The sequence below is a fragment of the Macrobrachium nipponense genome, chromosome 15 (genome assembly GCF_015104395.2).
Source record: "Macrobrachium nipponense isolate FS-2020 chromosome 15, ASM1510439v2, whole genome shotgun sequence".
NCBI classification, from domain to species: domain Eukaryota; kingdom Metazoa; phylum Arthropoda; class Malacostraca; order Decapoda; family Palaemonidae; genus Macrobrachium; species Macrobrachium nipponense.
The window spans coordinates 80,029,913-80,174,091 of record NC_087208.1 but is presented as its reverse complement, the minus strand read 5'-3'; the positions used below and the strand labels follow the sequence as shown (position 1 = coordinate 80,174,091).

The 144,179-nt window shown below is 41.1% G+C and overlaps 3 protein-coding genes across 3 annotated transcripts in view; 1 reads left to right on the top strand and 2 right to left on the bottom strand.

Moving 5' to 3' along the window:
* Nucleotides 1-11,166: 11,166 nt before the first annotated feature.
* On the top strand, nt 11,167-12,021 carry LOC135226730 (uncharacterized protein K02A2.6-like). Its single transcript, XM_064266439.1, has one exon. It carries the CDS (start codon nt 11,167-11,169, stop codon nt 12,019-12,021), a length of 855 nt encoding a protein of 284 aa, XP_064122509.1.
* Nucleotides 12,022-26,193: 14,172 nt separating this feature from the next.
* On the bottom strand, nt 26,194-86,369 carry LOC135195084 (FK506-binding protein 15-like). Its single transcript, XM_064221462.1, has 3 exons — nt 86,264-86,369; nt 62,920-63,016; nt 26,194-32,618 (listed from the first exon to the last, which is right to left on the bottom strand). Exons 1-3 carry the CDS (start codon nt 86,357-86,359, stop codon nt 32,578-32,580), a joined length of 234 nt encoding a protein of 77 aa, XP_064077532.1. The 5' UTR covers nt 86,360-86,369; the 3' UTR covers nt 26,194-32,577.
* A 49,300-nt stretch (nt 86,370-135,669) lies between these two features.
* LOC135226729 (uncharacterized) overlaps nt 135,670-144,179 on the bottom strand; it is a 149,911-nt gene continuing 141,401 nt past the window's right edge. Inside the window, exon 6 of the mRNA XM_064266438.1 lies at nt 135,670-135,879. Coding sequence (XP_064122508.1) covers nt 135,670-135,879 — 210 coding nt within the window. The remainder of the gene's footprint in view (nt 135,880-144,179) is intronic.

The window sequence follows — 144,179 nt, the reverse complement described above, 5'->3', positions numbered from 1 at the left end:
GTAGAAAATAGCTGACAACTGATTCACGATTTAAGTCATAAATGAGAAAGGTAATTAGAATGTAAATTTATTATTGATATGATATTTCATTACAAGAATATCAATTTGATATTTTGCCTCCTCAGTTCCTACTGGAATTTTTTTAGGGCAGGAGTACTGTCGACATTTTATCAGTATCTGCTCATACTTCAGTATGATATGGTTAAAATATTTTCAATTTAAAAGTGTTAACAAAGTTAGAATTGCGAATTGATCAACATATTTTCTCTTTACTAGCATTAGCTCAGGGTTTAATGTAAATTGACTGATGTATTTGTACTTTATAAGTATCAGGGCAGTCTTGAGTATAAATTGGCCGCCCATACATTTTTACTTTATAAGTATTAGCTCTGGTTTTAGTATAAATCGACCTATACATTTTCATTTTATAATCATTAGCTTAATTGTCAGTATAAATTGAGCAATATATTTTCACTTCATAAGAATTACTAGCTTAATTGTAAGTATCAATTAACCAATACATTTTCACTTTCTAACTATTAGCTCGGGCTAATAGTTAAAAAGTATTAGCTCAGGTTCTAACACAAATGAACCTGTATATTCCAGCTTTACAGATTTTACCTCAAATATATAGTCCAGTATATTCTCACTGTATAAGTGCTAAATAAATTGAAACTCAGGCGCGTTCAGATTCCAATTCAGCTCAGTGCAGTTCCTAGAACCTGTACGATACTTGTCATCCGAAAGTTGTAACAAATAAGAGGGTATGAAGGGGATATATATATATATATATATATATATATATATATATATATATATATATTATATATATATATATATATATATAAGTAGAGGAAAAAACCCCATATGACTCCACTTTTCTAGCTCCGACCACCCCCGGCCCCCGCACCCCCTAAAGAGGGGCAAACCCCCAAAAGAGGGGCGGGGCAAACCCCCCAAAAGGGGCGTGGCCACCCTGACCCCATATAGACTCCACTATTCTGGGGGGCGTGGCCACCCGACCCCAAATTGACTCCATTTGTATTATAGCTCATGTACGTATATGAGCTCATATTGGGGTGCGTTGCCACCCCTGACCCCAAATAGACTCCGCTTGTCTTATAAGCTGATATACGTAGATGAGGAGTAAAAGGGGGTGTGGCCACCCGTGACCCCAAATCGACTCCACTACATTATTGATGAGCTCATGTACGTCCATGAGGTCCAAAAAGGGGGGGGCGGGGGGCGCCACCTGTAACTCTACGGCAATAAAACCACCATTTCAACACCCCCCACCCCAAATTGACTCCACCTTTCCTACCCCCCGTGACGTCACGTAACCTCTACGGTAATAAAACCACCCCACCCCGACCCCAGATAGACTCAGTTCACTGCTTTTTTGCGACTCATGTCCCCTTTAATTGTTTTCAACGTAACCGGGACGTTTACCTCCTCCTCCTCCAATAAAATCCCTAAATTTATACATGCACATCGTGAATATAGCCTCTATCGATCTCATCTCTCTCTCTCTCTCTCTCTCTCTCTCTCTCTCTCTCTCTCTCAGCCGTTACATTTTGTTTATATTTACACAGTTGCTTAGATATTCGGAGTATCATGATAAAAGGATATTTGGCGGCTGATTTCAACCTCACATGAGACATATATTTATCAATTTGATATCTCCCCCAATAACCGACAGGGATCACGTTATCCGATATGAATCACGCACAAACGCACACACGAGCTGACTCCACACTCACGTGAGACATATATTTATCAGTCTTAATCTCCAGGGGGATGGTATACATGAATTAATATTGTATATAAAGTCAAATAAGAATACTGGTAAACTGTACGTGTACAAAAGAATACACGGTCATGATATACGTTCATTTTACGAAAATAATACATCATCGAGACACATTGCTAGTATATACGACACACACCCTCCCCAGATTGCCGATCGTGTGTGAAAGACAATTCATCTAATACATACGGTATGTGCATGTCACTAACGGTTGTATCCAACTTACAATTACCTTCAAGATTAGTATAATTATTATCAATAATATCACAAACCTCCTTTCTATTCATTAACCACTTTCGAAGCCATGGCGAGAGTGTGCGTCTTAATAATCCAATGATTCAAGAGTTAAGAGTCACCGAATCCGACAGTCGAGCTTTCCCGCCACCCCCGCACCCCCCCAACCCCTCGACATATGAGTCATTAAAGATGCTTCCTTTTATCACAACCACTTATTAAACAAGTTGTATCATGCTACCTCCAAGACTCCCACCTGAAGATATGAATCACGCTAAAGCCCGAAAGACTTTCGAACTGTTATCTCTCTCTCTCTCTCTCTCTCTCTCTCTCTCTCTCTCTCTCTCCAGCTACGCTTCGTGACATTCAATATCTCAAATTTCCTTTTTTTTTTCCTCTGTTTCCCCGGCTCGGCAGTGCATACGTCATCCCTGACTTTGATAAAGTTTATTTTTACTCAGTATAGGGACTCACAGTCAGGTGGTTTGTAGTTACATACCCATGCCTTTGATATCAAAAGATTTATATTTCGGTTTAGAGTAGGATACTACCCGTCACCAGTAGTATATATTTCTCTCCTTTTTTCCCAAAAGTCGCTTCCGAACTTATTGCATTAGAAGAATACTCGCAATCCCCTCCACTTTAAACATTCGTTATAAGTTATGACTCTTCTTACTACCCGACTTCCAATCTGAACATTCCGTCTTTTGAAATATTATAAATATTATCTCGTTACCCACTGATCACTCCTGTGTAAATGGTGTACTGATAAAACCTCTTTCATTCCCGATAGTATATTCCTTATTATTTCACGGAGACTGGCGCAGTGTACGAAAAAAAAAAAAAAAAAAAAAAAAAAACGGAACGCAAAAGTCCGCACTTAAATCGAAATATCCGGTTGTATCTGTCTTTTAACTTCGTAAACGGTGTATTCAGAATGATTACACAGAAATCTGAAAATCCTTGTGATTAAAATTCAGGCTCGATAGCATAACTGTCAAAGAAGATAATCAAATTTCTGGATTACCTTTCCACGTACAAATATACCCAGAGACCTATATTATTAATACCCGAAGATGACTCTAAAGTGTTATATTTAAAGAATAAAGGTTTATTTCTACTTATATAAACCTGTCTACATCATCTAAGGCGAATATTCCTAAAATATCTAATTAATGGCCCTAATGTTTCTTTAAAAGATATTTCTAATTCTCTAGTATCCATCCATTTCACCCTCTAACGTCGCACTGAAATATCCTATCTGAATCAATAATTGATAGAATATCTTCCGTATCCCCAAAAAGCGTACTATGTGAGGCTTTGCCACTGGCCCTGGCAATCTAATTGTTATCCTTGGAAATTTCGACCGGTAGCTAATCCTTCACATCCTCGGTCGTGAAACTAAAACAGAAAATATATCTCCCCCTTTAAAAGCGTTGTAAGTGATCAGGTTTTCACGCCCGGCCCTGATTGCTTTCTGCGTTTCATAAGATAATTCCGTCATTATCCTGGGGAATGTACTCTTCAATATTATATATAGTGTCCCCGTTAATAGGGATAGGCTACGTATATTTACTTAACTCGCAGTGTTCGAAATATAACCCGTTCCTGGCATATTCGCCCGAAAAATTCTTCATATCAACCAAGGCGATTGTTAACTTCTTGGGAATACACTCTCCAAATGCCTGATCGATTAATATAGAGGATTCATTCGTTCCGATGATATACGTTTTATACTGATAAAGCCTCATTCAAAGCGGACATGGCGTTATAGTGCGGGGTAACCCTGTTAATCCATAATTTAGCCTTCTCCACGTTCAACTGGTTCAACTCACCATTTACATCTATAATCTATACCCAAAATCCAGCTGTTATTAGCCATTTCTAACCTAATTCTCAAATCCTCCGAATCTAGTAAACATTCATGTCAATACTCGCTAGATCAAGGAGCAAGGGGGAGTGGGATTATATGCCAACCGATTTAGGAGCCATTATGACACTCGTTTCCCACATGGCAGCGTCCTGGAATGCTCTAATTTACCAAACGTCCCATTAGCATCGTCATTAAACAATCCACTCCGTCCTAACATAGTCATCGCCATGGGTTTTATGTTTTTTAACAGTTTAATAAACGATTGATAGTGAAATATCGGACAAGATTCCACCAACATTTCATTCAAAAATATGGATACGGATTTGAAAAGTGTTACTTATTCCGTTGAATAACGCTTCCCTACCTTCATCCGTATTCAAACGTGATATACTATACCCCGAAAAAGGCTTCTGATTCGGGAACCTTCTTTAACGTCCATTGCATAGTATTCCCATCCTTTTTCTTTAAAGGAATAACCTGTAAATACCTCGAAAACTGATCGAGCACTATTAAAAGATATTTATAACCTTCGTTATAAGGGGCGAGTTTAGACATGTCAGCCAGATCACAGCTAACGGTGACCCGAGGTTTCGGGATATCCCCTTTCTTCGAATGAATTTCTTCAGTGTAAGTTTATATAAAGCATAAGAGGGTTGACTCTTTAGGTCATTTTTGACACCATCTCTAAATAATATATATATTTCGCTAAAACTGTCGGGGTATTCAACATTTTCGTATATCTTCACAGATGCTTCTTAGTCACCACTGTTGATAAATAATTTGATATTCGGTTTCACCCGTCATATTAGTCCTGAGCTGTAAGCTATCAGGAGCGAGGTCAACCAGTAGATAACCGTACTACTGGATACGAGATAATGCCTTCTTATATATCTCGGAGAACTCGCCACCCTTCTGATGTCCGATTAACTGACGGACCAAAGTTTCAATTTGAACTATGTCTCTATTCTTCATTAGAATGTGATGGGAGCAGTTGAGACTGATATTTCTACTGAATTTACCCGAATGGAATACATTCTGAGTTATGAACACGACGGAGATTGACGAATGCCGTCCAGCAGTAAACGCCTCTGTCAACGAGTGTAGAACAGTCCCATGTCAGTGGTCCCTCGATTTATATATTCAAAGGGGTTTAATAATTCTTTACTAATCCTGATCTTGTTCCCTATAGACGAGTACTTCCGTAATGGATGTTCATTCACCCCGCAATATACTACTATATTATAGAATTTCTTTTCATACTCTTCAATTATTTTCCGGCAAATCACACTCTTTCCCGAGTTGCTACTATGATAATTCGGGACGGATATGAGAATAGATCTATTGCTTCTGCGGAGAGGAGAAACGAGGTTGCTTGCATCCAAAGGTTCCGATGATGACACTATTAACAACGAAGGAGGAAAGAATGTGTAAAATAAAGGTAGCAAATATTTTATTCACTGAGAATAGACATTATAAACCAATACATTTTATATACAATGAATAGTCATATCGTAATAAATTTCTTATTTACATAGAACACACAGGTGCGGAGATAAAGGGTGTAGAAAGTAGTTAGCAAATATTGTATTTCAAAGAAGGTTCTCGAATCCTGTAGAGTTACGTAACGTCACAGGAGGTAGACAAGTGGAGTCAATTTGGGGTTGGGGGTTGAAATGGTGGTTTTATTCCCGAAGAGTTATGTGACGTAACGGGGGTTGGAAAGGAAAGGAGTCAATTTGGGGTCTGTGGTGGGGGGGGGGGTTGAAATGGTGGTTTTATTCCCGTAGAGTTACGTAACGTCACAGGAGTAAAACGTGGAGTCAATTTGGGGTCGGGGTGGTGGGGGGGGGGGGGGTGTTTGAAATGTTGGTTTTATTCCCGTAGAGTTACATGTGGCCAAACACCCCCCCCCCCCCCCACCCCTTTTGGACCTCATGGACGTACATGAGCTCATCAATAATGTAGTGGAGTCGATTTGGGGTCAAGGGTGGCCACACCCCCTTTTACACCTCATCTACGTACATGAGCTTTATAATACAAATGGAGTCAATTTGGGGTCAGGGGTGGCACGCCCCCCAGACTAGTGGAGTCTATAATTATGGGGTCAGGGTGGCCACACCCCTTTTGGGTGTTTGTTTGCCCGGCCCCTTTTTAGGCCTCACGCACGTACATGAGCTTATCAGGAGGGGGAGGGGGGTAGCCACGCCCCTTGGGGGTGGGGGGGGCCGGGGGGAGGGGCTAGAAAGTGGAGTCTATATGGGTTTTTCCTCTACTTATATATATATATATACATATAATAATATATATATATATATATATATAATATATAATATATATGAGGGCCTCAGATACACAGAGTAGTAACTCCACCCCCACCAATATTGAGTAAGGAGTACCAGTAGATTTGGCAATGTTTCCTCTGTCAATTTGTTGCATTTCTATGCTATTCAGGAGTTTCAAAAAGGTCAAAATCCCTACTTGAGCAGTAGGAATTATCGATTTTGGCTACATGAATAAATGTGTCGTGCGGAGGTTACAGCCTCATTAGAGCTCAGTTAGAACCACAAGGAAGCACGTGCGCAGCTCAAGAGTGAGCCAATGAGAGTGCGCGTTACTAAGCGGGTAGTTAGTTCTAAGCCAATCAGCATTTTTCCCCATAAGGCGCCCGTAAGTGTCGGCCAATCACCGCACCAAGTTTACAATCTCTGCTATGTTTACATTCCCCCACCTCCCTTATTTTCAAGTTCTTTAGCGGATGTACAGTATTTTGATGGTGAGTACAGATTAAAATATTTGCTTTTCTTAGAGAAGTAGTAGTGAGTGTAGTAGTATTATTTTTCTATAATTTTTTTGTGTTTGATTATTGTTATGATATTGATTATGATTATTTTAATGGCTAAACATTATGATGATGGAATGTTATCATGGTCAACATCATTATTACTAATATTACTGTATTATCATTATTATTTGCTATTATCATTAATAATATTATCATCAATACTCCTATTATTATCATTATTATTATTATTATTATTATTGTTAAAAAGGATGGCAGAATTAAGCGAGTTGATTTTATATATTGTTTTTTCTATTTTCCTTACAATTCGCTTCTCAGGCTCAGCGATGTTTCTGAGTAACTGGCCAATATTCATATTGGGAATTTTCAAAAATTATAAATGCTGAAGGAATCTTTTATTAGAACAAGATATCAGGTCCAGGTCAAGCAGGGGTCGTCGTCAGTGCTGGTATTATTCCGTAGGCGTAGTCCAGTTCGGGCCGGGGTCGTCTTAGGTTTAAGGGCTGGTATTGGTGCTGGTATAGCTGGTATCACGTGACGTTTCGACCTTCTCGTAGGTCATCTTCTGACGAGTCGGTTGAAGTGACTGTAGCAAGAAAGTTTGCGGAACGGTATTTATAGCGGCTCGGACCTAGAGTTGCATTCTCATTGGTCGGGCCGGTCTTGGGCGAAGCCGTGGATCTCGCCTCGAAGGTCTTGGGGATTCTCTCGTGCGAGCGCCACAGTAGCGTGCCTGGGATGAACGTCAGGAATTCCGTCTGTAGCAGGAATCGTATCATCCTGTGGGGGGTTCCTGATTATCTGGCATCGTCGGGGGGTGGGCGCTCGCTGCTCCTCCGGGCGGCGGTGGGAAGGAGAAACGTTTCTTGAGTGATATTCAAGTTTGGTTTCTCCTTGCCTATATGGAGGGCTTCTAGGAGGCGCAGACGTCGGGGATCCGTTGTTTGATCGATTATGGTGATATTAGGGATAATATTATTTCTTCTTATCCGTTTGTTATGAGCAGTCCTGGCGTGGTTGAATATGGCTCCTTCTTGGACGTGGCAGGAGATTCGTTTGGAGAAACGCATGGAGGTCATACCGACGTATTTGCCGAGGAATCCTCGGACGGGGCATGTGTAACGGTAGACCACACTCGTCTTCTTCAAGGGATCCTGCAGTGGCGCCGAAGGATTGTTACTCATCACCAGGCTGCTCGTCTTCTTCGTTTTATAATATATAATCATCTTAATATTTCTGTCTGGGTCGGCGGGGCTGACGTTTTCCTCGATGATCTTTTTGAGGGCTTGTTCGTCCTCCTTGTACCTCCGATGGAAGTGCCCCTTGTAGAAAAGCTTAATGGGCTCTGCAACGTCGGGCGGGGTTCCCGGTGGTACCAGGCTTCCATACCTTTCCTTATTGACTCATCAACAGCACGATTGGTGTGTCCGTTGTCGGCGAGGACCTGGGCAGCGCGCTCCAACTCACTGTGTGTGTGTCATTCCAGGAGGAGCAGTGTGAGAGGGCCCTACCTGACGAAGGCGCTGATGGTGGAGCGCTTATACCTCTCAGGGCACTCACTCTCACCGTTCATGCACATTCCCAGGTTCGTCGGCTTCGTGTACACCCTCGTGCTAAATTCGGAATCTCGCTGTTCGACAAGGACGTCAAGATCGCCGCCTCCCTTCCTTGACGTCCTTGTCGAACAGCGAGATTCCGAATTTAGCACGAGGGTGTACACGAAGCCGACGAACCTGGGAATGTGCATGAACGGTGAGAGTGAGTGCCCTGAGAGGTATAAGCGCTCCACCATCAGCGCCTTCGTCAGGAGGGCCCTCTCACACTGCTCCACCTGGAATGACACACACAGTGAGTTGGAGCGCGCTGCCCAGGTCCTCGTCGACAACGGACACACCAATCGTGCTGTTGATGAGTCAATAAGGAAAGGTATGGAAGCCTGGTAGCACCGGGAACCCCGCCCCGATGTTGCAGAGCCCATTAAGCTTTTCTACAAGGGGCACTTCCATCGGAGGTACAAGGAGGACGAACAAGCCCTCAAAAAGATCATCGAGGAAAACGTCAGCCCCGCCGACCCAGACAGAAATATTACCATTATTATTGATATTATTATTATTATTATTATTATTATTATTATTATTATATTATTATTATTATTATTACATCTATTGCTATTATAACACGAATATAATAACATTATACTTATCCTTTTACACATCTAATTATGGTTTAAGTACTGGTTATGAATAAAATATACACAAATGTGAGGTTAGGCGTACATTTTGAATGCTGAGCGCACAAGCGTACCCCACAATTTTTTTTATTTTCACCAAAAATTTATAAAGGGTAGGGCTTTCATATGAAATTTAGTTTAAATCAATATCTTTCTTAGAAGCAGAGTAATGAATGCTAGACTTTGAGGGCAATTTACTCATTTTTTGAAAAATTGCGTTTACCACAATGTGGTTCAGAGGCCCTCATATATATATATATATATATATATATATATATATATATATATATATATATATGTATATATATATATATATGTATATATATATATATATATATAATAGATATAGATATATATATATATATATATATATATATATATATATATATATATATATATATATATATATATATATATATATATATATATATATATATATATATATATATATATATATATATATATATATATATATATATATATATATTCAACTTGTTTATTTTGGAAAAAACGTGTCCTGAGGTGGTGCATATATATATATATATATATATATATACTATATCAAAATATATATATATATATATATATTAGATATATATATATATATATATATATATACATATATATAGTATACATATTTATATTATATGTATATATGTATGTATATATATATACATATATATATATATATATTATCTATATATATATATATATTATATATGTGTGTGTGTGTGTGTGTGTGTGTGTATGTATATATATATATATATATATATATATATATATATATATATATATATATATATATATATATATATATATATATATATATATATATATATATATATATATATATATATATATATATATATATGGGGCAAATTAGCTCCAGCATGTCGTAACCTCGTGACGTCACACCTCAGGACAAGTGAACGGCATACCGAGTGAGTAGTACGTAAAGACCACAGATGGCAACATGTAAAAGCCTAACATGAATAAAAATAATAAAAACATAACAAAATAAGCTAATGACTGAGAGAAGAATGAAGAGGGCAGTATGGCATAGCGAAATGCAAAATGCGTCGTCCGTCGTCTGCAAGGAAAGAGAGATGTCTCCGCCTACAGAAGTTAGGCCACACATCAGCTGACGAATGTAAACAAAACTTCGGGTTTAGGAAACGAAATTTGCAACATATTACAATAAATTTATGAATAACATTGATTTATATAACAAAATATGCATATTGCTATCGTAAAATATGGATATATATCGCAATTTCATGTTTACACAACATAAAAATAATAAAAACAACAAAATAAGCTAATGACGGAGGAGAACGAAGAGGGCAGTAAGGCGGAACGAAATGCGTCGTCTGCTAGGAGAGTGAGATATCTCCGCCCACAGTGGCTGTAGGGCCGGAGTCTGGGCCGAATGCTCAGTGCACTTCGGGAATATGCCGTCCGGTGTGCCGGTCCGTGGCGGCAAGTTGTTGTAACGGATTCACAATAAACCTTGTATCCGTCCCTGTATTTAATTATGCTCGTCCTAATAGCTTTTCAACAAAGAAAAAAAATGAGGAATGAGACAGTAAATAGTTTGTATGCTGACCTCAAGGCTTTAGCAAAAGATTGCAACTTTGGTAATCATTTTGATTCAAGAGTCAGAGGTCAGTTGTTTATGGCAGTGGACAATGAAGTATATTTTCCCAATTTAGTTGCTTTGAATATTGATCTCCAAGCTATGACCTCTAGTGCAATTTTAGAGAGAATTTTGAACGTGGAAAAAGCTTTTGTGGGTGAGAGGAACGAATCACAGCCACAGGTTAGTTCAGCGAGAAAAGAAAAATCATCTTGTAAGCATTGTGGTTTTCCTCATGAGAGTATAGACTGTTGGTTTAAAGATCTGACTTGTAACATTTGTAAAAGGAAAGGTCATCTAAAAAGGGTGTGTAGAGAGGGAAACAAAGATTTGTCTCTTCATAGGCCTAGTAGTGTTAAAGCTAGGTATAAGGCTTCCAATAGAGGGCTGAAGATAAGAAGGCTGTAAAAACTATTGATGATTATGAAGACAATAGTGATGATAGATTGTTAAAGGAAAGGTTTTTGCTCTTAATTCTGATGAATTTTATTTCAGTATTAATCAGAATTTAGTTCCATTTGAGATTGACGGAGGCGCTGCTGTGTCCACTATAACCAAAGAGTGGGTATATAAGTTCAAACTAAATATGGAACCATGCAATAAAAAGCTAAGAGGTTATGATAATATGAAAATTGATGTCTTAGGCAAAGTGTTAGCTCCTGTACTTTATAATAGCAGAAAGGTTTCGCAGGTATTTTATGTTGTTGATTCTTGTAATACAAATTTGTGTGGTAAAGATTTAATGCAGCAAGTAGGTATTTATCTGGCTGGAATAGATGAAGGTACTAGAGTAATAAAGGTTGCTAATGTGAGTGCAGAAAAGCTGCTAGATAATTACTTGGTAGATTCAAGTAAACCTATTACTGGTGTTTTGGCTAAGATTCATTTAAAAGGTAATGCTACCCCAAAGTTTATGAAAGCACGCACAGTTCCTTTTTATTACAAGAAAGTGATTGAAGATCCCTTAGATAAGCTAGTAGCGGATAAAATGGTGAAACCCATATCACATAGTGAATGGGCAGTTCCTATTGTACCTGTATTGAAAGAAAATAAGGTTGAAATGAGGATTTGTGGAGATTTTAAAGTTTTGAATAAACAAATTCATTGTGACAGGTATCCGTTACCAAAGATAGAGGAATTGTTATCTGTTGTTGGTAAGGGAAAGTTTTTTTCCAAAATTGATTTAAAGAATGCTTACCTTCAAATACCTGTTGATGAGAAAAGTCAAGAGTGCTTAGTAATTAATACTCATAAAGGATTGTTTAAATATAAGCTCTTACCTTTTGGCTTGTCCTCATCTCCTGGTATTTTCCAAAGGTTTATTTCTCAACTGTTGGCAAATGTGGAGGGTGTAGCTGCTTATTTAGATGATATTATTGTAAGTGGTGCTACCAAAAAGGAGCATGATCACCGATTAAGAAAGGTTTTGGAACTTTTGTAAGCACATAATGTACAAATAAATAAGACTAAGACTGTTTTAGAGGCTGAATCTATTGAATATTTAGGATACCACATCTCAGGTGAAGGAGTCAAGCCATCTTCAAAGGGACTGAAAGCTATTTTAGATTGCCTATGTCCTACTTCTGCTGAAGAAGTTCAATCTTTTTTAGGTATGATTACTTACTATTGCAAGGTTGTAAAGAACTTTTCTTCTAAGCTAGCTCCCTTGTATGATTTGTTGAAGAAAAATGTAAAATTTAGATGGACTTCAGTACAGCAGAAGGCGTTTGAAGACATTAAAAGAGATTTTTCAGAGTCCAAAGTCTGACTAGTTTTGATGGGGATACTTCTTTAATCATTGAAGTGGATGCGTCTCCTGTAGGTGTGGGCTGTGTTTTGTTACAAAAGGTTGTTGACCAAGAAAAAACCATTTATTTTGCAAGTAAAATACTATCTAAAGCAAAAAGGAACTACTCTCAGTTAGATAAAGAAGATTTAGCTCTTATTTTTGTTGTGAAACGTTTTAGATATTTTTTGCTTGGCAGGAATTTTGTTGCTAGAACTGATCATAAACCATTACTGGGACTTTGTGGAAGAGGGAAACAGATTCCATGTAATGCTAATTCTAGAATACAAAAATGGGCTTTGTTGTTATCTCAGTATGATTATGAATTAGTTCACAAACCTGAGAAGGAAAATGTAATTGCTGATGCCTTAAGCAGACTGCCACTTGATGATTTTCATTCTGGTACACCAGCTGAGTATGTTAAATTGGTTGAATTACTTGATTTTGATGACATTCTTTTCAGGAAGTTAAATATTTCACCAATAAGGATGCTGTATTATCTCAGTTGAACAATTGTTTGAAGCTGTGATGGTCAAAGGAAAATAATATATGTCACTTCTGGAATATGTCTCTGTAAAAGATGATTTATCTCACCATAATGATGTAATATTGTATAGAAATAGAGTTTTGATTCCTGTTGAGTTAAGATTTAAGGTTTTGAACCATTTGCATTGTGGGCATAATGGTATAAATGCTATGAAAGCTGAGGCAAGGAATTGGGTATGGTGGCCAAAGATAGACCAGGACATAGGAGAAGTCACACAGAATTGTAGTATTTGTTTTAAGAATTTTACAAATCCTCGAGCTCCTACATTGTCTTGGCCTATTGTTGGTAAACCATGGTCTCGACTGCACATAGATTATGCAGGACCAATTGATGGTAAATCTTTTTTGATAATTGTAGATTCTCATAGTAAATTTTTGGATATTCAGTTTTCTAGTTCCACTACTTCAGCTGTTACCATTGGTCATTTGAGGAAGACATTCTGTAATTTTGGTATACCTGATATCATTGTAGCCGATAATGCTACAAATTTTGTTTCTCAAGAGATGGAGTTGTTGTGTAAAAATAGTATTAAGCATGTAACAGCAGCTCCTTATCATCCATCCTCCAATGGTCTGGCTGAAAGGGCTGTGAGAACATTCAAGGAGGGCCTGGGAAAATTCAGACCAGAATTTGTAGATTTTTGTATAATTATAGGAGGACTGTGAATTCTTCCACGGGTAAGGCCCCAGCAGAAATAATGTTCGGCAGGAATTTCAAAGGTACTATTGAATCAGTTAAACTGAAAGACAAATCTTTAAGGAAAATGAGGGATGAAATTTTCCAGGAGGAAGGTAATTTGTATAAATTCAATGATGCTGTGTTTGTTCGTAATTTTGGGAAAGGTTCACCATGGGTGGAAGGAAAGATTGTGGAAGTACTTGGGTTGAGAAATTATTAGGTGGAAGTACAGAGTTTTGGTAATATTTGTGGACAAGACATGCAGATCAGATTATGCATAGATATATGGGTGACTTTAACCAATCCAATAAAGAAGTGTTATCCAATAATTCTAAGTCATCTGTAAATTTGAGTGATTCTAGTGCTTTCATTTCAGACACTAATGTATCATGTGATAATAGTGGGGCTGAAGAACCCATAGAAGTAACTGTAAATAATGATAGTGAATGTTCAGTACAACCACCAATGTTAAGGCGATCCAGTCGAATAAGTAAACCTCCAGATCGACTTGATTTATAGATAAATACAAGTATGCTGTATTTATCATGTTTTATTTTCATATTTGTTCCATATTTTGGAAGAAGTATTGATTCATTTAATTGTATGATGTTTTAAATTGGAATATTATTGCTTTTCTAGGGATAAGGGATGTAGAGTTTTAGATTAAAAAAAAAAAAGTAATCCTTTGTTAATTCTGATTCTATTCCCTGCTGTGAACGTCTTTTGTTTTTGAGTTCGCGGTTCCGTTGTGATGAGATGCGCCCGGTTTGCCGATCTTTGGCGGCAAGTTGTTGTAACGGATTCACAATAAACCTTGTATTCGTCCCTATATTTAATTATGCTCGTCCTAACAATAATGTTGTTAAATTAGTGCTGCATTATGTTTAGATATATCTAACTAAAATGTATAACTCATACAAGCCGTAAACTGTGAAATTGAGAAGAAAGTATTTCTTCGGCATCGTGACTAGCAACAGTAATCATGTAATGGATATAGGACTGAGGAGGGAGCTAAAAGGCGTGGCTTGTGACGTCATGGATCAGCTCCATGCGCTTTGATTGGTCTTAATTTTCCCCATCCCTAAACTCTTCCAGACTTGGGAAATATGCAGCCGGGTGATTTATTATTAGGTAGCCTGTTTATGGCATCACTGTATCAAGCGCCCAAACAAAGCATCCCATCTTCTTTCGTGACCCATTCTGCTTTTGTGTTCATTGTTTTTGTGCTTTTCTATTTGAGTGCAACTGCTAAATAAGCCATCATTGGGCCAAAGAAAGTTCCAAGCACAAAAAAGGCGAGAAGCACAATAGAATTTAAGAAAGAACTTTTAGCAAAGTATTGGAGGAAGTTGCATGCCGCTCTCAGTGAGAAAATCCCTACAACAAGAACTGCTGTTAGTGAATTTAAGGCCAACTGAGGCTGGTTTGTAATTATTATTATAAAGGATTATTTTATCCAGACCTCTGAGCCTAAAACGCCTCTTATCTGGCTGGTTTTCAGGAATTAATCCTGGAAAAACAGAAAAAAAACATAGACTTTATTTATCATCCCCTATAAACGGAGTTTATAGGGGATGATCGAAATGCTCCCGTGCACAAACGTATTCCTTCATGATGCAGTGCATCTAGTGTTTTTAAAGTAGCTTCTGAGGCAGATGAATATATTGGGCAACAATAATCTATTATAAATAGTACTGTTATTATTATTATTATTATTATTATTATTATATTATTATTATTATTATTATTATTATTATTATTATTATTATTATTATTATTATTATTATTATAAAGGATTAGTTTATCCAGACCTCTGAGCCTAACAACGGGTGGTTTTCAGGAATTAATCCTGAAAATAAATTATTTAGACTTTATTTAGGAAACCGGTTTTACTTAGGAACATAATGATCCTATTAAATACAAAATCTTTACCTTCAGCAAGAATGCCTTTCAATGTCGTTTTTCTAAAACATAAGTTTCTTTGATGGTTCCAAGTTGGATAATCAATTAATAAGTGTTGTCCTGGCATGTACTACATTTCACTGGGTCTGGATGTGGATTTGACAAATGACCGTGTGAAAATCTAGTATGGCCTATACGTAGTCGTGTTAGTAACACTTCTGTCGCTCTTTCTTTTTAGATGATGATATCGATGAATTAACTTCGCTTTTAATATTTCTCAGTTTGTTTGTAATTGGCACTGATGTCCATTCTATTAGCCAGTTTTGATATATTAGAGGCTTAATTGAGGTTATCTGGTCTGATACTGGGGCATGTGTCATTGTTGATGGAATAGTGCCAACTAATTTGGAAGCTGTATCTGCTTTTTCGTTTCCTCCAATTCCCACATGTGCTGAAATCCAACATATTTTTATTAATAGTCCCGATTGAACAAGTTGGTGTATTTTTATTTGGATTTCTTGTACAAGGTGATTTGTAGACTTGTACTTGTTTATAGCATCAATAGCACTTCATGAGTCACTGACAATTATGGTGGAAATTGTTCTCTTCTCAGATAGTATGTCTAGTGCTATTCGTATGGCTGAGCGTTCAGCTGTGCCTACTGATGATATTGGGGGAAGACTTATCTTAACTAACTTATCTTTTGAGAATGCTGAAGCTCTTACTCCTGTGTTGTTTTTTTATCCATCTGTATATATCATAAGTTGATCGTTTCTTCTGATGTGCTCCAACGCATGTTGGCGGTACATTTCTGTGTTTGCCATATTTCTTTTTAGTAGATATGATAGAGCAGTACGTACTTTTACCCTTCAAAGTCCAGGGTGGTGGGAATTCCATTGCTGGATGGAAAATTGGTTTAATATTATGTGAATTCATTAAATATTTGGTTCTTTGTGGGAAAGAGCTAGCTATGGTTTTCTAATCTGTTATAATTCAGAAAGCAGGTAGCAGCGGGGGGTCTAGGACAGCTGGCCACGGCCGACTGGCCGTGGTCCAGCTAGCCGTGGTCCAGCTGGCCGTGGCTGACTGGCTGCAGCTCAACTGGCCGCTGGGGACGACTGGCCGCTGTCGACTGGCCACAGCGGTAAGAGAGAGAGAGAGATTTTTATTATCTTTTGAAGGAAACTAGTTTTTATTTTTTTTTTTAAATCCCCTTTTGATTTTTGTTATTGGATATACACTCTTTCGAAGAAAACTGGTATTTATTGTTATTAATGGTTGTAAACTATTTTCTTTTTTTTTTTAAATGAGAGCTTGATACTTTGCCAATTGGACTGTTACCTTTTTTAAATACATTGTTGAACTTTGTAATTATTGTTAATGGTTGTAAACTATTTATTTCATGTAGTATGCATATCATTTTTGAAAAGAGATTTTCTGTAAGAAAAGAATAATACTTAAAAGGTAAATTTTATTAAACAGCTGAATTACATAGAAGTTACATAAAAGCTGAATTATTGGAATAAAAAATCTAGGAAAATAAAAGATAAAGATAAAAAAAAGTTAAATTTCACTAAAAAGCTGAATTATTGAATAAAAAAAATCAAGAAAATAAAAGATAATTAAGGATAAAAAAAGTTAAAATTTCATTAATAAGTTGAATTACTGGAATATAAAAACTGCTTAAAATAGCAGCTACATAACTATATATCTTAAGAGAAGTTATGAGCAATTCCTCTGATACTCTAAAATATTTCTGTTCTCAAACTGTAGCACCATTGATTTTATACGAGCATCAGCTTCTCGGAATTTCTTCAATTTTATGGGCGGTGTTTGACCAGCAATCAACTGTTCGTAATAAAGATCTCGTCCTCGTTGCACCCTTTTCAAACTATCGATAAACTTCCATATTGTTGGATGTTGCATCCCTAGTTCATTTTGCAGCCTACGATGAGCAGCTTCGGCATGATTGTTGGTTCTATCCTCATCATTTATGCATCGTTCGTAAACATTCCAAGTGTGTAACGGAAAAAGGGGAGAACGTCTGCCATTGCCCCTTCTGTTCATTCTTCCAACATAATTGTCTTCCAGCCAATCTAGAAGTTCTAGAAGTTTCTGTGGAAGGTCATCTGCTAATTCCATTATAGCTGCTGTAATACGATCGGGTGGTACAAATGCTAAGGCAATTATCATTTTAGCACGCAGAGCAAAACTGGCGTCAGTATTGTATTGTTGAGATAATCCCAAAGATGTTAATTCTTTGTAGACATTCTGCGCAAAGTGGAAAAAACAGCCCCTAATATTAGTAGATGGGAAATAATATTGAAGACTTTTGAAATGCCCTATTTCATAATCACAGTATATTACTTCTGGCTGTAGACTTGGTTGAATTTCTAAAAGCATAGAAAACAATTTATCATAAGTTGTACGTAGTTTATTTGGAAGTAGCGCGTAGATAAACGGATGCATACCACCGTGCATCTCACCAAGAATCACATACACTTGACAAAAAAGTAGATGTGTATTGCTTTCCTTTCCAAATATAATGATTCTGCAGGATGAATCTTGGTTGTCTGCTAGAAGAAATTTCTCCGATCCATAATTTTGAATATCAACAGGAATAACCAATTCTTCTAAAGACGTAGGATTAGGAGGGTATGCAGGCAAATCTTTACGTTCTCTTCTCACCATTTTTCGCAAAGCTCTATGACTAGGCATAACTCCTTGGCATGCTTCATTAACATTTTCTAAACATTCATTAATCACAACAGATGTTTGTTCCATTGTTTCTGAAGCCCGCAATTTTATTTTCGATATCATTTTTCCTTTTTCTACTTGAGCGGGGTCGGCATTATGCGAATGCTCACTGATATTTTTTACAATTTCACCATTCTTTACATGTATTCTCGCCTTGCATAGTCTTCTGTTTTCACATCTCCAAAACTCTGTGATATTATCAGCTCCATGTCTATCAAAAACGTATGTATAGCCATCTCTCACAAACTTTCCTTTGCCTCGCTGTGAGAGTATACCTGATGTCATTGTAGAAGGTTTACTCCAACTGAATATTTTTCTCTCGTCTCTTCGTCTAATATAGATAGTACTGTTGCTTTGTATAACATAAGCATGGTGTTACGTCCAGTTGCCCATTTGGTATGTGATAGTTTTTTCAATATGACTAGGGCTTTTATGCCTTTTGCTTTAACGTATATATCTGAGGTGTGCTTTCCAGTTCAGGTGCTGATCAAATACTATTTCTAGGTGTTTAACATTTGTGCAGAATTTAATTTCGGTATTATAAAGATCAAGCTTATTTGTTTGTTGTTTTAACCATCTTTTATCTTTATAGAAAATTATATTGCATTTGTTTTATCTATTGAAAATTGGAATCCTACTGAATTTGCCCAGTTGGTGATATTTGTGATGGCTGTATTGAGGATTCTTTGGGCATGTCTTATAGTGCTACTTGTATAATATATGGCAAGGTCATCAACATACTAGCTGTTTTTAACTCCTTTTGGTGTATTTATTATATATAATTGATTGCTAAAGCAAATAGAGTACAGCTTAAAACACTGCCTTTGGGGATTTCTTCTTCTAATTAATAAATATTTGAATAAGAATTTTCTATTCGAATCTGGAAAGTTCTATCTGATAGAAAATTTAAAATAAAAATTGGTAAGTGGCCTCTTATTCCTTCAGAGTGAAGTTTTTCATGATATTGTGTCTCCATGTTGTTCATATGCGTTTTTTATGTCAAAAAATTTTGCCACTATTTTTTCTGATCAAATCCTTTTTTGATATGATCTACTAGACAGGTTAGTGGTTCAAGGGTTGATCGACCAGTTACTGATCCTGATTGCGTTGGTGTTAGAATTGAATTTTTAGTTATGACATATGTTAGTCGTGAATTAACCATTTTCTCTAGTATTTTACATAGACAGCTTGTCAAAGAAATGGGTCTATAATTGGATGGATTACTTGAATCTTTCCCAGGTTTGTTGACTGGGATAATGATAGCATGTTTCCATTTATCTGGAAAAACGCGTTTCATCCAGATGGTGTTATAGAATTTTAGTAACTATGATTTGGCAATGGGGACTGGTCTTTGTATCATTTCGAATATTTTATCACAGCCTGGAGCCGATGGATGACATGAATCTAGAGCATTGTTTAATTCATCCATATTAAATGCATAATTATATTATAGATCTTCAATGGTTTAAAAATTGAGTTATAGTATTTTTTCCCCTGTGTTCTTATATTTTGAAAATTTTCAATTAGATTGGAGTAGGCACTAATGTTTTCAAAGCGTTTCCCTATTATATTCGAGATTTCATATGGGTCATGATATAGGTTCCTATTTAGGTTTATTGCACTGCTTGGGTGTCTTAAATGTTTTCCGTTAATTTTCCTTGTTTTTTTGCCAAATATCTTTCATAGATGTATTTGTTGACAAACTTGATACATTCTTTTTCCATGATAATATTGTCTCAGATATTACAATTTTTCGAAATTTGGGATTATATTTGTTATATAAAGGTTTAATTAATATAAGTGATTGTTATGTTGGTGACCACTATCTTGCTTAGTATATTTGTTTGGTTGAGGGCTTTGAGCCATGTCTTAAGTCTGGTAAGATGTCGACTTAATACGTGTTTGATTTTGCTTAAAGTTGCTAAGGTTGGTGTCCACCTTGGGACAGGGGATTTATTTGGGTGTGGCCTTGTTTTAGGTATATGCTTTTATCAGCAGCATTTATTATGAATCCGTGAAGAATTCACATATTATATTGTGGTTTTGGTTATGCGGAAATGGTGGTACATTTCTGGTATGTAGATTGTAAATGTCCCAATCCGTTTTTTGGATATTATATTTTACAGGTGGTAATATTAAATTATTATTTAAATAATTAAGGACTGTGGGGAAGTGGTCACTGGTATACGAGTCATCCAGGACGTTCCACTCAAGTCTTTCAGCTAAGTCGACTGAGCACAGCGAGATATCTACTGAAGAAAAGGTTAAGTGGGTATTGGAGAAGTAAGTTGGCACATCACTTTCAATTAGGCAGCATAGGTCATGCTCCAATACGTATTTCTCTATGTTTGTTCCTGGTGCATCAGCAGGGTGACTGTTATCCCAAAGGGGACTATGAACGTTAAAATCTCTACTACACGTAGGGATTCACGTAGATTATTAATCAATGCTGGTATATCTGAAATTCGAGCTAGTATTTGGTTGGTTGTATAAGTTAGTTACAAATTGTGATAATGTTTTTGTCCGGCATATATAATTTGATAGCTGTTATCTGATATGATAGTGATGGTATATTTAAAAGTGCATAGGTGATACAATTATGAACATATATTGCTGTGCCTAGTTTTCCACCATCAGTTGGTGAATAACAAGCAGTTTTTGTACTGTCGAATGTTTGTGGGGTTAGATGTTATGTGTTGTAGGCATATACATATTGGGTTGTGGTCTCGTAGGATTCTTTGTAATTCACCGAGACGTAGTCGGGTTAAAAGGCCATTTATATTGCATTGAATAATTTCATATTCCATTATTTTGAGGCATTAGTGTTAAATTCTGCAAATTGATTACCGATTTCATTTTGCCTCGTAGTCAATATGCATTTGAATTTATTTGTGGTTTTTTTAATTGTTGTATTTGTATGTTGGTTATTAGATTCACCAGTTGTTTGATTTTCATAATTGAATATTAATGTCTATTTTTTATTTTATAATTTCCTTTTTGTATTTTAAGGATTCAGAACATAATTCGGTCTCATGTTGGTGTGTTAAAGGTTATTTTCTTAATTTAATAAAATTTTCTATACAATTTCGTATTGTGTCCTCTGTCTTGATGGTTAGTTGGTTATATGTACCTACGAAGCACTCATTACTACGACAAGACGAAGTATTTTTGGTAATGTTAATTATTGGTTCAGAAGTATTTGATCTAGCTTTATAAATTTCTGGTTTTGTAATTCTATTGGTCCTTCTCTGTAGTGATAAGGACTGTTGGTTTGAGGGGTTATTTGTTTTGTTGTTGTTAGTGAAATATTTGGGTCTTGTGGATGGTCGGGGAGTGATAGTTATATTTTGGTTTGGTTTAATGGTATGATTTTCATTAGTATTATGTTTCGAATTGTAAAGAGTGATTAATTGATTTTTTACTGTCCAGATGTTGGCTGTTTGATGGGGAATGAGGATAATTGTGTATCTCCACTTATGATGAGGTTAATACAATATCTTTTTTAAAATGTTCTCCTGGAGTAGTTGGGGTTTCTTCGGATTGATTGTAATTTTCAATATTCACTTTTTTTCCCTTGGGTGGGGTTCGTTCCAGTATTCTTTTCCTTTTGTCAGTTCGATTATTATTATCATTTGACTCCTCTTCCACTGGAAGTTCTTTTCCATGGATATCTGAATCTTCTATGTTAGTAGTGGTACTGGTGGATATATCAACATGATTGTTTTGGGGTTCAGCATTATTGTTTTGAGAATCAGTTTATTCCCTTATATTAGCTTGTTGTTTGTGTACCCTTATATTATCTTGTTGTTTGTTATTGTGATCGATATTTAGATTTTTAGTTACATTTGCCAAAGAGTGGTTTTTAGATGGATTACTGACTCCTCTTACTTTTAGCTCGAGTCTAGCTTCTTTGACTGACAGTCCTGTTATATTTATCAATAACTGGAGCTCTATGTTGTTTTGGTAAATGGAGCATTCCTTAGATTTTGCGTGATGGGATTGTCCACAGTTAATAAATTTTGGGGATTTACATTTCCAATTAGTAGTATGGGTATCTGATACACACACTGCGCATACTGCTTTATTATGGCATTTTTTGTGTGTGCCCATACTTTGAACATTAAGTGCACTGAAGAGGTTTTGGTATAAATGGACGCACTTCTCCATTTTGTCCAGGAATTTTGGCTAGTAAATTTTATTTTTGAAATAATTTATTTTTATCTTTCCTACTTGGAACTTAGTAGACTTCTAAATATGCATATTATTGCATCTTAACATGAGGGAGTCAAGTATCAAGTGTTTTGATGGTAGTCGTCCTCCTTCGATGTTGGGTAAAATAACTGTGCCCTGTATATAATTCAAGGTTTCATGGCTCATTATTGTTATTTTTGTGCCATTTATTTCTTTTATATTTAAAAAGGTGGTGGACTGTTTTTTCGTGGTTACCTGAAGTAACCATTCATTTTCTTTGATATATTGGCATTCCATTTCTTGTGTTGTGCATATGTTCAATAATTTGTTTTCTAGTATTGCTGTTGATATTTTATTTTCAGCTTTAAGTACTTGAAGTCTCGACCAGTTATATGGTCCAAAAAGATGATCAAAATGCACAGTATTGTATTAAGAGGATAGTTTCTATTTCTTTTTGGACCTTGCCTGATGTGGGTTATCTGTGTATTAGATTTGTTTTCTTTCTCAGTAATGTATGGTTCCATTGTTATGTTTGAATCTTATGATTGGTTTTTCCTTTTTTGTAGAATTTCTATGGGCCCTGACAGGTGTTTTGGATCATATAATTTATTTGGAACTGGATGTTCCTTTGCTGCATTATCATCTTGAACTGACTGAGGAAGATTCAGGGATAAACTTCCAATGGTCATCAACTGTGCCGAATTGTGTCCATCAAGGGGCCCATGGGTACTAAAAACTTTAGTCGTATTTATCATAAAAATTAGAAAAAGAAAAAAAAATAATAATACATTTTGAAAGGATATCATTGGCTTTTCGTGAAGTTAAATCTTCCACCAATGGCACAAGTGAGAAATGACTCCCAAATGTCTGCATCCCTACCCTACCCAAAAAAGGGGATGGCACAACATGATTAGTATAGCCCAAGTGTAAGCAATACCCGCTTGGTAGGACTAAGAGTATTACGAAAATACAATTATCCCCATCCTAACCACATCATGGGCAAACTGGACAGAATGCCGAGAGTTTTATTCCTAGACCCAGGCCCCCCTGGAATCCGTGGTCCAGCTCCACAGAATAGTTCCGCCTGGAAAACCAGGTCCGAACAATGTTGGGTAGATGGATCTACCACAGCGCCCACTATTTAGCTTCAGATTTAACTTCAATCCAAGTTATTATATGTCTTCTTATTTGTTAGATTTGGAAAATTTTGACAAAAGTGGAAAAATCCACAGATATTGACCCAAAAATATATAGTTACATGGGACTCTTGGGTTCGAACCTGGGAAGAAATTCCTGAGGTTTGAGAGCCCTTCACCACATCAAGGTGGCCCCAAAATGAGGGGATGAGGCAGGTTTGAAAAATTCAGAAAACGAATGGGAATACATAATGTGCCTACTTCAAGGATTAAGGACATGTTTGCAAAGTGGAATGATACAAGATATCTTGTGGAGGGTTATCATCCCAACAAAGAAGTTGTAATCTGTATCTCCAACATGTGTAATGACATTACCGTGTTTAATTTTAAAGAAAGCCAGAAACAAATGTCTCTGGACAGTTTTGTTGTACGACAGGGGTCCAGTAACTCTCAAGCTGGTCCTTGTGTCAGTAAAAAACAAAGAGGGGAAGTAACCTCAGATAGTGCCAGCAAAAAACCAAGGGAAATAACCCTAGATAGATCATTGATACCTGAAGTCCTTCTGAAGGGAGATTCCCCTTCCAAACAATAACCTGTCCTCCTCCTCCCCTCCTCTCCATCTTCCATACACTAAGAGCTATCTTCCATAAAGGTAAGTGATCGTTTAATCATTTCATTAGTCATTTATATTTATTTCTCATTGTTTTCTGTATGTAAAACTGGGGTTATTCCCTATAAAGTGTATTTTTTGTTAATATTTTTGGGGGTCTGGAATGCATTAATTGTGTTTACATTATTCCTTATGGGAATTATTGTTTCAGTTTTTGTGGGAGTTTCTGGAACGGATTATGTACGAAAACCGAGGTTCCACTGTACATAAATTTCATTTTTACAACTGGAAACACAAAAACAGTCAGCAAAGTCAACCTACAGCAATTTTTCCTAGTCTATACATTTAACATCTCTCTCTGTTAGAGCTGTAAAAGGGTAAATAAAAAATTTACTTTCCTCAGTTAGTTATATTTAAAAATCTATTGTAAATTACAGCAATTTACATAACCTGTTTGGTATAAAACAATAATCTCAATAGTCTGATTTACTTTATAACAAACCATTATTCAACAGCAGTAACTACTCATAAATCAATCTGTTCTAAATCTGACAGCACAGATCTTTAAATTTTGAGACTTTAAATGTAATCATCAAGTAATAGTTAAAATTTAAGTTTGCTACATCTGCCTGTCTGCCAGTTTCAGGTTAAAACTATGTAGACCAAAGGTATCCTGCTTTTCTATAAAGTTTTAAGTCTTAGATTATAAGGGATTGTGGAAAGTTAACTTGTCTATTTAAAACTTATTAAGTAATCAAATTTATTTTCACAGCATTTCAAAAGGCTGGCACTATTATTAAGAAAGTCCATCAGGATACCGGATGATAGCTGGTTAATTTTTTTTTTATAAAACTGGAAAAATTTCTTGCAAAATGAAGGGCGTTCAGAATCCTCAAATGTTGTGTTAGGGCTGGATGGATACCATATGTAACTTGTTCGTGGTAGTATGAATAAAACTAAAGTAAACTCCCTCTCTGATTAGTACAAACCATATAAGCATAAATATAAAAGTTTCTGAAGCAGGCCAACAAGTTAATTCCAACAATTCACTGTGCGCGGAGTTCCAACATTACTACACTGACTGATAGCTATTTTTTAATTTCAAAATCAATACAGTAACTAATATCTATTTTTCCTAAGTTTCAAAATTAATATGATAATTGAAGTATTTCCTTAGTTAAAATTGCAAATAATACCCAAAATTTATTAAAAATCTTTCAAAATCAAATGCTTAAAACAGGCTAGTTGAGCAGTTTTTGGAAGGGCAAGCTAATAGCTGTAATGATGAGAAGATGAATGATTGGAAGTAAACTGTAATGGGAGAGCCATGTCTGTTGTAAAGCGAAGAAAGTGACAGCCAACGTACATAAATCTCTTTTTTTTTTATCTTTATATTGTCTAATGTCATACATGGTAGTGCCAGTTCTTCCCAGCTTACATTGCCAACAATGTATATGGAGGTATATGAGAGTCAGAAGGGCTGGAAAGAGGGGTTCTTACAATAAGAGTAGTTTGAAATGATGGATAGCTATATTTGTAAATATCCAATCACCAAATAAAGCCATATTGAGTTATGACAGCAAACAGGATAGCAAAGCCATAAGCTCTTTGGTTTGAGTTATGACAGCAGACAGGATAAGCAAAGACAGTAGCTCTTTGGTTTGTTTCAATCAACTGAAATATTATAGTACTTTAACGTATCATTACAGTAATCCCTCAATATCCAGATCTTCATTATCCTGAACTTGACATTATCCAATATTCCCAGACCAGGGGCCAAAGGCCTCAGGAAAATGTTGGTAACACTGTTTACACTCATGGAGAAACAAAAGGTTTTGGGGGCAGAGAAAAACCTGGGTTAGTTTCTGAAGGGAGGGGGGAGGACTTGGACGAAATGGTTTTGTGGAAGAAGGGTGGAGCTGGGGAGTAGTTTCCCCGGCTGGGAGGGGTTAGGGATAGTGTTGGGTGGGTGAATAGGGCTAGACAGACATCTGACTTGCTAGAGCTTGTTTTTTGTTTTGTTTTTAAGGTTATGATTTTTCCATAATTTATTAAAAGATGTTTACATTTCTGCACTGCAACTTGCAATGAAATATACATCAACCACATAGCAAAAACAAAAATAGAAGAAAGAGAAGCAAGCCTATACCTCATACTCTCCCAACAATACAAAGTGGCTCACAGGAGAGAGGAAACCTTAAAACTTCTAATCAGCTATTAGCCTCAGGAAATGGTTCAATAAATGGAAGATTCTGTCTCGTAGATTCATTCAAGTGAAGAATTGAGATCCTAAGTTGCTGCTGCAACTGAAGCCAGAAGCCACCCAAATTCTATATTTGCTGCTGCAACTGAAGCCAGAAGCCACCCAAATTCTATATTTGCTGCTGCAACTGAAGCCAGAAGCCACCCAAATTCCATAATTGCTGCTGCAACTGAAGCCAGAAGCCACCCAAATTCCATAATTACTGCTGCAACTGAAGCCAGAAGCCACCCAAATTCCATAATTACTGCTGCAACTAAAGCCAGAAGCCACCCAAATTCCATAATTGCTGCTGCAACTGAAGCCAGAAGCCACCCAAATTCCATAATTGCTGCTGCAACTGAAGCCAGAAGCCACCCAAATTCCATAATTGCTGCTGCTGCTATTACAAGACATCAACTAAGCCAAAGCTCCTCACAACTACTGGTGCTTCCTGTCTGAGACAAAGCTGATCTACTACTGCTGAGCAATGCCTGGGCTCCAACACTCATGCAAAATGACATCCATCCACGAGGTCGAGCTACTTTATTGTTACTGGAATCTGCCTAACCAAGAGCAATGATTCATTCAGTGCTGATCAATAGCAACAGAGCTCACTGGTATTGAACATTATAAAGCCAGAACTACATCACTGTTGCTTAACACTACTTGCAACCTAGTCTTCAAGCTATTTAACACCCATGGCTAAGCTCTTCATAGATGGTCCACACTACCTATGGTGAAGCTCTTCACCATTTCCATACTTCCCCTGTCACCCAAACTCCAGCTCCTTCACCACTGCTGGATGCTGCTCAATTTCATCCTCTAATGCTAGATGCTTCCAAAGTTACTTCTCCAATGTGGCAGGCTCCCCAAGCATTTTCACTGTGAAAGCTTAACCTAGTAGGCATCATCACTGCTATGGAAATTTTTCTTTACTGCTGGATGATACCTGAGGTGGAATGTCTTCACTGTTCCAGGATGCTGCCTGGAACCAAGCTCCTTCACTGCTGCTGGATGTTCCCGAGCCCTAACTGTTTCACTGATGTTGACAACACCTAGCACTAAGCTCTTTCACTGCTGCTGGGTATTCCTAGACCAAAGATCCATTGCTACTGATGGCAAAAAATTGTCCATTGCTACTGATGCCACAAAATTTATGCTGGATGTTGCCCTAGCCCCTTTACTGCTATTGGAAAGCCTAGGATCAAGCTCCCTCACAGCTGATGGGCATTGCAAGACCCGAGCTATAATCTAGCTCCTGCTAAGATCCTTATTTTGCCTGGGCCAAGTTTGTTCATCGATGCTGGATGTCATCTGAGTTACTCCACTGCTGCTAATATCTGCACAAGCTCTTTCACTCTTGTTGGATTCAGCTTACAACCAAGCTCTTTCACACACACACTAATCCTACAACCGTGCTGAACTCGACTGAGGTTGGATGCTTCCCCAATTCGTTCTGATGCATAATGCTGTCCAGATTAATTCTCTGATGCCGGATATTCCCCAAGTTCCTTCTCTGATACTGGACACTGTCCAAGCATCTTGATGCTGCTGAAAGCCAACCCTGTGTCAGCTTCTTCAATACTGCTGAACTTTCATTGTTGCTGGATGAGAACTGTAACAGAAAATCTTCATTGCTGCTAGATGGTGCAACGGACAGATCTCCTTCACTGTTCCAAAATAGCAAGAGAACCAAACACCTTCACTGCTATTTAATGCTGCCATAGACCATGCACTTTAGTACCTTCAATGCTGATGGATGTTTCCCAAGATAAAGCTCTAACACTGCTGCTGGATGTTGCCCAAGCCTAAGTACCTTCATTGTCTCCTGAATATCCTTCACTGCTCTTGGACAACTCCAAAGCTAAAGCTCAATCACTGCTATTGGACATTACTTGAGATAAGGTTTTTCCCAGCCAAAGCACTTCCAATGCTGCTGGATATCACAAAAGCTAGAACTTCCTCCCTGCGGCTGGTAATCAATTAAGCCTGAACAGTTTCAATGCTGTTGGACATCTAAGCTAAAGCACCTTCACTACTGCTAGATATTACATAATGACTGGGCACCTTGATTGCTGCTGGATGTCACATGAGCCAATGCTTGAACTCCAGTACTGCTGGACACTACCTGAGCAAAGCACCCACAGACAAGTCCCTTTACTGATTGATGATGGATCCCATTAGAGCCAAGCCAGAGCACCTTCACTGCCGCTGCTTACCACTCAAACCTTCACTGTTGGATACCACAGAAGGATGAATGCTTTCACAGCTGCTGAATACTACTGTATATGTGAAATTTTTCACAGCTACTGGAAACTGCCCAAGTATTTCATTTAAGAATTCAACACTCTTCTTTTATGCGTTATCAGTGTTTAGCAAAGAAAAGGTTTATTTGTCGAGTAGACTTTTACAAAAACTGTTCCTGTTAAATCACATATTCTTCAAAACAGTGTTTTCTAAATCTGAGACAGATTTACACATACATTGCATGTTGGACAATTGAGATGCTTTTTATCCTTCTATGAACGAGATGAATATTTTTAATCTACTATATCACACTACTGACTGTCAAAAATTTCTAACAATACAAAATTATTTTGGACTTCATGATATAGGCATTCAATAGTACGTACATATCTGTATTTGAAATCTGTACACAGAATACTCACATCAAGATACTGAAATTAATAGTGTTGGTATGTGGACCTGCTCTTTATTTACAAGTTAAAGCATATAGTTTTTTTTACCAATGTCTTTATTTCTACACATGGACATATTTTTCAGTTTTGGTCTGAGCTCATTGGAAGACTTGTACCTGTACAACATTTTTTCTTATGGATGATGACTAACTTCATAAACTATAATACATCTATGCAGAATCAAAAACTTTGGCAACAGTTACCTCTATTTCTGTACATCAAATTAAACCACAATCTTCTAGGATAATTCATGTATATGCATTTGATATGTGGATAATCCATTCAAATGGTCATGCAAATGATCAACAGGGTACTCATTTTATTATAATACTTTGGGTAATATGTATGAACCAACATTTCATAGTCTCCCAGTACGTAATGTCCAAAATAGGTTGTACTACATACATAATTTTTCTGTATAGAACACCAATAACATTCTTTGATATATGACAAATAAAGTTCTTGCAGACAATCATAAAATTTTTGAAGATAAAAAGTTTTTTAACTGAAAATAAGAATTACCATAATTTTTATCTTGTAAATAATACAATACAATGATATATGTTACTTAGCCAGAATCCTGTCATTTAGATATAAGAATGTCTAATTCATATTACAATTTCTCTTCAGTACAATGAAATTTCAGCAGTTTCTGCAATATTTAGAATCAATTTAGTAATCTCAGTTCCAACTCTCATTAACTATTAAGATGAAAGTAAGATTATATATTTATAACATAACACAGGCAGAGTGTAATCTCTAAATCCAGTCTAAATCCAGTAACTCCAGTAACAAAGTTAAAATAAACTACAAAAGCACAAATGCAATGCAGTCATAAGAAATCATTTTGATTACACCTCATGATACAAGAGGGCTGGTACTACTTTGAGCTGGAAATATTCTAACGTGTATTATACAACAACAGATCATCCTACGTACCACTTAACAGGCCTTATTGGCATTACATAAAAACAACAAGGGCAACAATTAAGTCAATTCTGTCCACACAATGTTATAGTATAACAAACTCTTCCCCTATTATTTTAGGCACCTTGAAAATCACTTATTACAATAAATTGCTTACAAAAAGCCTTACAAAGTTTATAACTTTCAGAATGCAAGTCCAAGAACCAAATATTTTTGTCTCCTTATGCATATATATCCACCCACAGTACCCTTACCTATGAGAAATCTGCAAATGTCATTGTAGTGTAAGTACATGCATCAAGAGCATTAAAGCTTTACAAGTGAGTAGAACAGATAAGGAAATAAAAATACATTACCAAGTCGGAATTTCATGTTCACCAAAAGCTACTTTCCACCAGCCTCCCCATATTACTAATTGCAGTCAACTGTAACAATCAAAGCATTTCAAAAAATACAAACTGGACACAAGACAAGGAAAAGTTGTACATTTTTAGGGGTGGAATTGTTACCATTCAATAAACATACTTTACAAGAATTCAGAACACAGTAATACTTAATCTTTTCTGCCTTACCATCCTCAAATTAATCTCCAACTTGGCTTCAGCTGGGAAAATTTGAACTCAAAGAAAAAACCATAAAATCATTTTAGGAAATTTAGAAAGGACTAACACAATTCTGTGATGACTCAATACAGGGGTAATAATATATTGGAATCTTTTACGATTCAGGTTTTCTTCACTGATTATTCTTTTGTCAATATTTAATTAAAACATTAGTTCCAGGTTTTTAATGTGTTTCTTATAAATTGTCCCAACAATGTTGTAAGCAAATTCCCTGTAGCACGACAAAAAGATTTTTAACTGATAATTCAGTAGTCCACATGAACATCCTTATTTTTTTTGTGAACCAAGACATCAATCAACATAGGGTTAGACAAAGATATTTTGTTTATTTCTTGCTCTCATTCGTTGGTAGGGGGAATTAAAAAAATATAACCTTGTTATAAAGTCATCAATACTACTTTCCCATGCATCCAAATTACAAACCATATACAGGCAGTCCCTGGTTTTTTACCAGGTTTCCATTCCGACGGCTTGATGATAAGTGAAAATTGCTGGTATCCGAAAATTGGCACTTATCTGCGCCCATAACCAGTTCATGGGGCCTCTGTTAGGTATGTATTAGTACCAATACTCTATTATCGGTGCTGATGACTGAAAATGAGCGCATTTCGTCACCGAAAATCAGTGATTGTTGGCACTAGACAAGTGCCATAAAACCAGATCACCGATTAGCAGGGACTGCCATTATAGTATAATCAAATAAAACTTTAAAGGTTACCATAATCTATCAAGTCTAAAGACAAAACAAAATTTAAAAAACATTACTAGGCAGAATTTAAGGGCAACACAATTTACATATATACATGTTAAGTAACTCTAGCTCCAAGTATCTAGCTTTTCCATCAGTTAGTTGTATTTAACATTACACTGACAAAATAATTTACACTACCTGATCTTTATTTTCAGAGAAAATGTAATATGAGGCACAACATTCTTGGATCTGGACAGAAATCTGCAGATGGGTGGTTTTGACTAGGACAAAGGTTTGGGACGGGCATTGGCCTCTTGTCTGACCAGCAGCATGAGGCATGGTGTTCTTGTATAAAGACGAGAGTGGCTGTACAACCATTTCCTGATGACTTATGAAACATGAGCAAAAAATAAGCTAAAATGCATTTCGGCACACAATTAAACCACAAATTGCACAAATTTCTATAAGGACATGCCATCACGGCAGTAATGACTTCATACAAAATTTCCAATATGACACATGGCAATAAGTTACAATGGATATTCTACTCATTTCACAATATACCTGGCACAACTGATATTTTAATTTGATCACCTCTATAAATTAACTAACTCAAATACTGTCAGTTCCTGACGTTTGTATGTTCTTAATGATGACTAACTGTTTAGTTCAACCACAAACTTGGAGATTAGCTTCTCATAATGTAAAGTCTACAAAGCAATTTGTGACATTACTCTTCACTAGGAAATTAAACTTTCGTCATTCTGACGAAAGTTAAAGTTGAAGATAAAAATAAAATGTGTAACATGGTATTCATTACTTCATATTTACAATTTGTGGAATACGTACTGCAATTGATAAATCCCATTCTTAATAATCAAATAAAGATAAAATATATAAAATGTAATTCCCACAGCAGTTTAAAAAGGAAGATTAAATTATATTAATTCCAAGTACTAGATGGGCAGTTTTGCAATGAACATTCTCATTGTTGTATTTACTGCTAATTCAGTCTCAAATATATATTTCTTACATTTCTCAACATGCCTGGTCATTTAATAATGAGTATGTAATATTCCTTTAAACAATGAGCACAATGGCTCAAAACTGAGCTAAGAATTAACAAAAAATTATTCCATTTCACTCTCGTACCACTATATATTACAGTATCCTAAAATCAAGACAGCCAATCATCATCATCATCTTCATCACTGAAAAGGGGTGGTGGTGGAGGCTGGGGTCTCCAAGCCTGGAAAATATGTACAAAAGACAATAAATACAAGCAAAACAATTAAATACAATGATAATGTAACAAAAACTAGAAAATACAAATATTTTTAGTGTATTACATTAATATATTTAACTTCTAATCAAACTCAAAAATCTTTTAAATATTGCACACTTATACTAAATGACAAACATATACCTCCAGAAGAAATGAAAGCTTACATTTACGATGCATACTATAGAACATCTAAAAATTTTAAGCAAACAACTGTTTACAGGTAGTAAAAGAATTCAATTAAAAATTAGTGTTTCTTTTACAAACAAGAAGTGAACAAAACCAGTTTTTGAGTCCATTCATAAAGTGATTTTATTAATTGATATTTTAGTGCATTGTGTGTAAAGACCCTTCCACACAGTCAAGCTTTGCCCGACAAACTTTGCTCGATGTGACGTCAGAAGCGGGAAAAGTCAGAACCTTATTTGCTGTTTCTCCGATTCTAACGTCACATCGAGCAGAGTTCGTCAAGCAAAGCTCGACAGTGTGGACAGGCCTTATCAATTGTTAATGTAGTGCAATATGTTTTACCTTTCCTAACACACTACATAGTATATTTCAGATTTGTTGAGTAAGATAACTTATTTGTACTAGGTTTGTTTTAGAATTGAAGGTCAAATTTTAAACTGGAAGCCCACTAGTCTGAAGTCTGTCCTTATTAGCTAAGTTGGTAACTGACAGGTCTTTTAAATACTTTATATTTAATATATCATACGTGAACTTTTTAATATGTTTTGTTCTTGGTATCAATGAAGTGTTTTATAAGCAAGGTTTCTATTAGTCATTAACTTCACAAATTATTATTAGGAAAGATGTTTCTGAATTAATAAATTGTTGTATTAATGGTCAGACTTAGCACAGTAGGTTAGGTTAGGTTACCATGTAATCTTGTTGAAATAGGGTATTTCTGATGTATTTTAATTCGCCATTTTACAATTTTTTTATTTTTGCTGGAAATATATAGGTGCATTTACACTGAATTTTATGGGCAATGAGAAAGGACAGTAGCAAAACAGTGAAACAAGTGGTTTGCAACTGAAATAAAGACCAGAATCATTCATATCAACAAAACTACTGCAATGGGAGAAGTATACTTCTGGCAAAAGGTCTACTGTACGTATTAAGGAAATTTTATCTGTTGCAATAACTGCAGTTGGTTTTTATCCCTGACATCAATGACAAGGAAAATAACAATATATGGTCCTTTGAAATAATATGCCATAAGCAGCCTTATGACGCTCCATAAGCGCCCTTATAGTGCCGATAACCGGAACTGGGCCCGTTATGGCTCCATAAGTTGCCAATTTTATGGCGCTAGCAAGAGCCATAAAACCAGATTGCCGATAACCAAGTCTGCCGATAACGATAACCAGGGACTGCCCTATATGAAATTGATGTTGTGGTGTTTGGTTTCTTTAAGTGTTTATACTTTGAACATGTTTATTTTCTTTATAAAATGCTGTATTGCTTTATAAAATTTTCTTTATAAAATTAAGTATTGCTTGTATCTGGATTAGGTTGAGTGCCAAAATGCTCCATGTTATACATACGTAGATTTAAGGATTACGTAGTCTCAATTTTGTCTGAAATTTGTTAGTGTCAATTTCTATTATGAGTGACCTTGTGTGTGCTAGACTACTTGTATTGCACTTTTGTCATAAAAAAAATTTCGAGATAGAGAGTTTCACTTGATCCACACTATCAATCATTGTTAGTGCTGAAAACTTATTTCCATTGAATAAATGAGACATCCAACATGAGGGATGACCATCTGACTATGAAACAATAGCTGTATTATTATTTATAATAATAAGAAATAAAAAAAAAGACAACCAGGACATCTAGCATTGGAAAAAACCTACAAAGGAGCTAGTACTGAAAACCAGTCATTTTCACCAATATAAGAGAAAAAACTTCTTGTATAAGCACAAATGCCAGTCAATAATGTCCGCTAAGAGGTATTACCTGTAGTTACGATAAAATCAGTGTCATATTATTATTATAAATAGGTAGTAGTCTGTCCTTTAAATTTGTGGTGTTGAAGGTGATAGCTGCATCAGTGGCATTCAGTCTGTATAGAGTATTCTCTATTTTTCTGATAATTGATTTTCTAGGTTACTGCATTCTGCCAGTAACACAACAATGTTCGTCATACTCTGAAAGGGGAACAGTTTGCAAAATTGGATAGTTTTATTTCCGATGAATACACTATGTATATCCATTACACAGTACAATGGTAACTGAAATCAGGAGTTCATCTTCCGTGGAGTTGTCCTTCAGGAGAAAGTCTTCCTTGGTGTTGATCGAGGCCATGTTTCCATATGGCTCCACTGATCATGATCATGCCAAAAGAGGGAGTAGACTGTCATTTGTGGTGATTCTTGCTCTTTATATACTAGCAGGGGGTCAAATTTAGGCTGACCAATGATTGGTTGAGGAGGAAGATTCGCACTGCTGATTAGCCAATGAGATTTCCTCATAAGCCAAAAATTTATTGTTGATGATCTCACTGCTACAGCCTTGCTAAGCGGCAGGGTTGGTGTGTGCTGTCATTCAGAATATTTTCCAGGTAATACCAGAAAATTACATCACACACCAGGCCCACTGCTCAGCAAGGCTACAGCAGCAAGACCATCAACGATGAATTTTTGGTTTAGTACAAGGAAATCTCAAAAGCCAATCAGCAGCCAAACTTTCCTCCTCAACCAGTCAGTGGGTAGCCCAAATTTGACTACCTGCTGACCCTCTAATACATAATGAGGAAGCTCACCACCAATGACAGTCTGCTGTCTTTCAATGTGATCAAGCTCAACAGAGCCTGAGTGAAACGTGGCCTCGATCAACACTGAAGAAGACTCTTCTGAAGGACAAGTCCACGGAAGAACTCCTGATTTCATTTTCCCTTGTTTTGCAACCTGCTTTCCTTTCCAAGTATGACGAAGATAGGCGTGTTACTGGCAGAATGCAGTAACCTAGAAATTCAATTATCAGAACAATAGAGAAAACTATATACAAACTGAATGCTGGTGATGCAGCTATCACTTTCAATGCCACATAATATTGCTATTAGTAATATTATTAAAGCAATTTAACCCTGCTAATGAGTCAACAGCCCCTAACTGAGCTACATAGCAATATTTACAAAAAAAAGGAAGGAACCTGCATCCATTCATTATGCTGCACCCACAAAATCTGCAAAAATGAAATATCCAGATGCCCCATTTGAAGTATTATTAGATAAAACAACAGTAGTATTATATTGTCATGAACGTAAGTACACCACTAGCAGGATAAACAGACATGATGATCTTAACACAGCAACAGTATAAAAGTAATTTAAAATCACAACTAGCAGTAATGGACATAAAGGGTGAAGCAAAAAACTATGACCAAAGTGCCCAAGTAACAGTGTCAATCCTTAAATTACGTAAACACTGGGAAGTGTAGTCCGAAGCATGCAAAAAATGAAAACTAAGAGTATGCATTGTACCCCTATATCAATAAACATCTTTTACACAACTATAAAAAAAATCAAGAAATATTTAAACTAAATACAATTACCAACATACATAAAAATGGTATTTTTATAATACATTGAAATTTCATGTATACGTACTTACCAAGTAATTACATAGCTAAGAATTTCTAAGAACATTCTTTTTTTGTTTTGGTGTGGGCAGGTAGCCCTGGCCACTATTTGGGTAGAAGGGGAAACAACACAGCAAAGAGCTCAATTTATTTATGCCCTATCATTTGTGGGAGGGGAGGAGGGTGGGCTCCCATTCTGTAATTAGTCGGTAAGTATACGTAAAATCTCATTTTATTATAAAAATACCATTTTTGTGTAAGTAACTTACCAAGTAATTACATAGCTGATTCTCATTATTAGGAGGTGGGATTCATGGATGAGAACTGTTCCAAAGCCTTAATGATAATGAGATGAAAATAGAGAGTTGCTAGCATTAACATAATACTTGTTACGTATTTCCTTACCTGTTAAGAGAGCTAATGCAGAACGTTACTGCCTCTGGCACAGTTCATCTTAACTCATAGAGGTTTGGTTGTATGACCAAAGATCACCTGCCAAACAGTGGGAGCCTTACAGCAAGGACTTCTCCAAGCACTAGTAAAGCACAGACATTGCCCTGTCCTGGGCACAGTACCAATGGAAAACAAAATCCAGAATCTCAACAACCTACACAAAGTAATGTAAAAAATACCACCACCCTACCAACGACTCTGGAGGGTATCCAGTACCAAGTAACCCCAGACTCCCCTAGGACCCAACACCAGTTCCAAGGTGAAGAAAAGGTAGGAAGGAATGCTTCCTATGCTTCCTCCCCCAGAGCCATGCCAGCCACTGTGAATGGATCCAAGGTACTGCAATCATTAAATTGCTTCTACTCTGCGCAAATAATGTGTCGCAAAAACTGACTTACATTTCCAGTATGTGGACTGGAGAATAGAAATCAACAAAAGGTCAGAGATGTAGCTACTGCCCTAATCTGATGAACCTTTACTATTAGGGCAGGTAGGACCTCTACCTCTACCTAGGAGTGTGCCTCACCAATGAGGTCTCTAAGAAGGAATGAAAGAATGAACACCACAAGTTATTGAAAGCCCCTCTAATGTCTTCAGTCTTGCAAAGGAAGAACTTCAAAGTTCTCACTGGGCATAGGGACCTTTCTTCATCTTCCACTTCTACTATGTAGTCAAGTTCTTAACAGTGAAAGAACGAGGCTAAGGCTTAGTAGGTTTTCTCGCTGTTCAAGGGAAATCCTAAAGTATAGGAAAATAAGGCGGCCCCATTCAAGGACCCAACCCCTTTAATGAGGACTTCAATCTCAATCACCCTTCTGGCCAAAGCTAAGGCTCCTAGGAAAAGGGTCTTCCTGGTTAAATTCCTGAGGGAAACAGAAGACAAGGGTTCAAAGGGAGGGCTAGATAGCCATTTTAGGACCACGTCCAAATTCTAAGAGACCTGCTGAGTGTCCTTACCTTTGCAGATATCAAAAGACTAAGTCAAGTCTTATAAGTCTTAATTTGACAACAAGTCTAAGCATGATGTCTGAATACATAGCTTAGCATTGTTCTAATATCCTTGATCGTGGAAGAAGACAAACCTCTCGATGTCTTATGATACAGAAGAAAATCAGTGATCTCAGATGTTCGAGAAGAAAACTTGATTTCTTCTGTACAGACAGCAGAAAATGGACCACTTGTTTTAATAGATGTTAGAGGATGACCAACGCCTACATTTTGAGATCGCCTCTGTAGTTGCTCTTGAAAAGCCTTTGGTTGAGTAGTCAGAAGACAGCTTGAAAGATAGTCTGCTAACAGACTTACCATTAAAACATTCTGGTGAGTCTTGAACTTCTTGATGAGTTTCCTTTATCCTTCCTGGGACCAGAAAGGCATAAAGTTCCTTACCTGACCAGTCTAGGAGCATGCATCCACTGCCCATGCCGCTGGATCCAGAACCAGAGAACATACAGTGTAAGCCGATGATTCTTGGCAGTCGCCAAAAGTCTATCATTGGCCTTCCCCACAACTTCCAAAGCTCCAGGAAGACTGTTTGGGTCCAGAGTCCATTCTGTAGGAATAGATTTGGGCTGGCCCGAAGAAGAAGGTCTCTCGTTGCCTCGCGCAGGGAGGAATGGGTTCCCCCCTTGTTTGGAAATGTACAAGAGAAGGCTCTTGTGTTGTCCGAGTGTATTGCAACTACAGTAGTATTTTAAGATACGAAATTAATTCGTTCCGAAGCGGCCTTCGTAACCTGATTTAGTTCTTATCTTGAACCACATTTTACATGTAAATTGCCTAGTTCGTTCCAAGCCCTACAAAAACACCCAGTAAATTTATAATAAAGCTAAATTGACCAATAAACAATGAAATACAACAATTTGGACCATTCAATACCTAACCTATCTGTGATTACCTGTAAATAAAGCTTATTAGTGTACAGAGTACAAGAAATACTGTACGTACATGTACGTACATATGTAGTAAAATGTGGAACCTTACCTCTCGAGTGAGGCGATCTCCGAAAGTGGAAACAGAGGAGGATAAATGGCAGAAAACATGAACTCTTAACTTTACGGAACACATTAAAAAATGGCAGAAAACATTAACACTATACTTTATGAAACATTAAAAAATGGCAGAAAACATTAACACTAAACTTTACGAGCACATTAACAAATGGCAGAAAACATTAACACTTCTTGATTATCTCCATCTTCGTTCTCCATAGAAAACATCCTCTTCTTTCGTGAACTTCGGCAACATTCTTGGGACCGATGGCTAATAACGTGAGTAATTAAGTTGACACACAACACGATAAAGTAACTTACAGCACAACGAAAGTGAATCACCGACACGAATTTACGTTAACAAACTAAATATATGTGAACGAACAAATTCCAGTGTTTACGATAACCCTGCTGCAAAACATGGTCAAGGAACGCCTTTACATAGAGGCATGATGCTGACCAATAGGAGAGCAGGATCTTACGGCGGTGACTAGCATCAGGAACCAATGGGAGTGGAGGATGGTGGCGAGTCTACTCAGTTTGCGGGCGCGCGAGTTTTAAAATTGTTCTTGGTGGTCCAGGCGAATCTCGGGACTTTACAGTAACACCCTTTTGTAACCTGAATTATTTTTCGTATGCAGAGGCAAAAAAATCTTCGTATATGCTTTCATAACTTGAATTTTTCATAAGTTGGGACTTTCGTATGTCAAGGTTCCACTGTACTCTGTCTTGGACTTCTGATGCAAAGCTTGTATTCCAAGGCTTATAGCCGTTAACTTTCAGGTTGTGATGGGCCATGACTCTTGCTCTATGTTCCATTTCCCAGATACCTCCCCATTCTCTAGCAGCACTACCCCGAAATTTAGCTTTGGGTTCAGAGGGGATAGGGACTTCCCTTCCAGTAGCCCCTTTCTTCGGCTCTCCACCAGAGCAGATATTCTTTGATTTCCTGTGAATCAGGAGCACTAAATCATCCGAGTACTTTTTCCAGTTCCACCTGGCTCGAAGATAGAACTGTAGGATCCTCATGTGAAGTCTCCACAGGAAAACTAATACTAGTTTGATGGAAGACAAGGTTCTGAGAAGGCTTATCCAATTCTTGGAAGACTACTTTGGAAGAGAGAGGAAAATGTCCACTGTGTGAAGGCGCGACTTGACTCTCTTGGAGGAGGAAAAGTCTGAAACGAACAAAGTCCATTCCCAAATATACTATCCGTTGTGACGGGGCTAGTTGGGCTTTTTGAAAATTGATCAGAAAACCTAGCTCTCGAGCCAGTGTCACTGTCTTCTGAAGGTCTCCTGTGTGCCTCACTCTGACGGAGATCAAAGGAGCCAATCATCCAGACAAAGTGCGATGCTGACCCCCATAAGATGGAGCCAACTTGCTATAGGAGCAAGCATGCAAGTGAATACTTGTGGCGGCATTGTCAGTCTGAAGCAGAAGGCCTGAAATTGCAAGACTTGATCTTTGAAGACAAACCTCAGGTACTTTTCGCGTATGGATGTATGGGGGACATAGGGGAGTACACATCCCCTTTGTGGATGGAGGCAAGAACCAACCAATTTCTCTCTATTCTGAACTTTGTCTTCAATACAAAGACATTCAGTGCGCTGACATCTAGCAAAGGCCTCCTTCCGCATGACTACTTCGGGACCACAAACAGGCAATTGTAAAAACCTTCAGACTCTAAATCCTCTACTCTCTCGATTGCTTCTTAGAGAAGGAGAGCAGACACCTCTTGGCCTGACAGCAATACTTTTCTGAGCCAAAAGTGTGTGTAATGAAGGTGATGAGTTGCTTGACCAAGGGTGGATATGTGACAAAGGGAACGAGTATCCTACCTGAGGACCCCTACCACCCATTGTTCTGCACTCTTCTGCTCCATTCTTGCCAGAAAAAATGGAGTCTGGCACCTACCACAGCATGGGGTTGATTGACCTCCACTTCTTAGGTGTGATGATAGCTAGGAGAATATCAGTTAGGAATAGTGTAAATATAAAAGAGAGAAAAAGAAAAGAAATGAGAACCATTAATAGACAAATGATTGACAGAGAAAGTATAATAGAATGAATAATAGAATGAATAATAGAAAAACAAGAGAGAGAGAGAGAAACAATCAGGAAGTGTCGTAGGTATTGGTCAAAACATGGGTGCTAATATAATCTTAGCGCAACTATTAAAAAACTGTAGTCCCACCCATGAAGGAGGGATTAAATCAATTAATCACACCCAAGGGACATCGTTAGATAATCTTCAACCAACAATGGCGGCTATCAGGCTGGACAGAAGCAAATTATACGCCTACTGTGGGTTGGACACTTCCTTTGAAGAACCCTTCGAAAGAGCAAACTTGGAGGGAGAGAAGAGAGAATAGCAGATAGCCTTAACGGAGTGAGGTCGTGAGCTTCACCCATTGTGGGTTAAGAAGAATTAAGAAGGGCTCATACTTCGATTTGTAGTCATTCAAAGAGAACTTGTATTTTTTATGTATTCTTTTACTAGTTTATTAATGAAGTAAGAAAACAGCACTGAGTCTTCCTAAGCCTCTTGAGACTCTACCATATAACAACACACAAAGTGGGAAACGATAGGTAACGACAAGAAAGTCATAAACTAATTCAAGTAAGAAGCAACGAAAATAAAATAAAACAAATAAAAAAGTACATTACATCGGGGAGGGGTTAGATGATTTCTTGAGTACTTTAGGTGTAAAGTACATGTTTCCTCTTGTCTTGGGCTGTGTACTCTGCTAGCCACCACAAAAGGGTAACCATTGCAAAGGAGAAGAGGATTTAGTACTAAATGCTGGTGTCTCCCTGGAGTGCTTCGATAATGAGAGCAGGTCCTGAGTTGACTTTTTCTGTAAGTCAGAGGCAGTTCCAATCACCGCATCCTCTGGAAAGAGGAAGTCATGAACAAGCAGTGAAAAATGGAGAGCCGATTTCTGGGCTGAAGTTATTCCTTATGCAGTAAAGGAGTGCCATAGTTTGCATTTCTTAAGGAGGAACATAGCAAAGTAGAAGCGAGTTCACAGGAACTGTCTAACTAAGGTCTCTGTCTAAGCGTGAGAGGACTGCCAAGAGATCAAAGGAAAAAGCTGGTGATCCTGAAGGAGCATCCTGATTCTTCTTACCATAAAACGAATGCCTTCTATTGGTTAGGCACAAGAGAGGAAAAGAGAATATGGCCTTCCTTTGGACTCTCTTTTCTGCTAGCCATCATTCAAACTTCACCCATGGCTTTCCAGGCTGAAGTAGAAAGCACCATATGAGGGAGCTTAGACAACTCTGAAGAAACACTGCTCATCTGAAGGGTAGAAAGCAGACAAAGGCTTGAAAAACTTGGGGTAACTTTTTGAGGAAAAACCACCAAAAGTGCCCCCATTAGCTGTTTGGGGGTTTTGGAATCCTCTACAGCATGATCCTCCTCTTCAGCAAAGACATGGGAGAGAGATGAGGATCGACCACACCAACAGAAGTAGGAGTCGAACTACACAGAGCAGCAGGTGGAACTGGAGCTGCATGGTGCTAAGCACAGAGAGAACACTGGTGGGCAAAATGGAAATGGGCGCTCAGGCGCAAGAGGGAGGGAGTTCCAGCAATAATGGACGCTCAGGCACCAATGGGCACTCAAGTACCAACGAGGGATCTGGAGCCACTAACAAGTACTGCACACACAGGAGACAAAATGCACCCTGGTGGGACACTGGGCACTTGGAGCAAATACACTAACTGGAACTAGGCGCTTCGATACACCACACTCTCTTGCACACTAGATCACCAGTTGTGTGAGAACTAACACAAAGATGTCCTGGTACAGCTTGAAGAGCTGAAGACGACACTGGCATCAAAAGGCACACTGAACGAGGATGCTTACATCATTACAGGTTGGGAAAAGTCTCCTTCTGGGTGTTTACCAGGAGAATCCTCTGAAGAAAACATCTCTGGGCTATCCCAGAAAACTGCAAGAAGGCTTAGGCTCTTTTACCTTCTTAGGCAGCACCTAAGGGGTGCAAGAAATGTCCACTGTAGACCTTTTCAGTGGTCTGAAATTATCACTAAGCGCCATTGGTGCAGTTTCTCAGGACTCATTGCATCTGAACTTGAAGAAAGTTGATAACCATGAACCAAGACGCCTTTCAATGGCTGTCTTTTGCCACCTGGGAATCACCAACAAGTGCGACTGAGGGTCCAACTTCCCATGGGCAGACCCTACCAACCTCCATTGGGCCTACGGTCTGACTTTTCCCAAGTGCAGGGGAGTATGTCAGGGACCTTCTCCTAGGAAAATCGGGGAGATGGACAGCCAGCTCCTCACTAACACTTCACTTTTTTTCTATCGAGAAGAATCCGCTCAAACTTCGCTTCAAGACTGGGTTCAAAAGCATGGGAGCTGGAAATAGGATTAGGTCATACAGAAGATAGACTGGGTTTAGGAGACAAAAAACAGAAATAGAAGGAACTCCAGAAGAAGATTTCGTAGATTCCTGGCTAGCTAATGATCTTTCATACCAAGCAGCACCTTACGCCCCTATCCTTCTCTAATTTGGAAAGGAAAGACACAAAACCCCCCATTGTCTATATCCAAAGCATACACATTCATAACAAGTCAACTCAGGAGAGCAAACTTGACCTATGCATTTAGTGCAAATTGTCTGTAAGTTGTACCAAGCAGAAGTCAACCAGAGTCAGACATCATCAGATGAAAAAAACAAAAAGCAGCCTATTAACCTAAAATATTCCAAAGTCTATTAATTAAAGCCGACTAACTTAAAAAAAAAAAAAAAGCCGAATGGCCTAAGAAAAGAATTACAATACTTCACTGATGGTACTCTAAACAACCGGTAAATAGTGAAATCCAAAAGTCAGTAGCTGCTGCTTACAACCTTTGTCGGAAGGCAGCAGAAATAAATTGCACTCTTTGATGTGTTTGTTTCCCTTCTACCCCAATAGTGTGTGGGGCTACCTACTTACACCAAAACAAAAAATGTCTTGTTAAACTTTCTTTTCTTTTTCTTTGTTGTATCTGTTCTCTTTAATTTGTTTTATTTTATAGATCCTTTATCATTTCTTGCTTTATTTGATTGTTAGTTGTTGTCTATCAGGGGATTTAAGTGAGATGCAGTGCAGGTTTGTTTCTTCATTAACACAATAGTAATGATACAGTAACAAATATAAATTTAACAAATTAGACTAAAAATCGAAAAATGAACTTTCTCTTGACTGCCACTACTCTGGAGATCTGACCTCCTTTTGGACGGCAGTTCGTGCTGTTCTCTCTTTTCTAACTCCCTTTTCTGACAGCTGCACTGCTTTGCTGCTGGCCTCCTGGAAGATTCTCCAAAGGAGATTATCCCACCTAGAATAGGCAGAGGGTAAGTTTCTGTCCCGCCTGGTGGTGAGACTAATTGGTTGAAGATTATCTAACGCCATCCTTTGGGTGTGATGGATTGACTTAATTCCTCCCCTTGTGGGTGGAACTAATGATGTCACGGGAACTGTTCAGTTTCCAGCGAAAGATCAAAAGCCAGGTCACAGCGTGTTATGGCTATTTGTTCAAGACTCATCCTGTGACTAATTTTTTTTTTTTCTCTCTCTCTCTCTCTCTCTCTCTCTCTCTACACCACTTCTAAATGACATTCTAGCTATCATTAAATCACTCGTCACTTACCAACATTGTCCTAATTGTTTTTATATGCATAACAAAATGGATACAATGTATATATGAAAATTGTATCATTAAAAAAAACCACCATATTAATTGTTAAATATATCAAATTACAACCATATACATCATAAGTACAATAAATGAACACTCAGAAGAATATTATGTAATAACATAAACTAATCATGGTTATTTTTCAGTTCTGTCAATATCCCTTGTATTTTCTTGATAATTAAATGTCTCGCTATTATGATAAACAAAACAATAGTGACTATTATTACCCCTAGAATTACTAATAATAAAACTCGAGATATCTGTTGTTTATAGAAAAAATGGTCATCAACATAGTTCAAGTTTTCTAGTTTCTTTAGTTCCAATTGTGACAACTTAAACTCCTCTGTTTCATAGTATGTGTAATTCTTATATGGCACATTTTTGTTGAATTTATATTCAGTGAAAAGGTGCGGCTCAAGTATAATTGATTTGCTATAACTAACTACATGATGTTGCAAAAGACTTAACATTTTTTAACCTTATTTCTGTAATAACATTAGGACAAGTGAGTGTGGCTACAACAGTATCTAATGAGAATACAAAAATGTCCTGATCTATTATCATTGCTTCAAAAGTCTTATTAAATGGTTGTAAACAAATCTCTTTTTCTTGATTCTGTTCTAAAACAATTTCTTATATACAAGGATAAAATGGGTATTCAAATACAGTTGCCTAAGTTACAGATGAATTATACTTCTTTTAACATGATACATGCATTAAATTGTTTATCATTAAAGAATAAAATTAATAATGCATGTTCTTCTAATGCAAAATGTATATTAAGCCCCTTTCTAATAATCATTTAATTCTCAATTTACATAGGAAACGAATACAGTGACATTAGGAAATTTGTGGTCTTAGTGTTGAAAGGTATAACTAAAATAATCATATTATAGAGTACTAGCACTTATTAAGTTATAATACATAAACATATCTTCTACTAATGGTGTACAATGCTTTTCAATTCCATAGAACTTAATAATGTCTTCTAATTCTTTTGGAGTGATTAATGTTGGGATCAAAATACCTTTGTAAGCAAGTAAGACAGCATTGAGCATGTCTTTATGTTCCTATAACATCACTTCACTTTCCAGTGCAAAGATATTGAAAAACTATACTTTCTAATTTATTAGTTCCTTTGTTACATTCTGATTAACTTAATTTATAAAAACCTTCAATTTTTCAATTTGTTCTGCATTTTGATTGTGAGAGGCAATCACTTTATTTATCACTGAGCCTCTCGTAGCAGCCCACTTTTCTAGTCTGTCTATTCTTTCCTTTTCATGTTCTACATTTGCTTCTGTTGCTACAGAATAGACTTTATCAGATTTTCTGTATATATAGATATATATAAGTTGCATTACATACATCACAGTTAAGATATTTTCAGTCCAACACTATTTACATATATGTATAAACACATATTTACCTCTTTCTGTTTATTAGATTATATCTTGTTGTAATTGGATTTTCTACAATATTTTCCTTTCTTAGGTGATCTATATCTTTAGTAGACCATGGATCTATTCTTACTACCTTTACATGATTCCAGTGGACTACCTTTCCTTTAGATCACTTTCATTAACTACTATATATTTGTTCAATTTTAAACACTTCTATTATTCTATTTGGTCCAGTGAGTTTGGGAGAAACCTTTACATTTGGACCTTCCGGTACGTGATTCTGAACATAAATTTGAGTACCCACTGTAATGTCTGGTTTAATGGTATTTTTATTATAGTACTGTGAATGAACATTAAAAACGTCATTCAGTCAAGCCTTTGTTCATTTGGTTTTCCATGCAACATAGTCATCATAGTTACAAGTATGTCTGGGTGGTGGTGCATCGCCTAACAATGTGTTTGACATTCTTTTCTGATAGCCATACAGTAATACCTTGAGATACGAGTATAATTTGTTCCTGAACCGAGCTCGTAAGTCAATTTGCTCGTATCTCAATTCAATTTGGATTCTTCCTCTACAGGTACTTACCAATATCCACTAAGCAAATCTAAGGATGAAAATATTTTGGCCACTCCTAATTAAGCTAACATATCTTGAATTACTGGCATCGGCACTCTATCTGGAACTGCGTTGGAGTTTAATTTCCTGTAATCTATTACAAGTCTCCAACTACCATCTTTCTTTGAAATAAATAACAATGGAGAATTATATGGAGATTTGGAAGGACTTACTACTCCATCTCTTTTTCATTTCCTCTATCAAATTATCAGCTATGGGTCTCTGGCTTATTGGTAATCTGTAATTAGGAATAAAAAATTACTTGGCTCCATCATCTAACAAAATCTTATGTTGTAGAACATTTGTTCTTCCTAGTTTATCTCCTTCTACAGCTATTACATTTCTGTATTTCTCTAATACCTGAATGAAATTGTTTCTATTTTCTGGAAAATCAGGTATATTTAGTTCTTGATTTATTTGTGAGTTTCAGCCATTTACAGAGACAAGTGCTTTCTCTTCTATTGTTAGGAAAGAATTGTTAATAGCTATTCCTATACAAAAGGCAATGCCTGCGTATAATGTTAGTTTGTTATCTGAATAGTTTTGTACATAAACTTCTCAATTATCACCATTCATGTGGACTAGTGAATTATACAAGCGCTGCAGTTAGTGAATTTAAGGCCAGCAGAGGCAGGTTTGAAGAATTCAGAAAACGAATGGGCATACATAATGTGCCTATCTCTAGGATTAAGGACCTGTTTGTAAAGTGTAATGATGTTAGAAACTTTGTGGAGAATTATCATCCCAACAAAGAAGTTGTAATCCATGTCTCCAACATGTTTAATGACAATGTCATGTTTATTTTAAGCCAATTTTAAAGAAACGTCAGAAACAAATGTCTCTGGACAGTTTTGTTGTGCAGCAGGGGTCCAGAAACTCACAAGCTGGTCCTAGTGCCAGTAAAAAACGAAGAGGGGAAGTAACCTTGTAGGGGGGATCAACAAGCTAAAAAAAAACAAGTGGCCAATCCCCCCCCCAACGTAAACCTAACTCATCCAGCTGCCAAACTCAACCCAGTCACAACGTTTCCTCTTAACACTAACAACCATACACGCAGGACAACTGACCTACACCTATACAAAAACAAAAAACAAAAAAACACTAAACACATGTACTTACCAACTCCAGATACTCCAGGGTTATGCTGTGCTGTCTGCTGGTCGAGGTCGCTGAGACCATTAACAATAACAAACAAAAACCAAGAAACCCACAAACCCAACAACAACATACCCTCAAGGTACTGCAACCCAGAACAACTCTCACAAAACAACCAAGGAACACAACCCACAACCTTCAATAACACAGCAAACAACCAAGGACATAACCAAAACCTCACACATAACAACACAGCAAACAAGGACTCAACCACAACTCAAGACCACTGCACAAACAATATTACTACCAAAAAAAAAAAGGCACATACATCCACTAGCAACACCAACCTTAACAATAACTAAAAACAAATCAACAAAACACAACTCAACAAATCTCAATGCCTTCACCAGACTGCTGCCCACACTACTGTCTCTCACAGCTTCTGTCTAAAGACTCAAGACTGACTAAAAACTCGCTCAAAACCAAGACCAACTCTGATCTCTAACAGCACCAGCAGGCCCAAACCGAACTCACCAACAGCCAATACAGTCGCTAACCATCCAACCACCATTACACCCTCTCCTCTCTCTCTCTCGCCCTCTCTCTCTCTCTCTCTCTCTTCTCTCTCTCTCTCTCTCTCTCTCTCTCACACACACAAACACACACACGCACACACACAGACGTTGTCAAATGGAACTCCATAACTCCTCCATATTTCCTCCCCCATTACATTTGACATCTCCTTACACTCACAACACCCACACTAAATAGCCTTCTGCAGCACCCACAGATGCTCGGACGCAAGCCCCCTGGATCTTGTTTGAGGGCATAAAGACTCAGTTACACCACCATCCACTTCTCCCAGACCTTCCAGTCAGACTCCCTTAACATCTCCCTCACTACCATCCTCCCAAATCCCATTCACTATCTCATCTACCCCTTCCAAATCGTTTCGAATATCTCTCGTAACTCTGCCACCAAATCACTTACATCATTTTTCCTCATTTACCACTCCTGCCAAACAAACTCCTGAAGAGACTCATTCATACTGCCAACTACATCCTTACCAACTGATTCCCTTCCTGGTGAAACTTCACTAAACCCTGGCAATTCAAACCCACACATGCTATATGTATTATTCCTCCCCTCAAAATCATCCGTATTACATGCCTTATCCACCATTTTACCCTAACACTAACCCCTCTATCATACAGCTCATGTGTCTCCCTTTCATTCTCTTTCCTTACCTTCTACCGCTTTCTTCCATATTCAACCAACACTAACTGCCGATCTCCCAGACCCATTTGCTCACATTTATTCACCCTCAACCACTCACTCATCACATTCTCCCAAACGTACTGTCGCATACTAGAGGACCCACCCAACTGAACCCCCTTTTCACCTAGTTTCCCGAATTCCAGCCTGACTCATCCTCTTTCGCCTACACACACTCGCCACGTGACCTTCCATTCCACATTCAACACACTTTGCAAGCTGTTCTTTACACATCCTAGCATAATGCCCATTCTTCCCCCAGTTGCCGCAAACCACATTCATACGGGTACCCCGACATCCACTAGCTATGTGCCCTACCTGTCCACACCTGTAACACTTAATATCCCTATCTTTCTTACACTCGCTCACTAAATGCCCCGTTTGCCCACACACAAAGCACGCTCCTAACGCCCACCGACATTCATTCTTCCTGTGTCCTGGCTTACCACATCTATAACACTGCTGCTGCTCTCACTCACAACTAATGGACCCTACTCTTCCAGCACTTGCACTCCTATCTCTTTTAGGGCTAACTACACTCACATTACTTTGCCCTAACGCTCCTATCTACCACTTACTCTGCATTCGCCTTGGCCCTTCCAAACTGCCTCCCTATAGCTTTTAAAACTCTGGTACAACCTCAGCTACTTCAGTCCTAACACTAACACTCCTACTCTCTTTCATACACCTATCTAACTCGTAATCTTCTACTATTTCTAGAATGTCGTTCCGTGTCAACCTTTCATTCGTCCATCGCATTTTCTCCTTACATTTTAGGTTTATAAACTTGCATACGCCTCTCTGGTACAGTCGCCAACAACTTTCGCACTAACTCCTTACACTCATTTATCCCTTCGTCCCCAAACTTTTTCCTAACTAATGTTTCTAACCTACAGACATACATTGACAACGACTCAACAACATTCATTCTTGCCTCTTCAAAATCATGCTTTCTCTTATATCTAACGCTACTCTTTATCCTCTTTGCCTGTTCTACAATCCTGGCTTTCACACTCTCATACGGCACATTCCCTACACTCATCACTACCCCATTCATACTCAACAAAAATCCCTGCAAAAGCTACCTAACTCTCTTGTCCAGACTCTCTTGTTATCCCCATACTTAGCCTCAAAATACCTCTCATATTCCTTAAAAAAATTCCCCTATGTCCTTACTACCATATCCCTCGTATTGTGCACATCGGGTACCTCTCTCATATACACAGCCTTTCGTACTTCATGCTCACTCTCACTTTCACTACTTTCCATTCTGACCCTTCTTTCCCTCTTCCGAATACAGTTAATCCGCTTCCATGCTCACGCCCATACTCTTGATTACACTCTTCCTACCTTTCTTTCTACCAACCTGTTTCCACTCACCACTATCTAAATCACTCTCAGCCCTTTTCCCAATGTATTCAGTCCTAATCTCATCCTGTCCATCACCCTTACTAACCTTCTTTCCCTTAGTCTTCTTTTTCTTTTTCCCTCAGCCCCCTTCTTATTCTTGTCCTCAGGTTTATCCTTATCCTGTGTCTCCCTTCTTTCCCTGACCTATCACAACCAAATCACCTTCGTCACTCGTACTCTCATCCACTCGCTCTTTCACTTTCTTTACCACTCCTGGCCCATTACAACACCCAGTAGGCATATCCTCTCATCTGCTGCCAATTCTGCTCGCAGCAATAGTGCCAATCTTACAATCCAATACGCCCTTGCTAGGCTCCCATAGCAACGATTGGCAAAGTGTCCTGTTTTTCTGCAGCAAAAACATTCTGCAGCACTAGCAGGGCAATTGGCACAGCCCCTCGGGTGTGCAATCCCATAAAACTCACATTTCACTCTTGCCTTGGAGCTCGATTTTGCCATCTTCCTTCTTTTTCTGATAATTTGTTTTCAATGTCGCTATTTCTTCCAGTGGCAACGCCGATTCCTCCTCCTTCTCAATACCTGCCTCGTTGAACTCTCTTCGCTCCCCTCGTGTGGGGTCCCCGCATTCCCGTACTGGCTCCTCGAATGCCTCGCACTTTGCCATGATTGTACTCACAGATTTGTACTTTTCAAAGTTTTCTAAAATATCCTGTTTTAACTTTCAATTCCGTATGCTGCTAACAATTTTACCTGTCAGCACATATTCACTTTCTGCGATTAGGGAATGCAAACGCACACTCGAGGGCCTCCCACTGACACCTGTAGATGTGTTCCTTTGCGGTTTCTTCTTCTCTCTGTCTTCCTGTGAAGAACTTATTCCACAAAACTGCTCTGTTCGCTGTCTTTGTGGTGATTTTTCTCAGGGCATCAAAGGCATCCTCTACCTCTAAGGCATTCCAAGTGACTGAAGAGAATTGGGCATCTATTGCACTTTGAAGTTTGTCTTCGCATAGTAGCCTGATACTCATTACTGCCTCATCACGGGAAAACCTGCTGATTCTTACGCAATCTTCCGTAGATCGCTTCCAGCGCCTAAAATCCTCCGCTAACATCACATACATGCAATTTTTGGGGGAAATATGCTTGCTGTTCCCCCTGCCAAGTGCTGAATTATTCCCACCTGTTCATATGGCCATACCTAATGCCTGAACTAATACGTTTAGGTCCACTGTTGCGCCATTGCCAATGCTGCTTCTGACATCTCTAGGCCTTATTAATCTAGGGGTGCTTTTCTGCGATCTCCTACAAAATCCTGACATTCTGCTTAGGTAATATTCTATGGCAGACACTATTCCCGTGTTGATGGTTAATTACAGAGGCGTCTTAATCCTAAGGTGGGTACAGGGCAACTGGAGTTTTGTGCCAAACCAAAGTCTTGGTGCGACGGAGTTAGGTAATGCGTTGCTAACCATAGACAGGACAACACTCGGTTCATTACATAGCGTTACTAATACCAGTAACATGATACATACTTATCCTACACCAATATAAGTCTGATCAAAATAAGAAATAAATTCTGTAGGAATATCTTTATCGTCGCACAGTAGTTCAAAATCAACAACAACATCGTGGATGGGCAAAAATGCCATAGCACTAAAGCAGCCTTCACTTTCAATGCAAACGAAGAGTCAGTATTATACTGAACCTTCTTACCTAGTTCACAATCTTATGATAGCAGGACTGACCTAAAGGAAATAAACATCCATGATATATCAGGCAATTACAAATACTGATGTGAAGGCGTTGTTCAAAGATAATTCAAAATCCATGATACATTGCATTGGTTGGCTGTTTAGCCGTAATTCAAAGATAGCTCAAAAAAGGGATTTTGACGGAGGAAAAATCTATTTCTGGGTGATTGGCTCGTGTCGCCCTATGAAAGTAATCCTTAATATCATCTTTCTAGGTAAAATATCCTAAAATTAACCAGAGAAAAAACAAAATTAAGAAAATGTCAGTAAGACTGACTCGCTCACTCTTAAAAAGAAAAGAGTGTCGGTATGAAATAGGGGCGAGTGGAACACTACCACGAGACAAACACCAATTAGAACTTCCTATCAGAATCCCCCTAAGAGAGAGCCGATACCAACGGGTCGATGCAGCCTCTACTACTACTACTAGAGGACGCCACGGACAGCAGCGCCCCTAGCGGTCATCCTTAATTAAAACAAAATTACATCTTGTCCTGCAAGGGGGGGAAAGCAGCCATAAAAGGGATGGGTTTCATAGGGCGACACGAGCCAATCACCCAGAAATAGATTTTTCCTCCGTCAAAATCCCTTTTCTGGGCTCAGCTCGTGTCGGCCTATGAAAGAGTACCAGAGAAACAGACAAGATGGAAAAGGAAAAAATGAAAAACATGTTAAAATGATGGATATAATATAAGTAAATCAATACAGCATACAAAATAAGTACTTAAACTAACTATGGTAAACAATAACAGAATGTTAGTAAACTTAAAGTACTTAAAAGGTAGTAACAATAACATAATATGCATGTAAAATAAAGAAATTGTTTGAATTTACTTATTTAGAACATAAAAGTGCAATTATATACATATATGTGTCCTACCCTAGCATAAAAATAAGGGTAGGTACACTCAAATCCATCATTAATACAAATAATACAATAATTCAAATATATACAAAACACATTGTGACTGAAGTTATCACAAGGCTAAATGTAAAATTTATACAAACATATTGTGGCCTAACCTAGCATAAAAAATAAGGTAGGACCACTGGAGTACATATCAGTACAAATGTGGCTGCCCACCCTAGCGCAAAAAAAATAAGGGACAGACCACTATAACACAACGGCTAAGGCTATGATGATGAGTAGCCTGGTGATAGGTTGAGGCATGTTGGTTGAAGTAGGTAGAAAGGAGACCTGGATCAATACTACAACTACTAAGCAGTATCAGGGGAAACTATGTTTCCCGCTGCTACTGCTGAAAACTTTAAAGATTCCAAGGACTTTAAATAATGCCGTTTAAAGACTGTCGGTGATTTCCATCCAGTATACTTCCTAAGATCCTCAAAGTTCATATGTTGGAAATAGTTAATAGAGGTGGCTACTCCCCTGATATCATGTGCTTTTGGGAATGACTCAGGGTTGGCTTGTTTAATGAAGTAAAGGATTTGTTGTCTAATACCTTTAACTGACAAAGTACCACCTTTTTCTCTCATGAAGAGAGCACCCGAGGATCTAGAAGAAGTACGAGATAGAAAGGCTCTAAGGGTTGATACTGGGCAGAGAGAAGGATCCTGTGGAAGTGGGATACCTTCCAAGGAGCCCACCTTGCAAGAGGATCTTCATTTTTTAGCCAAAAAGCTACGATCCGGAGCAAGTAGAACTTCTCCTGATGGGAGGAATTCCACATGACCCGCATCTCTGGATAGAGCCGACAGTTCTGAAATTCTTGCTCCTGAGGCTAGACTTAATAAGAATAGGGTCTTCCTCAGGAGCATTATGAATGTACAAGATGAGTTGTCAGTATCTGAAGCTAGTTTTGAGAACATCATCAAGAACCATGAAACTGTAGTAGGCCTCTGAGAAGGTCTAAGTCTAGCACAGGCTTTAGGGATAGATGTGAAATAAGATTCAGTTAAATCTACCTGAAAACCTACTTGAAAGATTTTCTTCAAAGCCGACTTGTGAGTGGTAATCGTGCTAGCTGCTAAACCTTTTTCAAATAAAGATCTGAAAAAGGATATAGCCAAATTAACTGTCATGGTTGTAGTGTTTCGATTCTCTCAAGAAAGATGCTAATTTCTTAACAGCTGAGTCATATTGTCTGATGGTTGACTCTCTCTTATCTGATTCCAGGAAGAGAATATTCTGTGGATCAATGTTAGCATCTTTATTAGCCGCAAACTTCATGAAGTCCATAAAGTTAGGGGCTTGGAGAGTTCCTGAGGAAGCGAACACAGTCCTCATTTGTACTGATTGTGATAGTTTGGGATTGGGGATCCGTTGAGGTCGGAGACCCAATTCCAAGAGAAGTGGATACCAGTTGCTCTTGGGCCAGTCCGGTGCAATCAGAGCTACTATCCCTTTGAAAGACCTTAGTTTGTCTAGGACTTTCAAGAGAAGATTCACTGGAGGAAAAACATAAATTCTCCTCCATTGATTCCAATCCAACGACAGGGCGTCCGTGGCATAAGCCAGAGGGTCCAGGTTGGGGGCCACATAGAGCAAGGGAGCTTGTGGTTCGCTTGTGAGGCGAAGAGGTCCACTTTGCTTGAGACCTGGGACTCTCCGGCCTACCCACTGGAATGACCCGACGTCCAGGGACCACTCTGATTCCAGAGGGACTGACCGGGACAGGGCGTCCGCTACTTCACATTTGCTTACTCCTGCCAGATGAGTGGCAGACAGATGCCATTTGTGTTTGCTTGCTAATGCAAAGATGGCTATCATGACATGGTTCACATGCTTGGATTTGACCCTCCTCTGTTGATGCAATGGACTACTACTGCACTGTCCAAAACTAGCCTTAGATGAGACTTTTTTTTTTTTTTTTTTTTTTTTTTTTTTCGGGGGAAGCAGTCTCTTCAGAGTAAGAAATACTGCCATTGCTTCCAACACGTTTATGTGGAGCTGGCGAAATTGAACTGACCAAGTCCCCTGAACTGTTTGAACTGAGAGTATCCCCCCAACCGGACAGGGAATGCGTCCGTGTGAAGGTTAACATTGGAGGATATTGAAGGGGTACTTTCTTGGGCTAGGTTCTGTATTCTTGACCAAGGCCGTAGTTGGTTGCGGAGGATCTGTGGGATCACTGACAACTTGTCTCGATATTTGGAGTTTGCTTTTGACCGCCAAATTCGATTTATATCTTTCAACCTTGCTTTCAGAAGGATATCTGTTACTGAAGCAAACTGAAGAGACCCTAGGATTCTCTCCTGGTTTCTTCTTGCGACGTTTGTTTGCACTTGAGAAATTGCCTTACAGATTTTGCTATTTCTTTCCGTTTGGCTACTGGAATTGATAGATTGTGGGAGGACAAATCCCATTGGATTCCCAGCCACTGAAAACGAGATTCCGGAACAAGTCTGGATTTCGTTTTGTTTATCTGGAACCCCAGATGTTCCAGAAAGTGAACTACCTTTTTGGTAGCTTTGAGACATTCCTCGATTGTTGGTGCCCAGATTAACCAATCGTCGAGTATGCCGCTACCATGATTCCCTGAGCTCTCAATTGTTGTACAACCACTTCTGCTATCTTTGTGAATACCCTGGGGGCTACATTCAGACCGAAGGGCATCACTTTGAATGAGAATGTCTGACTTCCTAGCCTGAATCCTAGGAATGGGCGGAAGTGCCTGGCTATAGGGATATGATAGTATGCGTCTGTAAGATCGATGGAGCATGTGACGGCTCCACGCGGCAGTAAGGTCCTTACTTGCGAGAGGGTAAGCATCTTGAACTTGTCGCAGCGAATGAAAGAGTTAGCTTTGACAAGTCTAAGATTACCCTTCTTTTTGTTGAGCCTTTCTTTGGCACGCTGAATAAGCGACCTTGAAACTTTAGATGCTTTGAACTCCCTCGCAATAGCTCCTTTCTGAAGGAGTTCTTCCGCGTAATCTATCAATTCCTTTGACGGTACCTGATGGAATGATTTGATTGGAGGAGGATCTTGGATCCAGCTCCAGCCTAATCCTTTGGACACTATGCTCTGTGCCCAACTGCTGAACCCCCACCTGTGGCGGAAGAGGAACAGCCTCCCTCCTACCTGGAGAGCCTCATTGCTGATGGGCGGGTTGGCCACCACGCCCTCCTCTGAACTGCTTACTCCTTGCGCCCCTTCCTGCGCCACGGTGACGAAAGTAACCTCTCGCCCTACCCCTCGATTGAGAGTAGCCTTGAGCCTCATAAGCAGGGTTAAAGGCAGGCGAGATGGCATAGGAGGTCGAAGGCTGGGATTGCTGGGGCCCACCAGGAGGAAAGGCTGAGTCTGTTTAGATGTAGCAGGTTGTCCTTGTTGGGTGGCCTGGGACCGGGACGCCTGCACAAACTGGCTGCTGAGGCTGGAGTTTTTTATATGGCTGGAACCTCCTACCAGCCTTCTTAGGTTTCTTGCCAGCAGTGGGAACGGATTCCTGTTTCCTCTTAGAGGAAATGCCCCACCTAGCTCTAAGGCTCTGGTTGAGTCTAGCAGCTTCGTGATGAACTTCGTTCACTGCTGACTCTGGGAAGAGATCAGCTCCCCACATGCTGGCAGTCAAGAGTCTATTAGGCTCGTGCCTGATAGTACACTCTTGAAGAACATGCTTCCGACAGTTCTTCCTGGCTTGGAAGAAGTCAAAAGCGTCTAGAAGAACCGTGTGAAAATGTGCTTTCGCTAAGATCTTGAATAGCGGTTCGTTCGCATAAGACAGCGCCGCCATTTCCGTGATTACGATAGAGTTAAGGGACCTGCCAAACCTAGTTCGCGCATCGAACTCTGCCTGGATTGAGGGAGTCCGGTAGCCTAGGCAACTTCTCACCGAACTGGTCCATAGCGCAGTCCGGCTTGAGTTTACCCTGCGTGAAAGTGGCTGGCAGGTTTTCCCATAACTCTCCGAAGGCGGGAAAGAGTGGAGAAGTGGACTCCGACTCTCTCAACTGTGGAACGGGCTCATCCTTGAGGACTGCCTGAAGAGCCTTCTCCACCAATTTCGTAGTGAACGGAAGAGAAACCTCCTCTTCCGTGGCGAAAATAGTGAAGGGGCTCTTATAGGCCTGGAGTTTAGTGTTAGTACACTCCCAGTCCTCAAGGCATGAAACCCATTTCCCGTTGGGCGTGGTCTCTACTGTAGAGGACAGACTCCTTCGCGATCTTGTCCTCCCTAGTCAGAGCGTTGGCGTCAGCCTAGCATACCCGATGAAAAGGCTGTGACAGACCCGGAGGATAGAACTCGAAGTCCTCAATCCTTCGGTGAGTGCCAAACTCCGGGATGGAAATCATCCCGTCCTTAAAGGGGCGTAGGCCGCTACTCTCCATGGATTGTCCATAGAGAAAGATGGCAGAGAGTCGTAAGACGGGAGTTTGTAGGATCCCCGCTTGGCTAGAAGCCAGGGGATACTGGGGGAGGAGCCTGGGATAGCCCAGTCATCCGATCCTCAGTCTCTCTACTACTCTATTCGAGAGCTCTTGGACGGTCTGTCCAGTTTGAGACAGAGTGCTCGACAATTGTGCGAACATCTGCTCAAAGCGGGTTCCCCAAGCTGAGATTTGGGACCCAACCATTGCCCCTACCTGCTCCATCATTCCTGGTGAGACAGGAGAAGGAACGCAGGAGCTGGTGCTTGCTACCCCTGCCGGAATAGCCGGAGAGGGACAGCGGAGGCGGGAGAAGGCAACGACTCGGAGGCTAGCGCGAGCTTTCTCCTTCGAGCCTTGCCTCTGGAGCTCTTCGACTGGGAATTACTTAAGACTTGGCTTAGCCTTTACCGCGTCGGCGTAAGAAGTCGATGACTTCCTCGCCGAAGAAGACGAAGACGACTTCCTGGAAGTCGACTTAGACAGAGTCTTCGGTTCTCTCTTTGTTCCCTTCTCCTTAGGAGGTACAGAGAGAGCGGGAGTGCGGCTAGGGATCTCAGATCCCGAAAAGCCTTGGAAAGAGGCGGAAGAAGAAGGGACAGGAGAAGATCCAGGAGCGCCCAAGGAAAGACCTTGGGGCGCCCGACAAACCTACCTCAGCCCAACAAATCCTCACTTACTACCGCCATCGGCTCGAGATTCAGGTCCAGGACCGGCGACGTCCGGAACTGGCTCCTGGGCTGCTACGAGCCCCAACGACTGCTGGAGATCTTGCTGGATGGCGGCTATTACGGGGGCGGCGGACAAGGGGTCGACGTAGCCCGTCGACTTGCCCGCAGGGAAGATCTGGATGGCCAGCTTTTTATCCAACATGTAGGGCTGGCCCTTGGCGGCGTTCTTTCCAAAGCCGCCCACCCACGCTTTCAGGGTGGCGAGGGCGACTTCCCTCACACCGCTAGCCTGAAAGAAAGGCTGAATTAGCTACCAGTTGCGGACAGGGTTAACAAACTTACGAACTAAAAGTGTTAGTAAATTGATAAACAACCTTATAATGGTCTTACCCCATCAACCAGCTGGACCCGACCAGGTCGTAGCAAAATGGTGAAGGCCTCAGGATGCCAAACGATGGAAGGACTCGTTGAACACGGGTGGCACAAGGGGCGTGAGACCTGCACTCATCATGTCCGCAGGGGTCATGCAGCGTCGCGTTGCAAGCGAGGACCTGACAGTTGGTAGCCTGTAAGTGGAAACGTACATGAGTACAGAGTAAACACTTACAGCCTAACATATGCTCCGCTGGTGCCGGAGCGATAAAGTTAGATAAAACCAGAGCCCTGCTAAAATACGTGTGGTAACCATGTTGGAAGAAAGGCTATGGCTCCGCCAGTGGCGGAGGCACGCGAATCAACCAACTAGGAGTGGTGGTAAAGGCAACCACAACGGATAATGGCGGGGATGGTTGATAACATAACATAATATAAAACACAATTCATTGTAAAATATCTTAAATTAGGGTATATATCCTTAGCATAAAACAGTGACAACATCAAATCAACTTCTCTCCACCCGTCTACTAGAAGAGTGCGTAGGTAAGGGTAAGCTCCCTTCCGGTAGCGGGGGAGAGATATAAGGATATAGTAGGCAAGCAAACGACCATCCATAGTACCCACCCTACCCGCTAGCGGAGCCAATAAACCTACCTAACCAAAGGGAAGGGGCCCCGGCTGCGACGGAAGGCTCCTTTCGTATCGTAAGGGTAGGTGGCTGAGTAATGGGTATGGGGGAAGGAGGTCCCGGTGAAACACACGGGCGGGAGCGAGGAAGGGGGAAGGGATGCCTACTCTCCCCTCACTCCCCACTACCCGTATTGGAGACCCCGGGTACCTCATGATGGTCGCCCTAAAACCCCCTGCTGGTGGAACCCCCCGGTACCTCCGGATGTGAGAGAAGGTTATGAGGTTGTTATGACAACCAAGGGTCCCCCAGCTCCTCCCTACATCAGAGAGGGAGGGAAGGGGCAGGGGTGGGTGAGGTGCTATGGAACACGTGACCACTAGTGGCCTAGGCCGCGATCACCACAACCGTGGTAGGGCCACGTGAACCAAGCTGTACCAATACATGGAACAAGCACCTAGGCTAGCCTAACACCCTAATAATAATAATAATAAAATACATCGAAAGGTGGAAGGGACACTTTTATAGGAAAAGAGAAAGAAGCCCAGGAGGAGGCAACTATTCCAAGAAACAGTAGCCTACTCGGAGCCAGCGATAGCCGATGTAGAGCAAGAGCCGGGATGCTGGGCCGCCAAATAAAATAATGATAGCCCTAAATACCAAGCTAAGAGAATGGTAAGAGGGCTGAACTAGCTAAAACTCGATGTAAAACAATGAACGTGATAAAGTAAGCCCATAAGTATAAGAAGTCCCAGTATGGAGGACCGGGAATCTTAAGGGAGGAAAAAGGCAGCATGGCCGCCACGAGACAACCGGGAACCGTATATGACCTATAAAAAGGAAAATACGTGTACCCGGAAGCTAAAACTATGATAAAAAATATTACTTATGAGTTACTTAACTTAGCCGTGGCAATTAATTGCAGAACGTTCCATCGTTGAAAAACGAGATAAATCCAAAATCACAATAGCACGAGAGAAAACTGCGTCAAGACGCTGGCGCTAAAAATTAAGGATGACCGCTAGGGGCGCTGCTGTCCGTGGCGTCCTCTAGTAGTAGTAGTAGAGGCTGCATCGCCCGTTGGTATCGGCTCTCTCTTAGGGGGATTCTGATAGGAAGTTCTAATTGGTGTTTGTCTCGTGGTAGTGTTCCACACTCGCCCCTATTTCATACCGACACTTCTTTTTAAGAGTGAGCGAGTCAGTCTTACTGACATTTTTCTTAATTTTGTTTTTTCTCTGGTAATTTTAGGATATTTTACCTAGAAAGATGATATTAAGGATTACTTTCATAGGCCGACACGAGCTGAGCCCAGAAAAAGTCTTCTGTAGATGGCCTCTAGTTTATTAGGCAACAGTGCAAAAACTCGAAGGAAACACCTTCCTTTAACAACAAAATGGATTGTGAATAGCTGCTGGTCCAGAGATTTGGAGAAGCTTTAAAAACGTTCAATCACAGGACCATATGTTGTTTGGCTGATAGATCATCCAACACTGCCTCCGTTGCAAAAACTAAAATATGGCCAGAGTCCTCTATACCACATCATACGCTAAGAAAAGTGATCCATCAGGAAGATATTTATAAGAAATCTGGATTTTCATATCCTGTGCGAGATGCCAAAGAGCAGGAATCCCTAAGTAGTTGTCTCCAGTTCTGAATATTACGGGAAAGGCAGTACACTTTTGTAGCCGTGATTTTCCATTCTTGTCTAGTGGCTCAGTGGCACCTGCAATTATATCTGTGGTTGATGATCCCCATCCTCCATAAACTGTATCACGCATTGCACTCACAGCAACTCGTGCTTCAGTAACTGCTTGTGAAGGGGCATGAGTATGCTTACCCGAACTATACAGCAATGTAGGGCTCATTATAATTACAAGGCGTGCAAATACGAACTTGCAGCCTTGATAAAATAGTTTGCATCGCCAACATGTTTTCGTTTTTGCGGGATTATCTTGGTGCTTCTTGTATACATAGTTTTCCTCGTCACACAATTTCTTCTTTCTTTTTTCACTTGTAATAAACTTTAAGGCCATTGTAAATATTCATAACATAAAATGCCTTCAATTATAAATATACTAAACAAGAAATGGCTCTAGCTATTTTATGAAGGTCTCATCAAGGAAAACCTTAAAGAAACATCTATTTAAATCAAATAAACAAAATTTTAAGTACACGTCTGTAAAGATAGTGGTGTTTAATGAAGATGGTTCTTTGAAGTAATTAAAATTATGTAATGATGGTGGTTGTTTAATTATGATGGTTTGTTTAACGATGATGGTTGTTTAATTTAATTAAACGAGAGAAAGGGCAAGAGAGACTGAAGATGAGAAAATTTTATTAGATAAAATTTTCGAAGGGTGAAATTTTCCATGGGTGGTGGAATTTTCTGGGAGGAATTTTCATGTGTGGAATTTTCGTGGGTGGAACTTTCGGACCACAGACTTTAATATGTCTCATTGTGAACCCAATTATTTCCTTAGTTAACAGATTGCATAAAAATCCAGCAATTCCGTTCGTTATTTTCACTTGACTTTTCATCGTAATAAGAGCTTTCCGTTATCTTTTATCAGTGTGAAAACAACGGTAAAATGTGCGCTTTCATGCCCATTAGTGTTGATTAAAATAATTTTCTCTCAGTTTTATCTACTTATGTGTTTGATTTCATATTGAAGTTTGGGAGTTTTACCCATGATGCCGATGCACGATAATAGTTATTAGCAGCACGAATTCATTATTTCTCACCTTCAGCTACAACTTTCAGTCTAAATTCAACAGTAAATATTTCCTTGACAATTTTGTATTCATACAAGTATAGTTATTACGTAAAATGATATCAGTACTATTCTACATAACATCATTTATAACATAACTACGGTAACTGTTTACTATTGTGCGATGGTTGAAATACAAGCAAAACGGATGTTGTTGTTATCAGATTCGGTTGTACTCTTGTTTCAGTAATGTGTCTGGTGACAGCACAGACATGAACTCATGGTATCATACAAGTATGGGTTCTCTTTGGTACAAAATGAAATTGTTTCTTTCTAAAATAATTACTAGAAAGCACTATTCCACCCCCTAAACAAACAACTAATCACTTGACTTCAGCACAACCATGAAAATTATCCACACACCTAAAGTGCATCCACTTCCATTTAATATTCTAAGCTCTTAAAATCAACTGTTTAATCTTTAAAGGGGTTAACGAGAATGTTTATATGTTAAAAGGGTCTTTTATATATTATTCCCTCTGGACATTAAGCATTCCAAAACTATTCTACCACATGACATACATGCACATCAAGTGAAGAAAAGCATCACCAAAAAAGTTAATGACAAAACACCCATCACTCAAAAATGCTAAGAAATCCAATTCTGTTCTTCAAACAATTCATCACTTACCCTATCTAAAGATGAGTCTCTTGAACTATCCGACTTTTCAAGGGAAACTGTCACGGCTTCTGTGCTCTGCATATCGATGACGGGGTTCTTTGAGCCCTGATTTGATTTGTGTGTGGATGGGTGCACTATCCACTTCTGAAATTTGCTGACTTACGCCAACTGAAACTTCTTTTTCAGTACCACTTTCCAAGCTAACTGCATTAATTGATTGCTCACAGTCATAACTAACACTATCACTACTGCTAACAGAATTCTTAGGGGAGAACTGTCTATCACTGGCATCAGTGTACTCTCCCTCTGAAGAACTAGCATCTGTCCTGTTTTCCATATCTTCTGAGTCAACTTCCCTGTTTATAATCATTTTTAACTAAGCATTCCCTGTCCACTTCCTCACCTACAGCATCTTTCAATCTTTCCGTATGTACAACCTCATCACTCTCATCTATATGAATTGTTTGTTCACAGTCTCCATCATTCTTATATCTAATAGGACTAGCATCATCTACAGAGTTACATGCTGCTGAAATGGTTTCAGACAGCTTGGGACCATGGACTGCTAGTACATTACCTACATTACAAACACCATTACCTCTCTCCTCCGCACTGGCAGTAGTTTTTGACTCTGGGGATTTTTCTTCTATGTTACTCTTCTTATCTATCCCTTCAAGTAACTGCAAAGTTACATCCTGAAAGAATGCATAAATTTCATCAGCATAAACCATATCCAAAAAAACACACTATCATCATCATGCATATAATAATAATAGGTACTGTTAAAAGATATTGCTACATCAGCCAAATTCATTTTGTGGAAAGTTTTCTCTATCTTTCTTATGATAGCTTTTTCTTGAGTAGTACTACAATTAACAAGTAGTGTTCCAATTATACAAGTATAATAGGGGTAATCAAATATGGAGAGTAATGTCCGTAGAGTTTACTTGTAAAAAACTATAAAATAATATTTTCTGGGCTCAGCTCGTGTCGGCCTATGAAATATCCTTAAGTTCATTATTTCTAGGTAAAATTATCCTAAAATTACCAGAGAAAAATAAAATCAAGAAAATGTCAGTAAAACCTGACTCGCTCACTCTATAAAAGAAGTGTCGGTATGGAAATAGGGGCGAGTGGGATCACTACCACGAGTCATTTACCATTTAGACCTTCCAACATAAAATCCCCACCTGAGAGAGCTGATACTAAAGGGTGATGCGACCGCTACTACTACTACTACTGACGCCACGCGGAGAGCAGCGCCCCTAGCGGTCATCCTTAATTATTAGCTCGACAACGCTAGTTGCATCTTTTTTCACTCGTGTTGTTTTCGCTTGGATTTATCTTTCTCAACGATGGAACGTGCTGCAATCGCTTCGGCTAAGTTAAGTGCCTCATAAGTAATAATTTTTGGTATTCCAGTCTTCCAGGGACCAGTATTTTCCGTTTTTTTTAGGTCATATACGGTCTCCCGGTTGACTCGTGGCGGCCTTGTGCCGCCTCGTGTTGTTAAGATTTCCCGGTCTTCCATACTGGGACATCTTATGCTTATGGGCTCTATATTTACGTTCATCGTTTTATTACATCGCATTTAGAGTTAGGACACAGCCCATCCCTTTTACCTTTTATCTCTTAGTTTGGTATTTAGGGCTATACTGTGTTTTTCTGGCCCAGCATCCCAGCTCTTGCTCTTCATCGGCTACTGCCGGCTCCGAGTAGTCGACTGTTTCTTGCCGGATCAGTTCGCTCCTCCTGGGCTTCTTTTTTCTTTTATTCAAGTGTCCCTTCTATCTTTTACGATGTATTTATTTATTATCAGTGTTATTTAGGGTGCTAGGCTAGCCTAGGTGCCTTGTGCCATGTGTTGGTACAGTCTGGTTCACGTGGCCCTCTGTGGTTGTGTTGCTATCGCGTCCTAGGCCACCTACGATCACGTGTCCCATTAGGCACCTTTCCCTCCCCCCTTCCCTCCCTACCGTGTGGTAGGGAGGGGTCTGGTGGATCTCCTTGGTTGTCATGACAACCACTGTAGCCTACCTCCCTCTCCCTCCGAGGGGGCCAGGAGTTCTATACCAGCTGGGGGCTAGGGCGACCACACTTGTCTCGGGTACCGGGTTACCTGGCGGGTAGTAGTAGGGACGGGGGGTAGGCCACCCCCCTCTCTCTCTCGTCTGCCGTGTTCACGCCGGGATTCCCCCCCCCCCTGTTTTCCCCATTCCCAACCCTTCCCCTACCTTAACGGACGGAGCCCCCGCTGAAGCCGGGAGCCCCTTCGGTTATAGGTCCACCTGGCTCCGCCAGCGGGCGGGGTGGGAATTTACTAGTGGTCTATATTGCTTGCCTACTATATCCTGGTTTTCGCTACCGGAGGAGAGCTCGCTCCTTACCCGGGCACTCCTCTAGTAGACGGAAAGAGTTATACCTCATTCTATGGATGGATACCCTTACTGATACGATGACTATTGGTTTTTAGTTTTATGTACTATCTCCGTCGTTCTCCGTCGTGGTTTCATGGCCCCTCACCACTCCTGGTTGGAACCTTTTTCCTGTCTCCGGCGTAAGCCTCAGACCCCCACCAACCGCCTAGCTAACCACATGTATTGCGGCGGAGCACTAGTTTAATCTAACTTACATGCTCCGGCATGCAGCGGAGTCCATGTTAGGCTGTAAGTGTGCACTCTGATACTCATGTATCTCTCCACTTACAGGCTACCAACTGCCAGGTTCCAGGTTGTAACGCTGTGTTGTATGACCCCTGCGCCCATGAAGAGTGTAGGACCCAGCCCCGTGTGCCACTACCCATAACGGGATGATTGTTTGGCACCCTGAGGCATGCACCATCTGCTATGACCTCGTGAGTCAGCTTTTGGGTGGGGTAAGTTAACTCCTGGACATTTTTCCTGTTATCAATGATTTACCCTTAGTTTTAAGCTCCTTTAAACCGTATCTCCGCCGCTAGAAGCTTCATATCGCCTTCTCTTACAGGCTGCCGCCGTGAAAGAAGTCGCCCTACAACCCTGAAGCTTGGGTAGGCGGCTTCGGGAAGAACGCCGCCAAGGGCAACGCCTTACATGTTTTAGATGAAGAAGCTGGCCATCCAGATCTTCCCCGGAGGCAAGGCGACGGGGTACGTGGACCCCATCTCGGCAGCCCCACTCATAGCTTCCATTCAGCAGGAGGTGCAGCAGGCGTTTGGGTCCGTCTCGACGCAGGAGCCGGTCCCAGATGTAGCTAACCTGGACCTTAATCTTGAGCCTATGGCGGTAGGTGCGGAGGATTTGTTGGTTGAGGTAGGTGTTTCGGGCGCTCAAGGTCTACCCTTGTGCGCTCCTGGATCTTCTTCCCCTGTTCCTTCTTCTTCTTCTTTTCAAGGCTTCACGGGATCTGAGATCCCTTCTCGTTCAGACCGCTCTCTCTGTACCCCGGAAGGGTGAAGGGACAGAGAGAACAGAAGACCCTCCATAAGACTAAGAAGTCGTCGTCTTCTTCGGCTAGGAAGTCTACGACATCCTACGCCGATGCGGTGAAAGCGAAGCCTAGCTCTTCCCATTCAAAGAGCTCAAGAAGCAAGGCTTCTAAGGAGAAGGCCCGCGGCTCCTGCCAAGCCAATGCCTTCTCCGGCATCTACCGGATCTACTCCGGTAACTCCTGTTGGGGTGGCGGGACCTAGCTCTTTTGATCCCACCACTTTCTCAGCAGGAGTGTTGCAACAAGTGGGAGAGATGGTTGGCTCTCTCGGTACTAGGTTTGAGCAAATGTTTGCTCAACTGTCCAGTACGATCAACCAATCTGGTCAATCGATACAAGACCTCTCTAACCGAGTTAGGGAGCATGATGACCGCTTTGCTGGCCTCACTCAGGCCCCTCAGGCGAGCTCCCCTGTGGCACGGGTACTGGTCTCCTACAGCTACCTCCTTATGAATCCCTACCAGCCTTCTCTATGGATAACCCTGGAGGGTGGCAGCTTATGCCCCCTTCAAGGATGGCATGATTTCCATTCCGGAGTGTGGAACAAGAAGGATTGAGGACTTCGAGTTCTACCCTCCCGGACTGACTCAGCCTTTCATAGGGTATGCTAGGCTTACGGTAACTGCTCTCAATAGAGAGGATAAGAATCTCTAGAGAGACTGTGCTGTATAGTAGGGATCACGCACAGAGGGAATAAGGGTTCACTGCCTGGAGGATTGGGATTGTAAACCAATACCAAACTCCAGGCATTCAAGAGCCCCTTCACTATCTTCGCTACGGAGGAGGAGGCTTCTCTTCCATTCGCTACTAAGATAGTAGAAAGCGACTCTCCAAGCAGTCCTTAAAGACGAGCCCATGCCACAGTTGAGAGAAGCGGAATCAACATCTCCGCTCTTTCCGTCCTTCGGAGAATTGTGGGAGAACCTACCTGCCACTTTCTCAGTAGGTAAGCTGAAGCCAGACTGTGCGATGGATCAGTTTGGCGAGAAAGCTCCCGAGACTGCCTGATAGCCTTATTCAGGCAGAATTCGATGCCCGCACAAGATTTGGGAGATCTCTTAAACTCCCTTATCATTACGGAGATGGCTGCCCTTTCCTATGCTAACGGAATCGCTTTTTAAAATACTGGCTAAGAATCCCAGCTCCAGTTCGGTTCAAGCGATGCCTTTGACTTCTTCTCAGCCAGAAGGAACTGCCGAAAGCATGTTTTGCAGGAGGCAACTATTAGCATGAGCCTAATAGACTCCTAGCTTCCAGCATGTGGGGTGCGGACCTCTTCCCAGAAGCCTCTGTGAATGAGGTGCATCACGAGGCTGCAAGGCTTAACCAGAGCCTTAGAGCCAGATGGGGCATCTCTTCCAAGAGGAAGCAAGAGAGCGCCCCTGCTGCTGGTAAGAAATTGAAGAAAAACTGGTAGGAGATTCCAACCCTATCAAAAACAGCAGCAACAACAACATTTCGTCCAAGCCGTCCCAGTTACACAACAGGGACAGCCTTCGACTTCTAAGCAGACCACAGCCCCCCATTCTCCTGTTGTCTCCTCAGAATCAACCCTCGACCTCATACACCGTCTCGCCAGCTTTCAACTCAATGTATGAAAGCCAGGCCTACCCAACCTTCAACAGGTTTCTAGGGGGAGCAGAGCGAGAGGTCACTTTCGCCAACGAGGCACAGGAAGAGCTGCAAGAGGCAAGCAATTCAGAGGAGGGCGCAGAGGTCAACCCGCTCAACAACAGTGAGGCTCCCCAGGTAGGAGGGAGGCTGTTCCTCTTCCGTCACAGGTGGGGGTTTCAGCAAATGGGCACAGAGCATTGTGTCCAAAGGATTGGGTTGGAGTTGGATCAAAGATCCTCCTCCAAACAAATCATTCTATCAGATACCATCAAAGGATTTGACAGATTATGCGGAGGAACTCCTTCAGAAAGGAGCTATTGCGAGAGTCAAGCATCTAAAATTTCAAGGTCGCTTGTTCAGCGTGCCAAAGAAAGGCTCAACAAAAAGAAGGGTAATCTTAGACTTGTCAAAGCTAAACTCTTTCATTTGTTGCGACAAGTTCAAAATGCTCACCATCTCGCAGGTACGGACCTTACTTCCCCGTGGGGCCGTCACAACCTCTATCGATCTTACAGACGCATCCTATCATATCCCTATAGCCAGACACTTCCGTCCATTCCTAGGCTTCAAACTAGGAAATCAGACGTTCTCATTCAAAGTGATGCCCTTCGGTCTGAATGTAGCCCCCAGGGTATTCACGAAAATAGCAGAAGTGGTAGTTCAACAATGAGAACACAAGGGATAATGGTAGCAGCGTACCTCGACGATTGGTTGATCTGGGCACCAACGGTCGAAGACGGAATGCCTCAAAGCCACGAAGAAGGTAGTACAATTTCTGGAACATCTGGGGTTCCAGATAAACAAAACGAAATCCAGACTCACTCCGGAGTCTCGTTTTCAGTGGCTAGGAATCCAATGGGATTTATCCTCCCACAATCTGTCAATTCCAGTGGTCAAAAAGGAAAGAAATAGCCAAGTCTGTGAGGCAATTTCTAAACAAAAGCAAACAAGCTTCAAGGAGAAACCAGGAAAGAATCCTAGGTTCCCTTCAGTTTGCCTCAGTGACAGACATCCTCCTGAAAGCACAGATCCTTCGCAATCAGCTCCGTCCATGGACAAAAGTGAAGAATCTTGCCAAATTGGTACCCCTTCAATATCCCCTTCCGGTGTTAACCATTCACACGGATGCCTCCCTGTCCGGTTGGGGGGGATATTCTCAATTAAGCAAGTTCAGGGGACTTGGTCCGTTCAATTCCGCCAGCTCCACATAAAAAAAACGTTCTGGAGGCAATGGCAGTATTTCTTATCTGAAGAGACTCCTTCCCCAAAGAAGTCATCTAAGAAACTAGGTTTTGGACAGTGCAGTGGTAGTACATTGCATCAACAGAGGAGGGTCCAAATCCAAACACGTGAATCATGTCATGATAGCCATCTTTGCTCTAGCAGACAAGCACAAATGGCATCTATCTGCCACTCATTTGGCAGGGTAAGAAATGTGATAGCGGACGCACTATCCCGGTCAGTTCCCTCCCTCTGGAGTCAGAATGGTCCCTGGAACGGCAGGTCATTCGAGTGGATTATGCCAGAGTCCCAGGTCTCCAAGTAGATCTCTTCGCCTCACAAGCGAACCACAAGCTCCCTTGCTATGTGGCCCCCAACCTGGACCCTCTGGCTTATGCCACAGACGCCGCTGTCGTTGGACTGGAATCAATGGAAGAAACAAAATCTACATTTTTCCTCCAGTGAATCTTCTTTTGAAAGTTCTGAGCAAGCTGAGGACTTTCAAGGGACTGGTAGCTCTGATCGCTCCAAATTGGCCAAAAAGCAACTGGTATCCTCTGCTTCTGGAATTGGGTCTCCGACCTCAACGGATTCCCAATCCCAAGCTGTCGCAATCAGTACAAATGAGGACTGTGTTCGCTTCCTCAGGAATTCTCAGACCCTAACTTTATGGACTTCATGAAGTTTGCGGCTAAAAAAGATGCTAACATTGATCCACAAAACATCCTCTTTCTGGAATCAGATAAAAGAGAGTCAACTATTAGACAATATGACTCAGCTGTTAAAAAGTTAGCTCCTTCCTGAAAGAATCAAACACTACAACCATGACAGTTAACTTAGCTATATCCTTTTTCAGATCCTTATTTGAAAAAGGTTTAGCAGCTAGCACAATTACTACTAATAAATCGGCTTTGAAGAAAATCTTTCAGTTGGGTTTTCAATAGACTTAACGGAATCTTACTTTACATCTATTCCCAAAGCCTGTGCCAGACTTAGACCTTCTGCAAAGGCCTACTTCAGTTTCATGGTTCTTAAATGATGTCCTCAAACTAGCCTCAGATACTGACAACTCGTCTTGCACATTCATAATGCTACTTAGGAAGATGTTATTTTTGTTAAGCCAGAATTTCAGAACTGTCGGCTCTATCCAGAGATGCGGGTCATGTAGAATTTCTCCCTCAGGAGAAGTTCTACTTTCCCCGGATCGCAGTTTTTTAGCTAAAAACGAGGATCCTCTTGCAAGGTGGGCCCCTTGGAAAGTTATCCCACTTCCGCAAGATCCTTCTCTTTGCCCAGTATCACTTTAAGTAGCCTTTCTATCTCGTACATCCCTCTAGATCCTCAGGTACTCTCTTTACGAGAGAAAAAGGAAAACAAAGGGTGGCACTTTATCAGTGAAAGGAATCAGACAACAGATCCTTTACTTAATTAAACAAGCCAACCCTGAATCATTTCCTAAAGCACATGATATCAGAGGAGTAGCCACCTCAATTAATTATTTCCAACATATGAATTTTGAGGATCTTAAAAAGTATACTGGATGGAAATCCCCGACAGTCTTTAAACGTCATTACCTGAAGTCCTTGGGATCTTTAAATTTCAGCAGTAGCAGCGGAAACATTGTTTCTCCTGATACTGCACAGTAGTTGTAGTATAGATCCAGGTCTCCTTTCTACCTACCTCGTCCAACATGCCTCACCCTATTGCCATGCTCTTCGTGATACTCTAGCCTCAGCCACTAGGATCGTATTGGTGGAATGCCCCTTATTTTTATCCTAGGGGCATCCACATTGTGTACATATAATGTGCTTCAGTGTTTCTACCCTTATTTTTATGCTAGGGTAGAACACAATGAGTTTGTATATTTTGTAAATAATACTTAAATTAGTGAATCATTGTATATTGTTCTATTTACCATTACACTATATGTACCCACCATTTATAGTATAAGTAATTTAAGTACTATATTTTGTAAATAATATTAAATTGTGAATCATGTATTGTTCTATGTACCATTACACTATTATGTACCACCATTTCTAGTATAAGCTAATTTTAAAGTACTTTATGTTAATATGGGTATGGTTATCCTACCATTATTTAGTATAAGCTAGTTTTAAGTACTTTTGTTAGTATACTGTAATGAGTCTTGATTCACTTTATTTTTATCAGTCTTTACTATTTGGTTTCATTTGTCCTTTTTATTCCATCTTGTCTGTTTTTCTGGTACTATTTCATAGCCGACACGAGCTGAGCCCAGAAAAGGGATTTTGACGTAGGAAAAATCTATTTCTGGGTGATTGGCTCGTGTCGCCCTATGAAACCCACCCTGTTTTCTTTACCCTACCCTGCAGGACAAGATGTTCATATATTAAAAGGATGACCGCTTAGGGCGCTGCTCTCCGCGTGGCGTCAGTAGTAGTAGTAGTAGCGGTCACATCACCCTTTAGTATCAGCTCTCTCAGGTGGGGATTTTATGTTGGAAGGTCTAAATGGTAAATGACTCGTGGTAGTGATCCCACTCGCCCCTATTTCCATACCGACACTTCTTTTATAGAGTGAGCGAGTCAGTTTTACTGACATTTTCTTGATTTTATTTTTTCTCTGGTAATTTTAGGATAATTTTTACCTAGAAATAATGAACTTAAGGATATTTCATAGGGCGACACGAGCCAATCACCCAGAAATAGATTTTTCCTACGTCAAAATCCCTTAATATGAATATGATAATGCTAACGTTTCTCTTGATTTCAACAAGCATGATCACAACAAAGGATCAGAGGATCAGAGCAGAATGAAGGTGTTTGCGGGATCTAGTCTACATATATTGGTAGGGCAGCTGGGATCGGCTGCCTACTGAATTTTCATTGGTCGTTTCTCTGGATCTTGCCCCTCATTGGCCAGAGGGATTTTCACTCAAGCCATTTTCTCTACGCTGGTGGTTTCACTGTTGCAACTATGCGGACTGTCGAGGTAAGGGGTTGGGGTTGAGTGGAGGGCATGACGTAGTGTGACATCACTGCCACTTGAATTTTGATTTGTACACTGCCCTCCTCAGTGACTTCACTGTCTTGCAAATTTTCATTGGTTGCTGGGCCAATCGTCCCATCTGGTGTTTCTTCTTAAATTGGTGGGGAGGAAGAGCACATCCTGTGTAGTATTTAATGAGGCCTTTGATTTTGGATGAGGAGTTGCTCCTAACAGGTGGAGGCATTGTTGTTCAGGAGCCTTTCAGATTAGTATCCATATGTTTTGGGACAATACCATCGCGGGAGATGGCTTGATGGTGTGCTGTCCTCGTATAGTTCCTAATAGCTCCTTCCTGCATGTGGCATAAGATCCTTTTTGTCAGTCGCATTGTAGTCATTCAGATACAAGAGGCAGGGCATCCACAGATGGGCCTTGTGAATTGGTAGACTACATTCAACTGTTTTAGGGGGTCTCTTGCTGAACAGGATTTAAGATTGTTTTTTAAATTATTAGGTTCCGTGTTTTTCGTCAGTTTTGGGTAATAGATGTCAAGTTCTATTTCTTTTGTTTTCCATTTTTGGTGGGGGTCACTTTATCTTGTATTATTTTCTTTATGATCTCCTCCTCTCGGTGTATAAAATGCATAATGGCCTAACAGAGCTTGATCTTCTCCTGGGGGTGGGGCTGCTGCCTCTCACTCTCGTTTTACCACCGATCCAATGCTGCTCTAATTTCTTTATAGATGTCTATTTGAATACCCATTATTACAAGCTCTGGGTGACACAGTCAAGTTTTTGGCGGGTGTCCTGCCAAGATGAACAGTGGGCCCTAACTGTAGTGTTCTTTGAATCTTGCAGGGCACTCACTGTCACCATTCAAGCACAGGCCGAGGTTCTTCTTCTTAGTATAGACAGAAGTCGTGAGGTCTTCGTTGTTCTTGGAGACAAGAACTCAACAGTGTAGTTCAGCAAGCTGTATTGTTGGAACGCACATATATTTGTGATACTGGAGGGGTTTCCTGATATGTGAGAACCCTCTCTCCTCCACTGTTCCCATATAGAAGTTGGCGAAACAGGATGCCTAAAGGGGAGAACATTGCGACACCATCCGTTCTGCCGGAACATTAGTCCTCTATTGGGTGGGGGAGAAGGGGCCTTCTTCATGTAAATCACTTAGTAGAGCCCACAGAAATGCCTCAGGGATGTTCAGCTGGGGTGTTGAGTCATCCCAGTTGACGTGGTCCATGATAATATCGATGATCTCATCGACGGGGAACGTTGCTATGAATAATTATTCTACGTCCAAACGATAGTTGCTGTTCCTGGGGAGTCCTGAATTTCTTTTAAGAACTCTGTAGATTACCACATGCTGCACCGGCTAAGGACGTATGGTGTGATTATCTGGTTGAGCCTCTTGGCTAGTCCATAATTCGGAGGGGGTGGGCGTCTAACTAATGATGGGGCGGGAATCTGGTTAATGATGGGCGGAGGGGGGGGGCGGAGGGGTTCCGGTTTTATGAGTCTTTAAATCAACATACAGATAACCAAGGCTGTAGTGGAGACTACAGACTTGGTTTTCTGTAAGGTAAATAAATACTAATAAAACTGGAAACCCATGCCCCATCATTAGCCAGACGCCTGCCCCTACATATGGACTAGACAAAAGGCCCAACCAGATCTTAACACCATACGTCCCCAGCCAATACAGTCAAGAACCCCTGAAAGTCAAATATAGTCTACTAATTCACATGCACCACCCATGGATGCAACGGCTCTTATATCAGAATGACTACAATTCAACTGTCAAAAAGGATCTCATGCCACATACAGGAAGGAGGTATTAGGAACCATACAAGGACAGCACACCATCAAGCCATCTCCATAGCAGTATTGTCCAAAACACATAGATAATCAGAAGGGCTCCCAAACAACGACACTTCCAACCTGTTAGAAGCCCTCCTCATCCAAAAATAAAGGCCCTCATTAAATACTACACAGGAGATACTCTTCATCCCCACCAATTTAAGAAGAAATATCCTTAATGATAATATCAGCCTGAACAGCAACACCAATGCAGGAACACCAGATGAAATGAGCTGCCCAGTAGCCAATGAAAATTCGTGAGAATGTTATCACTGACGAGGGCAGTATACCAGCCAACCAAAATTCAAGAGGCAGTGACGCCACACTACATCACGCCCTGCCACTCAATTCCAACCCTCTACCTCGAAGATCAGCATGGTTGCTAACAGCCAAAACCACCAGCTTAAAGAAAATGGCTTGAGTGAAAATCCCTCTAACCAGTAAGGGGGATATTCAGAGAAATGACCAATCAAAATTCAGCAGGCAGCCGACCCCTACCCACCCTGGCCCTACCACGAATATATGAAATAGATTCCTCAAAAACCACATTCTACTCTGATCCTTCACTGTGATCATGCTCGGTCAAATTCGAGAGAAACGTTAGCATAAATATTACTTTAGTTTTACAAGTAAACTCTTTGGACATTACTCTCCAGACTTCACTATCCCTATTATGCCTGGAATTGTAACGGTATTATTAATTGTAGTACCCAGAGAAAGCTGTCATAAGGAAGACAGAGAAAACTCTCTACAAAACCAATTCGGCTGATGCAGTGATATCTTTTAAACCCTTAACGCCTATTGGACGTATTTTACGTCTACAAAAATTGTCTGTCGGATGCTTAACCTTTAAAACACCGAAACAGTATTTTAAAAATCGTCTCCCGTATGCCAGCGGCGTCCGCGAGTGAGCGCCGAAGCGGAATTTTTTTTTTTTCAAAATATCACAGCATGCTTAGTTTTCAAGATTAAGAGTTCATTTTATGCTCCTGTTTTTGTCATTGCCTGAGGTTTAGCATGCAACCATCAGAAATAATTATCATATATGTATAAATATTGGGATATATGACAGCGCCAAAAAAAATTTTCATATATAATTGTATACAAATCGCGCTGTGAGCAAAACATTAAAAGCTAAAGAGTTCATTTTTTGTATTGTACACTGAATTGTGATCTCTTTGGTATATAACACATTGTAAAAACGATCAAGGCAACACAGAGAAAAATATTACCACAAAATGATGCATGAATTCGTAACGCACGGACGTAAAAAAAAAGCAGTTTTCAAAAATCCACCATAAATCGAAATATTGTGCTAGTGACTTCCCGTTTGTTGCAAAATGAAGGTAATTGATTGAATATTACTAAATTGTAACTGTTGTAGCTTACAATTGCAGTTTTCGACCATTTTGGTAGAGTTAAAATTGACCGAAGGACGAATTTTTTCTATTTATCGTATATATATGACAATATTTCAAAACTGATAAAGCTACAATCATGGGTTGTTTTTTTGTTGTATTCTACATAAAATTGTGCACATTTTCATATATAAAACTTTATGTAACGGCTAATTTAAAATGGTGCAAACATTACGACAATCGGACGAAAAAATTTATGATTTTTTCGGAAGAGTTACTGCGCGGACGTAAGGAAAAAGTTTATTTCATAAATTCACCATAAATCGAAATATTGTGCTAGAGACTTCCAATTTGTTGCAAAATAAAGGTAAATGATTGAATATTACTAGAATGTAAGAGTTTTAGCTTACAATTGCATTTTTTTACCATTTCAGTCGAGTCAAAGTTGAGCGAAGGTTGAAATTTTGGCACTTATCGTTATTTATATGAAAATATTTCAAAACTGATAAAAGCTACAACCATGGGTTGTTTTTAGTTGTATTCTACATGAAATTGCACATATTTTCATATATAAAACTTTATGTAACGGCTAATTTAAAATGGTGCAAACATTACGACAATCGGACGACAAAATTTCTGATTTTCTTCGGAAGAGTTACCACGCCGATGTAAGGAAAAAGTTTTTTCATAAATTCACCATAAATCGAAATATTGTGCTAGAGACTTCCAATTTGTTTCAAATTAAGGTAAATGATTGAATATTACTAGAATGTAAGATTTTTAGCTTACAATTGCGTTTTTTGACCATTTTGGTCGAGTCAAAGTTGACCGAAGGTTGAAATTTTGGCACTTATCGTTATTTATATGAAATATTTCAAAACTGATAAAAGCTACAACCATGGGTTGTTTTTAGTTGTATTCTACATGAAATTGCACACATTTTCATATATAAAACTTTATGTAACGGCTAATTTAAAATGGTGCTAACATTACGACAATCGGACGAAAAAATTTCTGAATTTTTTCGGAAGAGTTAACGTGCGGACGCAAAGAAATTTTTATTATTCATAAATTCACCATAAATCGAAATATTGTGCTTGAGACTTCCCATTTGTTGCAAAATAAAGGTAAATGATTGAATATTACTAGAATGTAAGAGTTTTAGCTTACAATTGCGTTTTTTTACCATTTCGGTCGAATCAAAGTTGACCGAAGGTTGATATTTTGGCACTTATCGTTATTTATATGAAAATATTTCAAAACTCATAAAAGCTACAAAACCATGGGTTGTTTTTCGTTGTATTCTACAATGAAATTGCGCACATTTCCATATATAAAACTTTATGTAACGGAAATTTTAAAATGGTGCAAACATTACGACAATCGGACGAAAAAATGTATGATTTTTTCGTTAAGAGTTACCGCGCCGACGTAAGGAAAAAGTTTTTTCTAAATTCACCATAAATCGAAATATTGTGCTAGAGACTTCCAATTTGTTGCAATATAAAGGTAAATTATTGAATATTACTAGAATATAAGAGTTTTAGTTTACAATTGCGTTTTTTTACCATTTTGGTCGAGTCAAAGTTGACCAAAGGTTGAAATTTTGGCACTTATCGTTATTTATAAGAAAATATTTCAAAACTGATAAAAGCTACAACCATGAGTTGCTTTTTGTTGTATTCTAAATGAAATTGCGCACATTTTCATATATAATACTCCATGTTACGGCTAATATAAAATGGTGCAAAAATTATGTCAAAGTGACGAAATAATTTCTGAGATGTGTCATTGATGCTTTTTTAGTGCAAGAAGAAAGAAATTCGCGCTTGCGCGCCTGGGTAACGATTGTAAACAAAACAACACCTTGATCTGTGAGCTCCCAAGCATCCCCCAAGGCATGTTGATTCAAAAGTTTTCACCTAGTAGGCCTATAACTTTTTTTTTTTTTTTTTTTTTGGTCGAGTACCATACAGACAATTTTCGTCGATGTTTAATACATCCAATCGGCGTTAAAGGGTTAAATTGACATAAAATACGTTGACGCTAAAAGTTTTTTTAAATATTCGTGGAAATTAGTTATAGGTCTACTTAGTGAAAAATTTTGAATCACGCACCTTGAGGGATGCTGGGAGTTCATGGATCAAGCTTGTTGTTTTGTTTACAAGTGTTACCCAGGCACACATGCGCGAATTTCTTTCTTCTTGCACTAAAAAGCATCAGTGACACATCTCAGAAATTATTTTGTCACTTTGTCAATAATTTTTACACCATTTTATATTAGCAGTTACATAGAGCTTTATATATGAAAATGTGCAATATTTCATGTAGAATACAACAAAAAATAACCCATGGTTGAAGCTTTTATCAGTTTTGAAATATTTTCATATAAATAACGACAAGTGCCAAAATTCAACCTTCAGTCAAATTTGACTTGCCCGAAAGAAAATGTCAAAAAATGCAATTGTAAGCTAAAACTCTTTATTTTCTAGTAATATGCAATCATTTACCTTTATTTTGCAACAAATTGGAAGTCTCTAGCAAAATATTTCGATTTATGGTGAATTTTGAAAAAAAACTTTTTTTCCTTACGTCCGTGTGGTAACTGCCGAAAAAATCAGAAATTCTTTCGTCGGATTGTCGTAATGTTTACGCCATTTTATATTAGCCATTATATGAAGTTTTATATACGAAAATGTGCGCAATTTCATGTAGAATACAACAACAAACAACTTATGGTTGTAGCTTTTATCAGTTTTGAAATATTTTCATATAAATAACGATAAGTGCAAAAATTTCAACCTTCAGTTAACTTTGATTTGACCGAAATGGTCGAAAAATGCAATTGTAAGCTACTACTCTTACATTCTAGTAATATTCAATCATTTACCTTCATTTTTCAACAAATTGGAAGTCTAGCACAATATATCAATTTATGGTGAATTTTTGAAAAACCTTTTTCCTTACGTCCGTGCCGTAACTGCCGAAAATATCAAAAATTCTTTCGTCAGATTGTTGTAATGTTTGCGCCGTTTTATATTAGGCTTTTGTCATGGTAATCGTTCTATAGCGAAGTAAAACATATTAAAAGAAAGGAAAACGCATTTTCTTCAATTAGGTCTGCAGCAAAGAGGCATTCGTGCACGTGTTGAAGGCGCCTATTCTCATGATTGTTCTAGAATCGTCAGGTGAGGTATGGAACTCAACAGGCGCCGACATGTCGTGAGGAACGCAGCGTATTATGATGCAATATTTCGTTGAGAACCTTCGAAGACGTTCTTGTCATCTCAGGAGCCTATGACGTTCGCTGGTAGGCCCCACCCCCAGGTTGCCGTATATATATGACTGACGAAGTATCAGAGATCAGATCATCAGTGAGAGATCAGAGCAGAGATCATCAGTGAGAGATCATCAGAGAGAGATAAGAGAAGAAGGAACAGACGAAGGATAAAAGAAGGCGTACGAGAGTTTGGTCAGATTCAAGTCAAGTCGCCCAGCTAGAGAGAACGACAGAGGTATTTCGACGTTGAGCAAGCCTTCAGAGAAGCAACATTCTACAAGAAGTTTCGAGGAGTTCCTGCCTTTCGAGTATCAAGAATAGACATAGTTTTCTGCAATACGGAGTCAAGAAGACGTCAGAAGTTACAGCTCTCTTTTTTTGAGGCCATTGCTTTGAGCATCGTTTTCCAACAGCTGCAAAAACTTGTCAACAAGTATTTTCATTACCTCACTGTTTCCCCAGTTCACGCAGTGTAAGATTTTGCTTTTATGTAAATAGGAGAAACCATTCTGCATTTACCTTTGTTAGTAAGCTTGTAAATAAACCTTTGTTCTGTTTGTGTATCTTTCTATATTCGTATCCCCAGTTTCAACTGTTGGTGTTGAATTCTTTTTATTTATTTAATACCTAACCTGGAGCAGACCTCCCGGGGTCCGTGACATTAGTGGCGACCTTGCTAGGCTATTCGGCACCGTAACATTGAAACAGGGAGAATATAGAAAGAGCCAGAATGAGTGAGATGGTGAAAGAGTTTATTGAGTCGGGTAAGCTTCTGGGTCTAGAGGGGAATGATCTCTGTGAGTATGTTGAAAGGAAAGAAAGGGAGAAGTATGAGAGAGATGAAAGAGCGGCTGAGAGAGAAGTAATGAAAATGCAGCATGAGCAGGAAGAAGAAGAGAAAGAACGTATGCATGAGTTGGAAATCGCTCATTAAGGCAAAGTACTCGTAACAGTCAGACAGGCGAAGCTGATAGCTTAGGTATGAGTGCAGTGCTGAAATTAGTACCAAAGTTTGATGAGGAAGATGTAACGACATATTTCATGTGTTTTGAGAAGTTAATGGAAAGAGTAGGTTCCCCTAAAGAAATGTGGACTTTATATTTACAGTCAGTTTTGAGTGGTAGGGCACTTACTGTGTATAGTTGTATGTCTAAGGAGGAATATGATGATTATGATATTGTGAAAGAAGCTGTTCTTAGAGCGTATAGGCTAGTACCGGAGGCATACTGTAAGAAATTTAGAAGTTTGGGAAAGGACGAGAATATTACGTATGTAGAATACGGTAAGAAGTTAGAAAGGCTGTTTTTTTATTGGTTAACTTCTGCTAAAGTTGAGGATTTTGATGGTTTGAAGAACTTAGTGTTGTTAGAAAACTTCAAAGATAACGTATCCCCTGAGAAACTTTATATAGAAGACAGGCGAGAAGTATCTTTTGCAGGAGCAACTAGGCTAGCAGACGAATATAGTTTGACTCATAATCTAAGTGTCAGTGAGAAGCAAAATAATCCTTCGTCTGGTAGAGTACAAAGCGGTAAAGGTTTCAGTTCTAGTAATAGCAATGCCAGTAAAAGTGACTATTCCTGATATACATGCGGAAAACCTGGTCATATGTCTAAGGTCTGTAAGGCTAAAGTGGCATCGAGTGGCTCAGAATTAACTTGTTTCTGATGTAATGGGAAAGGGCATTTAGTGAGAAATTGTGCAGTTGAAAGGAAGGACAGTAAGAAACCTGTCTCTAGTTAACCTTTCATCAAGTTGGAATGATGTGATGAGAGAAACTAGGAAAATCTTTGGTGAATTTCTGTCAGAAGGCGTAGTTTCCTCTCTTAGGTGAGAAGGTTCGAGAGAAGTAGTCTTGCTTCGAGACACAGGAGCTGCTGTCTCACTGATTAGGAGAGAGTGTGTGCCAAACAAGGCAGAAATCAACATGGAAGAAAAAGTCATGTTAGGTGGATTTCCTAACACTTGTGTTCTTTGTCCTTTGTTGAAGTTAAACTTAGAAAGTCAGGTAGTGTCAGGAGAAGTGAAACTTGCAGTTGTTGACAGTTTGCCCGTTGATGGCGTTGACATTATTGTCAGTATTTATCCAAGAATGTGAACCCTGTTGTTAGGGATATTCCAGTGCCTGAAATGGTAGTAACTAGGTCAGGTTTAAATACAGACATAGACTACGGTCATAATTTGTTCGTGGATTCGAACGAGACTTGGTTCGTGGATTCAAGCGAGTGTGATAGCGGTGGCGAGGATGATCTTGGTGTGAGTGTGGCTGAGAGACCGGACTCTGTCATTGATGGTGATAGCCAAACGGAAGGTGTAGCTGTCGAGAGTAATGTAGTCGATGTAGTGGGATCAAGTACTAGTTATGGTGATGAATTAGGCACTAACCTTTTGAATAAGGATAAGCTAGTCAAGTTTCAGAGAGAGGATGAGACACTAACCCAAATTTTTTAATGTGAACTGGATGATGATCTCAATAATGTGTGAAGGAAACGTTTTGTTTAAAGGACGAAGTTTTGTGTTGTTATGTTCGGCCTAAGTCAGGTAGTAAAGAGGAAATCACAGAACAATTAGTCATTCCTAGGAGGCTTCGTGAATTAGTTTTGAAGTTAGCACATGATGAGCAAGGGCATTTGGGAGTAAATAAAACTTTCAGGTGTATTAGTAGGGCGTGCTTTTGGCCTAAAATGAAGAGTGACGTAAAGAGGTATGTTTTAAGTTGTCATGAATGCCAAATTGCCGGGAAACCGAATCAAGTAATTCCCAGAGCTCTGTTGTGTAATACTCCTGCAGTAGGCAAACCTTTTGAGAATGTAGTTATTGATATGATCGAAGGGAGTATAAATCTGTTGACAATCACTGATAGACTAACCCGCTATCCAGAGGTGATACCCGTAGGAAGCTGTAACGCAAGGACTGTAGTTAAACGATTGTTAGATTATTTTTCTAAGTTTGGTCTGTCTCGTACTATACAGAGTGGTAATGGTAGTAATTTTGTATCCAAATATTTCAAGGATAGAATGAAAGAGTTAGGCATTAAACTCATAACTTCCACACCTTATCATCCCGCATCATAAGGCATTGTGGAGCGGTTTCATCAAACGTTAAAGAGTTGTTTACGGAAATTGTGTAAGAACTTCGAACACGACTGGGAAGAAAAGTTACCATTTGTTCTGTTAGCTTTAGGGTTGGCACCGAATGACACTACAGGATTTAGTCCTTTTGAGCTGGCTTTCAGTCACAACGCTAAAGGTCCTTTGGAAATGCTAAAATGTAACTTAATGCTTATAGAAGGTAGTGAGTGAGGACTACATAACTAACCTAGAGTATTATAAAAACAATTTAGGAGATGCTTGGCAACTGGCGGAGGAGAATGAAAGTGCTTGGCAACTAGCAAAAGAGAACGAGAGTGAAAGTCAAGGAGAAACTAAACGGAAACATGATCTTAGAGCAAAGAGACGAGTTTCTGTGTAGGAGATAAAGTTTTAGTACTAATCCAGAAAGAAGGTCCCTCTTTATCTAAGTTTGAAGGTCCTTTTTCAGTGTTAGAGAAGAGGGGAAATATACATTATGTAATTGATATGGGTGAAAGTAGAGCAAAGTGGATGCATGTAAACTTGCTTTAGAATTATAAAGAACGCCCAGTACCGTGGCCACCGCCAGCGCCCGTAGTAGCAGTGTTACAGAGAGAAATTAGTTTTGAGAAAAACACAAGAGGTGTTTTAGTATTTCAAAGTTTTAAGCAGAGTTCAGAAAACGGAAAAAGTAAGAGGAAAGGATAATGTTGTAGCTGATAGCCTCTCTAGAGATTTTTCAGAATTAGTAGCCTGACGACCGTTTTTCAGTTTTGGCACGAGTGGATGTGTGGGGAGAAGTGCGCGTGTTTAACTGTATTTAAGCTTTATGCAGAATTGTTCCCCTGCTGTTTGATTCTTGTTTCTCTTTAGAAAAAAATAAAATCAGTAGATTTCATTTTTTTTCTTTTTGGGGGAACGTGTCATGGTAATCGCTCTATAGCAAAGTAAAACATATTAAAAGAAAGGAAAATGCATTTTCTTCAAATAGGTCTGCAGCAAAGAGGCATTTGCGCACGTGTTGAGGCACCTGTTCTCATGATTGTTCTAGAATCGTCAGGTGAGGTATGGAACTCAACAGGCACCAACATGTCGTGAGGAACGCAGCATATTATGATGCAATATTTCTTTGAGAACCTTCTAAGACGTTCTTGTCATCTCAGAAGCCTGTGACGTTCACTGTAGGGCCCGCCCCCAAGTTGCCGTATATATACGAACTGACGAAGTATCAGAAGATCAGATCATCAGTGAGAGATCAGAGAAAGATCCATCAGTGAGAGAGCAGAGATCAACAGTTGAGAGATCATCAGAGAGAGATAAGAGAAGAAGGAACAGACGAAGGATAAAAGAAGAAGGCGTACAAGAGTTTGGTCGAATTCGAGTCAAGTCATCCAGTTAGAGAGAACGACAAAGGTATTTCGACGTCGAGCAAGCCTTCAGAGAAGAAACATTCTACAAGAATTCTCGAGGAGTTCCTGCCCTTCGAGTATCAAGAATAGCCATTGTTTTATGCAATACGGAGTCAAGAAGACGTCGGAAGTTACAGCTCTCTTTTTGTGAAGCAATTCCTTCGAGCATCGTTTTCCGACAGCTACAAAAACTTGTCAGCAAGTATTTTCATTACCTCACTGTTTCCCCAGTTCACGCAGTGTAAGATTTTACTTTTCTTATGTAAATAGGAGAAACCGTTCTGCATTTACCTTTGTTAGTAAGCTTGTAAATAAACCTTTGTTCTGCTTGTGTATCTTTCTATATTCGTATCCCCAGTTTCAACTGTTGGTGTTGAATTCTTTTTATTTATTTAATACCTAACCTGGAGCGGACCTCCCGGGGTCTGTGACACCATTATATAAAGTTTTATATATGAAAATGTGCACAATTTCATGTAGAATACAACAAAAAACAACCCATGGTTGTAGCTTTTATCAGTTTTGAAATATTTTCGCATAAATCACGATAAATGCCAAAATTTCAACCTTCGGTCAACTTTGACTCTACCGAAATGGTCGAAAAACGCAATTGTAAGCTAATACTCATACATTCTAGTAATGTTCAATCATTTACCTTCATTTTGCAACAAATTAGAAGTCTCTAGCATAATATTTCGATTTATGGTGAATTTTTGAAAAAAACACTTTCCTTATGTCCGCAAGGTAATTGCGGAAAAAATCAGAAATTCTTTCGTCGGATTGTTGAGTTTGTCATGTTGCACCGTTTTATATTAGCCGTTACATAAAGTTTTATATATGAAAATATGTGCAATTTCATGTAGAATACAACAAAGAACAACCCACGGTTGTAGCTTTTATCAGTTTTGAAATATTTTCATATAAATAACGATAAATAGAAAAAATTCGACCTTCAGTCAACTTTAACTCAACTGAAATGGTCAAAAACTGCTATTGTAAGCTAAAACACTTACAGTCTAGTAATATTCAATCAATTAACTTCATTTTGCAACAAATGGGAAGTCTCTAGCACAATATTTCGATTTATGGTGAATTTTTGAAAACCACTTTTTTTTACGTCCACAAGTTACAAATTCATGCATCATATTGTGAAAATATTTTCTCTGTGTTGCTTTGATCGTTTTACAATTTGTTAGATACCAAAATCATAGCAATTTAGTGTACAATACAACGAAAAAAAATTAACTCATTAGCTTTATCCGTTTTGCTCGCAGCACGAATTGTATACAATTATATATGAAATTTTTTTTTTGCACTCATATATTCTAATATTTATATATGATAATGATATTTTTTTTCATTTCTGATGGTTGCATACTAAACTTTAGGCAATGACAAAAAAAGGAGCCATAAATGAACTTCTAATCTTGAAAACTAAGCGTCCTATGATTTTTTGAAAAAAAATCATTTTTCCGCTTCGGCGCTCACTCCCGAACACCTCCGGCATACGTGAGACACTTTCGGAAATACCGGCTCGGCGTTTCAAGGTTAATAGTACCTGTTTAAAAGAGGGTCTTCTACCTGTAAATAATAATAATATGTAATAATAATATAGTCAGTCGCTGGTTATTGGCAGGGGTTTCGTTCTTGGTGGGATGCTGATAAGTGAATCCGTCATTAACCAAAATTCGACGATTTATGGTGCCAGCTGATATCTGGGTTAATAGTGCCATAAATCTCCAATTTTATGGTGGTAGGTAAGTGCATACAACCAGATTGCTGTTAACCAAGTGTGCCAAAAATCGGGACTGTTTGTTAATATAATAATAATAATAATAACAATATAATGTTAACAGCAGCACAAGATCAGGCCCTAAGAACCAGATATGTTCAAATAACGACAGAAGGAAATAACATCTCACTCATATGGAGGAAGTGCAATATGAAAAACAAGACTATAAACTGCATCGCAAGTAAATGTCTGGCACTTCCACAGAACCAGTACAAAAAGAGGCATGATTCAGTAGCAAAAACCCTCCACTGGAGACTGCAAAATACATCATCTATCTTGCAGTAATAAGTGGTAAGAACACCAACCTAAGGGAATGATAGAAAATGATCAGGCATAGATCCTCTGGGACTATGGTATCAGCACATATAGGCTGATACGTGCCAATGTCGAAGTATTGTCTTAAGAAGCCTTGAACAAACTAGGCAATAGATGGCGTTGTTGGAAGGTATCAGTTTAGCTTCCTTGGGTAGTTGGTGTTCTTATCATCCGAGGTATAGAGTGAATGTGTAAAATCCTGACAGATAACTACCAAAGCAGCCCTCCACTGACCGACTTGTAAGATTCCATTGTGTTTTGTTAAGATTTCATTTTTTTATTGTCTTCAGTCTGTTATTACATAATTGTATAAATATTTAAGTTAATGATAGGGGTTCTGATGCAGTGTTAATATATTTACAGAATCCCTCTCTCTTGCCTAATTACTGCAAGGATATTGGTCGCCTACATCTGACTCGTACAGTACTGCCTTGCTTGATGTCGGCTCCAATGCAGCGTGTCGCTTACCATCGATTTTCTTATAATGCTGTGATCCTTGTTTAGTTCATATTTACTTTATGACATATCTTGTATATATTGATATAAGGGTATATTTGCTGAAATATAATTGTTAAAATATATTTTTGCATTGTAATTGACATCAAATTGAATCTATGTAATGGCTCATCAAGAGCCAAGGGTAACTTATTAAGATCTCATAAGACTAAAATCTTGACAGACAATAGACCAGACATGACGTTGATTGACAAAATCAAGAAGAAATTATCAATCATTGATGTCGCAATACAATGGGACACAAGAGTAGATGAGAGAGAAAAAAAATTTATAAGTATCAAGACCTGAAAATAGAAATAAGAAGGCTATGGATATGCCACTGGAAAAAGTACCCATAATCACAGGGACACTAGGCACGATTCCATAATCCCTGAAAAACTAAATGCTGAAGTAGCTCCAGAACTCATGCAGAACAGTATGCTTCTAGAAACAGCGCACATAGTAAGAAAAGTGAAGGACTCATAACAAGGCAGGATGCCACCTGGAACCCCACACTATAAAAACACCCAGTCAAATACGATGACTGTGATTGACCAAAACAAAACGAAAAATTATAAATAAAAAATAATAACTAACATTTTAATACCAAAACGAGCCAACTTTCCTTTTATCTTTCAAGTCTCCTATAATCATGACAATCTTGTTTTTCCTAAATGCATTTGACTAAACAGTTTTTGTAAGTAAAGCATAACCCTGGCATTTGCAATAGCTGCTGTGTGCTAAAACAAAAACAAATGTAACAAGTTAATTGACATTAAAAGCAGATGCCATTACTTGGTGCCAGTTATAGTATTCTCAATAAATTTACCATTTTTAGCAAGGTATCCACAATTAGTATGAAATCCATCAGTCTAACTCAATACTACTAGCCTACATGTTCTTTCATTCTTTCACAATGCTCTTTAAAATAACAAATGGCTTACACATTATCAAAAATATAGGAAAACATCAGTACCTTTGAAACCAGGAAGATTATTCTGATATCAGTAACATTTAAAATCAAAGGTAAAAGAGATGTTTTGATCTAAAATGAACCTAATGATGTATAACAAGATGCAATAAATACCCTTATAACTGCGAGAAGCGTCTGATTGACAAATGCCCCAGAGTACGATTCCTTTTCTGTAAACTGGGGTTTAAGGGTTCGAAATACTGTGTTCATAACCTTCTTGACAGTACAACAACTTCTCAGAATCTGATGTACTTTTAACGTCACCATTTGAATTCTGTAATGCCGCCTTCTCCCCTTCCAGCTCCTGAATCTGTGCCTAACATAAAAAAATAACATGTAATGTGAATCAAACTATATCTATATAAATAAAATAAAACTATATCTATATAAACATAATAAAACTAAAGACTGAAATGTATACTTATTATGCATTCATCATAATTACCTGATACTTGGAAACCTGCTCACTAAGATCCTGTCTAACTTCAGCATTCAAAGCCTGCTGTTCAGCTAACTCTTCCTCCAACTGGAAAAAAATGAGTGGTGTACTAGTTAATTCTATACGTTCACTTATTTGGCTTATGCTAAAAGATGATGTATCTTGCTTTGAAAACATCCTTATGAAGCTTAAAGCATACAAAAAACTTAGACCATATCAGATGGTACCCTGTGCCATTATCTTAATACTGAAATAACATGAAAATTTTGTTATACGTACAGTATTACACTCTGTAAATCAATAAACGTTGTAATATACAGGGTCAACTCAAGGTATCTGTAATTCAGGCAGTCGCCTGGGACACCATGTGGCAGGGGGAGCCATGGTTTGGGACCTTCCACAAAAAATATAAAAATACAGTGAAAAATACCACGAATAGTAGGCAAATTTTCTGAGAATAATAGGTTTATACGGGTAAAGAGAATCCGCAAATGTGAGAGTCCACAAACTGTAAGTCCGTGAATCATGAGTCCCCAAATCGATGGGGTCAACTGTACATGCTTGAGTGAAAATGATCAGTCATCATTTGTTTATGTAGGTGCGGTAACTAGCCAAACCTTTCGCGTTGATATGGGCTGCTTGACGAAACAGTCATAGTTGAGATATCATCTTGGTAGGATGTTATTCTTGCCAATCTCTGGGAGTCGTCAGTGTCTCCAAAGCCACTTACGTATTCTTTTCAACTAAAAGTTCACTTAGGGAAATTTCTTTGGGAGATATGGATATCTAAGTACAAGGATAATTTCTTGTGGTGCCCTCAATTCAGGCTAAGACTAACATGTCTGCCATTAGTCCATATCATTTATATATTCATTAATGTACACAACACAATGCAATGTTTTAAGTGTTGTTCAGAATGTGAATGTAGTAACCTGGGTATCACAGTTTAAAACTTGGGCTGCGATTAGATTAGTACATTCAATTCGTTTAGGCTATGCAATCTCTTACAATTTCAAATGGTCTAATTATTTCGAACTGAGTCAGAATAAATTGGTGCCGTAACCAGGATTGTAGTGATCTGTTAGTGTTTACGAATTTTAACGATTGTTGAGTTACCTGACAGTAAGGATAAAATTGTGACCAGTTGATGGTGGCAACAATATTAAAATTAGTCACATGTTAGCCTAGCCTGAAATGAACAAGAAGTAAGATCAACCCGGTCAATCACCATATACTTTCAGTAAGGATTAGTAAACACCAGGTTGTGCTCACGCCAACTCAGATAATTAGGCAGAGTTATGGCGAGGCAAATGATAGTTGACGCATTTCCACTTTGTAAATTGTTTATCCATTTTGAAGTTTATGGTAAGTTTTGGGATAGTTAGTGAAATTCAATTTGAAATATAAACCTATGTTGTCAATTGTATTGCAGTAGAACCACCAAATTCGCAGGGGATGCATACCAGACGTCCGCCCCCCTCCCCCGAATAGCTAGAATCCACGAATACTTACAAACCCCCCCCCCCCCCCTGAAAATGCTTATAACTGCCTATCTAGAACATGTTAACACCAAAGTATCCCTAAAAATACCACACATCAAATGTACATTAAAAGATCATACTTTACTGTACAGACTAATCTTTGAATTATTATTAATAATACTACTATTTCAAAGTAAATCTTACATTTTATGGATAAAAATGCACATACATATTGTATGACTTAGTTACATATGTGTGAAAATAATCAAGTCCTCCCCATAAGTATTCAGTCATGTACATTTCTTTCATACAGTTACTATCCAAGGCATCCAGTTTTCTCTTTACAAGGGAAACAATTCTATATAAAATCACAAGAGAGAATGAGAAAGAATAATATAAACATGAACATTAAAAAAAATTATACACTAGTACAACATATCTGAACATTGAAAAAATTTATACATTAGTACAACATATGTAAATAGGATACTCACAAGTGATGAATATTGATTGGAGATGATGATGATGAATTATAGCTGTGCAGTTCGATGAATGACAATGAAAATAGACTGCACAGCTAAGCAGAGGAGTTACATCTCCTCTGAGGTGTCTCTTCACCTTCAGGAGTGCTTCGGGAGGCACTGACTCAAGCAATCTGGGAGGCATTTCTTCAGGCGATTCAAGAGGCACTACTTCAGGCAATTCAGGAGGAACTACTTCAAGGGTTTGGGGAAGCTTTGGAGGGTCCTCCTTTGTATGTGTGATTAGCAGCTGCTGCCGTTGCTGCTTCGTGGTTGTGAGGGCTTGATTATAGGGTTCCAATGGCATTCCAAGGATATTTGAAAACTTTAAGGAGCATTTCATGTAAGGATCCCATGTTGCAACACACTCCTGAGCATTGTTGATCATTCTCTTAATTTGGGACAGGCATTCCAAAGTCAGGCCCCCTCCTCCTGCTCCTGTTCCTCTCCAAAACTGGGATTGTCTTCTCCCTGGCTGGCAGACTTTGTCAGGTCTTCCAAATCCTGGTCTGTCAGGGTGTCAAAGTGGACATCAATGACGGTGACAACTTCACCCTCAGTGATATCATCAAAGTCTTCACCACCCAGAATTCTCACCAACTGGACCGCCTTATTAATGGCCGAATGCGGGATTTCCTCAGGAAATATGATTATGGAGACAATCTGGCCACAACTTTCTCCAGCATGCATTCATTGTCTCCTTCTGCAAGTCCTTCAGCAACTGGTCAATGACAGACAGACAAGAGGCAATCATGAATTTATGCCAATACTCTTTCAGCATAAATTCACTGTCACGGTCGATTGTATCAACAGGGTGCTGGAGGCAGTTCCTGGTATAGAGTGCCCTGAAGGTGCAGATCATGCCCTGGTCCATAGGCTGGAGGGAGGAAACTCAAGCTGGACTCCCTTGTAATAAAGATTGAGAGGGAGGCCACCAGCATTGTCCATAATTAGCAACACCTTGAACTCCATGTCCAAGTTGCCCAGGTATTACCTAACTTGAGGAATGAAGCTCTGGTGGAACCAGTACTCCGTAAGGACTTTTGTAATCCAGGCCTTGGGATTATGCATCCAGAAGATGAACAGCAGTGCCTTGTTCTTATTCTTGAGTGCCCTGCAGTTAGCATTCTTGTAAATGACTAGTAAATGAGGCCTGGTTTCAGCATAAAGCTACCTGCAGATAACCACATAAGGAGGGTAACCCTATCCTTCTGTGCCTTGAATCCGGAGGCTTTGGCTTCATTCTTCATAATGTATGTGCGGGATGGCATCTTCTTTCAGAGCTTGCCAGTCTCGTCCATAATGAACACCTGTTCTGGGCGGTATCCTTCCTTCTGGATTATTTTCATGAAGGCTTCGGGATATCCCACGGCCACCTATTTGTCAGTTGATGCCCCTTCCCCCACCTAAGGAAACAGACTTTAGGTGGAACCGCTTCTGAAACTGGTGAAACCATCCTTTGCTCGCCTGAAAACCTTGGGGAGCTGACAACGGTCCCAGTTGTGGCTCTTCCTCTTCATCTTCTTCAGGTGCAGGTCCATCAAAGCCCAAGAATTCTAATTCCCCTTCTTCATCACCCTCCTGTGACTCTAGATCGCTGCTTTCCTGTTCCTCTACGCAGCTGCCTTCCGTAGTAGTTGAAGTCAAGGGGCACAGTTCTTCTTACTGCAGTCCTTGATCCAATACACAAGTGTAGATTCTATCCGTTCAATTGTTTTATCTCACACTGTCAACACTGTTATAGCTGTACCAAAGTAGGTCATCCTTACACTTTTTCTGATTTCACTTTCTTTTTTTCTTAATGTATCTCACCATGCTCTCATTCACATTAAAATGGCGGCCAACCATGGAGAAACTTTTGCCCTTCTTCAACATATCGAGAACTTTCACCTCGTCGATCTTCAAGACGGTCTTCTTCCTTTTAGGCTCTTTGCCAGAAGCTTTAGAAGGAGCAAGGTGCTTTTTAAGAGGCATTTTCGGTATGATTCACACAGATATTTGGTGATACGTAAAACACAGTTTCACGATTACGTCCGCATATATCAGTAACTCTCTACGCAGTGAGGCTAATCAAGGAGAGATGAGAGATACCCCCAATTCCATCTTCGAGAGATGGGACTCTGGTTTCAACCAATCAACGCCAAGTGTACAGCCATTGAGCACTAAGGAAAATGAATGGTAACCTGGATTGGCTGTTTTGCAGACGACAGCCACTAGCGTGTCTAGCATCATTTCATCAGTGCTCTAAGAGGGCATCACAGAATCATAAGATTTGTTTATCTGCGGAAAATTGGCTTGGGTGAAGCAATTTTAAGAAAAACAAATGATTATTGAAATTTTGCTGTGTTTACATTAAATTTTTACAGAACTGTAATATCTGAAATCCTGTTTTTTATTATAAAAAATGTATTTAGTCACGATAATATACTTAGTGCATATGGATGAAAATACTGTGTACCACAGACAAAAACATGCGTACCCTGCTATTCCCATTGTCTTATGCCTTTAGATATGTTCTGCATACTTATAGTATCATCCTAAAACACTTTATGTATATAAATATAATATTTAGAAATCATCTTAAAACAAAACATTTCATAAAAAGTAGAGTATGTGCAGAACATCTATGCACAATTTATGACCAACTGTCCCAATGCAGTTCAACGTCCTATCATTTGTGCGTGTTTTGAGTGTGAGATATGGTATATACAGTGGGCTAAGAATATTCTTTCAAATGTCTCTAAACATTCTGCTTCTCCTAAGGCTTCTGGCAAAGATCCTAAGCATCAAAGGCCTTTACAGATGAGGAGAAATAGACATGATTGTTATGTTAGGAGAGGGCAAAAGTCATGGAGAAGTAGCAGGCCATTACCACATGACTGAAAGTGCAGTCGCCTATATTGAGAACGAGTGTGAACTGTAAAATACTTGGGGAGGTCATTCTTGGAGAACACTCATTGCCCTAAGAGGGCATCACAGAATCATAAGATTTGTTTATCTGTGGAAAATTGGCTTGGGTGAAGCAATTTTAAGAAAAACAAATGGTTATTGAAATTTTGCTGTGTTTACATTAAATTTTTACAGAACTGTAATATCTGAAATCCTTTTTTATTATAAAAAATGTATTTAGTCACGATAATATACTTAGTGCATATGGATGAAAATACTGTGTACCACAGACAAAAACATGCGTACCCTGCTATTCCCATTGTCTTATGCCTTTTAGATATGTTCTGCATACTTATAGTATCATCCTAAAACACTTTATGTATATAAATATAATATTTAGAAATCATCTTAAAACAAAACATTTCATAAAAAGTAGAGTATGTGCAGAACATCTATGCACAATTTATGACCAACTGTCCCAATGCAGTTCAACGTCCTATCATTTGTGCGTGTTTTGAGTGTGAGATATGGTATATACAGCGGGCTAAGAATATTCTTTCAAATGTCTCTAAACATTCTGCTTCTCCTAAGGCTTCTGGCAAAGATCCTAAGCATCAAAGGCCTTTACAGATGAGGAGAAAATAGGACATGATTGTTATGTTAGGAGAGGGCAAAAGTCATGGAGAAGTAGCAGGCCATTACAACATGACTGAAAGTGCAGTCGCCTATATTGAGAACGAGTATGAACTGTAAATACTTGGGGAGGTCATTCTTGGAGAACACTCATTGCCCTCTTTACTACTATCCCACCAACGGACCAGGACTTCAAAGACTTTCATGGTCTGTATAATTTGATCAAGGGAGTCCGGCACATAGACAATGGGCAAGGCATGGGATAAGAAAGAAGAAAGGGCCATAAATTTTATCAATACAGTTAGTGAACTAGTGAAGCCCTATCATGACACCTTCGTAAGAATTGCAACTACCTCTATATGATGCAGGCTCCTGAAATCCCTGACATGGCACCTCCTATAGAAGGTGAAGAGGCACCCTCAGAGAGATGTAACACCTCTACTTTGCTGTGCAGTCTTTCTTCATCATTATTCATCACACTGCACAAATAATATCATCATCATCTACAATCAACATTAATCACTAGTAAGTACCCATTTGATTTTTTACTAGGGGTGTATTGTAATATTTAATGTCACATATTATACAGTAAATAATAAGAAATATTGCTGTACAAAAAAATTCACATCTGCAAATAGTGGGGGGACCCATGAATAATTTTACAGAAAAACCCGAGAATAAGCGAGTCCTCCCGCAAATAATATTTAGATAGGTTCCACAGAAATCAGCAATTAGGTGAGTCCACGAATCGCAAGAACACAGATATGAGGGCCTACTGAATATATATATATATATATATATATATATATATATATATATATATATATATATATATATATATATATATATGTATTATATGTATATATATGTATATATATGTATATATATATATATATATATATATATATATATATATATATATATATATATATATATATATATATATATATATATATATATATAGATATAGATATAGATATAGATATAGATATAGATATAGATATAGATATAGATATAGATATACATATACATACATATACATATACATATATATATATACATATATAGATTATATATATATATATATATATATATATATATATATATGTATATAGTTTTACGTGTATATAGCGGGCCTTGAGAGAGGCTAGATACGTAAACGGAAGTGATTGAGGGATTTCAAGAGGGAATTGCTTTAACTTACCGTAAACTGAGAGTTATTATTAATTTCGTTAGAGGGAAGGTCGCCAGAAAACTCAGCTCGTTACTTGAAGCTATTTATTTACAAAAAGGCCCGTGCTGGGCTGGAGAAAAGGTAAATGATGGCTCCACTGGAGCTGGTTTTCATACACTTGGGGTAATGCACACTTGCGGGCAGAGACGGCACGTGACTCATGGAATCTGGAAAAGAATCCCAGATTAAACGAGATATAAGAAAAAATGACTTCTTGCTTTGATTAATTAATTCTCTAATACTGGGGAGAAGGAACTTTTAAAGGTTTCACTGAAGTATGCAATGACTCCATTGGTCTGGGACGATCACACAAGGGGAAGCATGCGGCCATGAGGCAGTGAGAGGGAACAAAAGGATGAAATCCTTTTGTTGCTAGAAATTGAATTGGGAGAATGAGGATCAAAACTTATAATAGGTGATCAGGGAGAGACTGGCAATATGTTGTTTCACAAGACGTACCTGGATGTCGTGTTCAGTGGCTCTTTGTAGAAACGCATGGCCCCCTTTGTCTGAGGCCTGGGTCATCGGCGCGCCACTCACACCCTGGGTAGGCCTAAACAGGAAGGCAGGTAATTTGACCTCTGTCCGAGATCACGTCTCGCAGCCGACTGAGACAGAATTCAGTTGGGTTGCTTGGGGGTTGGAGGTCAGCTTAACCCCCACGATCAAGGCAAATCCTGGAAAACAAGCATACAGCCAGCAGAGGGGTCACAGGAAAGAGAGCTTAAGGTATAGGGTCTAAGAAGTACCAATCTGCCTACACCCTTCCCTTTTGAGATACGTCCCTACAGCTGATAAAAGACTCTTTTCCCCCAACTGGGGAACTTCCTATCTCTAGCTGGCGGGTTTTGGGTTTCCCGCGTTTACTAAAAATCAGCTGATATTCTAAAGAAATGGCTGCCGTTTTCCAAATCGAATTAATTAATTAATTGCGGGGTAGACGAACGATCTATAAACGTCACAGCTCCCCCTGTTAAGAAGGCATTCACTCCCTTATATTTGAATTGAACTACTAATGTTAGTTTAATATGACGCAACTTGCGTTAAATGATTTACTTACGTTAACGTTTACTGAAAGAATTGCTTTTGAAAACGCTTTATGAAAAATGATAACGCGCTCGCGTTGAACGATTTTTACGCTAATAGTAGCGGCTTACGCTTATGAAATGATTTGCGTTTCAATATGAATTTTACAAAGACGTGTTTTACGTTAACAATTCTTGTGATTTACTCTACTTGAGATTTACGTTAACTTTATGTAAGATTACTAGGTCCCCGTGAACAGTGAAATGACGGTAAGGATTTTAAAACGGTTAGCAAACAATTGTGAATGAGGTTACGTTAAGTGCGAAGTGAAATGAAACTTCGCTCAGCGCGCGAGTGAGCAATGCTAGGTGAAACACGTGAGGAGAGCAGAGCGGGTTAGCACCACGGTGTGCTAGCATTGATGGCGAATCAGCTGATTCTCTGTAAATGCGAAGACAATTTACAACACAAGATTCTACTTTCTTATTCAAGGCGAATTACGTTAATTTCTCTGGCAGGACGATAGATACTAGTACCGAGATTGATATTATTTACGTTAAAACTTTGAGACTTACGTTACTTTGCTTAAATGGTTTAGATAATTCTGAAAGGGATAAAAACATGGCTGCCGCTGTGAGCGAAAACAAAGGCTGGTTGAGACCGCGCAGGCGCGAAAATGCTCTAAGCTGAATTTAAGCTGAGAGGTAAACGGTTACCAACACTTGGAATGAAAACTAAGTTAAAAATGAATACCCTAACATATCACAGACAAAAGAATTGTACACTTCTTTTGCCGTAACTATTAGTAAAACACTCCTAACTAGCTAGGCTTTCTAATACAGCAATAAACCCTGGCAAAGCACTTCCTAGTTTGATCTGGTCCTTTCTGGCATCTATCTGCACACGTGTTCGTGAGAGCTCCTACGAGGACAGCACAAAGTAACAGAAAATTCGCGGGGCAAATTGTTTGCTCGCCGCTAAAATAAAGCTCTGGCGCATTCGCCGTTACAATAATAAGATTTCTACCTACGCTCTTTTGACCACTTCAACAATAAAAATACTTAAACGTACCTTAAGCTAACATTGGTTATAATCATATTAATGAATGGAATACCTTACCGTGAGTCAGTGTGTCTTCTTTCCCTGCAAGTGTGCTTAGTTTTGCGCTTTGAAAAACATTTACAGTTTACGTTTTACAACGGACAACGCGATTTACAAGCTTTTTTTCAGCAAGCTAGGTTCAATCCTGGCAAGGTCGCCAATTTTACGTATATAGCGGGCCTTGAGAGAGGCTGGATACGTAAACGGTAGTGATTGAGGGATTTCAAGAGGGAATTGCTTTAACTTACCGTAAACTGACAGTTATTATTAATTTCTTTAGAGGGAAGGTCGCCAGAAAACTCAGCTCGTTACTTAAAGCTATTTATTTACAAAAAGGCCCGTGCTGGGCTGGAGAAAAGGTAAATGATGGCTCCACTGGAGCTGGTTTTCATACACTTGGGGTAATGCACACTTGCGGGCAGAGACGGCACGTGACTCATGGAATCTGGAAAAGAATCCCAGATTAAACGAGATATAAGAAAAAATGACTTCTTGCTTTGATTAATTAATTCTCTAATACTGGGGAGAAGGAACTTTTAAGGTTTCACTGAAGTATGCAATGACTCCATTGGTCTGGGACGATCACACAAGGGGAAGCATGCGGCCATGAGGCAGTGAGAGGGAACAAAAGGATGAAATCCTTTTGTTGCTAGAAATTGAATTGGGAGAATGAGGATCAAAATTATAATAGGTGATCAGGGAGAGACTGGCAATATGTTGTTTCACAAGACGTACCTGGATGTCGTGTTCAGTGGCTCTTTGTAGAAACGCATGGCCCCCTTTGTCTGAGGCCTGGGTCATCGGCGCGCCACTCACACCCTGGGTAGGCCTAACAGGAAGGCAGGTAATTTGACCTCTGTCCGAGATCACGTCTCGCAGCCGACTGAGACAGAATTCAGTTGGGTTGCTTGGGGGTTGGAGGTCAGCTTAACCCCCCACGATCAAGGCAAATCCTGGAAAACAAGCATACAGCCAGCAGAGGGGTCACAGGAAAGAGAGCTTAAGGTATAGGTCTAAGAAGTACCAATCTGCCTACACCCTTCCCTTTTGAGATACGTCCCTACAGCTGATAAAAGACTCTTTTCCCCCAACTGGGGAACTTCCTATCTCTAGCTGGCGGGTTTTGGGTTTCCCGCGTTTACTAAAAATCAGCTGATATTCTAGAGAAATGGCTGCCGTTTTCCAAATCGAATTAATTAATTAATTGCGGGGTAGACGAACGATCTATAAACGTCACAATATAGATAGATATATAGATAGATAGATAGAGATATAGATAGATAGAATAAATATATATATATACAGTGGGGCATCACTTATTCACGGATCAGTATTCACGGATCCAGTTAATCACGGGTTTTTTCTTGGACCGTTTCTCATGTTACATCACTGGTATGAATCGCTGCATCACGGGTTTGTTGTGTTGCGTAGCGATGTTTTTCGGTAGGCTAACCCTCGGCCGTGGTCCGATAACTACCAACATTCATTTAAAGACTCATATAATGATATTAACTGACAATAAAGGTAATAAAACCATTCTCACCTAATATATTATTGTCCTATCTTCGAAATAAATAGCCTATTCAAGGTTTATGTACGACGTTCATTGGTAGGCTAAGCGTAGTTGCAGTGTGATACCACCAACGTACACAAACATTCACATTATGATATTAACTGACAATAAAGGTAATAAAAAACCATTCTTACCATATATTATAGTCATATCTTCATAATAAATAGCCTATTCGAAGAATAATTCCACCTTCAAAACAAAATTCAGCTTTTTAATCTCTGGAAAAATGTTAATCTATCCCGGCGACTAACAACAACAAAATTTTTGTTCGTTTTATCTTCCAAGTAGTACGTACGTAGTCCAGTGCACAGCTGTCGTCTGATCACTACTCATATGATTAACTTTGTATATAAAAGTATGTGTATATAACTGTTAACTTTGATATAAAAGTATGTGTATATAACTGTATGTAGTATTTGTATACGATGTAAATATGTATAGCCTAGTATTTATGCATTATATTATTAAAGTGTTTGAATGATGCTAAAGTATTTCAATATCCGAGGAAACAGTAGTAAATTTCCCCACAATGAGTTTGGGTGCATATGTATATCTAAGATGACTTAAATTATAAAAAGCCTTTTATGTATAAGCTAGCTTTTGCAACAACACATATCTTACGAAAAATTACTTATGTGAAGATGGTTTTAGTAGTACAAATGATAGTTATTGTATCGTTAAAAATATCAAAGTGAACGAAGTCGCAAAGTCGATTCTATGTCATGTTTTTAACTTTAACGTATAGTGGTATGAAAAACACCAGTGTGTCGTAGCGATGCGTCATCAATATAGTGGTATGAAAATACCACATGGTGTTGTAGCGATACGTAATCACAAAGTACAAATCCTTTTCCCGGACCATCCTCAGAATTTTACGACTCTTCAACTTCAAGATCGATATGGTAAAATATATTATATAGTCATACTTATTGTTAAAATTCACAAGTTGAACTGCAAAACATTATTATATTTTGATTGTTATGTACATATATTTTTTGTGTTTTACGGAATGTTTGTTTTGAAAATAATACCTATTAGTGAACATATGGTATTAATTGTCCCACTATTTTATTATAGGTGATCTTAATTATCTCACATTCATTTAACAGTATTAATATTAATATTTATTTAAATAAACTGTAATTAATAAATAACAATAATGAAAAACAAAGGGAAAAAATGTTTTTGCTGCAGTAGTGGTGTTTGTTTGATTATGCATCTGACCTCACATTTCCGAAATCTGAAAAATTCCAAAAACCGAAACATCGGAATGTGTGTTTACTGCACATTTTTTTAAACACGCACACAATGTCTACACATTTACTGATACCCGTTGGTGAAAGACAAATTACAGTACGTACGTATTTATTCCTGAGAGAGAGAGAGAGAGAGAGAGAGAGAGAGAGAGAGAGAGAGAGAGAGAGAGAGAGATTAAGGACTCCAAGGCGTGTTATTTTTACAATTATTTTATTATCTTGGGATTTTTTTTAATCTTGAGATTTTCTATTCAATTCTCGAGATTAATAAGAAAATTACCGTAAATTGACTAGCATCAGCACACATCTGAATGACTCGGCCATTAGCAGGCTAAACCACCAACCTTATGAACTTGCATGATACATGAGATACATGACAAAACACAAAACCACTGATATTGGTGAAAATTTGGGGGTCGCACGATATGGGAGATTGCACGTTATTCGAGTATATACGGTATGTGATTTTTTTTAGCCTTTTATGGAACAAAATCTAGCAAGAAATTGCCATTCCCAGTTGGCAACACTGGCCTACTCACGGTTGTTTGTTGTTGTTATGAAATGTGGTGTGCGGCGCGTTCTTTAAATTGTACCCATATAAACGAGTTAATTATGTGGCATCCAAAGTCCTGATTCTTTTACTCTTATGGGAAAGACGCCTAAAGGTCAGATGAAGGTTTTTACGTGGAATATACTATTAACGTGTTGTGACGAAGGGAAGAGATGTTTCGCTGCATACTGTTGGTAGCATTATCGTTATTATATTACTGGATTGCACTGCAAAATCGTCGCCATCTTTTATCAACATAGATTGTTGGTGAGTACCCATATGATTTACATATTTTGATAGTTCTCTTACCACTCATCCTCTCTTTCCTTGTAAAAAAAAAAAGAGGCCCACCATGCGTATGTAGGCTTCTAGCTGTAATCCCTAGGCTAGTAGGCTACATATGTACAGTAGTACATATACTACATTTATTTTTTAAGGCTAATTTTGTACAATAACTTTAAAACTGTCTTGAATTTAGTTTTAGGTGATAGTGAAAACATATTTGGTGTTTGAAACTAAAGTAGGCAGTTATAAACATTGGAATAGTGGTCTTGGGTGGGTTAACTATTAAAGTAGGCAGTTTTAAGCAATTTTTGAGGGGGGTATCAGGATAACACGGGTATTTACTTATCACGGGGGGTTCTGGGCCCTATCCCCCGTGGATAACGAGGCCCCACTGTATATATATATATCTATATATATATATATATATATATATATATATATATATATATAGATATATATATATATATATATATTATATATATATATGGATATAAATATAGATATAGATATATATAGATATATATATATATATATATATATATATATATATATATATATATATATATATACGTATATATATATATATATATATATATATATATATATATATATATATATATATATATATATATATATATATATAACCAGTAGTGATCTACTGTAGACTGATTGATTTGAAGAGGTACTATGGCCAATTTCTAAATATTATATTTGCTACTGTGGTATAAATGTATATTTGTAAGGAGCTGGCAGTTTGTAACTTTTTTAGTAATAAGAAATTATATATTTTAGTGTTGGTAAATAATAAGCTAAGATGTCTAAAACAGACAAATTAAAGAAGTCTGTGATAACTAACTGGTCTAAAAATGTTGAAACCATTATGTACTGATACTGGTGATATCAATAGTATTTCTTTATTGAGAAACTCCTTGAAGGAATATTTGCAAAATATCCAGAAACTGGATAGTAGTGATATATGGTCGACCCCGCTATGCGTGGCCTCTGAATTTGCAGACTCCAGAGTCGCGGACTCACATATGAGCGAGAAGTTCGCATATTCACAGTATTTTTCTATGAGAAATATCCACAAAATACTGAAGTTTCATAACAATTTCATGATTAAATGCATTTTTGTGATAAACTATTAAAAAAACCAGGTATAAGCATTTTAAGTGGGGTTTTCTTGAGTTCGAACTAACAAAATGAGCAGTTTAAGCATTTGTATATTGGTTCTAAGTATCCGCAAATTCTACCTATTTGGGGAGGGGTCTGGTGCGCATCGCCCACGAATATGGGGGGTCCACCGCATTGGAACTAAAGGATCCTACAGAACAGACTCACCAAATTATGACTCAAGCAAAATATAGCCTTATGGAGGAGTGATATAGTGGTTCCATTTGACAACGTTCTTAATATGTTTTTCTTGAGTGGAGCCTTATCGTCTTTTCTTCTTACGGTTGGTGGTCTAGCAGTCAATTCTGAACAGCTGGAGAAGAAACCAAATCATCTCAGGTAAGTCTTGATCTGTTGCTTTAAGAAAATCTGCAAACTTCATGATGATTGGGAGAAGATATGGACGTGAGGCCTCGTCAAGACAGCCATGGAGACCGTGCCTGTAAGCACCTTGGATAGAAATACAGTCAAGCTGAGAGAGCTTACACCACCCTCATCAAAATGGGAGAAGGAGACCGGGAATCCAAACACAGACTGCAAACTTTCTTCCAAGGAGAAAGTGCGAGTCTCTCTTTTTTCCAATGTCTTCTTGGAACCACAGAAATCGAGAATAACAACAACTTTTTTAATCCACAGATGGAGACCTATGACGTTTTCTTCTATACACCGATGAAACTGAGCGGTCAACCCCTTTGATGGACTGCAACCCTCTCCAGTAAGGTCTGAAGAGTACAGGGTCATCAAACAATGAGGGAAACATGGATATAAACAAGTGGCCAGGAGTAACAGCCGATACACAGGGAGTCGTCACAAAGATTGCTGCAGAGGTTATATTTGCAGACATCATCAATGCAGCAGATGAAACATTCCTGGTTAGCAGAGAATGCAAGATGGGACTCCATCAGATGAGAAAGTAGTCCCCACAACCACAGTTCTCCAGGAAGGCCTAGGGTTGACCAATACTCATGAGTACAGCCATCTATGTGAATCTGGAATTATATCAACTGAATCTAGTCATACACCTGGGGGGGGGAGTGTCCCTAATCCCTAGAGGCTGAAAGAGAAGTAACAATAAAGGATCTCCCAGACCCTCTTCAGAAACATCTATCGAGGACAACAGAGGAACGTGAAGGGGTAAATTCTTCCAAAGAGAAATAGCAAGAAGACAATTCAGAGAAAAAGAAAAAGAACAAGAAGGAATGGCATCGTCTGCCTCCATTGAAGAGTTGAAATCCTCCCAACACCTCCACTGCTCAAGAGACCAATCACGACATTCAGAACAAGGGCTACTTACATTGCAAACATGAAGCTTACATCTACTAAAACTTACATAAGGATCAGTTTCAAAAGAAGCTAGGTATTAGAAGCAAGGGTTGCTGGCTATTCCAGGGCTATATGTCCTTTAATCTTAGCACTGGGCTTTGGTAAATCATGGGTTTGCATAATGACTAAGCAAACACACAAAGAGGCATAAATACATCACTCACAACACAAACACAAAGAGGCAATTGCAAATGAAATGGCAGGAAATGAAAAAAACCAGCTTTGATGAGAGATGAGCAATATGCATTCACTTGATAAGGCAGTTTGGAGAGTACTGGTGCATCACGAGATGCTTTGGGGCAAGCGAGCAGAAACTCCTCTCACTCGATGGCCCCTTTGCGTGAAGCCATGTATTACTCCGCCATACCTTGATAAAATGTGATCAAATTTTTTCATAATCAGTTTCCAGATGTGCAGGAGAACTTTCCCAGTGTAAAGGCCAAAGGATTGTATTCGTTTAGGAACAAAATGACAAATTTTAAACCAATTTGTATTCTTCATAGCTAACAAACCTGAGGTCTTAACAATAGGATTATTTCCCATGCAAGCTAGTAACGGGTCAGATCAATTGAAGATTGAAAAGCAAAGAATCTGTGACCCCTGGCAACCCTGATCGTCCGATGCATTGTCAGGCTGGAAGCCAGGTGCAGATCTCTTCCCAGCTTCGGCAGTAAACGAGATTCAGAACGAGGCATCACGTTTTAATCAAAGCATCAGATTGCGTTGGGGCATTCCTTTCAAAAGGAAATTAGAGTCTTCTTCCTCCAGTTTTAGGGCTAGGAAGGGTCAAAGAAAAGGTACCAACCTTTCCAAGTTCCGCAACAGCATCCTGTGCTACAAGCTGTTCTAATTCTGCAAGTTCCCCAACCTTCATCTTCTAAGGCTCAGCCTCGGCAACAGCATCAATTGTCTTCCTTTCGCCGTCGCTAGCCAACAGGTTCCCCCACTGTATTCCCACGTATGTACGGTGTGACTGGTCAGTCTTTTCTCCAACCCAGGATCCCTGAGAAGTAGAGGGGTGGCTAGAGGTGGGCCATTAGCTGTTAAGACCTCAAGTTTGTTATCTATGTAAAATGCAAATTGGTTTAAAATTTGTCATTTATTCATACGCGGAACAAACCCTCAGTCTTAACAATACGACTAGGACTTATACTTGGTGAGGGAGGTACAAATATCCTACTGGCTAGAGGTTAACCAACCTGCTCACTGTTTCAGAAGATTGGTTCTGACCAATGTGATGCAGTGCCCATGAGAGGTCCGATATTTTGATATCTAACCCCGTCAGCCATCTGGGCTGACATACAATGGTATATGAGCAGATTCATTGCATCTGGGGAATCTATAAGAGAATTTTGGCTGTCATGATAACAGATCGAGGTTCCATTGTATCCGCTCTCACTCCCCTCTCACCCTTGCTTGAGAGGGGGAGACAAGTTGTTAGTGAGTAGCCCTTTGATTACTTGGTTTTGATGTAAAGAAGCTATCAGTATGACTACCTTACTCACCTGTATCATACCAGACCAGCATCATGACACGTCAATTACCTCTATGCCCGCCCGTAGGAAGAAGAATGGAATAAAGAGAAAGAAAGAGACCAGCCAACTCACTCTTTCTCTCTTCCACACAATCATCACAGGTAAGACACAAACATCCCATAAGGGTACCCTGTGAATTACACAACTTGTTGGGCAGCCACCACAGGAACCCAAGGAAAAATGTGTCCCCAAGGACTTGTAGCAATGTCTCTTAGGTAAAATGAGGTGAACGTGGTCTGGCATCACCAGGTACCAGCATTCAGAACTCTGTGAAACACCATATTTTTCTTGAATGCCAAAGAGGAACTTATGCTTCTGATGGCGTGTGCTCTAGCCCACACAGACCCGTGGGTGTGGCCCTCCCTAGAAACTGTATGCTCATCTAATTACCTCCCTAATACCAAAAAGAAAGGGTATGCTTGGAAATTTCCTTTCTGCCTCGTCTTGTGCTTATGAAAAGTCTACGACATCTAGTCTTAGATGGCGAGTATTTCAGAGAGCACCTCAGGGATCTGATGGGACGGAGAAAGACTCGAATCTGTCATCTAGCACCAAGGGGTTCTGGGTCTTGGCCACGAATTCCGAGACAAACTTGAAGGACACGGACCCCAACCTCTGGTGTGCGAAACATTATAACTCAGCCCGTGGAGTTCTCCCACCCTCTTTGAAGAGGCCACAGCTAACAAAGCCTGAAGTAGAGGCTCGAACGGTGCTCTAGTGAGGCTCTTTAAGACCAGTGAGACATCCCATGTTGGGGGTCTGAGTTCTCTTGGCAAACAGGTCTGTTGGAAACCCCTGAACAGCAAGGCGATCTCCCAGGATGCTGAGATGTCTACGCCTGTCAAGTGGAGCACTAGGTTTAGTGCCGCCCTGTAGCCTCTAATAGCCGAGATTGATAGTCCTTTCTCTTTCTTGAGGAGGACTAGAAAATCCGCTATGCATTGAATAGAGGTTTCTAGTGTAGAAACACGTCAACGACACCAATCACAGTACACTGTCCACTTTCCCTGATACGCTGCGGCTGATGAGGTTCTGAGGTAGGTGGACAAAATGTCTCGTATTATCTGCCGAGAAAAGCCCTTCTCTCTGAGGAGATGCTTGATAGTCTCCATCCGTGAAGAGAGAGGGACTCTACCGCTTGGTGAAATCTTTCTGCGTGAGGCTGTTGCAGAAGTTGTCGCCACGGTGGGATTCTCCTTGGCGCCTCCGACAGTAGAGTCAAAGCTCCAGGAACCACTCTGCCTGGGGACATAGGGGTGCCCCTAACGTCATCCTGAGATTCCAAAAGGCCATTACTCTGTTCAGGACCTGAACGAGGGGAACACATATACTTCAATGCCCTCCCAGGGATGCTGAAAGGCGTCCTCTGCCAGAGCCTGAGGGTCCAGCACCACTGAGCCGTACACCTGTAGCTTCCTGTTGAAACGTGTTGCAAAGAGATCCAGTACTGGTTCCCCATACCTGAAACAGCCTTTCTGCCACATCCTGATGTAAGGACCACTCCGTTCCCAGGATCTGGTTCTGACATCTCAGTTTGTTGGCCACTACGTTCTTCCTTACTGGGATGTATCTCACCAATAGATCCACCTCGTTGTCCACGCCCACTGGTGTAGGTTGACTGTCATTGGATGCAGTTGATGTGACATTAGGCCTCCCTGCTTGTTCACGTAGGCGACCACTGTGGCATTGTCCAACATCAGAACTACTGAGTGTCCCTCTAATTTCTCCCAAAACTCTCTCAGTCCCAGGAAGGCTGTTTTCAGCTCCAGAACATTGATATGCAGCCACTTCTCCTCTGCACTACAAAGTCCTGAGGCTAACAGTTCTCTCAGGTGAGCACCCCAGCCCGAGCTGGAGGCATCAGAGAACAGCAGGAAGTCCGGGGTGGGAGAACATAGGGGCACCCCCAAGTGTAGTGTTCCGATCGTCCAACCACCACTAAAGATCTTGTCTCACTTCCTCTGATAGTGGTACTCTCTGCCAAGGGAAATCTCCTGCCGGCGACCAGAATTCTTTCAGCCTCCACTCCAGTGACAAAAGATGTAACCAACCATGAGGGACCAGCTTCTCCAGGGAAGACTGATGAGCTGATTGGTCTGGTTGTGAAAGGAATTCGCACGCTACTAGATGCAATTTCTCTAATCTCTGGTCTGATGGGAAGATTCTTGACTCCGTTGTGTCTATCATCATCCCCAGGTAAAGCATCCTCTGGCTGGGAACAAGGTTCGAACTTCAGGAGTCGGTCCCTGTCCTGGAGTAGCTTGTCGCTGGAGCTTGCTAACACTAGCCAGTCATCAAGATAACTCAGAAGTTGAAACCCCTGGGCATGAGCCCACGACGAGATGAGAGCAAAAATCCTTGTGAACCCTTGGGGTGATGTGGCTAATCCAAAGCATAGGACCTAGAATTGGTAGATTTGTTCCCTGAGAGCGAAGCACAGAAACTTCCTGGATGAAGGGAGGATAGGAACCAGGGAGTAGGCATCTTTCAGTTCTATTGAAAACAAGAAGTTGTTGTCCCTTACTGCTGCTAGGATGGCCTAAGGGGTCTCCATTTTGAACCTCATCTTCTTGATGAACAGGTTCAGGGATGACTGGTCCATCACTGGCTTCCAATGGCCTGTTGTCTTTGGCACAAAGGAAGATATGACTGTAAAATCCCAGTGTGAGGTGTTCTACTTCCTCTATTGCCCATTTGTCCAACATCTTTGACACTTCCTCTCAAAGGGCTACAAAGTTCAGCGATTTCTGTGAATATGTCCGGTTGAGGATGGGCTTGTCTGAGAGGGGAGAGGAGAGTTTGAATGGTAGTAGATATTCCACCCGAAGGACACCTACTGCCCACTTCTCTGCCCTGTGATTTTGCCACTTGGTCCAATGGGGAGCTAAAAATATCAGGAATAGCAAGCAGAGGTAGATTAATAGTGCCCAAAACTATACAAAGAGGTACCTCGAGATACGAAAGGCTCAACTTACGAAAAACTCGAGATATGAAAGCCAATACGAAAAATTTAACGGCTCTTACATACGAAGTTTCAAGATACGAAAGGTTTCTGAAAGTCCGAGATTCGCCCGGATAACAATTTTGAAAAATCGCGCCGCACGCCGCCATCTTAGTACTAGTAGACTCGCCACCATCCTCCTGCTCTCCATTGGTTCCTGATGCTAGTCGCAGCCATGAAATCCTTCTCTCCTATTGCCAGCGTCCCTCCATCATGCATCTACTATGTACAAACGTGGTGGCATGCTTCGCCACTCGGTACCAGCATTGTTATAGAACGCACGCGGTATTCCGTTTTCGGGATCGTCAATGTGTAAGTTATTTAAAAAAAAAAAAAAGTTACCAAGATCTCTCACATGGGATAAGTGATCAAGGTCTCTCTCATGGGATAACTGGAAACTTTGCAAGGTTGGTAGAATATCCACTCCCTGCTGAACAGAGGGTGCAGACCAATCATTTACAACATGCATACCAATACGTATAATCAAGGCACTTCAGTTTATGTTGAAGGTCAGCAGCCGAACATTCAGTACCCCAATCAGTTGCAGAGAGAGCCATTTGGTTGAACAGGGTTTTGATGGACACCAGGGCCAACAGAGTCATGAGGTGCAAAAAAAGAACCAAGTGATTAAAAACAGAAAGTTTGAAAATAAAAAAAAAACTACGTAAAGTAAAAAAAAAAAAAAAAAAAAAAAAAAAAAAAAAAAAAAAAAAAAAAAAAAAAAAAAAAAAAAAAAACACAAAAAAAAAGTTAAAAATAAAAAAAATAAAAAACCGGCAGAAATTAAAGCCGCTTTTCATAAAGTGCAATCATTTGTAGAAGACACCCCCCGAAAAGGCTCACACAGGAACATTGTGTACGTATATTTTTTAAAGTGTACGTATGTGCATATGTACAAAAGAAAAAAAATGGCAGAAATTAAAACCGCTTTTCATAAAGTGCAATCATTTGTAGAGGACACCCCCCGAAAAGGCTCACACAGGACATTGTGAAAGTAGGCAGAAGCAATCTTCCTTGGATAGTTATGTATGTAAGTAACCTCACTCGAATGGTAAGCTTCCACATTTTACGTACAGTATATTTCTTGTTACCATGTGCACTAATAGACACTTTATTTACAGGTTATATTTTTTATTTTTTATTAATTTAGATATTGAATGGTCCAAATTGTTGTAGTATTTCATTGTTTATAGGTCAATTTAGCTTTATTATGAAATTTACAGGGGTGTTTTTGGAGGGCTTGGAACGGATTAGCCATTTTACATGTAAAATGTGGTCCAAGATACGAAAACCTCATGATACAAAAGACGCCTCGGAACGGATTAATTTCGTATCTCGAGGTACTACTGTACCAGGAAAACTAAGGAAAGCACACAGGACATTAATCCACACACACCAGCATCGACAATGCAGCGTCTATTCAACGTATTGCCAGCTCATCTGAGGAACATATCAGGAGTGAGCGTAGGTGTGTTTAAGAATAAGCTCGACAAATATCTAAGCTGCATCCCAGACCATCCAAGATTGGAAGATGCAAAATATACCGGAAGATGCATTAGCAATTCTCTGGTAGACATTAGAGGTGCCTCACACTGAGGGACCTGGGGAAACCCAAATGGTCTGTAAGGTCTGTAAAGCATCCCCCTACCTGTGGCAACAGAGAGGGAGAGGCACCCACTCTATTGGCAGCTCCCACTGCCTCTGCCCCTCAAACCCCTTCCTGGTTTGAATCCTCTGGATTGAAAGGGGCATTACTGTTAGACAGACTTGGCTTGTGAGGTTGCCTGTGGAACCTTCAACGCCGTCAAATTCTTACCGTTTCTCACTGGTGACGGTCTTCTCATCTGCTTTGAGCTCTTGCTTCCAACTTTGACACCGCTTGGTGTACTAACCTGTCCTTGGTATCAGCTCTTCAGTGGTCGATTGCCTCCTCCTACTCTGTCCTTGGAAACAGGAACTGTGATTCCAAGATATCGCCATTCCTGAGGGATGATACCGAGTCAAATCTAGTCCGTTAGCTACCTTGGAGAGTGCTGCGTCTCTCCTGGCTAACAGAAGATTGGCCCATAAGTTCCCAATCAGGTGAGCTAAGTGTGAGATCGCCCTGGCTCCCGACCGCAGGTTCCTCGTGAGTGACAAAGGGTTCACTGCTCAACTTGCTGCACTTTCAGATGCTATCCTGGCTATGGTGGTGGACCACCAGTCCAGCCAAGACACCGTTTGAAAGATGGATACCGCTGTAATCTCCATTGTCAGTGCCTCCTGGGAAGAAAGTACTGGGCCTATTGACCTAACCTGTTCCAAGGTAAGGCCCGGTTTCAGGCAAATCACGTCAGGGTTAAGATGGCAAAGCATTAAGTGAGCTATGTTGGTTGAGTAATATTCCCTATGACAACCAAGGGGAGGTGCAAGAAACTTGCCCGCAGTGAACAATCCCAGTCTGCCACCAGTTCATTTATCTTGTGCAACACTGATTGTGCGTATTGCAACAGTGGTAGCTTGAACGAAGTCTTCGGAGGTTGTCTGGCCCCTGTAGGGCTCTATACCTGTCAGCGCCATTGTTGATTGTGGTTGCATTCTACCTTCCAGGTTATTGAACTTTCTAATGAGCCCAATTACCTCTGTATGAGGTGTTGAAGTTAGTCTTGTCCATATGCTCCCTGCTTTCTTCTATGCTCAACAATGCAGCTCTTGTGAAGGAGGGTGCTCCACATTCTCCTGTCCTTGATGGAGTCGGCCAAACCTATACGACCCCTGGCCCGGTCCTCACGAGGATTCATGAATCCTTCTGTGTTCACGTTCATGTAATGGATCACATACATGCACACCGCGTCCACGTCTGTGTAACAGATCACGTCCGCTGACATGTGAGGGACTAGGAGTTCATTCCCGAGAGGAAGAATGTGACTGCTCCCTGGATAAGGAGCTTCTCCAATGATCCTCAATACTCCCAGTTGAGTCAAGCTTCGATCTCTTGGTCGGTGCCCTCTGGTCCTTGCAGCGACGAATAGGAACAGAGGATGGTGAAGCTGGAGAAGCAACCTCTGCTCTACATCTTGCATATGCGCTGACGCATGTCTGTTGGTAGGAGAGACATTCCTATCACTTTCCCCACTAAAACGATTGCAGACATCATCTGGAGACACCAGGGAAGATGATGAAGCTAAGCTTCCTTGATGGAAACAAGATGAGGAAGCCTTCCTTCCCCATCCTCACTCCCTACCTCCCCCTCCCTCCGCGTACGCGTCCGTGATCGTTGAGGGGATGTAGGGGAGATGCTCCTCTCACTTGTTGAGGAAGCCACAAAGTCCTTGACTCTCCAGTGTTTTGTTCATTGCGCCAGAGGGGAGACAACGGTGTCGGGGACGCAGTTCTTTTCCTTCCTACGGCCTTTCCTTGCCTTCGCTGGGGGATGGCTGCCTTCCTCTTAATGCCCTTCCTCTTCAGAGCTAAGGCCACTAGCTTACTCTCCAACACTGACTCCAGTCTATTGCAAAGCGACTGAAACAGTGTCTCAGACATCTCTTTGCGAGTGGACGAGGACGCCATGGCCGGGAGGGATGACATAATTGGTCTTGAAAGATGGCTGCTCGCTGCCTCTGACACTATGGGATGGGCGGATGAATTGAGTGACGTCATGGTCTCTCCCAACCCAGAATGAGTTGCTTGACTCCGCGGCGGAGGAATATGGTAGCAAACGTGATGACCTCATCTGCCCGAAGGTGGAGGGGTCCCTGAGGTCCCGCATAGAAGAGACTGGTGGTGGGGGGACTGTTACGGGGGTAGGAGGAGGGGTCCATGATTCCAGAAAATGCAACAACAACCCCTCCCAGGATGGAGGATCCCATAGCCCCAGCTGATGACCACAGCACACACCATCTTCTTTTTGGTGCTCGTTCATACTGAAGCAATATTACCATTAGGGAACATGAAGGAGAAGGAGTTGAATTAAATAAAAGATTGTTGATTCCTCCTCCCGATACTTCACTGACGAATCAATGGAAGAAAAGAGAGAGGAGATCTAACTACCCTAGTACCATCCCCTGCCTGAGAGTTGATCGGCTAAGCTGTTGAATCTTGATGAGGAGGGGAGAATCCCTCCCACAACGGAAGCATCGATGTTCTACGATGTTCTCTCTTATTGTAGAACAGTTTCCACTGAGAGATAGGCCATGCCCACACTCTACACAGGGGTTGGTCACTGTACAAACGTTTGCTCAACACCTATTGCATGTCGAATATTGGTCGGTTGCTATGGAAGCCAAAAAAACCTTGATCAGGGGAATCCGGGCACATACACTGACAAGTCTTTGAAGATCCATGGGAATCCATAACTAAAAGTACGCAAACACCCACACACAATGAGAAATAAAGGGCAAAACAAAGGACTGGCTTGGCGGAGAAAGTGAAAGCGTACGTATCTCCAAGGCAGTCAGGAAAAAGACTGACTAGTCAAGCCGTACATGCGTGGATTCCAGCCAGACAACACATTGGACGATCAGGGTTGCCAGAGGTCGCAGATTCCTTGCTTTCAATCTTAGATTGATCCGACCTTTTACCAGCTTGCATGGGAAATAATCCTATTGTTAAGACCGAGGGTTTGTTCTGCATATGAATAGAGCTTTGATATATATTTGAAAGGTAGGTGGGCCTCCTCAACAAAATTTAGATCATATACATAAAGTATGTGTATGTATGGAAAATGATCTGAACATATATTATGTGCATACATATACATATTTTTGGATGTTTTTATATGAAACTCCTTTAAAACTTATTTTTTAAGAGTCCTATTTAATTATTTCTGGCTCAGTTCGTGTCTCTGTGTGAAATAATCCTTAAGTTCATTATTTCAAAGGTAAATGATCTAACAAATACCAGAGAAAAAACAAATTCAAGAGGATGTCAGTATAACTGACTCGCTCACTCTAATAAAAAGAGAGTGTCGGTATGGTAAAAACGGGCGAGTGACCACTACCACGAATCCCATGTTGCCATTTAGAACTCTCCTACATCAAAGCACCCCACCTGCGAGAGCCGATCCATAGGCGGAGACGGCCACTACTACTACTACTACCCACAGCCACGCGGACTGCAGCGCCTCTAGTGGTCATCCTTTTTCGTTAGCTTCAACTGGTAACACGTGCCTTCCTTTTGCTCGTGTTGTGCCTGCTTTCGTAAGATTTATTATCACCATGGAACGTGCCGCTATCGCCGCAGCTAAGTTAAGTACCCTGAAAAGGTTTGGATTTAGTTTTTGTCAGCCAGGAACCTGTATTTTCCGTTTTTAGGTCCAAATACGGTTGCCTGGTCTGACGCATGGCGGCCATCGGCTCGCCTCATGCTTGGTTAGGCGTCTTAGTCCTCCATACTGGGACGTCTTCCTATATTTTAGCCTTCCATGGGTTATAGGTTACGTGTTACTTTAGTTCGCTTTTAAGATTTTGCATCGTATTACGTCCTTTTAGGGAATTCACAGCCATGCCTTAGATATAGTTCATGCATGCATGTCTCTTTGTCTAGGTGTTTAGGCGCTAGAGTGTTCGAATTTCTAGTCCGGCATCCTGGCCTTTGCTCTTCGTATCGGCTTTAGCTAGCTTTTGAGTAGTTGACTGGTTCCTCGGAACTAGCCTTCTCCTCCTGGACTTCTTTTTCTCTCACTTGTGTTTTCCCTCTCTCTCTCTCTCTTTTTGTTACGATGTGATGATATTTATGTTTATTTGGGTTAGCGGCTAGGGCGACCTGTGCCTAGGCGGTTTTGTTGCATTATATTCATATATGTAAGTGTTTACATAATAAAAATATGGAATGTTAGTCCATATATATAAAAGTCTAAAACTAAGAGGTCAACCAGATTGCTTGCAGGAATGTGATCAGACTAGAGACGCTAAAGATGACGTATACAATAAGTATGTAGGCTAAGATAACATGCCGTCACCTGTAGTCATTCAATTGTTTTATAAACATTAGTCCAAGCTCCCTGCTTGAGACACTACCGCCTACGTGATCTAGCGTGTCTCATTCGATTGTGTGTTCGTATGAAACTATGTCATTGTATGTATGTTCATATGTCGAACTACTGTCTGTTCCTTCATAACTTGTAACAGAGATGGTAGACAGGCAGAACAGAGTTAGCTATCGTCATTAGAAGACCTGTACCTCTTTACCTAAGCTTTATCATGTAGAGGAATAGGATTAGCCATCATCATTGGCAGAAGCGATCAAGCTATCGTTATTAGAAGACTTGTACAATCATATCTGATCTTCACCATGTAAAACTTCAGAAGAATATATAATTTTTTATACTTAGTGTTTTCTACAAGAACCTCACCGAACCATGAGTTTAACACATCGTCGTAAAGATAATACCGACTTCGTAAGTGATCTACAAAACCCCAGACACTCCATTGAAGATGGAAGTGCAATACCAACCGACTTAGCGTATAGATTATCGCTAGTCTAACATTACCTCATAGGGCGCCTTATCATACAAGGCACAAGCCCTAATATATACAGTTTGTTGCATTTCCGTTCCCTGGTACATTGAGTTCATGTGGTCTTGGCCTAGTCAGTTTTGTTGCTTTATCACTCCTTGGTCCACTAGCGATCGCGTGGTCCCTCTGGTCGCCCTAGCTCCAGTTCCCTTCCTCCCCTCCTGTGCGGTAAGGGGGGAGGGGGGGTCTGTCCGGGCTCGCTTTGGTCGCTATGGCAACCTTCGAGCTTCTCCCATCTCCTCTCCCAGTAAGGGAGGGGGGTCCCGGGAGCGCGGGACAGCTGGGATTCTGGCGGACATCGTTTTTGCCTCGGGCCCTGGGGGAGCTCCGGTGTGGCGGGGGTAGGGGTTGGCCACCCCTCCCGCTGACTGCTCCGGCCTCCTCCGGTGTGCACCGTAGAGTTTGATCTCCCTCCCCTTCCTTGGTCTCCCCCGTCTTCAATGGTTGGGACACCTGCTTGTATTAATCCGGGTGCCCGGCGGTTGCGTGGGGGATAGATAAAGCCAGTCGTCCTCCATATGCTTACCCAGTTTCTTCTTTCCACTATCGGCAGAGCACCTGCTCGCTATCCAGGCTCTCCGCTAGTACGTAGTAGGTTTTACTACTATTATTGTGACATCCTCCTCTGTTCTCCGGCGTGTAGTTGCTTTACATGGGTGTATAAAAACATCTGGTTGTTTCATTTTCTTCTCTCCGGTGTACACAGGAGGTTCTAACCAGATATGAAAGTCTCAGACTTTCCCACACACGTAGTTCAGGGGAGGATGATACCCAACCTTTTATATACTCCGGCATGCAACGGAGTACTATAGTAGTACTGTAAGTGTTTTCTGGGCTCAGCTCGTGTCGGCCTATGAAAGGATCCTTAATATCATTCTTTCTAGGTAAAATTAATCTAAAATTACCAGAGAAAAACAAAATTAAGAAAAAGTCAGAAAACTGACTCGCTCACTCTTAAAAAGAAGTGTCGGTATGGTATAGGGGCGAGTGGGAACACTACACGAGACATTCACCAATTAGAACTTCCAATCAGAATCCCCACAAGAGAGAGCTGATACCAACGGGCGATGCAGCCGCTACTACTACTACTAGAGGACGCCACGGACAGCAGCGCCCCTAGCGGACATCCTTAATCATTAGCGCTAGCGTCCAGACGCATTTTTTTTCTGTGCTGTGCCTTTTACGGGATTTATTATCTTCATTGTTATGGAACGTTCTGCCATCGCAACGGCTAAGTTAAGTGCCTCATAAGTAATGTTTTACTATATTTTTGTCTTCCGGGAACCAGTATTTTCCTCCTAATAGGTCATATACGGTTTCCCGGTTGTCTCGTGGCGGCGCCATGCTGCCTCGTTAAGAATTCCCGGTCCTCCATACTGGGACTTCTTATACTTATGGGCTTACTATATTACGTTCATCGTTTTTTACATCGAGTTTTAGCTAGTTTAGCCCCCTTACCATTTCTCTTAGTTTGGTATTTAGGGCTATTATTATTGTTCCTGCCCAGCATCCCGGCTCTTGCTCTTCATCGGCTATCGCTGGCTCCGAGTAGGCTTCTGTTCCTCGGAACAGTTTGCCTCCTCCTGGGCTTCTTTTTCTTCTACTAAAAGTGTCTTTTCCATCTTTTCGATGTAATTTTATTATATTTAGGGTGTTAGGCTAGCCTAGGTGCATGTCCCATGGTTTGGTACAGCCTGGTTCACGTGGCCCTCCCACGGTTGTGTTGCTCGCGGCTTAGGCCACTTGCGGTCACGTGTTCCATCGCACCTTACCCTGCCCCTTCCCTCCCTACCAGGTATAGGGAGGCGCTGGGGGACCCCTTGGTTGTCATGACAACCTCAGTTGCCTTCCTCCCTCCCTCTCTGAGGTGGCCAGGGGTTCCTCCCAGCGGGGGGTATAAGGCGACCACTCATAAGGTTTACCGGGGTCTCCCGAGCGGGTAGTTGTTGAGACGGGGAGGAGTAGGCCAACCCCCCCTCTCTCTCTCCCGCCGTGTTACGCCGAGACCTTCCCCCCCTTCCCCAGTTGCTCAGCCACCTTCCCTTTCTATAACGAACGGAGCCTTCCGTCGCAGCCGGGGCACCTTTGGTTATAGATTACTGGCTCCGCCAGCGGGCGGGGTGGTCACTACTAGTGGTCGGTTGCTTGCCTACTATAATCCTTACATCTCTCCCCCCGCTACCGGAAGGGAGCTTGCTTCTTACCCGGCACTCTTCTAGTAGACGGGTGGAGAAAGGTTTGATATTATTATTATTTGAAGGATATACCCTAATTTTACGATGATTTGTTTAATTTTATTATTCATATGTTTACCATCCCCGCCATTTTCCGTCGTGGTTTCCTTTTACCACCACTCCTGGTTGGTTTCTATCTCTTGTCCCCGCCATCAGCGGAGCAATAGCCTAGGACATCCAACCAACCTTGTTACCACACGTATTATGGCGGGGCTCTGGTTTAATCTAACTTTCTCGCTCCGGCACCAGCGGAGCAACTGTTAGGCTGTAAGTGTTCTCCTGATACTCATGTATCTTTCCACTTACAGGCTACCAACTGTCAGGTCCCGGCGTGCAACGCGAGTTGTACGACCCCTGCGGCCACGATGAGTGCAGGTCTCACGCCCCATGTGCCACGTCATTCAACGATATGATCGTCTGGCACCCGGAAGCCTGCGCCATCTGCTACGACCTAGTCAGTCAGCTGGTGGAGGGGGTAAGTCGATTATAGGCTTCTTTATCAATTTACTAACAACTCTTAGACATAAGTTTGTTAACCCCGTTCCGCCATTAGAAGCTCATCTCGCCCTTTCTTTCAGGCTACTGGTGTGAGGGAGGTCGCCCTTGCTACCCTGAAAGCGTGGGTGGCGGCTTCGGGGGGAAGAACGCCGCCAAAGGCCAGCCGTACATCCTGGACAAGAAGCTGGCCGTCCAGATCTTCCCTGCGGGCAAGTCAACAGGGTATGTTGACCCCTTGTCCGCAGCCCCTCTCATAGCCTCCATCCAACAAGATCTTCAGCAATCTTTCGGGGTCGTAGCTTCACAGGAGTCGGTCCCGGACGTCGCTGCCCTGGACCTAAACATCGAGCCTATGGCGGTAGGGGCAGAGGATTTGTTGGTTGAGGTAGGTGTGTCGGGCGCCCAAGGTCTTTCCTTGGGTGCTCCTGGATCTTCTCCTGTCCCTTCTTCGAGCGCTTCTTTCCAAGGCTTTGTGGGATCTGAGATCCCTACCCGCTCTCCCGCTCTCTCTGTACCCCCAAAGGTGAAGGGACAGAGAGAACCGAAGACTCTATCTAAGACGACTTCTAGGAAGTCGTCTTCGTCTTCTTCGGCTAGGAAGTCTTCGACTTCTTACGCTGACGCGGTGAAGGCCAAGCCGAGCTCTTCTTACTCGAAGAGCTCTAGAAGCAAGGCTTCTAAGGAGAAGGCTCGCGCTCTCGCCGAGCCAATGCCTTCTCCTGCCTCCACCGCATCCACTCCGGCAACGCCGGTGGGAGGAGCGGGACCCAGCACCTTTGATCCCACTGCTTTCTCAGCAGTGGTGATGCAACAGGTGGGCGAGTTGGTTGGCTCGCAAGTCTCCGCCCTGGGGACGAGATTTGAGCAGATGTTCGCACAACTGTCGAGCACTCTGTCTCAATCAGGCCAGTCCATCCAGGATCTCTCTAACAGGGTTAGAGAGAATGAGGACCGAGTAGCTGGGCTCTCTCAGGTCCCTCTTCCAGTCTCCCCAGTGCCAAGTGCTGGTATTCTCCAGCTCCCGCCATACGACTCTCTGCCAGCTTTCTCTATGGAGAATCCATGGAGAGTAGCCGCCTACGCTCCATTTAAGGATGGGATGATCTCTATCCCGGAGTGTGGAACTCGAAGGATTGAGGACTTCGAGTTTTATCCTCCGGGTCTGACGCAGCCTTTCATCGGCTATGCTAGGCTGACTGTAGCGGCTCTTACTAGGGAAGACAAGATCTCTAGGGAGTCTGTTCTCTACAGTAGGGATCATGCCCAACGGGAATGGGTTCACTGCCTTGAGGACTGGGAGTGCACACAAACACTAAGCTCCAGGCCTATAAGAGTCCTTTCACTATTTTTGCGACGGAAGAGGAGGCTTCTCTTCCGTTCGCCACGAAAATAGTAGAGAAGACTCTTCAGGCAGTCCTCAAGGATGAGCCCATGCCACAGCTAAGGGAGGCGGAGTCTACTTCTCCGCTCTTCCCAGCTTTTGGAGAATTGTGGGAGAACTTGCCAGCCACGTTCACGCTTGGCAAGCTCAAACCGGACTGCGCCATGGACCAGTTCGGCGAGAAGCTTCCAAGGCTGCCTGATTCCTTGATTCAGGCAGAGTTCGACGCGCGAACTAGGTTTGGCAGGTCCCTCAATTCTCTGATAATAACGGAAATGGCTGCTCTCTCATATGCTACGGAACCGCTGTTTAAGATCTTGGCCAAATCCCAGTTTCAGACGGTTCAGACAGATGCTTTCGACTTCTTCCAAGCTAGGAGGAATTGCCGAAAGCACGTTCTGCAGGAGTGCACTATTAGGCACGAGCCTAATAGACTCCTGGCTTCTAGCATGTGGGGAGCGGATCTCTTCCCAGAGTCCGCTGTAAATGAAGTGCACCACGAGGCTGCTAGGCTCAACCAGAGCCTTAGAGCTAGGTGGGGTATTTCATCCAAGAGGAAGCAAGAATCCGTCCCCACTGCTGGTAAGAAACCAAAGAAGTCTGGTAAAAGGTTCCAGCCGTACCAGAAACACCAACAACAGCAGCAATTTGTTCAGGCCGTCCCGGTTACCCAACAAGGACAACCTGCTAGTTCGAAACAGAACCAGCCCATCCTCCTGCGTCTCCTCAATCACAACCGTCGACCTCCTACGCACTCTCGCCGGCCTTCAACCCTACGTATGAAGGTCAGGGCTACACTTCCTTGAACAAACAACCGAGAGGTAGGGCGAGAGGTTACTTTCGCCAGCGTGGCGCAGGAAGGGCGACAAGGAGCAGGCAGTTCAGAGGAGGGCGTGGTGGTCAACCCGCCCATCAACAATGAGGCTCCCCAGGTAGGAGGGAGGCTGTTCCTCTTCCGCCACAGGTGGGGGTTCAGCAATTGGGCACAGAGCATAGTGTCCAAAGGGTTGGGTTGGAGTTGGATCAAAGATCCGCCTCCAATCAAATCATTCCGCCAAATACCATCAGAGGAATTGACAGATTACGCGGAGGAACTCCTTCAGAAAGGAGCTATTGCGAGAGTCAAGCATCTAAAATTTCAAGGTCGCTTATTCAGCGTGCCAAAGAAAGGCTCAACAAAAAGAAGGGTAATCTTAGACTTGTCAAAGCTAAACTCTTTCATTCGTTGCGACAAGTTCAAGATGCTACCCTCTCGCAAGTAAGGACCTTACTTCCGCGTGGAGCCGTCACATGCTCCATCGATCTTACAGACGCATACTATCATATCCCTATAGCCAGACACTTCCGCCCATTCCTAGGATTCAGGCTAGGAAATCAGACATTCTCATTCAAAGTGATGCCCTTCGGTCTGAATGTAGCCCCCAGGGTATTCACGAAAATAGCAGAAGTGGTTGTACAGCAATTGAGAACTCAGGGAATCATGGTAGCAGCATACCTCGACGATTGGTTGATCTGGGCACCAACCGTCGAGGAATGTCTCAAAGCCACCAAAAAGGTAGTTCACTTTCTGGAACATCTGGGGTTCCAGATAAACAAAAACGAAATCCAGACTTACCCCGGAGTCTCGTTTTCAGTGGCTGGGAATCAATGGGATTTTGTCTTCCCACAATCTGTCAATTCCATGGCCAAACGGAAGGAAATAGCAAAATCTGTCAGGCAATTTCTCAAATGCAAACAAACATCAAGGAGAAACCAGGAGAGAATCCTAGGGTCCCTTCAGTTTGCTTCGGTAACAGATATCCTCTTGAAAGCAAGGCTAAAAGATATAAAATCGAGTTTGGCGATCGAGAGCAAACACCAAATCTCGAGACAAGTTGTCAGTAATTCCACAGATCCTTCGCAATCAACCCCGTCCATGGTCAAAAGTAAAAAAGAACTTAGCCAAGCAGGTACCCCTTCAATATCCCCTTCCAGTGTTAACCATTCACACGGATGCCTCCCTGTCCGGGTGGGGGGGATACTCTCAGTTCAAACAGGTTCAGGGGACTTGGTCAGTTCAATTTCGCCAGCTCCACATAAAACGTTCTTGGAAGCAATGGCAGTATTTCTTACCTTGAAGAGACTGCTTCCCCCGAAAAAGTCTCATCTAAGGCTAGTTTTGGACAGTGCAGTGGTAGTTCATTGCATCAACAGAGGAGGGTCCAAATCCAAGCATGTGAACCATGTCATGATAGCCATCTTTGCCCTAGCAAACAAACACAAATGGCATCTGTCCGCCACTCACCTGGCAGGGGTAAGAAATGTGATAGCAGACGCTCTGTCCCGGTCAGTTCCTCTGGAATCAGAATGGTCCCTAGACGACGGGTCATTCCAGTGGATATGCCGGAGAGTCCCAGGTCTCCAAGTAGATCTCTTCGCCTCACAAGCGAACCACAAGCTCCCTTGCTATGTGGCCCCCAACCTGGACCCTCTGGCTTATGCCACGGACGCCCCTTGTCGTTAGATTGGGATCAGTGGAGAAAAATTTATGTTTTTCCTCCAGTGAATCTTCTCTTGAAGGTCTTAAGCAAGCTGAGGACTTTCAAAGGAATAGTAGCTCTGATTGCACCGGACTGGCCCAAGAGCAACTGGTATCCTCTTCTTCTGGAATTGGGTCTCCGACCTCAACGGATTCCCAATCCCAAGCTGTCACAATCAGTACAAATGAGGACTGTGTTCGCTTCCTCAGGAATTCTTCAGACCCTAACTTTATGGACTTCATGAAGTTTGCGGCTAATAAAGATGCTAATATTGATCCACAAATATTCTCTTCCTAGAATCAGATAAGAGGGAGTCAACCACCTTAGACCAATATGACTCAGCTGTTAAAAAAAAACTTAGCATCTTCCTGAAAGAATCAAACAATACAACCATGACAGTTAATCTAGCTATATCCTTTTTCAGATCCTTGTTTGAAAAAGGTTTAGCAGCTAGCACTATTACTACTCATAAATCGGCTTTGAAGAAGATCTTTCAGTTAGGTTTTCAGATAGATCTGACTGAATCTTATTTCACGTCTATTCCTAAAGCCTGTGCTAGACTTAGACCTTCTCAAAGGCCTACTGCAGTTTCATGGTTCTTAAATGATGTCCTCAAACTAGCTTCAGATACTGACAACTCGTCTTGTACATTCATAATGCTTCTTAGAAAGACATTATTCTTATTAAGCCTAGCTTCAGGAGCTAGAATTTCAGAACTGTCGGCTCTATCCAGGGATGCGGGTCATGTGGAAAATTCCTCCCCTCAGGAGAAGTTCTACTTGCTCCGGATCCGGATCGTAGCTTTTTAGCTAAAAATGAGGATCCTCTTGCAAGGTGGGCCCCTTGGAAAGTCATCCCACTTCCCCAAGATCCTTCTCTCTGCCCAGTATCAACTTTAAGAGCCTTTCTATCTCGTACATCCTCAAGATCCTCAGGTTCTCTCTTCATGAGAGAAAAGGTGGTACTTTGTCAGTAAAAGGTATTAGACAACAAATCCTTTACTTCATTAAACAAGCCAATCCTGATTCATTCCCAAAAGCACATGATATCAGGGGAGTAGCCACCTCAATTAATTACTTTCAACATATGAACTTTGAGGATCTTAAAAAGTATACTGGATGGAAATCCCCGACAGTCTTTAAACGTCATTATCTAAAGTCCTTGGAATCTTTAAAATTTTCAGCAGTAGCAGCGGGAAACATTGTTTCTCCTGATACTGTATAGTAGTTGTAGTACAGATCCAGGTCTCCTTTCTACCTACCTCATCCAACATGCCTCACCCTATCGCCATGCTACTCGGATATCCTAGCCTTAGCCGCTGAATCATAATAGTGGATTGTCCCTTATTTTTTTGCTAGGGACATCCACACTTGTACTGATGGTGTACTTCAGTGTACCTACCCTTATTTTTATGCTAGGGTAGGACACAATGTGTTTGTATATTTTGTAAATAATTTTCTAAGTAAATCTTTTTTGTTTATATTACACTGCATCATTATATTTTACTGTGTTTACTGTATTTTTAAGTACTTTACATTACTAACGTTCTTTTATGTTACTGTTTAGAATAAGTTAGTTTAAGTACTTAGTCTGTATGCTGTAATTGATTTACTTATTATTATATCCCTCTTTTGCAACTGCTTTTCATTTGTCCTTTTTTCCCATCTTGTCTGTTTCTCTGGTACTCTTTCATAGGCCGACACGAGCTGAGCCCAGAAAAGGGATTTTGACGAAGGAAAAATCTATTTCTGGTGATTGGCTCGTGTCGCCCTATGAAACCCACCCTGTATTGTTGTTTTCCCCCCCATGCAGGACAAGATGTTTTAGATTAAGGATAAGTCCGCTAGGGGTGCTGCTGTCCGTGGCGTCCTCCTAGTAGTAGTTAGTAGCGGCTGCATCGCCCGTTGGTATCAGCTCTCTCTTGTGGGGATTCTGATTGGAAGTTCTAATTGGTGAATGTCTCGTGGTAGTGTTCCCACTCGCCCCTATTACCATACCGACACTTCTTTTTAAGAGTGAGCGAGTCAGTTTTACTGACTTTTTCTTAATTTTGTTTTTCTCTGGTAATTTTAGATTAATTTTACCTAGAAAGAATGATATTAAGGATCCTTTCATAGGGCGACACGAGCCAATCACTCAGAAATAGATTTTTCCTTCGTCAAAATCCCTTTTATGTTGATAATCATGTATCTTTTCAACTTACAGGCTACTAACTGTCAGGAGGCGGAGTGTAACGCCGTCCTCCAGGACCCCTGTGGCCATGAAGTATGCAGGACCCACGGTCCTTGTGCTACCCGCCACGAGGACCTGACTGTTTGGCATCACGAGGCTTGCACCATTTGCTACGACCTTGTGAGCCAATTCTTGGATGGAGTTAGTATATATCGATATAGGTTACTCTCGTCCATTATGAGTTACATGCTGCTACCTTTCCTAGTGTTAAGTTTTGTTGGTTCATATTCTATTTGTTAATAATTCGTCCCTCGGGGCTTCGGTGTAAGGACTACAATGACCCTCTCTTTCAGGCTGCCGCCGTTAAAGAAGTCGTGTTGGCTACCCTGAAGGCCTGGGTAGGCGGCTTCAGGAAAAACGCCCCCAAAGGATAGCCCTATATCCTGATAAGAAGTTGGCTGTCCAGATCTTCCCCGGTGGCAAGGCAACTGGGTATGTGGATCCCGCCGCGGCAGCTCCGACAATTGCATCCATCCAGCAGCAGGTGGAGCAAGCCTTGGTTGGAGAGGGTAGCCAGGACATCGTGGCGGACGTGGCCACACTCGACCTTAATTTAGAGCCTATGACAGTAGGTGCTGAGGATCTATTAGTTGAGGTAGGTTTGTTGGGCGCTCAAGGGCTTCCCTTGGGTGCACCTGGATCTTCTTCCCCTGTACCTTCTTCCTCTTCATTCCAAGGCTTTACGGGATCAGAGATCCCTACTAGTACACCTGCTCTATCTGTGCCCCCTAAGGTGAAGGGACACAGAGAGCAGAAGACCCTACAGAAGACAGCGTCCAAAAGACCGTCGTCGTCTTCTTCTCGTAAGTCTTCGGCGTCCCATACCGAAGCAGTGAAAGTGAAGTCCGAGCCTTCACACTCTAAAGGTCACGAGGCAAGTCCTCTAAGGAGAAGGTCCGCGGCTCCAGCCGAGCCTGTACCTTCTCCCGTTGCTGCCGGAACTCCTCGGTGACTCCTGCCGGGGTCACGGCACCTAGTGCCTTCGACCCCGCTGCCTTTTCGGCAGGTGTCTTACAGCAAGTAGGCGAGATGGTCGGATCGCTCGGTTATGAGGTTTGAGCAGATGTTTGCTCAAATCTCTAATACGCTAAATCAGTCAGGTCAGTCCATTCAAAACCTGTCGGAGCGTGTATCAGACCACGACAATCCCCGGGCTGGCCTGAACCAGATGCCTCAGGCCGACCCTCCAGTAGCAGGAACTGGTCTTGCCCAGTTACCAGCATACGACACCCTTCACGCATTTTCCATGAGTAATCCTTGGAGGGTAGCAGCCTATGCTCCCTTCAAGGATGGCATGATCTCAATCCCGGAATGTGGAACAAGAAGGATCGTTAGGACTTCGAGTTCCACCCTGCCGGATTGACTCCACCTTTCATGGGTTATGCAAGGCTGACAGAGACAGCTCTCAATAGGGAAGACAAAATCCCTAGAGAAACTGTCCTGTACAGTAGGGACCAAGCCCAGAGGGAATGGGTACATTGCTTGGAGGACTGGGATTGCTCCAACACCAGACTCCAAGCCTTCAAAAGCCCATTTACCATCTTTGCCACAGAGGAGGAGGCACCACTCCCCTTTACGACAAAACTGATGGAAACTACTATGCAAAGCGGCTATGAAGGACGAACCTCTCCCACAGCTCAAGGAAGCAGACCCTACATCTCCTCTCTTCCCGGCGTTCGGAGACCTGTGGGAGAACCTGCGGCTACCTTCACGGTAGGTAAGTTGAAACCGGACTGTGCCATGGAACAGTTCGGGGAACAAGCTGCCTAGACTGCCTGAAAACCATCATTCAGGCAGAGTTCGATGACAAGGACCAGGCTTGGGAGGACGCTCAACTCCCTGGTCATAACCGAATGGCTGCCCTAACCTACGGCTCGGAAAACCCCTCTTCAAAATCCTGGTCAAATCTCAAATGCAGACCGAACAAGCTGATGCGTATGACTTTATAGTAGCAAGGAGGAACTGCCATAAGCATGTCCTCCAAGAGGCTACTATCCGGCATGAACCAAATAGGCTACTCGCCTCAAAACAGCTGGGGAGCAGACCTCTTTCCGGAGTCATCGGTCAATGAGGTACACCACGAAGCTTCGAGACTTAACCAAAGCCTTAGAGCTCGGTGGGGTATCTCAGCTAAGAGGAAGATGGAGAACCCTTCCTCCTCTGGCAAGAAATTAAAGAAAACTAAGAGGTTCCAGCCGTACCAAAAGCATCAGCAGCAGCAGCATTTCGTTCAGGCTGTCCCAGTCACTCAACCTGGTCAGCCATCAACATCTAAAGGCCAGAGTCAGCCCATTCTTTTGCTGTCCCCTCAAGGTCAACCTTCAACCTCGTATGCTGTTGCTTTCAACCCTATGTTTGAAAGCCAAGCTTTCCAAACCTTTAATAGGTTCGCCAGGGGAAGCAGGGCCAGAGGTAACTTTCGGCAACGAGGTGCAGGAAGAGCTACCAACTGGGGTGGGTAAGCACTTCCGAGGTAGGACGTGGAGGCCACCCCACACAACAGCAGCGAGGTTCCCCAGGTAGGAGGGAGGCTGTTCCTCTTCTGTCACAGGTGGGGGTTCAGCAAATGGGCACAGAGCATCGTGTCCAAGGGATTAGGTTGGAGTTGCATCAAAGGTCCCCCTCCAACCAAATCATTCCTTCAACCACCATCAAAGGAATTGGCAGATTATGCAGAGGAGCTCCTTCAGAAAGGAGTTGTGTCGAGAGTCAAGCATCTAAAATTTCAAGGGCGCTTGTTCAGCATGCCAAAGAAAGGCTCATTAAAAAGAAGAATAATCTTAGACTTGTCCCAACTAAACTTATTCATTCGTTGCGACAAGTTCAAAATGCTGACCATCTCACAGGTACGGACCTTACTTCCCCGTGGGCCGTCATCACCTCTATCGATCTTACAGACGCATACTATCATATCCCAATCGCGAGACACTTTCGCCCATACCTAGGCTTCAAAACTGGAGACCAGGCATTCTCTTTCAAAGTGATGCCCTTCGGGCTGAATGTGGCCCCTAGGGTATTCACGAAAATAGCGGAAGTGGTAGTTCCACAAATGAGATCACAAGGGATAATGGTAGTAGCGTATCTCGACGATTGGCTGATTTGGGCATCAACCGTCGAGGAATGCCGCAAAGCCACAAACAAAGTAATTCAATTTCTGGAACATCTGGGGTTCCAAATAAACAAAACGAAATCAAGAATCACTCCGGAGACTCGTTTTCAATGGCTAGGCATCCAATGGGACTTATCCTCCCACAATCTGTCAATTCCGGTGGTCAAAAGGAGAGAAATAGCCAAGTCAGTAAGGCAATTCCTCAAGAACAAACAGGCTTCAAGGAGAAACCAGGAAAGAATCCTAGGTTCCCTTCAGTTTGCTTCAGTGACGGACGTTCTTCTGAAAGCAAGGTTGAAAGATATAAATCGAGTTTGGCGCTCAAGAGCAAATGTCAAATCTCGAGACAAGTTGTCAGTGATCCCGCAAATCCTTCGCAACAAACTTCATCCAGGGGCGAAGGTAAAGAATCTGTCCAAGTCAGTTCCTCTTCAATATCCTCCTCCGGCGTTAACTATCCACACAGATGCCTCACTAAGCGGTTGGGGAGGATACTCTCAGTTCAAAAAAGTCCAAGGAACTTGGTCAACTCAGTTCCCCCAGCTCCACATAAACGTTTTGGAGGCTATGGCAGTATTTCTTACTCTGAAGAGGCTCCTTCCACCAAAGAATTCTCATATAAAACTGGTTTTGGACAGTGCAGTTGTAGTACACTGCACCAACAGAGGAGGATCCAAATCAAAACATGTGAACCATGTCATGATAGCCATTTTCTCTCTAGCAAACAAGTACAAATGGCATCTATCCTCCACCCACTTAGCAGGAGTAAGGAATGTGATAGCGGACGCCTTGTCCCGGTCAGTTCCTCTAGAATCAGAGTGGTCTCTGGACAACAAGTCGTTCCAGTGGATACGCCGGAGTGTCCCAGATCTCCAAGTAGATCTTTTCGCCTCACAAGCGAACCACAAGCAACCTTGCTATGTGGCCCCCAACCTGGACCCTCTGGCTTATGCCACGGATGCCTTGTCCATAGACTGGAATCAGTGGAGGAGGATATACATCTTCCCTCCAGTGAATCTTCTTTTGAAAGTTCTGAACAAACTCAGGACTTTCAAGGGACAAAAGTAGCTCTCTAGCCCTGGAACTGGCAAAGAGCAACTGGTACCCTCTGCTTCTGGAATTGGGTCTCCAGCCTCGACGGATTCCCAATCCCAAACTATCTCAATCAGTACAAATGAGGACTGTGTTCACTTCCTCAGGAATTCTCAAAACCCTAATTTTATGGACTTCATGAAGTTTGCGGCTAAAAAAGATGCAGGTATTGATCCCCAGAATATCCTCCTCTTGGAATCAGATAAGAGGGAATCAACTATGAGACAGTACGACGCTGCTGTCAAAAAGTTAGCATCTTTCCTGAGTGAGACAAACACCACAACCATGACAGTGAATTTAGCTATATCCTTCTTCAGGTCCTCATTTGAAAAAGGCTTAGCAGCTAGCGCTATTACCACTAATAAATCAGCTTTGAAGAAAATCTTTCAGTTGGGTTTTCAAATAGACTTAACAGACTATTACTTTACGTCTATTCCCAAAGCCTGTGCTAGACTTAGGCCTTCTGAAAGACCTACTTCAGTTTCATGGTTTTTAAATGACGTCCTCAAACTGGCTTCAGACACTGACAACTCTTCTTGCACATTCATAAGTTACTAAGAAAGACGCTATTTTTACTAAGCTTGGCCTCAGGGGCCAGAATTTCAGAACTGTCAGCTCTACCCAGAGATGCAGGGCATGTTGAATTTCTCCCTTCAGGAGAAGTTTTGCTTTCCCCGGATCGTAGTTTTTTAGCTAAAAATGAGGATCCTTTAGCGAGGTGGGCCCCTTGGAAGGTCATCCCCCTTCCCCAAGACCCTTCTCTTTGTCCAGTAATGACCTTACGAGCCTTTCTGTCTAGGACATCTTCTAGATCCTCAGGTCCTCTCTTTATGAGAGAAAAAGGTGGCACTTTATCAGTAAAAGGGATCAGGCAGCAGATCCTTTACTTCATTAAACAAGCTAATCCTGAATCATTCCCAAAAGCACATGATATCAGAGCAGTAGCCACCTCTATTAATTATTTTCAACATATGAATTTTGGTGATCTTAAGAAATATACTGGATGGAAATTGCCGACAGTCTTCAAGCGTCACTATCTAAAGTCCTTGGAATCCTTAAAATTTTCAGCAGTGGCAGTGGGAAACATAGTTTCCCCTGACTCTGCACAGTAGTTGTAGTTGAAGATCCAGGTCTCCTTTCTACCTACCTCAGCTAATATGTCTCTTACCCTACCGTTAAGCTCTATATTTTTCTTCTAAGCCTTAGCTGCTATGATTACATTAAGTGGAATGTCCCTTATTTTTATGCTAGGGACATCCACACCAATTTGTAATATGAAACTATCAGGGTTGGGTTGCTTGCCTACCTTATTTTTATGATAGGGTAAGCACACCTTATTGTTTACTAAGTTTTGTATATTGTTTTAGTTTTAGTGAGTCTTTTTATTATATTATCTCACTCACCATGCTAAATAAGTTATCATTGATTGTTTGAATTAATATTAAGTTAGTTATAAGTCTCTTTGAATTTGTAAGAGAAAATTTTTGTATGATAACTTTTGAATCAATGCCATTATACCTTTAATTTTATTTTATAGTTTTATTGAGACCTTTTCTGTATATTCATCTTGTGCTGTTTCTCTGGTACTATTTCACACAGCGACACGAACTGAGCCCAGAAAAGGGATTTTGACGAAGGAAAAATCTATTTCTGGGCGATGGGTTCGTGTCGCCCTGTGAAATTCCCCCGTGTCCCGCCCTGCAGCCCAAGATTGGCATCTAACGACAAGGATGACCACTAGAGGCACTGCAGTCCGCGTGGCGTGGGTAGTAGTAGTAGTAGTAGCGGCCGTCTCCGCCTATGGATCAGCTCTCGCAGGTGGGGATTTTGATGTAGGAGAGTTCTAAATGGCAATGGGTTCGTGGTAGTGGTCTCACTCGCCCCTGTTACCATACCGACACTCTCTTTTCATTAGAGTGAGCGAGTCAGTTATACTGACATCCTCTTAAATTTGTTTTTTCTTGGTATGTGTTAGATCATATTCCTTTGAAATAATGAACTTAAGGATTATTTCACAGGGCGACACGAACCCATCGCCCAGAAATAGATTTTTCCTTTGTCAAAATCCCTTATTACAGCATCAATAACCTAGGTGTTGTGAAGCCAGTTTTAATAGACATAAATCAATCAACTTATCACTTACATTAGTTGGAAATAATTTTTTTTACTTGTACAGGCAGTCCTCATTTATTGTCAGGGTCGATAACTGAAAATCAGCGATAATATTGCCAATCCCCAGTTATCGGCACAGATAACTTGGCGCCACTGTTAAGTGGGAATCGGCCCATATCAACACCAAAAATCCGGTTATCGTCATCATTAAACAAGTGCTATAAAACTGGATTGCTGATAAACAGGGACTGCCTGTATAAGGAATACTGTATCCATTTTTTTTTTTTTTTTTTTTGTCATGTAAAATCAATTATGTTTCTTATATGAGGTATTGGGGTTTATATGGGCATATAGTATCAATTTGACTATTATGCATTTAGTACTATGGACATGAATAAATTGTTCATTACATTAGTCTAACTTTTTTATTATCGGCGGCCTCGGTTATCAGTGATCTGTTTTACAGCACTTGTCTAGCGACGACGATAACTGGGCATGTTTTTGGGAGCCAACGTGATGATCTCCAGTTACCAGCGCCTATAACCAGGGACCGGCACTATTATCACAGATTTTCAGTTATTGGCAATTTTCGGTTGTTGCCATACTGTTGAGAAGAGAACCCCCACCAATAAACGGGGACTACCTGTATTTATATTGTAGCATAATAAATACTGTACACACAATTTTTTTACTCTTTTTCATGTATAGCAATAATGGTCATTAAAAGTGGCAATGGGGTTTTTATGGGCATTCACAGGCTGTTTGTTTGATCAGCATGTGTATAGTACATACTGGAACTTTACTGGCAGTTTACAGGATTTAGTATAAGGGTTCTTGGAACATATCCACAGATAGGGGGGCAGTACTGTACGTACTATGAATTCCAGCATGATCACTTAATACAGCAGATACTACAATTTGGAGTCCCTGTTCAGATTTTGTATCTTTCTTTATTATGTAAGTACAGAAAGGACAAACTAGAATCTAACTGCCACCTTCAGTAAACAAAGAAAACTGCTCCATATGGTAGGGTTTGTTATATGAAAGCACTTACAAGTACCAAATTAAGTTCTGAAAAGGAATTACAATTGCTCTTTCTTTTATGGCAAAGGTATTTTACATATTTTATAAAGAAGATACTACTATAAATCATTAATAAAGGCTATAACCTTTACCTTCAGATACTAAATCACGCATAACTGAAGGGTGCGCAACCTGGTAGATTTAGCATAGTAGAACTGTATCTACATGAGCTGTAAATAATTAGCTGCTGCTAAGTAACAATTTGTATTGTTCTATTTTAAATGTCATATATTTATGTCTATATGAACACATTTAAATTTATGAAAGTTGCATTTCTTTTCCACATGGTTAACAGGTGCTACAGTGTTTTGGTTGTGACCATAAAAGCAGGCATCATGCTAGAAAAGCAAAAGAATGATTGCAGTTCATGCATCCTTTTCCTGGTTTTGGGGTTCTATCCTTGACCTTGCTTTTTACAGTCTCTCTCATTTTGTCTCTTCCATTTGTACATAAAAATTTCCTGTGAATATGTGAATTGGCCTTAAGCCACTACCAATCTAGGTCCTAGTCTTTAGATTTTCATAGGAACTATATCTATGTACTTTTCCCCTTCCTGAATATCTGTAAGCTTGACTTTTGTCAAAGAAATTTATTACACTTTGTTTCTGTTCCTATTTTCATATTCATTGTTTACTTAGCAGTTTATTTTATCAATTTAAAATTCTATTTTAATTTTCACTTTAATTTCACTGATAAATGTAGGTAAATATATAGCTTATAATACATCAAGAAAAAGTAAAATTTTGATTACAGAGATTGACAAAACAATAAAAATAGTCATGTATCATCATAATAGAAATACCTCCGCAGCAGCTCCGGCTTTGGACTCCAATGCTGGCCTGTTGCAACAGGTGGGCGACCTAGGGTGGGGTCCCTTAAGAGTAGTATGGAACAAATGATATCTCGCCTGTCAGACAGGATCACCCTTCTCAGGATTCTGTTATAGCCTGGCTAAGAGAAGCCCCTCTAGCCTCTCCCTCACTCTCCAACACTAGTGGATCTCAGCTTCCTCCGTATGACTCGCTTCCCGCTTCTCCATGAACAACCCTTGGAGAGTAGCGTCATACGCCCCCTTCCAGGATGGTCTCATCTCCATACCGGAGTTTGGAACTCGAAGAATAGAGGACTTCGAGTTCTACCCGGAAGGACTACAGCTCCTTTCATAGGCTACGCAAGGCTCACGCCTTCGGCTATGGTTCGGGACGATGAGGGTACCAAAGGAGACAGTCCTCTATTCTCGAGACCAGGCTCAGAGAGAATGGCTCAGATGTTTAGAGGACATGGATTGTTCGAACACCAAGATACAACCATTTAAAAGTCCCTTTACCATTTTCACAATGGATGAGAGTACCCCGCTCCCGTTCCTAACCAAGATAGCAAGGTCGACCATCTCAGCAGCCCAGAAGGGGGAACCCATGCCTCAGTTGAAAGAAGCAGATCCCACATCTCCGTTGCTCCCTTCAATCGGAGAATTGTGGGAAGACTTGCCGAATACATTCTCAGCTGGCAACTCAAACCGGACTGTGCTATGGAGCAGTTTGGTGAAAAGCTACCCAGGCTCCCAGATAGTCTTATTCAGGCTGAAAATTTGACTCAAAATCACGACTAGCCAGATCCCCAAGAAGTCAACTCGATGGCTATGTCTGAGGTAGCAACCATGGCTTATGGTTCAGAACCAATTTTTAAGCTTATGACCAAAGCCCTGACTCAAACGGTGCAGTCAGATATGTTCGAGTTTGCCACTGCTAGAACGAATTGTAGAAAGCATGTCCTGCTAGAGGCAACCATTCGACATGAACCGAATAGGTTACTCTCTTCTAACATCTGGGGCGCAGATCTCTTCCCAGAGGCTATGGTTAAGGAAGTACAGGCAGAGGCTACGAGGTTGAACCAGAGCCTTAAGACCGTTGGGGGTCTTACGGCTAGGAGGAGGCAAGACCTGACACCTAAAGGTAAGGGACAGAGGAAACCCAGACGTTTCCAACCTTACCAAAAGAAGCAACCACGCTTTCCTCAACAAGTTCCAGCAATGCCGTTAGTGCAGACAGCCCAACCCTCCACGTCTAGAGGTCAATCACAGCCAATTTATGTGATATCCCCTCAGCCTCAACCCTCCACCTCATACGCCATCTCTCCAGCTTACAATCAAGCCTTCGAGAGTCAAGCTTCTCAGAAGTATGACCGCTCGGGCAAGGGAGGCAGAGGTAAGCGGTCCTTTCGTGGGAGAGGATCGGGAGGCCCCTTCAATAGGGGAAAGCACTTCAGAGGAGGCCGAGGTGGTTACCAGAACCAATGAGGAACTTCAGGTAGGAGGGGGAGGCTGTTTCACTTTCGCCACCGGTGGAACTTCAGCCAGTGGGCTCAGAGCATAGTGTCAAAAGGGCTGGGTTGGAGCTGGTTGACGACCCACCTCCAGCCAGACTTTCCGTCAACTTCTTCCAAAGAATTGACAGAGTACGCGGAGGACCTCCTTCAGAAAGGAGCTATAGCCAAAGTCAAGAGGTTAAAATTTCAAGGTCGCTTGTTCAGCGTGCCAAAGAAAGGCTCACACAAAAGAAGGGTAATCTTAGACTTGTCCCGCTTAAACTTAGCCATCCGCTGCGACAAGTTCAAGATGCTCACGATCTCACAGGTGCGGACCTTACTTCCCCGTGGGGCCGTCACCACCTCTATCGATCTTACAGACGCCTACTATCATATCCCTATTGCAAGACACTTCCGTCCGTATCGGGATTCAAGATAGGAGATCAGACATTCTCCTTCAAGGTAGTTCCATTCGGGCTCAACGTGGCACCCAGGGTGTTCACGAAGCTAGCGGAAGTAGTAGTGCAACAGCTCAGAGCGCAAGGGATTATGGTAGTGGCGTATCTCGACGATTGGTTGATCTGGGCCCCATCAGTCGAAGAATGCAACAAGGCCACACTGAAAGTGATCCAGTTCCTAGAATATCTAGGATTCAAGATAAACAAGTCCAAGTCGAGACTCACTCCAGAGTCAAACTTTCAGTGGCTAGGCATTCAATGGAATCTATCCTCACACACTCTGTCGATTCCATCTACCAAAAGGAAAGAAATAGCGAAGTCAGTCAAGCAATTTCTAAGTCACAAACTAGCATCCAGGAGAGCTCAGGAAAGGATCCTCGGCTCTCTCCAGTTTGCATCAATAACGAACATCTTGATGAAAGCCAAACTGAAAGACCTAACCAGGATCTGGCGCTCACGAGCAAATGTCAGGTCCAGGGACAAGCTATCCTCAGTGCCTCTGATTCTAAAGAATCGGCTTCGGCCGTGGGCAAAAGTCAAGAATCTATCAGTGTCAGTACCCCTTCAGTTCCCTCCACCAGGGATCACCATCCACACAGACGCGTCCTTAAGCGGCTGGGGAGGGTACTCCCAAGTCAAAAAGGTCCAAGGGATTTGGTCACCCCAGTTCCGTCAGTTCCATATAAACGTACTGGAGGCAATGGCAGTGTTCTTGACTCTGAAAAGATTACTCCCACCAAAGTACTCACCCACATAAAGCTAGTCCTGGACAGCGCAGTGGTAGTACATTGCATAAAAACAGAGGAGGCTCCAAGTCACGTCATCTAAATCACGTCATGATAGCCATCTTCTCCCTGGCAGACAAATTCAGTTGGCATCTTTCCTCCACCCACATAGCTGGAGTGAGAAACGTCATAGCAGACGCCCTATCCCGATCAGTACCCCTAGAATCGGAATGGTCACTAGACGAAAGTTCGTTTCAATGGATCCTTCAAAGAGTCCCAGGGCTACAGGTGGATCTCTTCGCATCCCAAGCGAACCACAAACTACCGTGTTATGTAGCCCCCAACCTGGACCCTCCCTGCTTACGCCACGGACGCCCTAGCTCTAGACTGGAACAACTGGGGGAAGATTTACGTCTTCCCCCCAGTGAATCTCCTTATGAAAGTATTGAACAAACTCAGGACATTCAAGGGTCGAGTGGCTCTAGTAGCCCCAGACTGGCCGAAGAGCAATGGTACCCCCTGATTCTGGAACTGGGCCTTCGTCCCCTTCGGATCCCCAGTCCCAAGCTCTCCCAGTCAGTACAAACGAAGACTGTGTTTCGCTTCCTCAGGGATTCTCAAAACCCTAACTTTATGGATTTCATGAAGTTTGCGGCAAAAAGAGATGCGAATATTGACCATCAGAATATTCTCTTCCTGGGAATCCGATAAAAGGGATTCAACTTTGAGGCAGTATGATGCTGCTGTCAAAAAGTTAGCAACCTTCATGAGAGAGTCAGATATCAGAATCATGACAGTTAATTCTGCTATATCCTTTTCAGATCCTTATTTGAAAAAGGTTTAGCAGCTAGCACGATACGACTAACAAGTCAGCATTGAAAAAGATATTTCAATTTGGATTTAACATAGACTTGACGGATGCCTACTTCTCGTCTATTCCTAAGGCATGTGCTAGACTTAGGCCTTCTGTGAGGCCTACGTCAGTTTCATGGTTTCTTAAACGATGTTCTAAACTGGCTTCCGAAACCAATAATGACACATGCTCGTTTATGATGCTCCTAAGAAAAACCTTATTTTTATTAAGCCTAGCTTCAGGAGCAAGAATTTCAGAACTGTCGGCTTTATCCAGAGATCCGGATCATATTCAATTCCTTCCCACAGGGGAAGTTCTACTTTCTCCGGAACGTAGCTTTTTAGCAAAGAATGAAGATCCTTTGATGAGGTGGGAACCTTGGAAGATACTACCCCTTCCACAAGATGTATCCCTTTGTCCAGTTTCAACCTTACGAGCCTTTCTATCCAGGACCTCCTCATCCTCATCGGGGCCCCTCTTTAAGAGGGAAAAAGGTGGTACTTTATCCATTAAAGGCATCAGGCAACAAATCCTGTACTTTATTAAACAAGCCAATCCTGACTCTTTCCCAAAAGCACATGATGTCAGGGCAGTAGCCACCTCAATTAATTACTTCCAACATATGAACTTTGATGATTTAAAAAAGTATACCGGATGGAAATCGCCGACAGTGTTCAAACGTCACTACCTGAAGTCCTTGGAAGCTCTGAAATTCCCAGCAGTAGCAGCGGGTAACATAGTTTCCCCTGACTCTAGCTAAATTGTAGTAGAAGATTCAGTCCTCCTTTCTACCTGCCTCACCCAACAGTTCGTCTATTCCTACCTTGTTCATTAGCATTCACCTTGTGTCTTAGCTGCTTTATGATTGTATAGTGCCCCTTTTGTCGGGTTAGGGACACTCACAGATGATTACAATATTGATCTCATAGATGTTAACCCCTTTATTTTATGCTAGGGGATACATCATATTACAATGGTTACGGGTTTTGTATATTAAGTCATATACATTCCTGATAGATATTTTTGTGATTGCTCAACGTATTTATGTATTTTTATATTAATTGCTATTACTCTTTTGATACATTTTGTTACACAGATTCCATTGATGATATGCAATCATTGTACCTATATATATGTAAATTACCTTATGTTATTAACATAATTAGTTTTAAGGGTAATTTAAGCATAGTTTAATTTTATTTTATACTGTGTATATGTATCTTTTTAGCAATTATATTCATTCATTTATATTTTATCTTTTATTTGAGACCTATTTTATTTTATTTTATTACTTTGTTCACCTTAAATATACAATCTTGTGCTGTTTCTCTGGTACGATTTCGCGCAAGCGACACGAGCTGAGCCCAGAAAAACGGATTTTGACGTAAGGAAAAATCTAATTTCTGGGCGATATGGGCTCGTGTCCGCCAGCGAAATCCCAACCCGACCCATCCCGTTTGCTCCAAGATTTGTCTGGCTTAACTTCAGGATGGCCACCAGAGGCGCAGCAGTCGGCAGCATGGGATGGAGTAGTAGTAGTACGAGCTGCTCTCTCTGTGGGTCGGCTCCCCTCTTGGAGGGTTTTGTAGTGGGAGATTTCTATTGGCATTTGGCTCGTGGTAGTGGTCTCACTCGCCTAGTGTTCATACCGACACCCTCCTAGAGGGTGAGCGAGTCAGTTATACTGACCTTTTTCTTTATTTTATTTATTCTCTGGTATGTGTTAGTACATTTACCCTAGAAATAATAGATTAAAGGATATTTCGCTGGCGACACGAGCCAATCGCCCAGAAATAGATTTTTTCCTTACGTCAAAAATCCTTTTTATTGATAATATAAAAAATACCGAAAAGGTTACCCAGGATATGAACAAACTTCAAATGAAGCAAATAATTATAAAATCACTCAAAAGGCTATGGAAATAAACATATGCTAATTGGATAAATATCACTTAAAGAAATACCTGGTTAATTCTTGAGGTTTTGGTCTTTACATCGTCTCGCAACTGATTTTCCAATTCTTTTTCAGTACTACTCTCTCCATCACCTCTGGTTCTCTGAAAATAAGAATTCTCTATTTCTTTCACGTACATATTTATATAGTTTAGTAAAAAGTTGTCGCTCCAATGACTGTTACTGACAACATAATCATCTCTAAAGAAAATGACAATTAAAAATTTTAGCCCACTAATATTTCTATGGACATTCTCCTAATGAGAAATGGGGAATGCAAGAACAGCCTCAGCTTGTATTACCTCTTCCATCTGCTGCAGTGTCAGTCTGAGCCTTTCATTCAGACTATCTCGTTCACTCTCAGCACCATGTAAACGTCCTTCAAGTTCTAGAAGTCTGCTGTTAAGATCAGAAATTTCCTTCTGCATTTCTATTATGGTGGATTTATTAGTGTCTAATGAAGCCTGTAGTCGTTCTTTCTCAATTCACCCAAATTTTCCCTCTCCTTCAGCCATCTGGATATAATTCCATTTCCTTCTCTTTGGGAATTAGAAATCCCCTGCAATTCTATATTTTTTGTTCCTTCTTCCTGAATTTGTACTCTCAAGTTCTTCAACTCTACTTCCTGTTTCTCTAATAACTTTGTGAATTCCTGTACTTCTTTCTGAAAAATAAAATATTGTTCATTTTTACTTTATATGCTAGTAATAATTGCGGCAGTATACCTTCAACACTTAATAGTGATATTGTATTCTATGTAAGTACTGAATATTTTATATGAAAGATGGAAGTGATAGTGCGTGGCTAATTATTACACTATCTATACTTTCTCAGTTAGAAAAACCTATTATCAAACATTTTCAAATGCTGTAAGCATTTGAAAATAAGGGTAACTTGAATAGTTTTCAGACTTAGTTGTAAGCTGTAAGCCATACATTTTAAGGGTAATATTTTAAAAGGACCTTGAAATGGCAAAGTGTTTTAAATACTAATATGATCTGTGTAGGATGATAGTTTAAGGTATGAGCAAAAATGGATGTACTTGAAAATGAGAGTAACTTGAATAGTTTTCACAAATTGCAACAAGTCATATATTTCTAATGGCAATGTTTTAACATGACTTTGAAATTAAAGTGTTTTCATAGCCAAGTTATAAGCATTTTTAGAGGGGGATGTCAAATATTTCCAGTTTTAGCTATTCATGGGTGTTTATGGTCCCTATTCCTCTCGTATACCAGGGGTTGACTGTATTTGTAATGGAGTAATCCTCTTCTTGACATAATCAGTCTTATCTATAGTATGGTTCTCTTCTACTTCAGTGTTTTGGATATCTCCTTCCATAGGTTTTACTATTACAGGTCCCAGTTATCAACAGAGGTTCTGTTCTGACGACTTGAATCAGGGAATTTCGATGCCGAAAATCTCCTATTTTTTGGGTTTTTGGTTTATTTTCGGCAATTTTTGGAGTTAGACGTGCCATAAAAATGGATCGTCGACCTAAACCGAGGCTGCCGATAACCGGGGACTGCCCATATTTTAGGAGATAAAGGTACAGTCAAACCTCGGATTTGTATGCCCTGGTCTTTGTACGATTCAGTTTTCGTCAACTTTTTCCAACAAAATTTTTGCTTGAGTTTCATGCATTTCCTCAGAATTCGTACATCTAGAAATGCTCCTTCCAGGATGCACGTCGTGATTAGGCCCTATACCGAGTTCCCAAACAAAGCATCCCATGTTCTCTCATAACCCATTATGTCTTTGTTCTTTTTTTTTGTTTTTTATGTTTTTTTTATTCAAGTGCAACTGCTAAATAAAGGATTTTGACGTAAGGAAAAATCTATTTCTGGGCGATTGGCTCGTGTCGCCAGCGAAATATCCTTTAATCTATTATTTCTAGGGTAAATGTACTAACACATACCAGAGAATAAATAAAATAAAGAAAAAGGTCAGTATGACTGACTCGCTCACCCTCTAGGAGGGTGTCGGTATGAACACTAGGCGAGTGAGACCACTACCACGAGCCAAATGCCAATAGAAATCTCCCACTACAAAACCCTCCAAGAGGGGAGCCGTCCCACAGAGGGAGCAGCTCGTACTACTACTACACCATCCCATGCTTGCGACTGCTGCGCCTCTAGTGGCCATCCTGAAGTTAGCAGACAATCTTGAGCGAAGGGATGGGTAGGGGGGGGTATTTCGCTGGCGACACGAGCCAATCGCCCAGAAATAGATTTTTCCTTACGTCAAAATCCTTTTTCTGGGCTCAGCTCGTGTCGCTTGCGCGAAATCGTACCAGAGAAACAGCTCAAGGTTGTAAACAAAATAAATAAAAATATAATAAAACAAAATAGGTCTCAAATAAAGATAGAAAATAAAAGAATGAATATAATTGCTAGAAAGATACAAGTACACAGTATAACAAAATCAGAAATATGCTTAAATTACCCTTAAATCTAATTATGTTAATAATATAAGGTAATTTACATATACAAATAGGTACAATGATTACCTATGACAATAAATCTGTGTAACAACATGTATCAAAATTAGAAATAGCAATTAGTATAAATTTACATAAATATTTGATCAATGATAAAATAATATATCTAGGAATGTATATGACTTAATATACAAAACCCGTAACCATTGCATTATGATGTATCCCCTAGCATAAAAATAAGGGGATAACATCTATGAGATCAGTATGGTAATCAGATGTGAGTGTCCCTAACCAGACAAAAGGGGCACTATACAATCATAAGGCAGCTAAGACACAAGGTAAATGTTAATGAACAAGGCAGGAATAGACGAACTGTTGGGTGAGGCAGGTAGAAAGGAGGACTGAATCTTCTACTATAATCTAGCTAGAGGTCAGGGGAAACAATGTTAGACCCGCTGCTACTGCTGGGAATTTCAGAGCTTCCAAGGACTTAAGGTAGTGACGTTTGAACACTGTCGGCGATTTCCATCCGGTATACTTCTTTAAATCAGCAAAATTCATATGTTGGAAGTAATTAATTGAGGTGGCTACTGCCCTGACATCATGTGCTTTTGGAAAGGAGTCAGGATTGGCTTGTTTGATAAAGTACAGGATTTGTTGCCTGATGCCTTTAGTGGATAAAGTACCACCTTTTTCCCTCCTAAAGAGGGGCCCCGATGAGGAAGAGGAGGTCCTGGATAGAAAGGCTCGTAAGGTTGAAACCGGACAAAGGGAAACATCTTGTGGAAGAGGTGTACTTCCAAGGTTCCCACCTCATCAAAGGATCTTCATTCTTTGCCAAAAAGCTACGTTCCGGAGAAAGTAGCACTTCCCCCGTGGGAAGGAATTGAACATGATCCGGGTCTCTGGATAAAGCCGACAGTTCTGAAATTCTTGCTCCTGAAGCTAGGCTTAATAAAAACAGGGTTTTTCTTAGGAGCATCATAAACGAGCATGTGTCATTATTGGTTTCGGAAGCCAGTTTTAGAACATCGTTTAAGAACCACGAAACTGACGTAGGCCTGACAGAGGGCCTAAGTCTAGCACATGCTTTAGGAATAGACGAGAAATAGGTATCTGTCAAGTCTATGTTAAATCCAAATTGAAATATCTTTTTATGCTGACTTGTTTGTCGTAATCGTTGCTAGCTGTCTAAACCCTTTTCAAATAAAGATCTGAAAAAGGATATAGCAGAATTAACTGTCATGATTCTGATATCTGACTCTCTCAGGAAGGTTGCTAACTTTTTGACGGCAGCATCATACTGCCTCAAAGTTGAATCTCTTTTATCGGATTCCAGGAAAAGAATATTCTGAGGGTCAATATTCGCATCTCTTTTTGCCGCAAACTTCATGAAATCCATAAAGTTAGGGTTTTGAGAATCCCTGAGGAAGCGAACACAGTCTTCGTTTGTACTGACTGGGAGAGCTTGGGACTGGGGATCCGAAGGGGACGAAGACCCAGTTCCAGGATCAGGGGGTACCAATTGCTCTTCGGCCAGTCTGGGGCTACTAGAGCCACTTGACCCCTGAATGTCCTGAGTTTGTCTAAGACCTTCATAAGGAGATTCACTGGAGGGAAGACGTAAATCTTCTCCCCAGTTGTTCCAGTCAGAGCAGGGCGTCCGTGGCGTAAGCCAGAGGGTCCAGGTTGGGGGCTACATAACACGGTAGTTTGTGGTTCGCTTGTGATGCGAAGAGATCCACCTGTAGCCCTGGGACTCTTTGAAGGATCCATTGGAACGAACTCTCGTCTAGAGACCATTCCGACTCTAGGGGTACTGATCGGGATAGGGCGTCTGCTATGACGTTTCTTACTCCAGCTATGTGGGGTGGAGGAAAGATGGCCAACTGAATTGTCTGCCAGGGAGAAGATGGCTATCATGACGTGATTTAGATGACGTGACTTGGAGCCTCCTCTGTTTATGCAATGTACTACCACTGCGCTGTCCAAGACTAGCTTTATGTGGGAGTACCTTGGTGGGCGTAATCTTTCAGAGTCAAGAAGACTGCCATTGCCTCCAGTACGTTTATATGGAACTGACTGAACTGGGTTGACCAAATTCCTTGCACTTTTCTTTTCTGACTTGGGAGTACCCTCCCCAGCCGCTTAAAGACGCGTCTGTGTGGATGGTAATCCCTGGTGGAGGGAACTGAAGAGGGACTGACACTGACAGATTCTGACTTTTGCCCACGGCCGAAGCCGGTTCTTTAGAATCAGAGGAACTGAGGATAGCTTGTCCCTGGACCTGACATTTGCTCGAGAGTGCCAGATCCTGGTTAGATCTTTCAGTTTGGCTTTCAAAGATTAGATGTTCGTTACTGAAGCAAACTGGAGAGAGCCGAGGATTCTTTCCTGAGCTCTCCTTGATGCTAGTTTGTGACTTAGAAATGCTTGACTGACTTCGCTATTTCTTTCCTTTTGGTGGACGGAATCGACAGAGTGTGTGAGGATAGATTCCAATGAATGCCTAGCCACTGAAAGTTTGACTCTGTGAGTCTGGACTTGGATCTGTTTATCTTGAATCCTAGATATTCTAGGAATTGGATCACTTTCAGTGTGGCCTTGTTGCATTCTTCGACTGATGGGGCCCAGATCAACCAATCGTCGAGATACGCTACTACCATAATCCCTTGAGCTCTGAGCTGTTGTACTACTACTTCCGCTAGCTTCGTGAACACCCTGGGTGCCACGTTGAGCCCGAACGGGACTACCTTGAAGGAGAACGCCTGGTCTCCTATCTTGAACCCCAGATACTGACGGAAGTGTCTTGCAATAGGGATATGATAGTAGGCGTCTGTAAGATCGATAGAGGTGGTGACGGCCCCACGGGGAAGTAAGGTCCGCACCTGTGAGATCGTGAGCATCTTGAACTTGTCGCAGCGGATGGCTAAGTTTAAGCGGGACAAGTCTAAGATTACCCTTCTTTTGTTTGAGCCTTTCTTTCGGGACGCTGAACAAGCGACCTTGAAATTTCAATCTCTTGACTCTGACTATAGCTCCTTTCTGAAGGAGGTCCTCTGCGTACTCTGTCAATTCCTTGGAAGGAAGTTGACGGAAAGGTCTGGCTGGAGGTGGGTTCGTCAACCAGCTCCAACCCAGCCCTTTTGACACTATGCTCTGAGCCCACTGGCTGAAGTTCCACCGGTGGCGAAAGTGAAACAGCCTCCCTCCTACCTGAAGTTCCTCATTGGTTCTGGTAACCCCCTCTACCTCCTCTGAAGTGCTTTCCCCTATTATAGGGGGCTCCCGATCCTCTCCCACGAAAGGACCGCTTACCTCTGCCTCCCTTGTTCGAGCGGTCAAACTTCTGAGAAGCTTGACTCTCGAAGGCTGGATTGTAAGCTGGAGAGATGGCGTATGAGGTGGAGGGTTGAGGCTGAGGGGATATCACATAAATAGGCTGTGATTGACCTTTAGACGTGGAGGGCTGAGCTGTCTGCACTAACGGCACTGTAGGAACTTGTTGAGGGAAGCGCGGCTGCTTCTTTTGTAATAAGGTTGGAAACGTCTAGGCTTCCTTTGACCCTTACCTTTTGGTGTCAAGTCTTGCCTTCTCCTAGCCGTAAGACCCCAACGGTCCTTAAGGCTTTGGTTCAACCTCGTAGCCTCTGCTTGTACTTCCTTTACCATAGCCTCTGGGAAGAGATCTGCGCCCCAGATGTTAGAAGAAAGCAACCTATTTGGTTCATGCCGAATGGTTGCCTCTAGTAATACATGCTTCCTGCAATTTGTTCTAGCAGTGGCAAACTCGAACATGTCTGATTGCACCGTTTGAGTCAGGGCTTTGGTTATAAGCTTAAAAATTGGTTCTGAACCATAAGCCATGGTAGCTACCTCAGACATAGCCATCAGGTTGATTGACCTGGCTAGTCGTGTTTTCGAGTCAAACTCCGTTTGAATAAGACTATCAGGAAGCCTGGGCAGCTTTTCACCAAACTGCTCCATAGCACAGTCAGGTTTGAGTTTGCCAGCTGTAAAAGTGTTAGGCAAATCCTCCCATAATTCTCCAATTGACGGGAGCAACGGAGAAGTGGGGTCTGCTTCTTTCAGCTGAGGCATGGGTTCCCCTTTCTGAGCTGCTGAGATGGTCGACCTCGCTATCTTGGTAAGGAAAGGGAGCGGGGTACCTTCGTCCATCGTGAAAATGGTAAAGGGACTTTTGAATGGTTGGATCTTGGTATTCGAACAGTCCATGTCGTCTAGACATCTAAGCCATTCTCGTTGGGCCTGGTCCCGAGAATAGAGGACTGTCTCCTTTGGTACCCTGTCATCTCTAATCATAGCCGAAGGCGTGAGCCTAGCGTAGCCTATGAAGGGAGGCTGTAGGCCTTCCGGGAAGAACTCGAAGTCCTCTATTCTTCGAGTTCCAAACTCCGGTATGGAGATGAGACCATCTTGGAATGGGGCGTATGATGCTACTCTCCAAGGATTGTTCATGGAGAAAGCGGGCAGCGAGTCATGCGGGGGAAGCTGAGATCCGCTAGTATTGGAGGTTGAGGGAGAGGCAAGAGGGGCTTCTCTTAGACCGGCTATAATAGTGTCCTGAGAAGTGATCCTGTCCGACAGGCGGGATATCATATGTTCCACACTCGTCTTAAGGGAGCCCACTAGGTCGCCCACCTGTTGCAACAGGCCAGCATTGGTGTCCAAAGCCGGAGCTGCTGCGGAGGTGGAGGGGAGACTCTGAATAGGCACCAAAGGTAGTGAAACTGGTGATACTGCCGGGGTGCGGGATTTCTCCTTAGGTTTACTCTTTGAGGACTTTGAGCCGGAGCTAGACCCTTTAGACCTGTCTGGGCCGGGATTACGAGCCGGAGACTTGCGCGAGGAAGAAGACGAGGACGTTTTCTTCGAAGACGATGACGTCTTAGACAAGGTCATATGTTTGGACTTGATCTTAGGTCTAACCGAAGCCTCTGGAGGAGTATATAACTCATCACCCGTAAAGCCTTGGAAGGATGGAGAGGTTGCATGGGGTAGAAGAAACAGTCACTCCCAAGGGAGACCCTTGGGTACCTGCATTACTTACCTCGGCCAACAGGTCGTCTATACCTACCATAGGTTCAACATTTATATCCAGGGTTGCGACATCCGTGGAGATATCCTGGTCTTGTTCTGTTAAGGAGGCCGCCAGTTGTTGTTGGATAAAGGCAATAGAGGGGTCCGCCTCTAACCGGGTCGACGTACCCAGTTGCCTTGCCTCCGGGAAAGATTAACAGAGCTAATCGCTTCTCCAGTATGTAGGGCTGACCCTTGGCGGCGTTCTTGCCAAAACCTCCGACCCAGGCCCGCAGGGTAGCCAATGCCGTATCTCTTACTGCCGGAGCCTGTAAGAGAGGGTATATTTTAGATTTAAGAATCACTTAAAACTAAAACTTAGAATATAACTTAAACTAGATGCCTTAAGTTAAAGTGAATAACGTAAACTTAAGTACTAAAAGAAGCGGAGCAGCATGCGGAGATGGAATACTTACGCCTTCCAAAAGCTGGCTCACCAGATCGTACATATGGTACACGTCTCATGGTACCAGACCTGGATGTCCCCGTGCGGAGTCGCGCATGGAGCATGGGACCGGCAAACTTCGTGTCCACAGGGGTCCTGAAGTGTAGCGGAACATCCCGGATGCTCACAGTTGGTGGCCTGTAAGTGGGAAGACACATGAGTATCTTAGAGGGGGAACACTTACAGACTAAGGACAAAGAACTCCGTTACATGCCGGAGCTCGGAAAAAATTTGGGCATAACCCCTCCCTGCATTGCCTGAATAGGCTATAATCCCGGAGAGATCCGGTAAACTGAAAGGGAGGGGTAGGGATGGTTTAAGAAACTTAAGATAAACTTAAAGATAACTTAAACCTACATGCAATGTCATGCAGTGAACCGGACTAGGTCCAGTGAAGCGGAGTGTAGTAACTCAGCAATACGGTACGGTTAGTAAAGACCTACTGTATGCTCCGGTCCAACTACGGTGGACTATACCCTTCCGCTGGATACCAGGGCTCCGATAGGGAGGAGCTCTAGTAAGGAGGGAAGGGCGAGATGACATACAGACTCGAGCTAGCCCGGAGCGGCAAGGAAGTAACGGAGGGGGGGAAGGCCAGGGCCCCCCACAACGTACCACCCGGCCGAGCCGAGAAGCGGAGAGGTCGGAACCAGTCAGGGGCTGTCGGACTCCCAGGTCCCTCCGGTGGAGGGGAGAGGGGGAGCCAGGCTCGGGCATGCGGGGCGAGCAAGGACAGACCGACCCACCCCCACCCGACTCTATGGGAGAGCGGGAGAGGGGGGGGAGGGGGAACTGGCAGGCGTCTGGCTGACTCGTGATCACGTAGTGACCACGAGGCGATAAACTAAGATACGGCAACCAAGCCTAGGCCAACCAACTGATCAGAGAGAAGCTATCGGGAAGCAACCTGAACTGAAAAGCGGTAGCATATAGGCCCATAGGGCTAAACCAACTGATCAGAGAGAAGCTATGTGGAAGC

Bases quoted from the DNA above. Each gene is read 5' to 3' on its own strand.
- LOC135226730 (XM_064266439.1), top strand. From the start codon at position 11,167: ATGGAACCATGCAATAAAAAGCTAAGAGGTTATGATAATATGAAAATT.
- LOC135195084 (XM_064221462.1), bottom strand. From the start codon at position 86,359: ATGAACACAGTATTTCGAACCCTTAAACCCCAGTTTACAGAAAAGGAA. The intron at 63,017-86,263 runs GTATTTATTGCA...GCATTCTTTCAG, and splicing joins CGCTTCTCGCAGTTATAAGG to GATGTAACTTTGCAGTTACT. The intron at 32,619-62,919 runs GTAATGGTGTTT...CATATTTTCCAG, and splicing joins TGCCAGTGCGGAGGAGAGAG to GCTTGGAGACCCCAGCCTCC.